The sequence below is a fragment of the Melanostigma gelatinosum genome (assembly GCF_949748355.1).
Source record: "Melanostigma gelatinosum genome assembly, chromosome: 14".
Classification (NCBI taxonomy): Eukaryota; Metazoa; Chordata; class Actinopteri; order Perciformes; family Zoarcidae; genus Melanostigma; species Melanostigma gelatinosum.
In genome coordinates this window covers 15,448,059-15,592,237 of record NC_136647.1, presented here as the reverse complement: position 1 = coordinate 15,592,237, position 144,179 = coordinate 15,448,059, and the positions used below count along the sequence as shown (strand labels likewise).

At 41.9% G+C, this 144,179-nt stretch overlaps 1 protein-coding gene across 1 annotated transcript; it reads right to left on the bottom strand.

Moving 5' to 3' along the window:
- Nucleotides 1–54,056: 54,056 nt before the first annotated feature.
- pcdh1a (protocadherin 1a) lies at nt 54,057–135,546 on the bottom strand. Its single transcript, XM_079283981.1, has 5 exons — nt 135,433–135,546; nt 127,232–128,046; nt 124,087–126,273; nt 72,749–72,968; nt 54,057–54,615 (listed from the first exon to the last, which is right to left on the bottom strand). Exons 2-5 carry the CDS (start codon nt 128,024–128,026, stop codon nt 54,245–54,247), a joined length of 3,573 nt encoding a protein of 1,190 aa, XP_079140107.1. The 5' UTR covers nt 128,027–128,046; nt 135,433–135,546; the 3' UTR covers nt 54,057–54,244.
- Between the last annotated feature and the right edge of the window lie 8,633 nt (nt 135,547–144,179).

Here is a 144,179-nt window from a genome sequence, read left to right as displayed (position 1 = left end):
TCTCTCTGTATCTTCCTCTGCCTCCCCTGGGATGCCTGCATTGACTACCTCAATATCATTCTCCGACAATGTGTTTTATTGTTTTGATCTCGCGCTTGCTATATGAGTTACCCATGTATGTTGCCGAAAATGTCACGGGACTGTGCTGTGTGAAATAACAATGCAGTTCAAAGCTGTTCTTTCCTCTCGTTGTGTCTGCTTCTCTCTTTGATGCTTGTATTGCAAAAAAGCTAAGACATAAATTTGTTCTGTTTTTGGAGTGGGGGTGGGGGGGGGGGGGGGGGCTCTCGCAGAATGCTCCAGAATGCTGATTTGCCCCTCCGTGTTGAGAAGAACAACAGTTGCTACGGTGTGTGTCGAACAAATGGTAATAAATGTATGTCTCATTCCTGGATATTGTAAACAAGTCACAGTGCAACAGCGACGTTGGGCTTATTCCAATGTTTCTGCTGCTTTACCTCTGTACACCAAGAGGATTTGTCTTCTTGCACATGGTTAATGGTTGAAGGAGGCCATGTTGGGAAAAATAACTACACAGTATCACACAGCCTGTACAGCCAGGAGGCTAATTTGTGTAAAACAATCCCCAAATACTAATGACATGCTCTCTGTGATATTATATATATATATATATATAGCTCAGACTCGTATCCCTCACTTGGTCTTCTCTCCTTCCTCCCTTCCTTCTTTGCCCGCGGGCTCTCTCATTCTTTCTAACACGGTTTTACCAACAGCCAGGAGGAAAAGCAAACGCGTCTTTGTTTGTGATAAATTCAACATTAAAATTGAACAGAAATAGCACTTATTCAATTATGCTAATGGTTGTTGCGTACCCCACAAGGACACAATGGGCTGTTTATATATAGTGCAAAAGAAAGCTCTTCGACTGATAAATTGCTTACCTTTAAAGGTGGGCGGGTGGCGGGTTCCATTAGCAACTACAAACATACTGTAGGGGAGTAACTGCAGCAGTGTCCAAAAACGTTCTCATTATCTGCTCTCAACAAGACAAGTTTACTTTGCTTTTAAATGTGCCATTCCCATTCAAGGATGTTCATAAAGTGCAGGATACAAAATGAGAAAGAAATGATAAATCACGCTCCATGAATCCAGCAAGAGGCATGTAACACATATTCCCATGTTCACAGATAACATCCAGATACGTAGCCTCATAACCTTTTATGATCATATGGCAAACAAATCCCCTAAAAAAGATAAATGCACAGACAGCCTTTGGTAAATCTCAACACACATGCAAGCATGCAGCAGGATGCAAGACTAGCAGTGGACAGACGCAGAGATGTACACTCACGCACCCAAGGACGCACAAACGCACACGCCGGTTCGATCGCATGATTCTCCCGGCGGAGATAATAACAATGTGGATCACATGTATGCTTGTTAACATATTAAACAACGCGAGACATATCATCTACAATCTACAGTACAGTTACACAGAACATTTGGGATTTTCTACAAAATGTGGTGTTTGTTAAGAGCCGATCAGCTCTTCTTTTCCCATCATGCCTTGCAGTCGGCGGCACTAATATGGTTTTGTGAGGTTAACGTTCTTGTGCATGATGACAGAGTAAGTCGAGATCGAGAAGACTGACCCAAAGCTAACGGCATGCATCGTGCGGCGATCATAAATCTGCGCAGGCCCTGCTCATCTCCAATGAGCCTATCAGTGATATGCCACAGTATATACAGGATAGAATGGTTTGTTTATTTACCCAGGTGGCATGAGCACATATTGCACCACACAAATAATGATGCTGTTTCGTGACTTGTAACTACGCAAGTTTTCAGGCCCACTCACAAGCATGATAAATGTGGGAAGCATGTGTGAAGGCAAAATCCAATAGTTCTATTAATTCTTGTTTCTAAACGGGAGGAGCCACTTACCCACTGCCTCCATAAACAGCTGACCAGATATTTTCACTGTAACAAAGTGACTGTGCAGGCAGCTTGAGTTAGCAGCTTTTTCCTCACCCCAGTCAGTCAAATTTCAGCATTAAAACATTTCAGTCAGTCTCATAATTTCTTCGTACAATTAAATTGAACCACCTCCATAAACCTACCTGGAGGAAAATGAACACAGACAATTATGAACATCTTCATTTGGGGATTACTGTATGCTATGAACTGCTCAATTTCTCTCAAGTAGTAATCAAAAATAATTATACTCTTCAGTGTCTGTGTCATCTTCTGTATCGTGACAAATTGACTGTGAAACATGAGAAAAACCTGCCCCCCATCCTCGGGTTCAAGGTGCTTTTCAGCGCAGTGTTTTTCGACTGTAATATTTATTACATGGTTGACTTCGCTGAATAACACTGAAAGAAAACACATCGAGGAACTTCACCTGTTGGTTGTAGCATCTGTCGGTGTACGTGTTCTAGTTTGACTTGAGAATAACAGGAAATAAATGATCAGCAGTGTGAGCTATACTCACTGGGCGAAGTGCAAAACACAATGAAGAGGCAGAGCCACCAATGTGTGCCAGGTATGTCATCTGATATTTTTCTGAAAGTATTACCCTAATATTAACCGATGCATATATTGCTAAAACATGACTCTAATATGTAATTATTATTATCTCGTTATATTATAGCCCGTAGTTATCCTCTTCCCCATTATTACAAAAATAAATATTATCATTAGTTTTGTCATATAACCTGTAATTCATATTTTATCCCCAAAGTATTACATTATTAATGACCAATAATGTTAAGTGCTATTCATTATTTACCTCAATATTTCCTATTTTATATGGTAATTATTTAAACTACTGTCTTTTTGTGCTGCTCTTTTTATTTAGTCAAGACTAAGGACAGCTGAGAAAAAAAACATTTTTGTTAGAATGTCCTGGGAAAGGGTATTTATGTAAACTTATGTACCAAATATCCCTGGGTTCACTGTAGTTCACTTAACTCACTCAGTAAGAGTATAAAACGAATTAAATATTTGTACCTTTTTTATTTTTTTCAAAACATTCAAATGTGGTCTTCCAGCTCGATGAATATTTCAAGCAGAAATGCTTTGATAGAGTGCATTTGAGAGTTGTGTCACTGTACAATGGGTTTTGGTGGATTCCATGCTTGGAGCACTTTGGCTGCAGAGTGGCAGCGAGAGAATGGCCGCCGTCCAGCTGAGATAATGGAATTGGTGTGTTCTCCCGGTGCTGTGCTCCTAGCTGGAGTTAATTCTGTTAATAGCAGGAGCTTCTCCAGACGAACCCTTTCCCTGGCTTGGGCAACGCTCAGAGAGAAAAAAAAGAGAGGCGGCTTCTATAAGATGGGTGATGGATGTACAATGGATTAACTGGAAAGTGGCACATACAGTTTACAATTGTTCCTGAAGATGCTAATGTAAAAGGAATTGGCACTCCATATTTAAATCCGAGTGCCATTCATGCAAGGGAAACGCCGCCGTGCATTTCTGCACTGAGTGCATATCTCACAGCCCAGCCCCATTGACATCAGACGCTTTTTTACGAGCCAAGATTATTTGTATATCACACACAATGTATCAACAGGTTTGATAAGCCCACATCAGCAACAGTTGCCCGACAAGCCTGTGCTCTTTCAGAAAACAGGGACATCTCCCCAGAACCCTGCATTCACGAGCACAAAGAGTTAAAGAAATTCCCTTCCCCAGATGGCTGAGGATGTAATCAGCGCTATGGTTAACCCTTTCAATAGCCCCTATTGATGTTTCTTCACCCTGACAGCATGATGGCATTGATTACTGACGGCTATCTTGAAGGCTGAAGCAAGTTTCAAACAGGATCAAAGTGTGTTTTAATCTTTCTCATAACCCCATAGCACGTGTTTCATTTACGACAGCAAAATGGATAAAAATACAATGTGTGAATACGTAATACATGCAATATTGTCTGATGCGAAACTAAATGTAGTCACTTACAAAACAAATCAAATGAAATAAAACATGATCAGAGTCACGCTAAGATATTTCACAATGTGACTGATAATATCTTGTTTATGGGATTTTGGATTAATGCAAACGGAGCTAAAAACAATTACGATTATCAGGTTTAACCTTCATTGTCCTATTGAAGGTGTTGATTAACTGCTCAGTAAACGGCTGTGACCTTTGGGCCTCATGTCATTTTTTTTCCCCTGGGCTCTCAACCCCAACAAAGACGGGACCCCTCCTCCAACATTGTGTCTCTATAAATAACATAAATCTTCATACGGTGGTTCATATATCTCAGGAAAAGCTATTTCTCTCTTTTCATGCATTCTCCTACAAATGTATGGGTTAACATATCTGCTAACGTGGGCCTTACTTAAGTACGGAAGTTACATGACGAATAAATCAACGTTGAATTCTGGTTTCACGCGGGACGGAAAACAGCGGTCTCTCCTAGGTGAGAGTTGTTAGACACATTCATCCACCCCGACCTCCTCCCTACCCAGTGTGAAAATAATTCTGTGGGATGTAAACAAATTACAGTGCATTACTGTTTGTAGGTATGGCTACAAACAGTGTGTGAGAACAGCCTGAACTAGTGCGGACACTAACTCGTTCTGGTTTGATCCAATTAAGCATATGTAGAAATATACCACAGGAAACTCCACCATTTACTAAAACAAAGCTCCATTAAGCATATTTTCTGAATTATACTGTAAAGCCATGTAAAATACATAAAAAAATGAATACACTTTGTTGAAATGTGTCGGTGCATTTCACCTTTTTTTGTACTAACATAAGTCAGTCAAACCTTTCAAAGACAAAGCAAAGACAATTCTACAGCCGAGGCAACATACAGACATTTTTCTGTGTGATAAAGTGACAGCCATGACACTTTGACATAGTATGATTACCTGAATATACCGGCAGTAAATAGTCCTCCTTTCAACCTGGTTCTTGCAGTAACAATCGCATATCCTCTTGTTCTGTTGCTTATAATATAAAAATACATTAAAATGCATGACGCGGTTGCCACAAATACGTATCAATGACAAAAGCCAGCCGGGTAGATTAGTGTGCAGTTTTGATCGCTGTCAAAACCCATTCTCTATCAGCTGCAGCCAACGCTATAAACGAGGCTCATTGTTTTGGGCTGAGGTCAGAATATGAATTCTGCACGACGTGTACACACTAGAGAAGAAATCTCCCATAATCTTCACCTCGAGTTAATTACTGCAGACAAACATTTTAGACTCTTATCACTGACTGCTTGAATACAGAGGAGACTTGCCCCACATCTGATATGATTTTAAACTCCAACTAATCTTTGCAACAAAACAATCAGTTTTCCCTATTGTCAAATGTATCTCTCGTTTTTTCTTCTTTCCATGAGCCGAACTGAAGGAGATGGATGTACATCCTCACTAATTACAGCAATTATTACTCAGTGATGATATAACAAGCTCTGAAACAATTACCCCTTCTCCCCTTCCTCTCTATCTTCCTCCCACACAGTCTCAGTAGCAGTATTTCGCTGCACAAATATATGCTTGCCATTTATTCCACCTCATAAGGAAAAACTACAAGCATATCATTCATGATATTGCACGCCAGCATAGAAACTAAACAAGACCAGCACCGGGGAGCCAACTTACATCCTGCTGAGCGCAAGATGTTGGGATGGCGACGCTCTCTATTATGACAAAATTTACAAGACTGCTGACTAAACCTTTTTGCTTCTGCCTTACAGACACAGAAAAAAAACACATTATATATACTGCCTGGAGAGCACAGAGGTATCCACCTTTAATATACTGTAGTCCTTTACCGACTCTGCTGTCGCTGCAGAGCCAGTGTTCAATGAAGTAGAATTCCTATTCCTGATTTGACAAGGCATGTTTGCTAAAAAATACATCCCTATTTACAGCAATAGCTATGGGGGAAGTTATAGGCTATGTGTACCCACACACAGCTGGGAGCTAACAAGTGCAAACACCGCAGCCTTGTCTTGTTGGCCCTCAGAGCCAATCTACCACTGCGGTTTCTCCATGCCTTGTTTAATGCCCCGCTCAGGGGCATTTCAGCGATGATAGAGGAGAGATCACTTCTCCATCAGTGTCCCGACCAGATTTGCTGCTGCTGAAGCAGCACCATTTCTTTAACACAAGCTTGTTCCTTTACACTGACCACTGCTGCGCCACGCATGGCTGGAAGAAAAACAGCTTTTCTACCGATAGACACTTTTGACAGTGCTGCATTGTTTTTACACAACTCACTCCCAATATGCAGTATCATCCATTTACATGTTGATGTGAAAAGAGATGTTTGCAAAAAAATATTCAAGAAGTGCTTCCTCTCTAGGAATGTCTGGACCCTCATCAAAGTGCTCCCCTTCGGTTAGCTCCCGTCTGCAGCCAGCCTTCTGTGTGCCACATGGCAGAGGCTGTTGAGGGCCTGTGGGGGAGTGGACAGTGAGTACAATGGACAAAGGCATGTGTGGCACCTCACATCCATTTCTTCTCTTCCTCGCCGCTATTATTGTATGAAAGTGCTGCCGACAGCTTTTGCACCGCACCGTGCATTCTCAAACAATGGGGAACTTAACCTGCCTTTTGCACATGGAAATGATGCCTCCAACATAAAAAAGGAAAGATCCATATCTGTCAGGATCCAGGATCCCTGTCTGACCCGTTGTGTGTTTCCCCGGATCTCCTCTACTCAGGTGTCCTGTCATTCCCCTGTTTGTTGGTGTGTGCCATGTGCTCTGTTTGTCCTCTGCCTTCAGACACCTCCCATGGCCACACCCTTGATTGTGCACAGCTGAGGACACTCCAGCCGATCACCTCCTGCAGCCTGACACACCAGACTCAGGTTCCACTAATGAGTCTCCTGTCACTACATAAGCTCTGGTCCTGCAGTCTGGGGTTGTCAGGTTGTACCGTCTTTCACCCGCTGAAACCCCATGGCATCCTCTGCCCTCCTTGTGTTCTACGGATTACACGCCGCCGCTCTGCCCTCCTTGTGTTCTACGGATTACACGCCGCCGCTCTGCCCTCCTTGTGTTCTACGGATTACACGCCGCCGCTCTACCCGCCTGGTGTTAAACGGACTACACTCGCCGTCAAGCTGCCAGCCCTCCGGTGTCGAGCCACGGGACTCACACCGTCGATCTGCCTACTCTCTGTTATCGAGCCACGGGACTTCACGCCGTCACGCTACCAGCCCTCCGGTGTCGAGCCACGGGACTCACACAGTCGATCTGCCACTCGGGTGGCAGTAATCCAACCACGTAGGACACCTTGGACCCGGCCGAGGCAAAAGTCTGAGGCTGACGGTCAAATACCCGTTGGCATAGCAACAGGAAGCCCTGGCACTTCCCCAGTGTTCTGTCATAGGGATCCGGCGCCGGCACGGGGGATTCCCAGACCGGCGGAGCGAGGACAGGCGGGAATCGTGCGGGTGCTGGAACTGGTGGAGACTTGACTGTCCGGGCTAGTTCCTGCCCGAACCAGCCAATCCGAGAAATTTCAGCAGCGAAACCTCTCATCTCCTCCAGCAGCCTGTTAGTTCTGTGGTTGCTGGGTCCATTATAGTCAGGTCGTTCTGTCACGGGAGTTCACAGGTAGGACTGGTGTTTTTTTTTGCTCTTCACGTGGACTTTTTACCTGCAATAAACAAAAAAAAGGCCGTCAGAAAGCTGCAGCTCGAGTCCTCACTAAGACCAGGAGGGTGGATCACATCACTCCAGTTCTGTTGTCTTTGCACTGGCTTCCTGTCCAACAAAGAATTGACTTTAAAATCCTGCTGTTGGTTTACAAAGCACTGAATGGTTTAGGGCCAAAATACATCTCTGCTCTGCTGCTACCTTATGAACCATCCCGACCCCTCAGGTCGTCTGGGACCGGTCTACTTTCTGTTCCAGTCAGAACTAAACATGGAGAAGCAGCGTTCAGTTTTTCTGCTCCACATATCTGGAACAAAGTCCCAGAAAGCTGCAGGTCTGCTGAGACCCTCAGCTCATTTAAATCAAGATTGAAGACTTTTCTGTTTGCTGCTGCCTTTAATTGAACCACATTCTATTCATATATTAATATATATTCTGCATTTTATTACTGTATTTTGTTTCTTACACTTTTTTTGTTTTTGTTTTAATGCAATGAATGTTATGCATTGTTTTTAAATCTCCTTTTCTTTTGCCTTATGTTTTGATGCTTTTACTGGTTTTATGTGAAGCACTTTGAATTACCTTGTTGTTGAAATGTGCTATACAAATAAACTAGCCTTGCCTTGGCCAAGTCTATTCGCACTACAAACGGAGACAACAACGCATCAGACACCAAAATCATGTCCGGTTTTGCAAATTAATGCAGAATCTGTCTGTATAGATTAATGATCTGGTAACTTTAAATGGGAGTTTTAGGGCTGGCAATTATAATTGATTCCATCTCATTTGATCAAATATTTTATATTGATGGATTGAATGATAGATTAACCGTTGTGACCATAAAATGTAAATAAAAGTGAAAAAAGCTCATCAAAGGTTACCAGAGCCCAGAGTGGCGTCTTTAAATTGCTTGTTTTGTTTTGCCAACAGTCCAAAACGTAAAGATATCACGACGGTACCAAAAAGAGAAGCAGCAGAACTCCAGATTTGAGAAGCGGGAGCAAATAAACGTTTGGCAAGTCTACTTGGCAAATGGCATATAATTCATAAAATAAGTAAAGTAGGAAATTAATCCTTTAAAAAAAATCTGATTCCAGTGATATTTGAAATGTATTTGGGGATTAAATAAAGCTGGAAACTACTATAACTGAGGACATTAGGGTTCACTGTGAAACGCAGGTTATTCACTCTGTAATGAGGACATACTTGCCAATGTTCTCCAATCTGACCTGGAGTGGGCCAGCTGAATAGCTGAATCATTGCAATAAAAACAATATTACCTCGTACTGAAAGTCAAGATCATTTGCCTGAGCTTCTCTCATTCCACTTTCCTTTAACATTGTGGATTCAGAGGGTACAGCTGTACAGGATCTTTGAACCCAGATGGACGGACACAGATTTATTCATCCTCTTGTCCCTGGTTCACATCGCAGCCCAGATTGGGACGGATTAAAAGATTTGCCATGTGGCCGTCTTTCAACAATCAAGGTTTACGTCTCATGTTGCAAATATTCAAACGACTTTCTGACGTTGGCGTGAAGATAATATAATTGCAGACATCTTTATTTAATTAAATAACAACTTGCCGCCGGTATGTTTTTGACCAAACCAATATAGCGTAATAGTAAGCCGGATGCTTTCACACATTTCCTATGGTGATCGGATGCCAAGATGCAAACTACTGAGGCCTTGAGATTCACCTCCAGCCTAATCACACCTTCAGTGTGTTCCCGCTGTGCAAATGTGCCTGTTGATGGGCTGTCGAATGTGAGAGCTGTGGCCAGGCCTGGAAGAAGTCATCCACTCGCCTCATTTGGTCGCTTCATTGCACTCTGGGAAATATTTCATGAGGTCTAAGTGACTAAAACACACAGTTGGCATTTTTTATCACATCTTTACATCTTAATGTGGTTGAAGTTGAGGAAAGAAACTCTGCACACTTGAAACCATTGCGTGGGGGTTTAGATACCTGAAGCGCAGCATTGTGATCATACGCTATTGATGTCAATGATGATGATATTCATAACCAGATGTTAATAAACCTTTGTGCATTTCTGTTTCATTTGAAATCATTGGGCCAATAACTACAAACGAGCTTTTCAACATAATAGCAGCTCATCGCAAATGACAGATTGTATTGTTGTTGTATCGATTGTATTCATTATTATGAAGAAGGCCGCTAATTAAAGGGAAAATTAAGAAAAAGAAAACATTATGTTACAGTCTGAGATGTCTGTGTGGAGATCTCAACCACATGAAATACATCCAGCTTGTTCATTCTCCTGCTAATGCAATTGAGCACCTTTGCCTAATGACTTCAATGTGCTGCTCTGTATGCAACCCTGTCTCATAAAACCTGAACTTCCCCTCTCGGGGATCAACTAAGGCTTATTTTATCTTAGGATGATGTGTATATATAGAGCTGATTTTTTTTTACCTTATACTGTATGTTATAAGGGAAACATAACTTCCTGGATATGTTTGAATGTGTTCAGTAACATTTTTGCAATTTGGCAGACGCGTTCGTTGAAACATTTCCTCTGCATATAAAAATGGTCTAATCCAGGTGGCATTATGTTTCTCTGTTGCATGTCCATCCATAAATGGAACTTCTTGGAGCGAGGGCTGTCGTTTGCCACCACTTGGGGAATACGGCTCAAGGAAAGACGTCATATCGGTAAGCATGAGGTTTGACATTTAGCAACTCCAAACCTGTGTGCTGTCAACTTTTCAACACATTAATTCCATCCTGAGGTGACGGGCGTTACTCACTTAAGCCGTGGCTTGATGACCCTATTCGCCGACCTCATCACCTCGGGAGCTGCCCCTTTAGTGGGGAAAAAAACAAATGCATGGACGGGCTCCATCAAAGACTGCGGCAATGGCTGAAGGCAGCGTCTGGATACAGCATCAGACATGCACTGCATTGTAGTGCATAGTATAGACTCCTGCAATGCTATCAACAGTGGGTAACCATGTACCAATTCACCCAGCAAATAAGGAATGAATTCATGTGCATCAGCAGCTCATCATGCGTTGATAAATATGGTCGCTTTATATGAGATGAAAAAGTCAGTAGATATATATATATTTTTTTTTTGCATCGGTACCAGAATAAAGAGGATTCAGCATTTAAGTGGCAATCACACTGCTTTGGTGAAGCGTTAAAGCAAACCAATGATCACTGGCTGATCTCACCCTTGATCTTACCAAATGACTCTTAGACCTATTATAGATCTGCTGCCAGGATCGCAGGCTGCCCCTGAATAGAAATGACAAGGACAAAAATAAATAAAAAATCAGCCCATAATCTGTTTATTGCTGGAGCAACAGCATGCTATTATAACCAACAACTATACTGCTGACTGGTTCTAGAGGAAGTCAAGCTCAGATACTGAAATACACAGATGAATTGTAAAGTAAAGTTCAACAGACTAGATGAGATCACTAAAGACCGCTGTACGCCGTTAGATGTGCAGCTTCAGAGTGTCCTTTAGGTCTGTCAGATGACTTATATGTATACTGTATCGTTTCTCTTTTTGTCTCCTTCAATTCATTCTCAAGTGAACAAGAACACTGGGATCAAGGAATCAGTGCACGTATCAAAAGTTGTCATTATGTTGCAGTTTTTTCTTTTTGCACTCGAGCCTTTGTTTCTTGTCACATTTTAAAGACTTGACTCCAACCCTCTGTTTAATTACTGAGATTTCTTCCCTTGGACTTGGTAGCCAAAATAATATGATAATGGCACCGCATCATGACCCTTTTGGCAGCTTAATTATCTTGAGGCTACATATGTGGTGAAGTGCAAGTATCTCACATCTCCCTCCTGTTGATACCAGTATTTTGGCAGTGGACTTGAATGCCATTATAATTATAATGTCTTGTGTTTTTTTTTGCAGTGAACATCTTCCTCTGTGCAATGATTTTCACACATAACTATCCACGTTACAGCAATATCAATGTCTCATTGTTAAAATATGAAATCATCTACTTTCCCATCTTTGTAAAATCCAGAATCTATGAATATGCAAATATCGTAATCAATGTCAGAAGATTTGCTGGATGCAAAATGTCACTTACCTCATCTAAAGTTTATTTGTGCTGTATTTGCAGAAGAGTTCAAGTTTCCCAGTAACACTTCTGCAGGTTGCATATCAGGTTGATTGTCTTCCAAAATAGTTGTGATGTCGCAGAATCACCTTGCAGGTGAACGTGTTAACTGAGATTTAAGGGAAGCACAGAAACATTTCTGCTTCAACAGTTGAATTTGAGAAAAGCCGTAAAGTGTCAAAATCAACACACACACACCATTCTGTACAATTTTAACAAAAAGCAAAACACATTTCTGGGTGGAGGGAGACATTAAATAATAAGGCTGGCATTTGTCTATATTTTTAATGTTAACAATTCCATTTAAGGACCAAAAACAACAATATGTTTGTTCATCTACTTCCCAACATCCATGCCCTGTCTGTTGCTCCCAGTCCTCAGCCCATTGATTTCACATGTCAATCCTAAACTGGATACATCGTTAGATTTAACAAATAAGACAAAATCATTTACTAAACCAGCTGGCTGCTCTAGATTTGAGCAAACATCACTCAAACAGAAGTAAATAGCGCATCGGTTAGGGACTATTTGTTGCGGTGGATTAATACACGATCGTTGCACAAGTGGAAAATGTCACCTGGTACAACTGCGTGGGTTATTGGTATGTTTTTAATAGTTTTTAGACAAAATGGAATTCTAAAGCATAGATGAACATGCTTAGGGTAGCTTTTGATATTTTCATTAGATTTGTTGACAGTAGGAAAAATATATTATCTTACCAGCCTATCATTTAATGGTAAATTACATGCTAACTACTGTTCGGATTTTTTAATAACAAATAAAAAAAATATGTTTTAGAGACCCTCAAACGTCAAACACAAACTAAAGAAGAGTTGAATGACAGTGTAGCTTAAATGAAAAACTTACAAATGTAAGAAGGGGTAGTGACTAGAAAGTGGTCATGAGCATTTCTAAGTGAAGAGAGGGAAGGTGATTTTGTATTTCACTACTAATCACTTTTTTCCGTCAGACGTGCTGGCATCATTACCGCCCCTCACATTTGGGCGATCTCCTTTTGCTCTTACGCATTTCTACGCAAATAAGTGTCACCATGTTCCAGTACATACTTACATTTGAAATGATCACTTCTTATAGATTTTTTTGTTTAACTCAAAAAAAGAGGCACTTAAGCAAGCAATTAAGCTAATTAGCAGTAATTCCAGTGATTGCCGTGCAACCTTAACGGTGGAATTACAATACCATAATTCCCTTAAACTATTAGAAACCAGATGGAATTCGAAAATGAGTGGAAAAACTTGTGGAAAAGAGACTTCAATAGATCATCATCAAATTTAAGCAGCTGAAATGTGGGCCATTCATTACTGCAGTGCACTGCCAGCCTACGACTTTGATGTGTATACGATGTGCAAGTATGAGGGGGAAAAGAACTGACACTGAAACGGTAACTACTCTGACAACAGAGCTGAAATCCTGTTGAAAGTGCCATCGCTTTTCATACACTCCAATTACATGACTCTCCTGCATGGCCATCATGAAACATAAAACAGATCATGATCCTTTAATGGAGACATTGAATCACTGACGAGCTGGGCTTGGTTGTTTCCTGATCCTGTTATTCTGCGCTCAGCGTTCTAAGGAATGGACCGAAACGATTTTTTTACTTTTCACAAATGCGGTGCACAAAGTGAAGCTGAGCGGCCCGACATTACGCCTTGATTGAGGAAATAACCGAGGGAACGCTGAACGACGAGGATGGGAAAAGTCTGCTGCTAATGACATGGAAAGACACTGGAGTGCAGATCAGTGTTGTCAAAGTGTCGACTGTGAGGTGTGACTGGCTTGTAAAACAATCAACAATGCAAAGTAGAAACAAATTAAATTTACAGAAAATATAGGATAAAGTAAAATATAAATAAAGTGGAATATAAGATAAAGTGAAGTCGAGTGCACAAGCGGACAGGTAACAGGACTATAAACCAGTGAGATGAAGTGTAGTGTGAAAGTGTCGAGTGTGATAGAAGGGATGTGCGGGGGAGTGACCGGTGGGAAATTGTCCTGGGGATGACAGAGTCAGTGGGGGTCCCGGGCTCTGTTAATGAGCCCGACTGCCGACGGGAAGAAACTGTTCATGTGTCGTGAGGTCTTGGTCCTGATGGACCTCAGCCTCCTACCAGATGGAAGGGGCACAACCTTTTGTCATACATCTGTTAATTGTTATTTCTTCAGTGACTGTGTTAAAACATAAGCCGGATACTAATCTGCTGATCTAGAGACTGGAAACAGTGCGCAGGTGTGAATCTGTAGACGTCCCAATACGTCCGTCTTTATCGACTCTGATGGATTTGTGATGAGTGCTGAAATGTGCGGATCGATATTTGAGTGTCAACGCGTTCGATCGAAATGTCTCCTTTCGACGAAGGAATGTCAATACAGGTAACACTTTAAAAAGTTTTTTTTTTTATCATTCCGTGAAGTTGAGTGTGCAGGTAGCCTGTCCAATCAAACCCGATGATCCCTGATTTTGTCTATTTTCTTTTGTCAGGACATTCTGTTTATTGAATGCTGTCAGGATGTAAAGAGAATTTAAACATTATAATAAAAAAATGTATGATTTTGTAGAACTTTACCAACTGTAGCTTTATCCCATAAACCAAACCCTTATGGTAAATCTGAGCTAAACAGAAATCATAATACACTATCATTATGTTCGGCCAAAAGAACATCTTTATATCATGGCAGTGGTGTTTTGGGGTTAGATTCACTGCCCGCAGGTAACCCTTGCCTTAACTCTAGCCTGCGTGCTCCGTCGTTTGACGGCGTGATGTGCTTTCATGAATCATGTGAATCAGATTTCTTAACTGACGCGCAACATTTTGTCATCCTGACATCTCCATCCAAGCATACAAATGCCACGCTGTGGAAAGTTTGCCTCAGGGTCCAAACCGGAATCCACAGGAAAAGAAAGCATGGTTGGAATGTTGGAAGGTATGAAAACAAAACAGTGCTTGGTTTGTTTATAATTGTCCAATTTCCTTAATTAGCAAATTGCTATGTTTTCATTTCAGTTGGATGTGGAACAGATGACTATTTTTTACATTTTTTCTTTGCCAGTGTTGTTGCTGGAGGGCTTTCACATGTTGAGGACCTTCCAGTGTTGCTTGGCTGCCCAGTTTGGAAGAGTCACCCAAATCAAAAATGCACTGTGTTTTTTTTCAAATAAATCAGCTCATATATTATGTCCTCTTTGTTTGTTTGTGTGTGTCTAGCACTCATATTTTAGCCTTCAACTCCTTTTGATCCGTAAATGTGATCGCTGGCCTTTATTCAGAAATAGCATTCGTCTAGTTCTCAATCAATCAGTTTTTTTGGCCACATGAAAAGAAAGGTAGAGAACTTGGTGTAATTTATCACACACAACAGTTTGAAGCTGATGCACACATCCGTCTGCGGATACACAGCAGCTAAATATTGGTGTTACTCGTCTCTTGGAGTGCTTCAGTCCTGTAGAGTTCACCCACAGTTTGCCTCTTAAGGAGATGAGGGACTCCTTTGACACGAGGAGTCAATCCTCCTTACAACTGCCCTCACCACTTTAAAAACACCAGCCACTTTGACTGTGGATGCGATAAGCCTGCAGAGCATGTGTCCGAGTCGGAGAAGTGGTGAGAGCATAAAGCAAGTGATAAAACCACAGCCAACGGAGGGGAAAATGAAGTTAAAAAAATGAATGGTTTGATTTGAATAGTGCATTTGATATTCATTCACGTATATTCGAGCTGATGAACACATCTCAAAAGACTGCCTGAAACACAATAAGTTAGAAGAAACCTTTTAATTTTATTAAGGACTGTTACAAAAACACGGTAATAAACGGGCCTCGGGGCTTAAGACCGTCATCTTTATTATCACGCTTTGTTTGCAGTGAAAAATGATTGGGTTTGTATTGTGGCTTTGCTGGTCCAAACATTGCTGTTACTGCTCCAGAAACATCATTTAGACTTATTTTATTAAAACTATTTGATTATAATCAGGTTCTGAATTCAAAGACAAGCGGGCCGACATAGGAAACGTACAGATAATATGCACACTTCAATATTTGTTCACCGCAATATTGAACAATGCTGTCGCACATGGCCTAACAGGACATTTTCTGTTTCAGGAGGGCTGAGACAGCGGCATTCATCTTGTTGTTTTGATGACTGAAATGCTATTTACAACAGTGGAGTTTTGCAATATGAAGCAAAACAAAGCACTTTAGTCAACAATAGTCGGGGCAAAAGCACAATTATTATTATTAAAGTACTAAAAGCAGCCTGGAATGAACTGCTCTGACGCGTCTTAGAAACACGTTTCAGCAAAAAGCATGTCTCCAAAAGAGTTATCGTTTGTCTGGCAACTTTATACTGTATTATTTAGTTACCCATGGAGCAATAGCATAACACCACGGTGAAACACACACACACACACACACACACACACACACACACTTGTAGCCATGCCAGGAGACATAAATCAATCAGAAACTATGCCTGTATTTCTGTGATGACGCCCCGACCTGATACAATGTTTTTTCCTGGTGTCATTCCTGCTTGTTTCCTGAGCTTGTTTTCCTTACAGCGTGCTAGAGGATGGTGTGTAGAGAGACAGTATATATTAACAGTCTCGAATGGAGAGATTGGTTATGCACCACTGACAGTATAAGACACGCAGTCAGCAAAACTTGCAAATCTTTCAGTGAGTGTCATAAAACCTCCCAGACATACCTTCAGGGTCACACAGCCACAGAAACACTGTGTATGTATTTTTGGGACAACTCAAGCAAGATGGGGGAGGGGGAGAGGGAGTAGTTCCATTATGGATTTGATGGCTGCAAGACTTGTATTTGTCGCACAATCCAAAATGTTTCTCCAAACGTGTGTTACTGCCATAAAGCGCGCTTGTCCTGAAAGTAATCCTACCCTTTCAAATGGCACTGAGTGATGCATCCGTGAACGCTCCACTGAGAGGAAACAAGATGGGTTTTTTTTCCCACTGACGACACTGTTGTCTGGCAGAACGCTGTGGATGCGTGAAGACCTCTATGCGCTATGTTGTCAAAAGAAATCAACACATGGTTTGTCATTTGGATAATTTTGACTCCATTTGTAACTAATTCATAACAATTTGAACCAAAAAAAACATCCACTCTGGATGGAAATGTCGTTGCATCAAATGGTTGTTTATTGGCGTGTGTGTGCAGGACTGAGTCTATCGCTGGGTGTGTTAATTCCTCCCGATTCCCTTTTAACGTTCCCTAATATGAAAAGCAAATATGACACGCGTTGTCACTCCCACCGCTGCCTGCGTTAAAGACCTTTGGAGGTTTACTGAGGGAAACCACACTCGAGTTCACTGGGAGTGGAGAGCGGAGATGGGTGTAAGCAGTTTGACGGGACCATGTAATATTTCACAGTTTACCTGTCAGTTGTCACCAGGGGCTGCCTGTGTACATGCATGCGCCACTTTTCGCCCAGAAACTGAATGGCAGTCTATTAGGAGGCTTAATATTTTTTTTTAAAAGGTATAGAAAATATGTATGAATTTCGACTATATAGCCCTCTTTTTTTTTGGAGGACCGTGGTTGCAAGGGGTGGTGATACAAGTACTGTCATCTCAAATTAGAACATGTTCTAGAGCATGAGAAAAGCAACAGAACGGCTCAGTGAGTTGTTGAGCAAGAAGAAAAGGTTTGGATTTTTTAAATTAATTATTGCAGTTTTGAGCAATAAAGGTTCTTAAAATACCACAGACCTACTAAAATATGTCCTGTTAATACAGTTAAGAGTACATTTATAGATACTATGAAGTTGCAATACCGGTGCTTTACCGCTTCAGAGCATTTATATTGACATTTTAGGAACAAGGAATACATCGTGATACATCGTTACCGTCCATGCTTCTAAATTATACCATGATATCAATTTAAGGCCATCCCAGCCCAAGTACCGACGGAGTTTTCATATACAAATATTAGTTTCCTTGTGTTATTCTGACACATGCATATGTTAACATGTTCCCACTTTGACTGCGTAGTTAATGTGGGAAGAATGCATTTGAGATTGTAGAATGTGTGCCATCGATCATTTGGCTGTTGTGGCTCAAATTACATTCCAAATTAAATTATTGTGTGATGGCTTTTGAACAACAACAGAAAAGCTGCTCAATGGCAGTGATGCAGGACATATCCAGTGTCACAGCAGGTCCAGCTGCGGGCCTTTATCATGACACGGTAAATCATGGCAAGTCATGGCAAATCGTGTAAATATGCAAAGAAATACACTTGTCTTTTGTGTAAAATATGTATTTCAGATAGTATTGTCTGTGGCCCAACATGGAAATAATGATTTGTAACAATTTAGATTCAGCTCAGATTTATTTGATATGAAATTATACGTTAAATTATACCTGAATATAACTGGAAGTGACTTAAAAAGACATTAGTATTTGCTTATTTTTAATCTCATTTACAAAGTGCTCTACTGCCCGTCAATTATAGAAAACAATAGACAGCAGCTTTTTGTGCAGTCCCCTGAGAACGTGCATCACTATATGAGTCTACATTTTTGAAAACAAAATACATTATTGCTTCAGCTGCTGCAGTCGACTGGGAGGAATTACCAACCAATGCGCTACATTCACACATATCCAGTAACAACACAAGTTCTGCGTGATCACAGTAAGAGTTTGTAGTTATAATTTGAAATAATACTTCTCAAGTATTCAGCCCCTTAGAGCAGCTTCAAGCTTCCCTCATAAATGCGGTTCATTGGAATTGTTCACATAAAAAAAAAGAATGAGCAAAAATAGAGGCACAAAAATAGTGCCGAAAGTCACTCAAAGAGACGTATTGAAGCACAAAGTTTCAAGCATTTGTTTGAGAACATCCACAAATTGAACACTTTGAAACAGCTGCCAGCGATTCAGAACTTCTGCCTCAGGGAATCAAACTCTCGAGCTGGATTTCTGACATTAAGAGGTTGTGTTCAACATTGTACACCGGCAGCAGGCAGACGAGTGAAGGCAAGGAATAGCGTGAGCAACAAACAGCGTGATCTACAAAAAGCAGCTTGTTGACACATGTACAGCCTCAACCTTAGGCATGTTTATCAGCGGGTAAAAAAAAAGGGAGTCGTCACCACGGGATTAATTAGCATGTCTTTGCAGCATGTCATGTTTTATACTTTAGCATAAAAGCCGACACCCAAAACCCACCGTACCCTGTCAACCAATGTTCTCGAGTGAAGCACACACCGTTAGGACGCTTATTTCCAGCCGTTATGAATGAGTTATTAACCATGTTCGGAGTGATGCCTTTCTTTATGATTGACTTCCTCCAGCCCTGTGCGTTCTGTGAGAAGCGAGGCATCATGGGGCCGTTTTGACAAGCTCATCCATCAGCACAGCATGTTCAGGTCCCCATCAAATGCCTGCACCGCTCCATAAAGTGGAGGAGGAGAGGTGTCACTCCCTAAACAGGATATATGGTCTCTCACCGAGACACAAATTAGGCAGTAAATACATTACAGTGGAAGTAGCCTCGTCCGCGGCAACATGTTTGCACTGCCGCTGTGCCACAATCAACACTGCAGGGCTGTTGGAGGAGGCTGCTCGCCTGCCAGCGAGCAACGAGACGTACACATTTGCATTGGATTTCCTCTGCAGCTCACTCACATCAGACTGGAGCACTGATAGCGACAGCTTGATCTTTTAACGGGGAGTCCAAAATAAATTTGTGATTCAATTCATTCAATTTCATACTCAAAGTCACACATACTCGGGTTTCTGGCCTTTTTAAATTGTGTTATTATCACCTTGACGTTCAAATAGCATTTTTTGTTGTTGTTTGTTGGTTTGGCAGCATAATTATCATCACTTTCAACCTTCACTGACCATTATTGAAAGCATGTTATACTGGAGGCACAGGTGGAATACAGCCCAGTCACACATTTTGGATTTGGCATGCGCGGCGCATGAATCTGTGTCCATTCGTTCTGGCCTATCTCGTTGGAATACTCGCCTCGCACGCATAGCGCGGCGCACAAAGACAGAGCTGTGACTCCGTCCAACAGACTTAATTAATTTTCCCTCCCCCGGTTTTTGTGCTTCCCAGTTTGGTTATGGCCAACTCCCAGCATCTCGCTCGCCCCCCCCCCCCCCCCCCACTGTTGGCCCGGAGGAGGGTGAAGACGGCCGCATATCCTGTGATACATGCACGCGGTTTCGCCAATCCCCGACCAGTGAGCAGCCATGACATGCAAAAAAAAAAGTGACCCACAGGAAGGTCAGTTTTTAACAACAAAGACGTGATACCTCCTTGCTGAAGACCATTTGGTAAGAAATACAAAATATAGGAAAAAAATACATCTCACCTACACAATGTAAAAAAAAGAGATCTGGTGCTGGAGATTGCTAATTGGAATGGTGGATTTGCGATCACAAGCAAAGCCCAGATTCTGCTAGGAAATGACTAGCTTCATGGGCGGCAATGTTGTTGTAGAAGCTTTAGGATGAAAACCGCGGTGACTCGTCTTTGCCGTGTGATGTAACCGAGTTGTTCCGTGCGCCAAATGCCTGAATGTGAAAGTTGGAAGGACACAAACCAGGCGTTCATGAATATGCATGCTGCAGTAAAAGGCAAAGAAATCTGCATTCACTGCGAGCGCCAAACTGCAACAGGAAAAGTACAAATTCAGGACGAGGTTTACGAACCTTGATTCGCATAGTTTTGAAAGTTATACAAATGCTGCCTGTGAGCCAAGTATGTATGCTCGCATTTATTTCGTGTAAACAAATGCTCTCCGTGATGAGGCACAACAATCATCTCACAGGCCCACCTGACAGACAAGAAGGTGTCTATTTTTTTTTTTCCAAAGTCGTCTGCCGTCTGACTAACATGTATATTATTTCAGTTACAGCTTTCACAATTGCACGGCTTTCATTTCTGCACAATGACCGTCAAAATAATCAGAACCAGTGTTTTGTATCAAAACGCAGAGATGGGAAAAGAAAAAGAAAAAGACAGTTTTATTGAATTGATACGGACTGACTAATGCAGTGCAGCGAGAGAGGCTTTGTGGGGCTTCATTTGCAAAGAAAGATACAAAGCGCTCCAAATTAAACAAATTATTGACAGTATGAGGCGCCGGCTGTCAGAATGTGTGGAATGATAGAAAGGTCAAAAACATGATTTGGGTGTACATGTTCGCCAAAGGGTTAGTGAGTGTCAGAACGGTGACTGGCTGTCAGTCTATAACAAAGGAAATGTCACAAGCAGGCTTTATTACCCACTGAGATTGAAAAATGTGCACTCTGTAAATCTGAAATATAGGTACGGTAGCCTATACGTAGACATGTAGATTGTATATAAGCTGATTTTCTATGATACATGATTTTGCGGTTTGATAGTATACTTTGTGGTCTGGTGTGCCAATCCATGTGGAGTCTGACATAAATATTCTGAAGTATCAGATAGACTCATTCAAAGCATAGAAAGAAACAAGCATAGCCATATGAAGACAAATGAAAAGGTCCAAGCAGACGTAAAACAAAAGACACAACCTCTGTCGTTTGTTCATTTGTTCCTCCATTCAAGCAGTTTACTGATGGACTAATTGAATGTGTTCGCTAGAGATGCTCTATCTTTTCCATGCATCCTTCTTCCTGGAAAAACCCTGGCGCCTACATGACCAACAATGCAACTCGATCTCCACCAGCTCAGCTGGAGATTGGGATGACGAGCGGGTCTAAAGGGGTCTAACCTTCCTCCTTTCTAACTTCACAATCCCAGATTTTTTTTGAATCTTCAAAGTTGACTGAAATTTGAGGCTCTTCCGACTTCACAAAGCTCCGTCTGGAGTCATTGAAGGCTTTACCCAATGTTATATTTTCACATAATGCAGTAGTAATTTCTATGGGTCACCATGATCCCGGAGAATTGATGCATTGTTTGTGGTTATATAACAAAGGATCATCTCATTTGGGCTAAATGGGAATGATGAATATCTGATTTTACATAGAATTGCATAGTTTCTCCAAATAAATCATGATATATAGCCTATTTTGGTATAAATAGTCTATTACAAAGAATAACAATGTCTCATCTACTTTAAATCAATCTCCTTATTATGCGTGAATAAAACAGCATCCAAACTTGCTTGGACCAATCAGAGCAGCATCTTGGCAATAGCCTCAGAAAGGCAAAATAACAACATAAGGCTACCGTTTTAAAATCAAATAATACTTTTATTAATCAGAGCACTCGCATAAGAACGTATACATAAGAACGTATAGCACTATCAGAACACTGAATATATTTCAAATGAATGAACGATTCCCTGTCAAAATCATCAAGGTTCAAAAGTAGAAACTCCGTCTTTCTCTCGTTGCCGGTTGTTTCCCTTTTCCCTGAGCCACGCAACCTCCTCTCCACCGTGTAACCTGCAGAGAAGACAGCCTACACCACAACACAAGAAGCACAACTGAAGCAGACACACAAAGGGAGAGAGACGGAGACAAGAGGAGAGGCCGAATCTCCTGGAGGACGGCGATCCAGATCCAAAACATGTGGAACGAGGCACTGACAGCCAGGAGAGAGAGAGAGACAGTCCCAGGACGGCCGATGGTCCAGCACAGAGAAGTGTATAAAAACAAAATCCACAGTCCTGATGTTAAGAGACAAAGGCCTTACCTTCTGATCTATGCTGCTGTGATCATTTACTGTACTTCGATGTTTATCTAGAACAGTGTTCAGCTTTGAATCAAACATTGCCATGTTCAAATCTACGAATGAAAGTGAGGATTTTAGTGATCAGCTTTTTTTTTTTTTTAATGGCTTAGGAGGGCTTTGCTACTTGATCATAACTTTGACAGGCCAGTGGGGAGAATCAAAAATGAAAGAGACAAGCTGCGTGACAGTCTGATTGAAAAGAGAATAGACTATAACTTCATTCGTGCCACCCATCAATCAATTTGAGCAAACTTTTACAGGCATCTTTATGAGAAAACAGACAGCATGATCCTAGTTTAATGACTCACCGAACTTACTGGACTTTTTTCCACATGGGACACTTTCATCGGCTTATTGCAAAATGTTACCTGCTAACTATGACGATAGATACTCAGACCTTAACACGTGGCCTACGTGACATCAAACAATGTCACGAACAGGTCTTTCTTTTTCATGATCTGAATTTGAACATACATTAGAAGTAGCATGGCTCATCAGTCTAATAGACTTGTAAATATAGCACAAATATGCATTAGCTCAAAATGCATATTTGGAAATATGTCGTAAAATGCTTGCCATGAGGGAGAAGTTTCAGTTGGTTGCAATCTGCAACCTCGCCACTAGATGGTGCAAAATCATTCGCAGTGCACCATTAAGCTGCAGGGTTAGGTGGAGACTGGCCAAATCCCAATGTCCCCCCTTACGGACTCACGGACTTTGAGGCGCGCTCCCGCAAAGTCCGTGAGAGTTTAGGGCTGTCCCACTGTCAAATCGTCAAGTGTTTGAGGGCTCTCTTGCAGACATTTTGAGCCCTTTATGAACCCTTTCTATGAGACAGCCTAAGGGAATTACCCACAATTCATTGCAATGTGACGTTAAACACGGGGTAACTAGTGGACGCATGGAGACGTAAAAAAAAGGTAAACAAAGAGGACGGCTCACGTGTGTTCAGCCTGTCATAATAAATTTACTCAGACACGTTAAGGGTTAAAGATGGAACAAAAAATAAACAGGAAATCTATATGTATAAGATATTTATTCATTTATTCATCAAATATTTGGTTTTGACAAAAACAAGTAAATATATTATCTGAAGTTTCCTCTCATCATGTGAGGAAAGCGTCTGGAAGACTTTCAAATCAGGGAGTACAAAGTATAAAATAAATACCCACAGTTATACATCATATTTGTTGTCGTTTTCATGGTAACGTGATATGTTGCAGCAAAGTGCTGTCCCATTCATGTTTACACCATTTCAAGCCCCCACAGTCTCTCACACTCAACCACTTAGGTGACGTCAGTAAGTTCTTGAGGGGTCAGGGTTTGAGGGTTTAGGAGGGACATTGGGATTTGGCCACTGTCTCACTCTAATTGCTTCCAAGCAACGACTTATTGAACGAAAGATTTAGCAAACTTGAATTCATCATATTAGCAATCAAACAATACCTTAATACCTGACAATTAAAAATAAAAAAGTAAGAATTCTTGTGGCAATTTGCTTATTTAGCACAAATGTGTTTTCGAAGCGTGTTTGCCCTTCGATGGACATTGTCGGAAAGCTAATTCTCATTTGTGTAGGTGGCCATCAAGACCTAAATATGAATAAAGATGATGTTCTGTTGGCTGGAATGTGAGCTCACTTGTTTCAAGACATACAGAGGCACCTGTTACTTCTAACTATAGTTTCTGAAGGAATAAATAAGAGATGAAGAGATTATTAGAAGGACAAAACTGTTGCAAATATTGCAACACACTTGAAACGTGGTTTAGGTTGTGATTTTGTTCCATTCATTTTCCCGTGCTATTGATTTTTTTCCCCCCTGTTTGAGCATCTGTGTTGTTTTTTTGCAGTGGGGTCAGTCCCATGGAGGCCTATTACCACCTCCTATGTTTTATATATATTCATACATTAAAAGTTAAAGGCAAAAGCTTGACGTTATCCAGTGAAACCGTCTTCAGCAGTTCTATAACACTCGTATCTATAACAACAGGATCAAAGCTTCAATCATTCCCTTGCAATTTTCAAATCCGGGCGAGTAAAATTGACACACCATAAAGTCAGCTGTCATACCCAAAGATGTACTATCAAAAAATATACATACATGACTGAACATTTTACTCTTCTTTCACTGCATCCCCTCTGGCTACTTCCACAACACGCCAACACACAAGAATGGGAAAGGGCCATTTTAACTTTAACCCTCTGACAAAGTCACAGACCTCGAGGATAGAACATTTCATTGCAAAGCAACAAAGAAGTTTCTTTGTCGAACTGCAAAACAATGTAAAACAAATTAAATAAATTTAATTAATTAAATAAAAGGTACCACGCACTCTGCACACAAAACCAGTGCTGTGCAGTGTACTTAAATCAGCTTCAGTATCACTTAAATATATCGTTTAAATATATTTAAGTGAACACCTAAAAATGTAAACAACGATATGAACAAAACTTGAATTTGTTTTAACTCCGTGTAAACTTGGTGGGTGCTGCAGGAATAGGGAACTTTACCAAGATAAATGGAACATCTTTTCCTGAATTATTTCCTTCACTTTGGCATAAATATATGTTATTGAACATTTTGTTGTGGATATTTTTGTACTTTTCACCGCCGCCTTTTCAGAAAAGCAGCTATTCACTGCTGATCTGAATCTCATTTTGGCAGAAACGCAGCACAGCTTTGCATGATTGGCTGTATTGCTGTCCTCTCCCGCTCCCACAGACATGCTTTTGATTTGTCACCAGCATCCAAAGTCTTATCTAAACACTGAAGAATCTCTGAGTAAATGTTCCCCGTTGGCACGCTTCAGCAGCACAGAAACAAGCTATTCTGCAGAAGGATCTTCTAAGCACTTTTTCTTTTTTTTTTATACAAAGGGAGATTAGAATGCACTGCTAAATAAAGGGAATAAATTATGTGAAGATGACTTGGAACATGAAGACATGCAGGCCGTGGTACGTTATTACCATATGATAAGAGGACTGCAGGAAGTTTTCATTCAATCCTTTCTCATGAGAGGAGAATGAAAGAAAACAGGCCAAACTCAAGTAATTGGCTTCAGAAGTTGCAGCTCTCTCTCTCTCCTCCTCCATTTCTGGGCTGAGAGGGAGAAACCTGCCATGCTTGTCAAATCTTCTTGACTGTTACTGTGATGGCCAAAGAGAGTAAAAAGTGGCATCCGTCTTGTACGAGCAAGGGGGAAATACAGGTTTAGTCATGTGTGAAAGAACGTCTCGTTATGAAAGAGAAATATGTCATATTGGCAGATACCAAATTCACATTTTTTAAATTACGTTTTTTCAATTCACTACACTGTTAAAACAATTGAGAACTTTTTAAGATCGCTAATTATGGGAACCAGGAAGAGCTGGACATCAGGACGTGCATCGGTGCCAAGGGCTTGCAGTTGGATGTGTTTCAACACTGGCGTATTAAGACCATTGTAAACAACTTAGGAGCCTGGAAAGATGGTAATAATCAGATTTTTAAAAGAGTAATTTTTCTTAAATCTATGATAAACAAATACTTGGATTTTCTCAGAGATCATAGTGGTAAACAAGTCAAGAAATTACAAGACAACAACTTGGGAAAATAGTGGAGTGCAAAACCGCTGTAATGAAAGAAATGGTGCGGGGGGGGTTTTGTTAAGGAACGACAGTACTTCACTTTGCAAGGTTGGCTCAACCGCCACACATCACAGCTAAGAGGTAACGTGAGCCGCCGAGTGAAAATATATTATATTGAAGGATACTCTCCATCAAACCCTCATCCACTTAACTGGGGGGGGGGGGGGGGGGGGCAGGTCACCGGAGCAGCAGAGGATCCCAGACGTCCTTCTGCTGCAGCAAACTTCAACGCAATTCACCATAATCTGTGGCTCGTCACAAGCAGCTATGTGATGTGCCTTTTTCCTGTGTTGCATCATTCAGGACCTTTGCCTCGCTCAGAGGCACTCCTTACCCTAAGAATACTACTTTAGGAGCAACGACATTCAGACGGCTGGCGTTTCTTTCGTACCTATTATGACATTTTAGGGCGACACATATCAAGTGGCAATCTGGGGGTTCGTGCATTCCAGTGAATTCGTAAGCATCAATTTATGGTGGAAATGTTGATATTTATGTAAAGGAAAACGGCGCCAAGGTGACAATTCAACATATAACAGTGTAATATAATGCAGTGAGGCTTCGGCATTCTGTATTGCTTTATTTATTCTCCTTTAAATAACTTTCTGATTGGATGTCATTCCTCTTTCGTTTGGAAAAGTAACCCCTTTAAAATGTGCATGTGGCACACATTCACATCCACGATTCATTAATTAATCCTGGTTGATTTATAAGCCCCTTGTTCTTCAATAGCTCATGTTCGTTTCAGCAAGATTTCTGCTGAAAACCTTTTGCAAATTCAATCCCACATATCCGTGTTCGCTGAGATTTTGAGGATAAAGTCAGACTATTTCAAGAAGAGATCTACCTGCCTGGATTCTGCTGTGCACTGCTGTTATTGTAGTATCCCCTTCAGACCATCCGACAGACACAAAACCCTGTTTGGGACTTGGCTCTCTGGATGAGACAGAATTTAGTGCGCTGCTCTTCCTCCGAAGTGGAAAAACAAAAACTGAAGAAAAAAAAAACGTGAGACATGAATCAACTTAAAAAAGCTCATTGCCCACACAAATGTTAACTTCACCACCTGTGCTAAAGTGCTTCCCCATGCTTTTCAGTGGGAATCAACCTGGAATACATAGGCAGACACTCTCAGACTGAACAAGGGTGGATCATTTAACTCTCAGGAGGCGAAAACATGCACATATCTCAAACCAACATATTCTATTTTGAATTTACTCTCAAAATATCACGTTTTTTTCCCTCTCATGTTATGACTTACTTCTCGATACGTCAGATTATTTCACTGGCCTATTTCGGCGTCAGACTTAAATTCCTCCGTTTGGTTGATCTTGTTTTGCTCTCACTAACACGTCCTCTGATACCCCCCCCCCCGTACCTACACCTCTGGTCTGTGCACACGTTATTCAACCCTCCATCGCAGATAATGTAATACAACAACCTGCCAGGCAATAACGTTTGTAATATTTGTCTCTGTCTGACACACCTGATGTTGCTCCGGATAATAATCTCATGTCACACGGGGCATCCATATATAACAGGATGTAATTCACGATCAGACAACTGTAGATTCAGCGTTTGCACTGGTTTGAGATACGATCACAATGACCTCTGTAGAAAGAGCAGCGGGCTACATTATCTGTTTTTATTTACTTCCAAAGGATTTAAACAAGAAAATAATATGGCGCAATCGACATCCCCCAAGGTGGAGAGCAACAGGAGTTAAACGTTTGATTTCTATGCGATCCTTTGTGCAAAAGCACAAAGCAGCCTACTTTAATATGAAATGCACACGGTAGCATACTGTGCAAACATGTGTTTGCATGTGAAACAGCAGGAGTCTCTTTAAATGATTGTCACCTTCTTCTCCTGGAATCCCAGGGGACACTCTGGCTTGTGTTGGTGTGCATTCTTGTTTCGGGGCATGTTCAATATGTACATAAGTAACATAAAGGCTTGGAGGCTCAAGAATGCATCTGAGGACCCTTCACTAACAAATGTGTTTTTCAACATTGTTTATTTTGAGGGGGGGGGGAATGTATAACCACTTGAGCAAAAATTGCTTCACACCTATATTTATTTATTAGCTGCAATAAATAAATAAAATACAATTCCCAATGTCTACAGATCAAGGCAGATTGTCTGTTTTTTCTTGAACAGCAGATTAACAAATACTATATCGTCTTTAAAACGAATTTCTAGTTGTGTCTCCCCAGTTCTCAGTGTAGGAAACTGTTTTCTCGCTTGCTGTGCACAGAGCATGTGTTTTGCATTTAAAGACACTTTGCTCGCTTCACCAAGTTTCATGCCGGATAAGAAGACAAGTGAATCCAAACAGCAAACTGTAATCCCAGTAAACAATGGCAGGTATTGTGGAGAAATCTCCTTTAACTAAAATCACACTTCATCACTGTTTTAAGATGGCCTTAAATACTGTGTAATGAGTTACGATCATCGGATTGCACTGTTGCCAAGTGCACACACAACTTCAGAATTCTGATCTGCATTCCCAGAGATACTTGTCATCAACCGAGTCCTGATTTCCCAAAACTGACGAGCTGCTGCCATTCAGTATTTGGCAAGCGCCGTCCCCAACTGTTCAACTTTCAGTGCTGTGGCTCGTGTTGCCCGTTTCTGTGAGTTTGTCTTCAGACATGCCATACAGACTCCAAATGTCTTTTTTTGTTTTACAGAAAGTTCTATCACACCAAGTTCTCCTTGGTGAGGTAGGCAACACACACACACACACACAAGCAGGAACTAAATCTGGCTCATTAGGCAGCACAAAATCAAGCCGTCTTCAGAGTTCAACACATCCTGTGGGCCCGAATGTGAAGTTTAAATTCTGCACTTGGCAGTCAGATAGACTGCATCATTTTCCTGAGATAGGTTCCTTTGCTGCTCAGTAGGAGATACACAGCCAAGCTGGAGGACGTGAGCAGGTGCTGCAGCCGAACATTACATCCTGACTCCTCTGGCCACAGCCGCCCCCTACCATGCCCCCTACACCCCCTCAGCATGAATACAATCTCTGGATGATTGATGTCATCTCCCAAATAAACAACCAAAACTTACCAAAATAACAAAACAAAAAGCTCAGTGAAGGATTTATTTTGGTTTCCAGGGTTGGTCAGAGGTGTGCAACTATCCCAGTATATTCTAGTACCACTAAAGATATGACTTATTTAATGCCAACAAATACGACTGTGTCCTAGTAGCGTATGTTGTTGTTTTCATAGTAGCAGGCAAGTTCTCCGCATAATATTCGATACATATATCCCATATACACCGCGTGCACAATTATCAGGCAAGTTGTATTTTTGAGATTTTGTTATTGAACAACTAAAGTGCTCTCGGTCAATCCAAAATGTGAATAACGGTGAAGGAAAACAGTCCACCTCTCTGAACAGTGTCTGGGAGGCTGTGGTTGATCGCTGTGGAAGGTGTATTACTGTTATTGAAAAGAAGGTGGCTATATTGGTCACTTATTTTATTTTTGAAATGTCAGAAATGTTTATTTGTAAGTTTTGAGTTGTTGTTGAGTTGTTCTCACTTAACAGATGCAAATAAACACGTGAGATGGGAACATTTTCGTTTTTCCTTTATTGCCGAATAATTCTGCACATATTCTCCTAAGAAAGCCCAAACCTCACTTTTACTTTCTTAAATATACAGGTTTGAGGTTTATTTACATTTTGGATTGACCGAGAGCACCGTAGTAGTTCAATAATAAAATGAATCCTCAGAAATACATCTTGCCGAATGTCAATGATTAGACAAAGCTCATATGTGTGTCAGCAGGATTTCTTCTCATGTTCAAAGCTCTCTGCACATTCAAAACATATACCACAGCCTATGTGTTCTCTGAGAAGTAGTAATATTTTGAGGAAAAAGAAAGGAACCGGGTTTGGACAGGATCGGAGGCGCCGGGATATGCAACCGTTCACACCGGAAGAATTTCTCTGCACCGGAGGACAAGGGCTTCTTCTACTCTGCTCCTCTCTCTCTTGCTGTGTGTGTCTGTCTGTCTGTTCACTTAAAGGCAGTTGTGTATAGTAACGGATAGAGTAAAGTAGAAATACTTCGTTACTGTACTTAAGTCATTTTTTTGGGTATCTGTACTTTACTTTACTCCTTATATTTCTGTTGACTTTTACTTCACTACATTTTGCAAAGAAAACTGATACTTTGACTCCGATACATTTCCCCTGAAACCTTCGTTACTCGCTACAAAATCAAATCTATCTTTAGAAACAAAATGAATCATGAGAGCAGCGTCGGGGACTGTGGTGGAACACAGACTGCAAGCAAGCAGGTTTGGTGAATCAGTGGTCCGAGCAGCAAGTTAAATCATTGGTTAATCGCGTTAATGCGCAATTGCAAACAAGTGCTCTCAAAGCCGCGGTGTGTTGATCCCCAGTGATGCCAGGATGCTACATGCTATAAGCTAGCGGGCGACTATGAGTAGAATTCCACACAGGACGGGTGGGATGAGGAGAGGTGGACGGGTCAAACAAACACTGGTGTTTCCTCCAGGAGGCCGCAGTTTGTGCCGTGTGTGAAACGAGAAGCCAATGTTGATGTATTTGTGACGTCACTTCCGTACTTAAGCAACGCCACTTCCGTAGATATTTAACGTAAACCACGATCTTTTCCTAAACCTAACGAAGTCGTTTCATCGCCTAAACCTGAGTTGTTTCCTGTGAAGAGAGAAGAGGGATATGAAGATGGAAGTTTATTTTGAAAAGACAGTATGCATGTAACAAGCGAAAACAGACTCATGTTGCTGGACTTTTGCAGGAAAAACGCATGAAAAATGAGGAGTAACTTTTCGTTAGATATCAATAAAACGGGGATGAATTGATATCATTGTATAAAGAGAGTGACATGAGAAGATCAATCTCATGTCTGTAAGTTAAATCATCTATAATCACTCTTAAAGTGATTAGTGACTCGTCTAAAACATTTAAAAAAGGAATAACTTCAATAGAATCATTCTATACACTGTAGCTTCTTTACATTCTAATAGAATTGTCTTTTGAAGATGAACAGGACATTTTTCAGTTTCAAGTAATGACTGTGTTGCTGCTTTAGTATTGATCATGTTTTGATATTTGAGTCATGTTGTGGATGATCAGATGGAGTTATGATGGCAGCAGTCGCCCAATTGCAGATTCATCTTGAGCAAAACCTTTATTGTGTTCAAATCAGGCCCATAGGAGTTTACAAGGCAGGTGTCCTTTCTCAAAACACTGACCTGATGCATCAAGTGGATATGTTTTGCTGAACACAATATTATGCATTTGCCCTCTACATCCTCTAGTCTAATGAGCATACTTATAAACATTACAACTCCTTCATAGTGTCATATTGCTTTTCGGAAAATCATGATGATAAGTTTGATGCAAAAGTATACTTATGTACCTTGTTGCTCCTGGATGGATCACAGCAAACCCAATTATGTTCAACACAGCTCCATGTCCTTGGTCATGGTGCCACAGCACTTAAAAGAATAAACTTCATAATTCTCAACATTCTGACCCTTTGCTTTTTTATTAACAGCATTTACTTATACTTTTACTTTCCATACTTAAGTACATTTAATATCAGAAAATTACTTTTGATAGAGTACAATAAATATCAGATACTTTAAGACTTTTACTCAAGTAGTATTCTAATAGGTGACTTTTACTTTTACTCGAGTCATTTTCCAGTAAGGTATCTTTACTTTTACTCAAGTATGGCTTTTGGGTACTTTATACACCACTGCTTAAAGGTAATGCAAACAAGTTTATTCAAATATTAGTAGGGACATGTCCCTACGGTCCATATGCTAACTTATGTCCTTGTTTCACAGCATTGTTGTAGCAGCACACCACTATTTGCTAAGTAAAGATACAGTGGAGTGATGTCTACCTGAGCAGAGAATGAAGTAACTCTCCCTCTGGGCACGCTGTTAGTGCATGTGAACGTTCACCTGTGGCCAGCATATGCTGTCCTGACCCATAGCATCATCTTGGAAGTGTGGAGCCCACCCTCTGGTTAACCCTCAGGTCAACACTGTTAGCTCTGTCAGCACTGTTGACGTTGTTTCCACTGTTAGCAGCGTTAGCTGCCGGCTCAGCCGTAGCCATGTTGAGAGCTGTCTGAAGGCACTAGATATGCCCTGAATTTCCTATTGAGCAGCTCTAAGTGTTTTTTGGCAGTCGCACGTTTTTCCATAATATTTTCATATATACATGCTGCATGAAAGATTCAGCATACGAAAAATGTTAATTTTCATAACCCCAATACCAAACAGAATTCCACACCATATAGTATTGGAAGTAAAAATGCATTCTGCATCCATTCTGTTGTTGTGCAGGGTGTACAACAGGGGGGAAAACTATGCCAGAGATACAAAGTGATGCCTCAGCTTCCCTCATTGAACTGATTTACGTCCCATATGTCTCGGGCAACAAAAGAGAAGCTCCTGAGAGGCAACCACAACCTTCAGGAGTAATACAGGAAACAGATGAGGTGTTGAGATGTTAAACATCTAAAAGAATGGGCTCAAATCCCCCCCCCCCCCCCCCCCCCCCCCAAAAAAGAGCTTTAGAGTTGCAGGGAGGAAGTAAACAAGCGAGAAAGCCCTATTGGCCGACAACAGAGGTGAGTGGTGTGCTGAAAGAGCAGACGGAATGCTTGAAGTGTTAGGAAGGAGACAGCGTTATTCAATTACGGATTTTCCAATATACTAAAGACGTGAATGCAGAGGGAAAGAAGAGGAAGAGAGTTTATTTCGTTGGAAGCGGAAAGAAAAGGGAAAGAGTGAGACCTTTGCCTGACGAGTACCAGACACACGAGGTGAGGGGGAGAATGAGAGACTTTTAATTAGACAAGATCGACAGTGAGAGGTTGTGAAGTCTAATTAGGTGTGTTTGAAAAAACGGTTTTGAAAGTGAGGTCGCTCGACTGAATGAGAGACTTCATTATAGCTGAACGGAAGCGGGAGATGGTCGATGTATTTTTCTTAAACACTATGGGCGACATTTCAGATAACAAGTGCTTAGTTCCTTTGTCCGTTTCATTAGCGAGTGAATTTCCTGTCAATTAAATTTTCATGATACGGCAGGCCCTCATTTTGCACCACAGCGGATCAAGCTCGGTGACCTTGTAAGTGACAGTCTCATTGGGCACGAGCACGTATTTGCCTGCCCCCATTTGGTGATTTCATGGCTCTCCATGACATCAGCTGTAAGGAAATGTGAGGGGGAGCAGACTAAAGGGAAATGGATGTAAAAAGCAGGCAATTTGGCATTGAATATTTTGCTTCCCACTGCTTTCAAATCTCTTGGCACAATGGCGGCTGCTTTGTGCCGTTCCTTTAGATTTCACTGGGGGAAGGCACAACACAGACGTCTAGAAATCGGCCATATGCGCGCAATCATCAAACATGTTTTTACATTGTAACACTAATCATGTTATGTCTTTAAAGTGAAAGTTTTCTCAACTCTTAAAGAGTTGAATAAACATCAAACTACCTCTGATCTCCTTTCATGATGTTGTCTCCGTGATTAAAATAATGATGGCGATATCAATGAATGTCATTTTGGAAATTAATTTATATTGAAAAAAAAAACACAATGTTGTTCTGGTGAAAGTCTTAATTGAGAAGAAAATGGCTAATGAGCTCATTTGTACACTACAGGAGGAAAGACAGTGGTTCATCAGATCATTTTTGTTTGGAAACAATCAGCGGCTAATTATCCTGTTCGGAATTTGCCAACGGCGTATGAACATATTACACTTATTTTTCGATTGTATACACAGTGTGTAATTCACAACTTCACGTAACAATCAATACCATCATTTGAGAGGTTGGTTTGATTTGCCTGCAATAATGGATTTTTTTTGTTTGGGCAGTTTCGGAAAAAAAACAAGCTGTGAACACAGCTTGGACTTACATTTTAGGTTGATTGCAGCAGCAGATACGGAGCAACATAAGCATTCATTTGAGTTCATTTATATTTCTAACCATTTCAACAGCAATATTCATCCACCTTTTTAGCTCTGTTGTTGGTCTCCAACAACTCCCGAGGGAAATACCTGCTCTTTAGCTTCTATATGCTTCACTATGTTCACCAGTAGGGCTGGGCGACGTGGAAAACAAGCAAATATCACAATCATTTTCATCAAATACCTTGATACTGATATTCCCACGATATTGTAGGGTTGACACTTGGTGCTTTGACAAAATATTTCCACAATGAGATTTGTGATCGATAACCATCAGCCATGTGGATATAATGATAGAAGTGATTGAAGACAGGTCAAATTACATCACTTTACTGTGATGACGCCATTACAACCAGGAAAAGATAGCACTTATGCCATATTACGATATCACACATTTAGTTAGATATCTAGTCTCGTTTCACAATATCAATATAATATCCATATATAGCACAGCCCCATTCACCGGCTGGTCGCTATCACACAGCTAGCATACTCTGGGTTTTTAGAGATTTTCGCAGACCAAAATAAAGCTATGAGAGCGGTGAGCAAGAAAAAACAAGACAATGAGCTGAAAGATGTTTCTCAGCAATGAAGGGAAGTGCATTCTGGTGATAATTCCCTTACACATTATAATACCAATTATTCTTTTGAAGATATTGATATTAGCCACTTTAACGTCCAGCTGGCCATGAGTGCTGCCCAAAGTCTGATGTGTCTGAAGTACTGAGGGGTCGGGTTACTCAACACAAAGAAACTGGATGAGTATGGATATTTTACACCAACAGTTCAACCCATCTCCAAATGGTAACTAAAACCCTTACCAGCAAACTATCACAGAGAGAACGAGCCAAAGTGCCTTCCTCACTTGGGACTCTCTCTCAAATTAGATCTAAATAGTTTTGAGGGATTCCAATAGAACTGGCTAATGATTGTAAAGTTAATGAACGTAGTCCTTATCTCCATGATAAACCATTTGGGAATCCTTATAAGATGAACCAATCATTGTCTGTGAATAAAACATTGAGAATTTAATAAACTTGCCGACTAAAAGAGAGCAATACAGCATCTAGGTACCCGTTGATCAATATTTATTTTCTCATACAGGAGCACCCCAAATGTATTTTCTTGGAGACTGCCAATTAGGAGCCACCTCCATCACTGATTAACCGTTTGTATTCTATGGCAGAGACTCTCAAAAGACCTCAAGATATAGCCGTCATATGGATCTCATATCTTCTTCACCAGAGACATCAACCCCATCTCCAGTCAATACGTAAGCTACTACTTGCTTCTCTTTCTGCCTCTACAGAGCTGACTCATCCTGGCACGCTCACACTCTGCTCCCATGGCTCCATTCAACATTGTGCAGGGTATCTCCCACTCAAAATGGTGTCTCACACACACACACGGCTTACTCACTGCAACAAAACTTCGATATACATTTGACTTTTATGTTTAGATTTCACAGTTTCATTTGGGCAAGAACTTGGAAAGACTCGCACTGTTAATTAAAGGAGGACATAGACGTGCACATTTGAAAGCACACAACACTTTGCAAACACTAGAATATCCCCCAAATATGTAGCACCATCATAGGATTGCTCAGTCACTCAAATGAGCACAGTGGCGGTGAGCTGTTCAAAAAGATAAAAGATAGAAGCTAAAGCCTACAGATCACAGTGTAAAAGTAAAGCTGATGAAAAATGATGAAATGAAGGGGCAAAACTGTTCCTGTAAAGCCGGGTAGGTCTTTGGCGCACAGCCGGTTCGTTGTCGGAGCTGGCCGATGCTCGTCAGGACAGTCTGGGGCGAAACAACACATGTATTTGGGATGTTTGAAAATGTTCAGCGGTGACCACACTATCACAATGTAAAAAATAAAAAAAACTGGATCGGAATTGTGGTCAGAGTTTGAGTAGTGCGTCTCATCTTTAGCTCCATTCAAAAGGGTGATCAATTGGAAATTCAGACCACATTTACGATTGAGGGATTGCCTCCAGACAGCTCTCAGCATGAGGGCAGTGGAGCCGGCTGCTCGCAGCTGATGGCACGAACAGTGCAAACACCGTGAACATAGCTGGCAGAGCCAACAGTGTTAACCTGGGGAGGAACCGGAGGGTGGGCATTATGATGCCGTGGGTCGGGACAGCAGTAACTGGCATACTAGCGTAGTGCAGAGCGGCGGCAATTAGCTAGCCAGTGGAACACACACACACACACACACATGCACGGCCAGACCGGCTATAAGACCACTTGACACACACAGGTGTTACATTTGAACAATTTTAACTGTAACTATTAAACGTCTCTCATTGCTAAAACCAAATGATGTTAACTGCTTTAACTTTTTCTGACGAACAGTATAGGGGAAGCTTCTTTCTCTGCATCATGTATACACGGGTTCAAGCAAGCACACACAGAGTTTCAAACGAAAACCCCCAAGATGATAACAGGAGCTTACCAGCTTTGGTGTAGGCCAGATTTTCAAAATAAAAAAAACCCCAGATGAAAACAAGACCATATTTGGGCCCTGGAATAAGAAAGATTTTCAAAATATAAGCCCCAAAAGGTAACATGAGCTTATGACAGGCTTCATGAGCACTTTCAAGATAAAATATTTCTTCTTTTCACACACACACATCGCAAATCCTTCAAGTGCATGACGGTCTTTATACGATTTAGACCTCAGTTGATGGTTTACCCTTACTCCACCTAGACACTTATGACACCAACTCTTTCTCCTTATACTGAAGCTCCTATAAGTCCTAACACAATAACTCATTTCAACACATTCCTTGCTTTTCACACTAAATTCTCCAGTCACTCTCTCACACGAGGATATATGACCAAAACACAATGTTTCCACTGCATTAAATATGTCTAAAGCCAATTAATAAAATCAGGCAGAAAATGGCTGCAGCGCCGCACATCTATACTGCAATGTCCTTGAGACCAGTCGTAAACCATGACTGCAGCACCAGAAATACATTTCTGATCACAGGACCAGAAGTAAACAGCTGACTACACAACTGGAAACAAACAAGCAGCAATGAGACCAGAAATAAACGACTGACTCACGGAGCTGGAACTAAAGTGGTGATCACAGGACAGTCGATAGATGACCAATTATCATGTGGTGAACAGGCAAAGCTCCAAGGGGTTTGACATCCGCGGGCTGTGTGCGTACCCCCCACCCTCAACAAGCCGGTGCCCTTTCGGCAGCCTCTTTAAAAGACTTGGTCGCTGTGAATTTGGTGTCTACACTGGCTGTCCCTGAGGAGACGGGCCACCACTTCCTCCTAAAGGTTACATTCTGTCACTTCAGTGGAGAGGGTCAGCCGTTTGAGGATTACAATCCACTCGTGATTACTGTATAGTAGGTATTTGTGTGTGTGTGTGTGTGTGTGTGTGTGTGTGGAGAGTGACAGACCAATAAAAGGTTTGGATAGAGAGAAAAGTGAGAATAAATACAATACATGGGACGTTGTAATCTGCATAATCCTTTGGAAATAACGTCAATATGTTTCTGTGCCGACTGGTCTTCAGGGTTAAAGTGCACTGTAAAAAGTAAGCAAATAGAGACTTTCTGAATACATTCATGACTACAGTTTGCTGCTGTCGAATATTGATCCCCAGTGAAAGCACGTCATAGGGCTAGTCGATACATTTTGGACTGCAGCTGGTAAAATGTTAGAAAACTGTTAAATACAGACAGACATTCTATCCAGCCTAAAATAACTGCTTTTTAAATATAGTGTTAAGATTTGGCACTTTCAAAAATCAGCATTCTTTAAAACAGTGCAGTGTGTTATTTATGAGATTGGTAAGCACTCACAAATTATTTTGGCAGTGACACGCAGTAAAACGTTGCTGCAACCACACAACGTAAAGTTTCACGCGGAGATAACGTTGGCGTTAGGACGATGAGCCGATCAATTATTTGGACGGTCGTCTCTCACCATTCAGCAAAGTCAACGCGCTGCCGGCAAAAAACATTTTCTATTTCGCACAATATTCCACCGTCGTCCGAAACTAAATACCCTCAGAGAGAAGAAAGAAAGAGAGAAAACTAAAAGGAAGTACAACATCTCGCTCCTGGAAGACAGTGAACCACAACCAATTATTCCATCACCTGGAGGCCTCTATAAAAGGTTGACGGATTGTGTGAGACAGGTGATTAGTTTGGAGTGTCTGGGCTGTGAACTCTGCACTTAACTGTTACAAGGTCTAATGGAAGGAAAGCTAATGTGACTCCGAAAAACTCCCTAACAAGCTTCCTTACTTTTTTGGTTAAACATGATGAAACCACCTCAAATGTTGAAACAGCTCTCTTTCTATCTAATACCTAGAAACCCTTATTACGTAACAGTCAATGCGCCAGGCCCGATGAGCAGTGAAGAAGTGAGAACTACCATCGTACTTTCAAATAAATTAGAGATTTTTACATTAGATTGACACTAAAACTAGCATTTTAAGTTACGGAAGATTACTCTGATGCTATGAATTACTAAAGATTCTGCTAATTAGACTTAATATTTCATTACAAATCGTGGCCTGTAAATTATAATAAGCCAAGACTATCTTCCAACAACAGGCTGTAAAGACCTCAGGCTTTCCACACAGAGCTCTTGTTTAACATTTCATTTGCTGTGAGAGTCTCTCTGTTCTTACAGATGACTTGATGCGTCACACCATGTCACATGTCGGCACATCTTGACTCTTAATGAATGAACATGCTGTGATACTGTGACCTATTTATGTTCTTCTTTCTTTCCCCTCCCATTTTTTTTTGAGCAAAAGGCAATCAGGCTTTCAATTGTTCAGCATATTTTGAGGATAGTATTTTTATTTATTTACCGGTGTTTAGTCTTTATTCGTGTCTTTTTTATATCTTTTTTTTATATCTCTTCTACTTCAGGACTATTCTGGCCCTTTTTTTGTGGTTCTTTACAGCAGCTCGTATTACTGGGAGCATTAAATGCCACACATACCTCTTCCAATCCATCCTCCGATCATTTAAGTTTGCTTTCCGTTCCAATCTCTACCTGGTTTGAAGCGGGTAACATCAGTCTCAAAAAAAGCTCCCCCCCCCCCTGTAATTGCACTTGACAAACAGCCTGCTGGCCCAAGTAACTGTTTATTGACTCATCTCTCTACAGAGTGCTGCTGCTCCTCGTGGTGCAGTGCCGCCGCAGTCATTTGAGAGGCATAAGGTGCTGGCTTGCACCCATTCCCATACAGGTGCCACAGTGTGTAAATGTAATGATCGAGTTCAAATTTGTTGAGAGCTGCAGGGGAACGCCGGTGGTTACACAAACTATCCCATAACCACAGAATCCAAACTCCTCTCCCTGCAGCTTTTGAACGGGCAAGAGCTCGTTGCTCTCTCTAGTTGCTCACAGATACTGTGTCCCTCTGGCAGCACCAGCAGCTAAAAAAAAAAAAAAAAAAAGACCAGAACAAAAGATGAAGAGAATGGGTATTTAATGAGTCCAGATTAGTCCAGTTGCATGAACGGCATATGATTGATATGCGTATTCATGTTTTTGGACAGTTTTCACATATTCACATTTGAGTCAAAATTCAGGTCGAAACGAAACTTTGAATTTTATAACATCGCACGCGCGTTGGTAATTGATTCTGCTGGGGTTCTAACACCACATCTGAAATTCAAGTGGGCACTTGAGAGAAAAAAGGAAAATCCCATCATGACCTCCGACGTCGAGAGCCTTTATTGGTTATTGCAGAGAGTAGTAGATATTGTAAATGCCCGACTTAAGCCGTTAATGGAAATGAGCATGAGAGAAGGGAGAAACTGCTGATGCACTTTAGACATCTGAATACATCCGTGTATGCTGAATACATCTTAGACGAATGCAAACTGTGTTAATTCCATTTGGACCTGTACTGGTGGCTTATTAGATTAGTGCTTAAATGTCATGTTTGTCAGGTTTAGAGACGTAAATGGAAAGTATTAAATGTATCCTTTAAGGCTACAATGGGGTGCTGAACAAGCTCTCCCTGGCTAGCAGAGAGTTTGGTACAGAGGCCGACAGTATTGTAACACAGATCGCTACTGGCCCGCATGGCATTGAGTGCGTGGGTGGTTTACTTTAAACTTAGTGAATATTTGGTGCTGCAGTCGGCCTAGAGAGTATTTGGACGACAATGCAGTTTGATGCTTATTGTGAACAGAGGCCAGCGGCACTGAAGCGCCGCTCACCTGTTCAGCCCGACAGCCAACTCGGCTCTGCTCCGGCCTGCCAAGCTACACCACAACCAGCTGGTGGCAATCTTCAGTTACAACACCTGAGCCGCATTAACTCGTCAGCCTCGACTCTGAAAGCCAGCAGGTGCGCGAGGGAGAGGTGCAGAGGGCCCGCCGGTACCCGTGGACAAGCCTTGGCTCATGTCAAAGGAAATAAAAGATGTTTTATTAATTTGCTGCAGTGTAGTTTTCTCTTCCCTTTATATGGAAATCGCAGATTTCTGGTGAATAATGGAGCTACAGGTGCCTGTACCTGTAGTGTACCAACACCAGCATCAGAGTATTAAAACAAATACAAGATCACAAGATAAAACTCGCCCCATTAAACCATTCATGTAATAGGAATCTGAAGCTTATGGTGTACTAACAGTTCTTACATGTATAGCGACGTTTAAGGAACAGTGTGTAACATTTGGGGCGATCTATTGGCAGAAATTGATGATAATATTAATAAGTATGTTTTCTTCACCTGAAATTAAGAATCACCGTGTTTTCATTGCCTGAGAATGAGCCGCGTATACCTACATACACTTCACAGAGGCCGACATGTTTCTACAGTAGCCCGGATTGGACAAACCAAACACGGGCTCTAAGCGGGGGCCGCTCGCGAGAAGAAAGAGCGATGATTTTATGTGTAAGTATCAGACGGCATGAGCATGGTGGGCAGTTGGTGTTGACAAGATTATTGTGCATGGAGAAAATCTTCCAGATGAGCAGCCACATATTGCATACCACCTTCAAGTAACATAGCACAAAAGTCAAAGATTAATTCCCAATAGAATTGCTTTCAAAGCTACACGCTTGGGGTTTCACAGCCGAGTAATTGCACAAGACGATTTCTGACTTGTTATCTGACCAATTACTTTTGACATAATTAAAAGTAACCAGCCACTGTGTACTGCAGAGATGTTTCGCTTTTTTATATTGATACCCTCGATTAAACTAAACCTCCTGTCCTCTCACCTAACCCCACCAAGTCCTTTCCTTGTAGAACGAATCATTGCAACAAACCAAAAGTCAATCTCACTCAGTGCCTTCGCATCATAACAAGCCCTCCATCTCGGTGGCAGTGTGCCTCACTGTTTGAATTCATTCTGAAACACTCTCAGCCACTGGCTCTTTATTTAGAAAATGATTTACTCAGGTAAACATATTAGCACTGAAATTTATTTTCTGATATTTTCGGACCTGAGATCGAAACGCTACATTTGAGGATTGAGCGGACTCTTAACTGGTTCACATTTGTTTGGCAGGAGGTAAATCTGTATTCTGCTTATGATAAATTAATTTAGCTAATCCATAGCTACAGTCGGTCAACCTCTTCAAACGATAAGATCGGCTCTATTAATCATCTTTAAAAGGTAGACGTTCCGATACCGTTGATTGTGTAATGAACTCTGCATGCGTCTTAAATTGTTCTGAAATCAGCAATCACGCTCGACCCGGCTCCCGTTCGAGGGCTTGTCGCTTACAAAAGGTCCGTCGATGCAGGAGGACGGCTTGTGGGTAATTCAGTAATGACGGAGAGCGTGGGTGGGAGGTCATAGAGTGTTAAACGAGTGACGCAAAGCCTCACAGACTCAGCTGAGGAGGAAAAGGTTGCACTGACTGCTCTCCAGTATAGTATGTTCTTTGTTTTACCAAAACACACATACACACACACATTTTACTATGTGCAAGAGCAACCGACGGGCAAGGTTAAATTAATGATGATGTTGCATATGAAACATACCAAGTGCACTCCTCAAGAGTACTTATTCACTTAGAGCAAACGTTGTGTAATGATGATTCACTTACATTTACTTCATCAATTTTAATGCTGCAATAACATCATCAGTTAATCAAAGTAAAAATGTCGGGCAGTAATATAAATTGCCGAGTGTGATCAGACTTAAGACTTGTAGCCGTCGTTCGTTCCACTTATATTTCTGATATTAATTAATCATTTATACAGCAATGGCCTTGAATGGATGAGCAAAAAAAAATACATGAAATAAAACGCTCGGCTTTATGCTCTCCAGCACTTGAAATTGTGGTGCACACCCAAGGATGCAGATTTGGATTGATCCCTCAGGCGTTTTTATTTTTTTTTCTCCGCCTGTGAAATAACCGTGACAATGTCTGGAACATTGTTTTGCTTTTGCGAGAGCTCAGAGAAAGCTTGAAAAGGCACCGGAGTAACAAGAGCATTGTCTGATCCGCGTTGCATTTGTATTCGCGTAACTAAAAGACATGGCTCCCAGGTGCACGTTGCATTGTACAAAGAGCAGATGCAGTTTAAGGAAACATTGCGGTATTTAATTGGAGACTGCATTTCCAGACAAGCCATCCCTGCCGCTGGTTTTATTCTAATTGCCAGCAGCAACGCACTTAATGAAGCGAGTGGTGAAGAGTGTGGGTAAAAGAGTGAGAGTGACCAGGTTTCCACGGCAACAGCAGCGGTAGCCGAGGAGTGGTTTTTTTCATCTTAAGGAAAAAAAAGCTACAGGAGAGCAGTGTTTCCCTGCAGTGCTTCCTGGAGCTCCATTATGAACGATATCTATCCGGTAATAGATATATTGGTACAAAATGCTGCAAAATGTAGCTGAGGAATGTATGCAAACCTGAGCAAGGCCTCTGCAACCCAGCAGAGGAACTGTTTGCCGACCAAACTTCAGGATTAGACTCAGTAGGCCCCACAGTGAAGCACAATAGTGCACCACCGTAAAAGTAACTCTACAGGGGGACAGCTTTAAAAGCTTTCTGTCTTATGATCTCAACAAAAACACAGGCTAGTCATTTTGCCCTGCTTCTCTTACAGGTATATCTCAATGCAAGCTCTTTGGAATCCAGAGGGTGTCCATTTGCACTACATTAACTACAGGTGCCCACAATGGATCATCATTATTACCCATGCAGTACAGTTCTGCAAACTGATGCGATTGCTGCAACAAAGTATCAGTTTGTTTTTTTGTTGGCGTGCTCCAGCCTCGGGTCACGTTCAGGTTTGGTTATTTTCAAATATCATCTGTAATGAAATCGCTCTCTCTCTCTCTCTATCTTTTCGCCAATGGTCTGCATCTATGTGTGTCATGTGTTCCAAGTAGGACACACTATGCCCAGCAGGAAAAAAGAGAGAGAGAGAGAGGCAGAGCGTAGCCGATGTGTTGCATTAGCCCAACGGTCAGCAATGGATGAAATAAAGCAAAAACGTCACTAAAGGGAGGGTCTCAAAAAATCCCCAATGATTCAGGGAAGGCTTCTTCACTGTAGGAACATCATGACCTGGCATGATCCACGATTTATGACTATGAGCAGGGCTGTCAAGTCCAACTGGAGAAGACGATCGAAGTTTAAACCAGCCAGGATACAGCCAGTATTGGAAAAAGGCAATATTGAGCTTGTTCTCAAACTTACCTCGTAATTGGCAGGCAGTCTGTGCGTTCCAAAATAAACCGATGTGAGAAATCTGCCACAGCTACAGCTTGTGCAGTTAAGCCGTTTTCCTTTTACCACCTGATTTTAATATAGTTTTATTCTTGATGAGGATATATATTCGTTACATGTTGATTTTTGTTTGCCTTAGTCCACGTTTAGCCCACAAAAAAACGAAAGACACTTTATTCTATTTTCTTTGCCACTTCCTGTCTAATTCTCATTGGATTGTGTGAATTTAGTCCATAAATCGTTTGACACAACACTACTGAGTTCAAGATGCTTCTCATTAATGGGAGTGCAACAGGTCCGGCGGCTCCACAGATGCATGCCCAAATGTTACCAGAGTTGAAGCCAACCTACTGTACCACACTGTGCAAGAAATATGATCTGTAAAAACTGAATTATAAGTCAGGCTGCTCATGAGATATGTATAGAGTTATTGATTCAATTTAACATCTTCAATTCATCATCTTCCTGGCCTCATCTTTATTGCGTTGTCAATTACCACGTGGACTCGCCCAATTGTAGGTGACTCCCCTGAATAGCAAAACACTTCCATGAGTCAAAAAGCAGATAATAACCATAATACTGAGACAGCACATCCCTCAAGTAAGAGGGTCTCCAGCACAACACAGACACATTAATAATTGATAGACAGAAAGCCTGGCCTTACACGGCAATTCTGTGAAGCCCAGAGTCTGCCACAGGAGAAATTTCCAGCAGCAAATAAGTCTTGAAGGTGCCAGTTATGTCATCTTTCACTACAACAGTGAAGTGAAATGCCGAGCAGGTCTAATAGAGTCACGAATTTGAAAATAGAGCCCCTTACCCCGAGTTTAAATTCAATGGAGAGCAGAAATGCTGTCATACCTCAGTTCCAATTTAACTGGTGTTACTGAGTTAACAAAATAACTGTCAATTCTAATAATTGAAAAAAAGAAGAAAAATAAAGTTTTGTCAAAAGCCTCTAAAACGTTGGTATTTTAACAGCGAGGCCTTTGAGCAAGTAGTCCAACACATAGCAGCATCCTCTCCTACTGTTGACTTAACCTCTTGTTCTTTGAACCGTGACTTTGAAGAGGACGTAGAACAGCATCCCCGGTCCACCCGCCACCCCCCTGTGGCTCAGCATGACTAGCTGCCCCCATGTCCAGGGTACGTCGAGGGTTGCACGCTATTGATACTATTGGCTTCCCCTCGCTCCCCGGGAAGCAGGGGAGGCTAAAATTAGCAGCAAGTTAAGCGCTGGTATCAGAGCTGATAAAGTCAGCGAAGTTACTCATGCAGGTTCCTTTCACGAGACGTGCACTGGAAGAGAGCCTTGGAGCGGACAATAGCGTTGCTCCGAGCTCTTGAAATTCTTAAACCTCCACTCCGCTGTTTGGAGAGAGCGAGAGAGAGAGAGAAACTAATTATGTAAGCTGAGCTTTCTTTAATGACGATTATTCGTGAGTAGTTCACACAGGTGAACAAGGCAGAAAGTAACAGAGTGGATGATGGATAGAGTTGTCACGATAGCACATACAAACAGAGACTACAGCCAACGCCTTTAGACCTAAAGCATGTTTTATAGAGGTGGAAGTGGAAAGAACCTAGGATTCTGTACTCAAGTAAAAGATCTGTTGTACTCCAGCAAACTATCTGTTACTTTAAATACATTGTACTTGAGTAAAAGTAGGCTACTTGTGTAAAAATATCATGAATAAAAGTAAAAAGTATGTCAGTTAAAATGTACTCTGAGTAAACATCATGAACATATAGCCTATGAATAAACGTCACTGAGTTACAATTTGAAAGGAGTAATTCTTAATTAAAGTAATTCACTTCATTTATTTAAATATCCTTGAGTTACAATTAGATTGCCTTAGATATCAACTTGGAACAACATAAGCAACAATATCTCTCTCTCTCTCTCTCTCGCTCTCTCTCTATCTATCTATCTATCTAGCTATCTAGCTATCTATCTATCTAGCTATATATATAGATATATATATATATATATATATAAATAACTCTTGTAAGGCTACAAGTTGTAGCCTTACAAGAGTTAACCAGAAGAGACAACAGTGATCATCAATAAATAAATGATATGAAGTGGTAGTTGACGTTCTCATTAGGAGTTCAGCAGTGTGTTGTTGTACTCACCTGCCTGCTGAATGGCACCATGTCACCAGCAAGTTTGGCCTTTCCGGTCCCACATTTTAAGATGAATGAGGCTCCACCGTTTCATCAAGGATGAACACTTTCAATCGGCAGAAAGTCCTCACGCGCCAAGTTCATCAGTGAACCCGGTGTTGCGTCCCTACCGGTTTCCCTTCCGTGCGTATGTTGTGTTCACTTAACAGTAGCAGCTATTTTTCTGCCTCTGTCGCCAGATTCGTCACACATACACAAACATATTGCTGGAGATCTATAAACCACATCTCATGTCCATTGCGTGGATTACGATTCTATAAGTGAGCACTACATTCACAGCCACGTATGAAGAAATACATTGAAGAAAATATGTTTATGGAAAGGCCGCAACAACCTGAATTCAAACTCTGTCGAGCTAAATAGTAACAAATCCAAAGACAGTCACGCTACGCAATCCGCCACATGCTCTTAATTAAGTGTTAGTCATTCAGTTATTATCCATTAAGTCTTTCTTCACTCTTTATCAGGACTGTTCATGAGACTTGTCATTGTCCAAACATACAAATAAAGCTTTGTATGCTTCTTTTTTTATCTTGGTGGAATTCTGGGTTGAACAGTGCAGTAATATTGTTTTTAAACCATTGTTTACGTTTTATGGAGGCGCTGATGAATGCCAATTGTGAGATATCAAGTTCTTGACATTGTTGTTGTTCAGTATCGAACAACAACAAGCTGTTTTGCCAGATGTGTCCCTGTCTATTAAAAGTGATTGTGTCGTAGTTGCTGAAGTAAACCAAAAATGTATTTGACATATTGATCAATTCAACTTTATATCTCCTCAGTTTATAAATAGTTCTCTCTTTGGGAGTTTTAGCACAAGTACTTTCTGACAGTTTGATTTCCAGGTTTCAATATATTGAATTCTTCATTTTCTTTTTTTTCTTGCGGGAAGAGAAATGAAATTATTTTCTCCCTGTATCACTGCAGTTTCCCCAGTACTGTTGGCGAGCTGTTTGAGAAAGTAATTTGTGTCTATGAAGGATGCCCACTTACCTGAAGAACCTGTCAAAGTGTGGATCTCTGAGGAGGGAAACATTAAAGCGCCATCTGGAAGTCTGTACTGTGGAGAACTGAGGAGATAGGGGCATGGTCACTTATTACAATTGAAGGGATTGGTGTATCAGTTATGTCCTGAATAACTGACTTGCTAGTGAGGGGAAAGTCAAAGCTGGAGAATGAGTGAAGTGGCAGTGAAGAAATATGAATATTCATCAACTGTTGGATTATTTATACACCAACTGTCGCCAAGTCCGAACTCCTTCATGTACTAGTTTATTTTCTCAGTGGATTGCCATTTCCTGCTGTTGTTGGTCTTTCTATTGTTGGGTTAATTAAGAACTGTGCTCAAATCTCCCCCAATTATCATTTTAAAAATATGTGAAGTTACATAAGGATGTGAATAAAATGGGGTCGTGTATGTTAGGTCCAAAGATATTTGCGGTGTTGTTAATGACAATGACTATGCCATCTGGGTCCGCAGCGTCACTCCAGTGGCCGTGATCTGCGGTCGTTTGTGCTTGAAGTGTAAGATACTTAAAGTAGACATCTATCAGGGTTACATTTCTTTAAATGGATAAATCAAATATTTATTTTAGCATTGGAGCCAGTCCCACGTATGTTCCAGCTTAGGAATTTAAGTGGGGCAATGATTGAGGGTGTTTGGAGATGACGCGTCCTGGTGAGTATTTGCAATGAGTAATATGTGTCTGTGTCTGATTATGCAGGCATGTTATGTTGAATGTAAGTCTGTAATACTGTGTGTGTGTGTGTGAGGTTTAACATATATTACTTTAACATGCTGTCACTAATTATCATAATGGCAGTTGAGAGACAGAAGACAGAATACCAGCAACTAAAAACAAACAATGCATGAACATAGATGTGAATTTGAAGGGTTGCTGTTCACATGGGAGGCTGACGTGTCACTGTCACGGATGGGTAGGCGGGACATAATGTGTAAAAGCAGCCAGGCTGTGGTATTGGGGTCACATTGAAGCTGTCCTCCAATGTGTCATTTGTGCACAATCACATTTTGAGTGTTGGCTCAATCAGTTTTAATTCAGTGACAGGGTGCCACCGTGACGGATCTCACCTGTGTGTTAGTTCGCAACAGATCTGCAGGTATGAGGCAGAACTGTTCAGATGCACCTGTGCAATATAATTCATTCAAAAATACTTCCAATGCAATTTTTCTTCAGAGAGATATTGCTTTAACAATTTTTTTTTTAGGCTGTAATCAGTGCAGCCTAGTGACTAAGTGGCTCCATAATTGTCCACCACTGCAACTCCAGTCCATTCAAATATTCTGTTAAACATAACGCATGCGTCTGCTTACATTGACGTATATGTGCTTGCTGTTCAGAGATGCCTCCCGTTTGCTGTGGCTACTGCTTGTCTTAACATCATTGCATGAGGGTGAGAGACCTTTGCTCTCTTGGTCCGGCCATGTCACAAACTCATCAGACTGGATGGAGCCGTGCCATGCTGAGGCGGAACCATTAAATCAAAGGATGGGGCCTCTCTCGGGTCCAGGATGGTCCACTCGGATATTTTCCACCCTCCGTTTGTGAAACGAACCGGTGTGCTTCCTGTGACCAATAAGCTGTTCTTCCTGTTGGCCTATCCTCACATTTCTATGTGGCTGGTTCTAATGTTGAGCAGAATGTGATGTTGCATTTGGCTCGTATTCACTTCGTATTGAAAAATCTTAACAAGATCCAATTAACTGTGATGAGCCATTTTTCTGAAAGCATTTTATACCCTACGTCACTTGATGCCACTGTTCACTGAGATAATGCAAAACAATTATTGACTTGACAGATATCTTTATGTAACAAAGACATACATTGACTAGAGTCTTATCCATAATACTCACTGGCAGCCATGGCCGAGGACAATGTGCCTAATGAGTGTTGATTAACAGGCTTACACAAGGGAGATTGTTGCCTTTATCTACTGTATGTCCAGACGAAGAAAATACCGTTAACTCTGTATGTAACAGTTCTGCCGGCCAGTCCAGTTGTTTCAGGGTGCCTATAGCATATGTTTGATCTTTGAACCACATGTAATGTAGGTAGAGTAGACTGGTCTAATGTTATAGGACAGTGAAAGGCAATTTCAAGGGCCTCAGTGCTGAATATCCAACACTTTGGAATTGTCTCTACCTGCATGGCTGCGGGGATGGCAGTCAGTGGCAGTCGGTAGATCCAACACTCTCCTCCAGGCTGAAAACTCTCAACAGGGGTGCATTGCCATGCAATTTGTGTTTCCGAGTGCAATCTTTTTACATTTGGTCAAGATATTCACTGCCTATGTGAACCCTGCTGATCCCCTGACTTTTGATCGAGCACTATCATCGCGTCACAATGTACGTTTGTCCTATACTTTGGTTTTTGACCAATTAATGAAAACACTGATGTTTTAATTGTACAGAAAAGACACCACGTATATGATAAATACTTTAAATAAAAAAGACTTTCCAGCTCATTTTTTCACTTCTTTGCTCATCTAACACGAGATATGATCTCGCAAAATCTCACAAGTGACTCGGCATGATGACCTTTCTGCTTGCACTACCTCCTGTCATCTTCACACTGGATTTTGGAAGTGACCATGAGATGTAGGTACTCGGAGCACTGTCCACCTGTCTGACTTAAACCTTGACTGATACATCCTTTAGGGTTAAAAAGAAAAAGAAAAAGTGGAGCATTTTGATGATCCTAGAGGACAAGATTTTTCATGATTTTTACACCCCGAGTGTGTAAAAAAATCAAGCACCGTGTTAAAATTCCTGCAGGCAGCCAGGAGTAAAAGACATAGTGGCATAAAGCGCAATATTCTCTCTGATCATGTGAGAGAGAATATACTGTATGTCATAATTACCAAAGAGTGACTCAAGACCCAGTGTTGGATGCTGTTTGTGAGAGAGGACTATACTTGCTAAATCACTCATGTTACATTGCTGTAGTTCACACATTATTAAATAATATAATATCAGTGGTGCAACAATGATTAAGTCAATTACCGGTACGTTCACAGCTTATGCGCTGATGATCAAACACAGAGGAAATGCGTAGAGCGTGAACATCAGACATAGAAAGAGTTCCGCTTTCACTGGATGCCTCCAACCGTGGATCCTTGTCCATTAAATAAATTCTATTCTCCCTTTAAGAAAAGGCTCACGGACATGTCAAAATGAATGTCACAAGACAGCAGTCTTGTAAGCCTGGCTCTAAATGTGTGGCAATGGGCAGCTCATCAATGCTTTAGTTCAGAGAACTGTTCTGTATTAAGCGAAGTGCACGATGGGGGCTGTGTACTTCTGGCACATTGTCTTCCTGGTTGAAGTAGTGAGCACAGGTCCTGCGACTCTCCTACTTCAAGCCGTGGGATGCTTCCCTCTCAACATTCTGGGGCTTCCTGACTCAGAAATGAGGCGCTGGTCCCCACATGACAAGAATACTAGTTATCCTTAATGAGCTCGGGTCCTAGAGTGAAGCACATTATACACAATATTGCTCCAAGGCTGCAAAACCTCTTATAAAAATGTAACAGCCAAATCCTTGTTTAACACTGAAAAGCGATGAATAATAATAGAAGGCAAAGAAAACACTGACAGCGTTCACTTTTTCCCTGAAGTGATTTTATGACAAAGTTCATGAGGACTTACAGTATTACAAGAGAATTTGTCAACATGCGAAAACAGAACGAAGCAGAACACAGGAGTTTAACAAACTGGTAAGATAAGACGATCCACTGTTCACGATAAACATAAAAACTGATTAAGTCCTCAGGAGGTGGGAGCCGGAGAATGACTACAGTGCAGGCATAGAACGGCCACATTCACACTGACTCAGCAAAGGTCAATCCATCCAAGGCAAGATGTGCACATCTCAAGAAAACAAGGTACAATTTTTATATGCCATCGGCTTTTCTCAGAACTTTTAGAAAGCTTCACTTGTATGTACATAAAACTGTACAAAAACATGGCATCACAAGCATTTTATCCTCTATAAATATACCAACAATTAGGATAACAACTAGATTCTCTCTCTTGTAAAGACATATTTTCAAGGCAATTGTCTTTTGTTCTCGATGAACTGTGAGAAAAACGTGAAATGTTCAGTTAATTTCAGTTCCTTTTTGGGAGAGGGCCTTTTTGAATATGAACCAGCACTGACATTTCAGAAAGCAAAAGAAAAGAACAAAAGAGTAAACAGTTTCTACCAATTATCTTTGGAATTCATGCTAAAATCACCGCCTGCTTGTCAGCAGACCCAGGGTTGTGGAGATCTATGTACACTACACCACCAAAATATTTTTTTTGTTTTTTTTCGTACAACCAGTCAAAAGAGTCATTGATTAGTAAGAAAAGAAATCCCTTGCCATTTTCAGTACAGTAATTTGTCCATCTGTCCATATAAATGATCACCATACAACACACACCACAGAGAGGCAAAAGATACTCAAGTGAATTCAACATTATATCAATGTTAAGTACAAATCAAACATTATTCCACATACTTTTGAGTGTATTTCGGTGCTTCATGCCCGTCGTACTATAATCAAGGAGAACCACTCTCTATTTGCGAGAGAAGTAAACATAGTTCATTCAGCATGAGTTCGAAAGAAAGGTCAAACCTGGTGATGAATTGTCTCAGGGGTGAGTAGCAGGAGGTCATTTTTAGCTGGAGTGAAAGAGTCCAACTCATTAAAAAAAAAGGGGGAGGGGGTGAAATCGGCGCAGGCTTGTTCTCATTATTCTGAGGAGGACTTAAATCAAACTCCTGTCGTTGCGTTCGGAGCAACAGCGGATGATCACGACTTTATCTGCTTATTTCACGTATTGGCGATCAAAGAGACAAATCCGAAGGATACCAGAGTCACCAAAGCGATAAGTGTACTTAGGCTGCAATCGGGCTCGATTTAACCCCAGAGATAAATCTGGATGCAAAAGCAGTTGTGAATCTGAATCGAGTCAAAGCGCTGAAATAGATAAAGTTGTGATTGAGGCGATGTGACGTTGGCTTTATCACTCACTGCGATCTTTCTCACTTGCAACTAATTCCAGGTCAGCGATCTTACGCACTGCTTTGAGTTCGTGAAGCGGCTGTCCACAGCTCCGAGACAGGTGCTTGGAGGGGGGGGGGGGGTAATCACAGTGTATCATGGCTGTTGTTTGAATTTTATTTCAGTCACAAAATGGCTTTGAAAACGGAATAATGTGCCCCCCCCCCTCCCCAAGGCAGGATAAGCACCCACCTTATTTAATCATGGCCATGTCCAGTAATTTCCATGTGTTTTCAGTTTAATTATTTTAAACGTACTTTCCAATGGCAGCATCATGAGGTAAGGGCTGATAAAAACACCCCTTTTAACTGATTGTAGCTCTGAGGGTGGATTTGCATTATCTGGTGGATGCCTTGTCCTGGGGGTGTGCTCACACATGTCCCGGCTCAAGACTCATTACTCACCCTAATTAGGAAATGTCCATTCAAGGCTCTTCCGCTCTTACTCAGACACACAATCTCACTATGGAAATACTCTGCAGGGGTGAAAGGTATCTACAAATCTAATCAAATCAATGTTCAAATCAAAGACAGCGGCCAGCTCTGCCATGTTGTAAGGCAGGCTAGTGTTGTCATCATTAACACCCAATTACTGACTCAAACACGGTGTCCTTCAGACGTATCCTTCAGATTCACTTGGAAATTCTTTGCAAAGATAAATGAAGCCCACGGGCATGCCCTCATTTTTGATTCTCTGTTCAATAGCCAGAAGAGGCAAAATGCCTGCTAATTTATTAAGCATGTTGTCCTCAATAGAGGGGAAATCATAATTAGCAGGAGTTGCAGTCCTACTATCTAAACCTTTTGTTTAAGCTCACTAATTTGCAGATATTTATCACCGACATGAAATCAAATATTTCTTCCAAAACCCTCCTGCTATTGACAATAACTCCCCAATTGTCTTACAATATATCTATTCGATAGAACGTCAAGGTCTACACTGTGCATTTAATTCACCTCTTTAAGAGTTTATATCGAGTGAGAACTGCTATTTAAAAAAAAGGAAGAAAAGTACTCTCGACAGAGTACACAGAGCACTCGTATAGAACATGGACGTGATATTAACTTCCATGCACGCTTAATATCTCCCTCGCTCAAGTGCCCTTCAATGTAGATATACCTCTTGATGCATCCATTAGATCGGCAGATCTTCTTATAGATCATGACTATGAGCTTTAGGGGGGGAAAGGACTATGAGAGCCTGTCTAATTGTCACGACAGAGAGGAGAGGAGCTTTTGAAACTGCTCCACTGGTATGATTTCATCAACAGAGTGTCTCACAAGGTTGTATATGAGAAAGCCAATCAGAATGTGCCGAGCGAGCGCTCTGCATTTGGTCACTGATACTCCGGGGGTAATGTGGCCAAGTCAACCGTTTTCATGATGAACCATTGGTCACAGTGTTGAGACTCAGTGGAGCATAATGTCAGTTTAAATGTTGCCACACAGATTTCTCCACCAGTGGCAGAGTCCTGCAGGGAGTCGAGGTAAAAAGGCCATTCTACTGTGATTGTGAGTCAAAGGTGTGTGTGTGTATGTGTGTGTGTGTCTTTAATTGTAAAGAGCGAATAAATGCCTTCCACGATGTCTATACCTTCACTTCTGGAGACGGTTTCGATCAAGTTTAAACAGCAGAGAAAAGCTCAAATATGTAAAAATGCGGAGGCCTTTTTTTTTCTTCTTTTTTTTCAGCTTATGCCAGACACAAAAATAGATGTAGAACACACCATTGAAATGTATTTACAGCACTGTACATTAAGATAGACCGTTTCATTTGATTGTTTTTCAAAAGTGTTATGCCTTCTGATAGGGCCTGACTAGCTGTCTAATAAAATTAGATCTAATAATGGCACAAGAGCACTGATCACGACTTTCAAATTCAAGAGATCACTTCACAGAATGGGACTTGGCTAACTACAACAATAATTAGTCACTACTAAAGTAGCAATTACCATCTGCATTTCCTTTTGATCTGTTAGAATCGTATCCTTCAGGATTTTGTATAAATAAATGAGTGAGTGCATCAATTAACTTTGTGGAATTCTTAATAAATATGCTAATAAATTAATAATTTAAGTAGGAAATGACAAAAAGCAAGTGTTCATGCCAGTGATTGAATGAGTCACAGCCTATTGTTACCTACAAAACGGGCATTGGCTTTAGCATGTGGACAGCCTGTTTCTCCTCCTGAAGTGGGTGCGCCTTTCCTTCATTGGGATGACGATACTCCTCACAGGTAGATTTCTCTTTTTGGAGTGTGGGCAGAAGGGGAGGTGGGCGGGAACTCGGAGGCTACGCTCAGGGGCATCTCCTCTAAGGGGCAGTCCTGACCGGCGTCATGACCGCTGTTGGAATAGGCACTGCGGGAGGGCGGAAGGCGCGACCGGTGCTCCTCGCCACCCAGCCTGGCGTTCCCGTTGGCCAGGCGTCCCAGGCTCCCTCTCTCCTGGTAAGGCACGAAGGTGGAGAGTTTCGGGGGGTTCCTGGTCTTGCGTACCGGGGAGGGATGCCCGGGCATCCAGCAGGCGTCCGAGTGGCCCAATTCGCTGCACTCGTTTGTACAGTTTCCGGTCATTGTCACATCAGGGAGGGAGCGGATATCTGTGGGCAGGAGAGAGAGAGCAAACGGCACCATCAGAGAGAGCTTCACCGTGATAAACATCAACATTCATAAAAAAAAGTTGTAAAAAGACATTTGTGAACAGAAATGGTGTCATCCGAAACATGCCATGCAACCCCCCCGTCCCCGTCCCCCCCCCTCTTTGATGTCTTTGCAGCTGTTGCTAAGCAGTCAGCAGCAGTTGCTATGTAGCTGTTGCTATGCACTGTGTAATGAGCACTGCTGTGTGCGTCGTCCACTCGCTGCTGTGATACATTCGGGAGCTGGCGTGCTGTGTCTATGTCGTTTAGAAGCATCAGCACTGTGTCTGGTGTGTTCGTAATGAATCACTGTATTGTGAACATGTTTGATACAGTAAATGTATTGATCCTCTCCAACATGTGATTTGTATGCTGTAAATCAGTGATTCTCAACTGGTGGGTCGCGACCCAAAAGTGGGTCGCGGACCTGTTTTCAGTGGGTCGCGGGCCTTTACCTGACAAAAAATAAATAAAAAATAAAGAAATTGTGATTTTATTTTGAAGGGAATTTTTTATGCAGTGGAATTATTCCAGCATTTACGGCACTTGTTCAGCGGTGCAGGAAAAACACAGACCAATGCGTTGTGAATCATATCACGTGATGAAGCTCAGCCAATCAAATATGAGTATTCTGACAAGTTTGAGTGAGATGTACACACACCGTGACACACGGGGAGAGACGAGGATATAGAGAACAGAGCAGGACTGTTGAGTTGTGATCTGTGAAAGTCAAATCATCAGATGATTTCCAAAAGAGAGAAATATCCAGAGAGACCAGAGTCATTAGACTCTGACTGGACAGACTCAGAGGTGAATTCTTCAAACACTAATTTCTCTTTTTAGAAGATGAGAAAAATATAATATTGTGGCTTTTTCACTTCACCCTGAATGAACTGAATTAAAGCTGCAGCGTAATTCAGTGAAAATAGTTTTTCTAAATTTAATTTCGTTACGTAATTTATTTTTTAATCCAGCTGTTATTTTACTTGCAATGAGATGAACATTTATTCATGTATTTCTATGTATTATTTATAATCCATCCAGTTAAACTTGAAAAATGAGAATAATCATTTTTTTTAAATATAATTGGTGTACTTTGTGTGTTTCCAGGTGTGTTGTTTACTACACAGAGACGTTACTCCTACTAGACTTCTTGAATATAGATATACCCAAATTATATATATATATATATATATATATATATAATATATATATATATGTATATAATATATATATATATAGATATAGATATAGATATAATATATATATAGATATAGATATAATATATATATATATGTATATATATATATATATATATATATGTATATATATATATATATATATATATATATATATATATATATATATATATATATATATATATATATATATATATATATATATATGTATATATATATATATATATATGTATATATATATGTATATATATATATATATATATATATATGTATATAATATATATATATATTTATACATATACTATATATTTATATATATATACTATATATTTATATATATATATATATTATATATATAGATAATTTGGGTAGTGGGTCCCGGCTTGTCATTAAGGGGTGATGGTGGGTCCCGCAGCCAGACCAGTTGAGAACCACTGCTGTAAATGATGCTTCAAGTATGCGTCAACATTAGAAAAAGACAAGTGAGAATGAAAACATACTACAAACAGTGTTTGGTTAAAAGGGTGACTGCTGGATCCCTTTGGGCAAAAGCCTTGTTGAATGAGTTATTGATTGACAGTGCTGAAATGAGTTCCCCTGCCCTTGATTATCATCCATATTTTTGTTCAACTGTCCCTAATTAAATAAATGGGTCCACGACCCAGTGACCTCATTTAAATGTACAAGCTGTGAAAGCTCCGAAATGAGTTTGCTTCCATGATCCCTCAAGAGAACGACACGGTTTCTGAAAGCAAAAACCGCACTGAAGAACCCATGTATTTTTTTTACCAGAAATGTGCAGCTGGCAGCTAATAGACTTGTTAAGCAGCCCACCTGTTGACGAGCTAAACACAGAGCCCAGATTTAATGGAAATACCTCTCAATTTATCTTAGTTATCCCTACAGACTCAGACGAAGACAGACAAATCAATGTCAGCGAGGAGAAGAGCAGACGACTAAGATCTGTGAGTCTGAGACGTCAAGCCCCCGTGTAAACTTTTGATTGCTGTGATGAATGCATGACTGTAAAGCGCCGCCGCTGTCCGAGCCGCTAGAGAACACGTCTTGTTCTGTGGCTACGGGACGGCGAGCTAAAGAGAGCAGACGTTGGGGAAAGCGGTGGGGCTCGGTGCCGCACGCACAATCGGCAGAAAGATTGTTGCTGCATGCAAAATGATGCAACCACAAGAGATGACGTATCAAGAGGCAGTAGTGAGGGCTCGCAACTAGTGGAGCGACAGGCTTACCCTGACAGTAAGCCTGTGAGACATGTCATTGTCAGTATTGTACTCATGACCGACGGCTATCGGTAATTATGCCGCAAAATGCCAGAGCTCTGAGGCCGAAAAAAGAAAAAGAACTGCTTCTGACCAAGACTTCAATCAATCAAAAGCCAGAGTCAGACATCTTGTGCGATGGTATGATTTAAGATTTTACTTTTAACAAAAGTAGTAGACGGTATTTGTCCTCATTTTCCTGATTCATGTCGAGAATATTCATTCCTCATGGGTAATCCATATGCAATCGTCCCATTGTTTGTGATAGAATGCACAGCTCAATCTATTGTTGCCGTTCATCTCATTGTTCCAATAATCCGAAATTTGCTCGATGTTTAGGTTAATACATTTACTTTGAGCAACGTTCTGCCTTAATCTTGCTTAATGATGTCATCATGCTTTAAGTGGCAAATTTGTCTCTCTGTTTACAAGGCCAATGTCAATGATTCCTTTCAAATGAATGAACCACACTTTTATGCCTGATTAACGGAGAAGAAACCGAATACGGAGCTCGAAAGAAAAGACAAGGCAAGAGTGTGCCTGTGTGCGCTGCCTCATGCATGATGATTGGAGTTTCATTTTCTCAGCTCCGCTAAGAGCGCCGTCTGTATGCATCACTGCAGCGAAGTGGACTCTTGATACAAAAGATGTTCATGGGAAGAGAGTTGGGGGAGAGGGTTGAGGACTACGCTTCTAAGCACAAGCACAGTCGTGCAGGCATCTCCTCCAAAAGGATTTCGCACTTGATTAAAACCTCTCCACAGCTTCCAGGAGGTTTGTGCCACACCAAGCGCCCCAGTGTAAAAGTCTGCGTGGCTCCACGACTACAAATATGTGTGCGGGGGAGGAAAAAAAGCGGTACATTGACAGATGTTTTTCAAAACACTTTACGTGCCACAGCTGGGCATTTTTCTTCCTTTATGAATAAGACATTGCCAGTGTATGTGTGCAAGGGGCCTATGCACAACTCAGTTAGCCGTGTCGCATATTGTGTGTGTAAGTTCTCTTTTAACTCATTCAATCTCACAAAAGACGGGATAAAAGACAGAAAGGTTAACACTGGTTGCCGCAATCCTCACGGACGGTTGGTATAATTGACTTTAGGTCGACTGTGTTTTTAGAAATTAAAATTTGGACTTAATGTAATGAAATGCCAGAAAGAAAGCATGTAATGCAAAAATGACAGGAGTTAAAGCACATTCTGAACCATGCTCGTCATCGTCATCAGGGGCCAGAAAATCAGCAATGACAGCGAAATACGCCGTCTAGCTTGCCAAAGTCTGCCATTTTCTTCTGACAGCGCCAAAGCACATATCGCACGCCATCAACAGAGAACATAGATGCTGTAATGTCAGCTATTTTAGTGGGCCATCAGCTTGTCTGTTAGTGTTTCATCAAAAGGTTATATGGTTGTATTTATAAAGTAGCTCTGACATATTGTCTGTTCCGAATCGACAAATGAGGGGTCTATATTCAACTGCAACGTGTCGTGTTGGAGTAATTGTTGCTGCGTGCTGTCATTAGCGTTTTATAGTGATTGTCATTTCCAGTCACACAAGTCAACTCGCAAAAAAAACATGTAATAATAATGAAGTGCTTGTCCCGTGGCATGTGACAGAGTGTATCATTTGTGAAAGCGCATGTTTTTGTTTTTTTTACATTCGCTCGCGCTAGAAATCAATACTGATAAATTACACTCTTGCGTCTGCCTTTAGCTGCGGCTATTAGCCATCTGTCGCTGTAGTGCCCGCTTACAGTGTGGCCGAAATACCGTCTGCTCCGCACATCCAAACACACTCCCACACTGAGCTGAAACGACCACTGTTTGAATATTTGCTTGGACGCGAGGAAGCAAAATGAGTCAACACCTGGGTGAAAGGAGCAGCCAAAGGCACGGTGGGAAAATTGGTATTTTCTCACCCACTCAAGCGTGCTTTCCCCTGTACTGTACCTATACCTGAAATAAATCTGCTCACAGTCTGGAACCAACCCTTTAGAGACTATAGTCTTGTATGTCATGGATGGAGAGCCAAGTTGGACAATAGAGGACAGATGGGGAAAGCCACGGCACTATTACGCCAGTGGCTGGAACAGGCTGACTGGATATAGAGAGCTTGTGATTTGGTTTTGAAGAGCAGTGACTCGAAGACATTCATGACTCTCTGCACAGCAGAATTCCTTTGCTCTGGACTCGGAGATAGACTGCACCTGTAGCTTTCTCCTTTTATATTGGGTCAGACCCATCTGCTTGCTTACAGCAATATCATGGAAAAAAACCACAGTCATTTCAACCTTCTACCACCTTCAGTAGCAACATCAGCGACTCACAGTGAACCTTAGCAGAGCTTCTAAAAAGCACCTCTACTGCAGAAGCACAACTAGCACTCCACAGTGCAGTTACAGAGTGGGGGTACACACAGAGCTTAACCCCATCCCCCCGGCTGACAGATACATGTGAGGGGTGGGTTTGCATGCTGCTTGCATCAGCGTGCCAGTGGGAGGTGTTGAGTGTCTGAGGCAGGCTTCCTCATCGTCTGATCCCCTGCCCACGGGTATGGGGGAAGCTGCCTCTTCCTGAGATTTCACACTGCTCCTCTCTGTTTGATTGCAAACGCTGCCTCTCCCCCCCCCCCCACCGGCTGCTTTTCCAGTGCGTGCGTGCGCCACACCGCTATGATCGATGGCGAACAAATATACGAGAGACCCACGGCTCACAGAGGGATAACGTGGAGAAAAACAGCTACTATCGTTTGGGAGCGCTTGAGTGATATTAATGGTATCGTTGCGGTCCCTGCAAACAGTTTATGTGGCAAATGACTAAAATGTTTCACGGTACAAAAAGCAAAAAGAGGAAATATCCCACATCTGAGCAGACATTAGAGCCTGGTGGTGACTATCAGTTTTGTATTGCATTTCTGTAGCTATGACATGTCAAGTCTTGTTATTCAAGTGTTCAGAACAGTTTCTCACAGTAAGCAGAAGCTACCAACAAAAACTGTCTTTTTTATTTTTGTTTCCTCCAGAGGGGAGCATTTTTTAACAGCGGGAAACTTGCTACAAGCACGCAAACATAGTGTTGACGTGGAATGGGATGCAAAAGAACAATGGCAGAGCTTGTAGCCTCAGACGTGCTCTTTCACGTCTCGGGAGCAAAATTAGAATGCGTTGGCTCAAAGGATCTGTCACCCTTACCTATTAGTGACATGTGAGATAAGGCTGTGCTTTTAGTTATACTACTGCGCTGTTATTCTGTAGATGATTGGTATTGGCATTGCTTTTTAATGCAGCGGGCTTTATGTGCAATGGTTCACATACACAGCATCACCTGCTTTCGTGGAAAAGTTTATTTTTCAACTATTAGAATGCCTCGCTTTACACAGCCGTGGAGATCATTCTGTCTCTGTTTGGTCTCTTAGCATTAATGGTTCAATGTTTCGGTTTATCAGGTTAATCAGTTCTTGAGTCCACAGAGGGGGATGAGAATTGGTATTGTGCGTTAGGGTTAGGGCCCGTGTCTCCTTTTTCCAGATTCGGTGAGGTCTGAATCTCGGCAATTTCCCTCAGCAGGCGAGCCTCTTACTGACAGAGTCTGATGAGTGGACATGTCGGCCGGAGGCACGTCAGGAGCAGCCGCTGATGGTTCAGTGGGTGACGGCACACCTCCTGTCAGTTCTCTCACCGTCCACCATTTTGTCTTACAGTTCCTTTATTCCAAGACTGCCTTTTGTATCACTGCATTTGACAAAGCCTTAGCACCTGCTGACAGATCACGTTATGCACCAGCTCCTCCAATTGAGACGTTGATATGCGGTGTGATATGTCAACCGACGCTAAGGCTTTGTCAAACTGTGACATGCACAAGGCATCTCCAGATAAAATAGATTCGAAACATTGGTCGGAGGACGGGGAGGAATCGGCTCTAAATGATAATGTAGCTGCTTTTGTAAGTAATATAACCGTTCCTCTGTTGGTGCACAGAGGTGTTTGTGAAATGCTTGTGTGGAGAACAGATTCATGCCTCTGCCCACAACAATATGTTCGGCTTGCTGGCCAATTACTGGCTGGAAATTGCAATCTGAACCTTGACAACACAATATTGATCTGCAGCAGCTGCCAATGCAAAAAAAATAAAAAGATACAAAAACAAATCATTTATCACGAACATAAGAGTTTCAAGTTCATGATTATCATGTAAGTCCAGTTCCCAGTTCCATGAGTATTCTTCAATTGACATCGTTGAGTTGAAACGGTAACGCGTTCTGTGATGGCCGTGTCTCTATAAACACACTCATAATGCCTTACAATCTGCTAATAGCTAAAAAGAAAGTACTGAGATATTCATAATCCTTCATAACAATAATCATAACACATTACAAAGTATTATGATTACCTATGAGGTCAAATATCACAATTCTTTATAACTGCTGGAGACTAACGGATTCATTTAGCAAGGATCTGCGTATTATAATCCCCATAGTTGTAATGCATCATAATGTGATTCTAAGTTACTCTCAGTGGTCATTGTTTGCTTTCAGTAAAGTGAGACAAATCATTAAATCTATGTAACATTATAATGCATTATAACGTTATAATGCTTTTTATAATGCATTATAACAGAGATTATAATGCATTATAAAAAGATTACAGCTAAGAGAATTATAACACACTATTAATAATAATACACTCTTACAAAACCAATTTGTTGAGTGACCATTAACTATGAAGTATTAAGATACTTGACCTTATAAGCCACTGGAAAATGCTTTAAAGTGTGCCATGACCCATGTTAATGTGTATGTGAGCTAATTTATATAATTATACAGGGCTATGAGCAGATAATGACGCATTATAAGTAATACTCGTTTTGTTTTTGCAGTCAGTAAATAAAAACAGCACATTGACAAATACATAGAAAGTTGGTCTCCAGAGGATCTACCATTGCATTAAAACATGACACAACCTACAGCACAGTGTGTCTTCAACCATAGACCGACTGTTACTCAAGTTCATGTAGCCTTGAGAAAAAACAATGCCTATCGTTTTTGCTTTAATCTTTTATTCGAGCAGTCAGCTCGGATAATAAATAGCAGTACTCTATATGCTGTATTCAATCTCATATTCATGCAGAGAGGGCTTCAGGGAGAGCAGAATGTGCATGTTGAGTTTGAAAGACATTAGTCAGACATCATTGCTTTAAATTTAGGAATGTGCATTTGTTCTTTGGGCCAATGCAGGTATTTTATTGCTGCTAATTTAAATCTTCATTGCGGGCAGCTCCGTCGTTGATGTAGGGTGTAATATTAAACACAGGGATGCTGATTAGGAATAAAATACAGACCCACTACTTTATACATGTGTTCAGTATGATAATGTAATACCACTTTTTAATGCTATAACAACATGTAAGAGTGAATAATGAGGGATATACTGAACAGACACTTTAGCTGTCATAGGTTTATTGGGAAACAGATTTTGTGAAGGGTTACCGCACTCTATAATCTCATCATATGTGATAACCTGCTTGCATAATTGCATTTACGCCCACTCTGCACGCTCTTCTCTTTCTCTCACTCCTGAAATAGGAAACCACACATTTCCCATTCACTTTTCTATGCAATTTAATTAGAGAAAAGCTCAAAGAAATGTGGACTAAATCCCTGTGGCACAGGGGGTTGTGACTGGACGCTCAACAGGGCGATGTTCTTTCTTTCCTGTCCTTGTGTGCCACAAAGTGTAACTCCATTACAATTTCTGCACAGGTCGAGGAAGCCTTAACCAAAGCCGGCCAGGGAATGTTAAGAATACATTTCCAGCCGAAACGTCTTGATTGACTCACTGCGTCGCTCAGTTCAGTGACGGGAAGCAGAAGTCGGGTTTCGGGAGCAGATAAGCTAATAAACATGCAAGACTATATTTGCTTGATAATTAGCGCCGGCGCTGAGGTGGGAAGTGAAGATGGAGCTGAGAGAGAAAAAGAGGATACCAAAAATACTTTTTTTATATGAACTTTATGACGGATTTAATGAAAGCTATTTTCATGATAATTAGACGGGCCGTGTTATTGCCCAACCCTTCCCTGATTACTGTGTGACATTTACTTGAAGAGTCACTTGTCTATTCCTGACTCACAGCCAAACGTTCTTTCTTCTCCTTGTCTGAATGTCTCTTTCTTGGTCCCTGCCTTTGAAGCTTTCTTCCTGCTTTAGGCTTTCACATTTGCACTCTATGGCCCTTCCTCACAACAGTGGCAGCGCTCCATGGCCTCATACCAGCAGGTAGGTGATGTTTCATTTTGCAACAGCAGAAAAGGGAAACACTCAGTCTCACTGTTAAAATGTCCGTTGCATTTAGGCATTTAGGTCTTTAAGAGCCTCCATTTAACACACGACAAATGAGCTTTTCTTGATTTTAGTAGAATATTCTTCGATACTGTATTACCACCAGGAGAGAGGTGAGAAATGTCCCAATATGTTGACTGCATTCTACTGTTTCTATGTTCAAATCACACTAAATAATGTGGGTTCAACTCATCTGCAATTTTCTTTTCATCAACACTAAAATCAAAGTCTTCCTTGTGATCTACAGCTCTAATTATGAAAGAGGAAATTGTTTTCCTCGCTGGACACCTGGAGTTAATTCCTATGCACCGCTTTGATGCTCAGTATCTTTCCCTCATTGATCCTATTGACATGTAAAACGGATGTCCATGAACCGTTTACCGTTGTTTTCCCTTCCCCCTTTTTCCATCAAGATGTTATCTCTTTGCTAATTCTGCCTTTTGAATTCCAAAGTCAGCGTGAGACATCGACGGTTAACTAGGGAGAGCTAACGTATGCTGACAACAGAAATTAGAAATGAAATGAGGAACACCCTTTGAAACGAGTTGTTTTCCTCTGTAGTGTCGTTCTCAACATTTTTCCATGTCTTGTGTGCTACATAGCCTCGCCTACGGCCAAGGTAGGTTCCAGGAATACATCATATCCTCAAACCAGAGCCCAAGTGGTCAGCCTCGGGTCGCTATCAGAGTGCAATGTAGTCTGAGTGCATTCCGGGCAAAATGCATACATCAGCCCACACGATATAAAGAGATCACTGTATTATCTTTAATCTGTGATTATTATTATCACAGTCACAGGAGACGCATCATTTTAATGGCAAGTATGGACAAACACCAACATAATCTCACAAAATCGGTTCTTTAGAATCATGTCAGCGGCCCATGCAGCGGTTAAATAACAACCCTGGAGAGGCCGAGCTTTATTTGACCATTTACTGTAGAGAGTCGCTGCATGACTGACAATTATCTGGGAGAGTAAAAAAAAAAAATACTCAAGCAGTCGGATGGAAGGCCTTGCACCCGCAATTCTCTGAACAATACGGCCATGTGTTTTGGAGCAGGACAATTCAAATTTCATAACATGAGGAAATATGAAAATTGCCTTTTGTGTTGCAGAGAGGCACAAGGAAAAGAACAGCAGCAATTTCCCAATGGTGCTCCACCCGTCTATACCCTCTGCCAGGCGGTAGCTTCTCTGACAAGGCTTTGATTCATGCAAGTGAAAGGGGGGGGGGGGGGAACTCACATTGACTCAAGAACATGATTGAATAAATAATTATTAAAAGGAAACTGCAAATTGATGTCTTTAAATATGGACTTAAAGAGAAACCCAAAGCACACAAGGCAGCGGGGGGTCATCGTATCGGCTTTTTAGGCCAGCGTGATTCCACCCTCCCCTGTTGTTCCTCACTGATCCACCGCGTTCAGCTGCATTTGTTTGATTGACTTTTAGAAACTTCGACATGATGAAGACGGGTCAATGTTCGTGTCCTTTGATGTCGTTGAACCCCTCCAACAAAAATAACAATCTCACGCAAAAACACGGTTGAATTGCTATTCGAGTAAATGTGGGGGAGAGGAGGGAACGCTTGTGCGTATCTGGGAGGCCAAGTGTGTTTTGGTTAATTGAACGAAGACCAAACCTGCACTTCAGTGCTGCCTTGTGTATTAAAGGGGCATTAAAACAGCAATATAAATGTTTCATCACATTAAAATAACAGAAACAGACAGAACGTCCACTACAAAAAATGAACATTGAATGAACCGATGGGTAAATTGGGTCAAGTAAGCAGCGCAGCAGCCTGGGTTCTGTCTGTGACCCTGGGTGTGCACGGCTGAAATGTGGAGACTTTTCAATGAGATTTTTTAATAATGTTGGGCATATCCGCTATGCCTTTGTGCCATGTGAATGTGGCTCGTGGCGAGCTAAATTGGGGCTATCAAGTGCAAGGGAGCCATAGCAATAACAACAATAAAGTAGGGAAGCAGGAAGAGAAGGACAAAAAAGAGACAGCTAGCAAATGCACAACAACAGTAAACATTGCTGTCGCTTTTTTCTTTATTAAAGTGGCTGCACTCACCATCTGTTTTTTCAGTGCCTGTGGTGGCTGCGTGTTTGATGGGTACCTCATCTCCAGGCTAGATACTGTTTCAAAGTAGACAGCTCATCACGATGAGTGACAAGTGTTGGGACCCTTGCAACATGGCCATCTGAGCGGGAGATAGCCACGGGGAAAGTGAACAAAATCGTATAATTGCTTTAAATAAAATGGACCGTTGGTGGTGAGCAAGGAATTGCGTTAGGATCTACATATCTCTGTTGTAGCGCCGTAGTTTGGAACCAGCAAAAATCGGTCACGGCCTCACAATGAATGCTTTACGGGGCTCTCTAATTAGAGCAGAGATCCAGCAGAAATGATGGAAACGAGCCACATCATCGTGCTAAATTCTCTCTCAATTACTCTACTTCTGTCTTGAGAATAGGGATAGGGATACCATGTGCCAGAACGTGACTTTTAAAGTGACTTTTAAAAGCCAAATGTGTGTTTGCATCTGTGTATGTGACGTTTAATGTCACATTAAATGCAAAACACTGATACATGCTTGGCCATGGGGTTGAGCAAGACAGATTCAAGTATTTTCTCTTTAGCTTAAGGCATGTGAAATATTGACTGCATGATATACCGTGTTAACACAAAACTGCAAATTAAGAATTGATCCTTACACCTGGAGGATATTTCAATTTGTGAAGAAAAAAATAAGCACTGCTGGTTTCCATTTAGTGTGGGGAGAGGACTTCTGTAGTTTCACTGGATGTAGTCCTCATTGGGTTTGTAAGGTCCTTGAACTGCAGTGAATTCTGGGATATCCTCAACTGACTGTGAGAACGCCTCAAAGCGAGAGCGACTCCATTCCTATGTAACTCACTGGAAATAAGGAAATACATGTCAGAGACCCATACAGAACAATTCCAGTCCCTCAAGTGCCATCCATCATTGAAGGGCAGAACACTAGTTAGAGGCAGGTTCAGCGGCTCTCGTCCCCATCACACTATGATGGAGAGATGACCCCCGGGGCCTTTCTCTGATGCCGACTTGAGCTGCCCGACCAACTGAGGTTGAAGTGGATGTGGCCCCGAGCCAGCATCCCCTCCCCGATGCACAGCACTCTACCTGCTCTACGAATCACATCTGGGGTGAGTCTGGGTAAGACCCACTGAGAGCAACAGAGCTCTACCGCCACTTTCTATTTCTGCCTCCATAATTATCCTTAAAGTTTCAACTCGGGGTCCCATGGACCTGCCAGTGGACACTCAGCTAAAAGGAGTGTCTCTTATAGCCACGAGCTACACCAGGCTAATTAAGAAATGTTTCTCCATGTGTCTTTATAAACTTGTACTTTCAAGCCCTGCGTATGCACGCACACACACACACACATTACCACCCCCAAACCTGCTGCTTCAGCATGCCGTTGCCCAGACTCACTGACGTAGCAAGAGCAGGCAGCGTGCTATCCAATATTTGCCTAAGTACAGAGAGCCATCCACTTTTGTTAGAGTAATACATGAGCACATCTAAAGCTTAGGGATACTGGCTCAGGCATACTGGCTCACTCATTCATTTTACAAGCTTAGTGCTAAAACCAGACATTTTCAGTGGCAGCATGGTGTTAAAAGCACTATTTATGGAACCTAATGTGTGCTTATATGCGTGGACTTTTCTTTCTGCGCATAATTCAGAACACTCATCTGTTTTTTCTGGGTTTTTTCATCCATGTTATATAGGCTACATGTGGATAAGAGCCGAGTAGCTTGTGCAAATCTCAATTAAAATGAAGAGGACTGGGAATCTCTCCCGAGAAAATGTTCCAGGAGCCTTCTACTGAAACAATTATGATTATTGCTTTCTTCTTCTTTATTATTTAAACATTTAAATAAGCATTTTTAGACATCAATTTCTCAGTTTTTCTGTATTTTCTCCTCTAAAGGGAGTTGAAAAAAATCCTACTTACAGTACATATTAAAACTGTGAGAAGAACAGCTTAAATAACTTCCAGGTTATGACAAAAACATGCTATTATCACAAAATCTTCCAGTCAACTGGACACAGTGATGAAACTACAGCGAAATCACGTTAATGTGTAAAAGGAGGTAGTATGAAATTGAATGAAAGTGGTAGATTTATTGGAATAATGGGACTTGGATTTCACATGTTGCTGCAATCTCTGCCAGAGAATAATATGTCAGTTCACAAGACATGAAGCCAATTACGTACTCTGCTCCAGAGCTGTGGTACCATGTCCTTTCTCTCACATGGCCCCACGTTCCAAAGGTCTGGCCTGTCTGCAGTCATTTGACAAACACTGTAATGTGTGCGGCCAAACTTTGGGATGAGTGGGTCGGTCTCATTGTTGGTGACCACGCGAGCGAAAGCACATTTTCAGGTTCAAATTGGGCGAAGGGAAATCGAGACACATTCCAAACTGTGACGTGTTGACACATCATCAGTTCCATTTTGGATTCAGCTGCATTCTCCCATAAAGTCATTTGTTAAAGGGCTTTAGTTAACCATTGTGCACAGTGTCATGGAGTTTAATTCTGCTCTAGTAATGCTCTTCCAGTGACCTATTTGCTCTGAAATAAAATTACAAACAATTGTGAGGGGGGGTTAACAAATAGCGGCGGCTGAAGTGAGCAGAGCATAATGCGTGTGGTAGAATGAGCTCGGGATTGTAGGCATATTAATCATGACAACTTGCCTCAGGGGACCCCTTGTAGGACTTTTTTTTTTTTTCTCCAAAGAAGCTTCCACAAAACTGCCAGTCCCATGACCCGTCTCTGCTCGTGTGGTGGTAGTTCCAGCAGTGGCTGGCATAGGCCACTGTGCTGGTCCCGGCTGAAATGCTCTGCTTCACTCCATAGTACAACGGGCAGGGACTCTTGACAGGGCACAATGACATCTGTTGGAGGAAACCCACACCCCTGCTTCGGGCACTGCTGGCACCCGGGCAGGGGCCCAAACTGACACTTATAGGACAAACAAGCCCCAACATACTGACGACCTGCCTCTCTGTCTGCACATCGTCTTCCTCCAACATCTTTTCTTTGATGGAAATGTTTCCCTTGCTTTGTGCACACGCGAGCCCCACACCGCATATTCACAGGGAATGCATGATGTTAAAGCAGTGATGGCTAAACCTGTATGATACCGATATGGCAAGCTCTGAAAGCAGAGGAAAATCCCTGACAGGAGTTCAAAAAGAACAGATATACGGTGCCACATGCATCGGTGGAGAGATCTGAAAGTCAGACAGCATTATGAAAGAACTTCACTATCATGCAAACGCCATTTACTCTATTTCATCTCAGCCCTCTCAAAAGCCCAAATGGCAGTGAGTCCGCTCAGAGGAAGACACAGGGAGACCTCACGCTGGGCAGGCGGCCACATTAAAATTCCTCCATCTGTGGTCAGTTGAGTTATTGTTGTGTGTGTGTGTGTGTGTGTATGCGCTGGTCTTCAATCCACCTGTGTCCTATCGGTGCTGACCCTCATATCACAGCCAAGATGCCTAACCACTGATCCCCGGAAGAGTGATTGTTGTCTAGGTTGGACCGGACATGATGAGATTGCCGGTCAAACTCGTGTCCCAGGAAGAGAGAAGAGGCCCATCGAGGGTCCTGGATGACTAACGCACAGGGTTCTTGGGCGGCAGGAGGTTAAATAATTTCAGTTATGTGTTGTGTGACTCCAGGTGTGTGCTGAGGCTCAAAATGCTCAATGGCTTGGGTTTAAAGAAACCTGGCAATTTGTTTTGTTATGATATACAACGTGAAACAAAATCAGACAAAGTCAACTCACGCATTAAAGATAAAAAAATGAATCTGACAAGCAGTGTCCGATGCAAACAAATACATACATGCGTGCAGGTGCACAACGCGCAACCGATGGATAAACATTTCCGACGAGATTAACAAACAGTTGAGCGATGTGCATGCCACACGCGCGAACATGAGAGTGGAAAATACACACGGGGAAACTGAAATGGAGTGCGCTCTAACACAGCCTGAAGACAAGAATTAGGAAAAAAAACTAAACGGGAGCAGCTGCTCAGGCACACGGAAAAAGAAACTCCAGAAATGAGTTTCTGCAGATCAAGCAGCAGATACATGTCATATTAGAAATGTTATTACTGTAGTTTGAATCTTCTCTTCATTCCAAAGCTTAGAACCACGAGGGAATATGGTGATGTCTCAGACCACACACTCTCCTTCCTCTCTGTCACCCAACCCAATCCAATCCAACCAAGGTCATATGACTTCAGTCCGCAAGGATCTTCAAAAGACATAGAACAAAATTCTATACTATACAATCAACTACGTCAATCTATTATTTGCTGATAAATAATCGCTGGCATCAATATCCTTAATATGAGCATGTCTTCAACACGGACTGTATAGAAGAAGTCATTGTGACGTCTTCTATTGGTTTGTGGACTGTGGTTTTGAAGCTTCGAGTTAAGCAATTTGGCCATGGCCATCTTGGATTGCGGGTGTCGCCATCTTGCTGTTATGGAACCAGTGAAAGGAAGTTACCATGTTTGGAGTGCAGAGGAGTGACGTAGAGATGCCGAATACATATCTGGTCACAACCTGTCAATCACAAGTTAGCCCCACCCTAAAGCAGACCCTGCTTTATCACGTATTTTTCTCTAAATGGACCATCACTTACTAAATGAACATCATGATGTATGAAAGAAGATTTTAAACGAGCGATTGAGACCATAAACTCATGCCAAAATGTTTACTGAGGTAATAAATCAAGAGAGAAGTGGAGTAATTTCCTCAGAAACCTCCATACAACCAGAGGAGTTGCCCCCTGATGGCTAGAAGAGAGAACGCAAGTTGGAGACACTTCTGCATTGGCTTCACTTTTCAGAACCGGAGGTTGCAGCCTGGTCTTGAGTAAAGGAGACTGCATGGACTGAGATTCAGTCACACTGGAATGCCCGCCGAGCCCAGGCTAACACAAGACAAACACAGTATCATTTCCAAAAGCTGATCTAAAATAGATCATGAACTACATCATTCTCCACTGCAGACCGTCGACACTCGCAATGTAGATTCACCACTGTCAAAGTTCAACTTGTACAACAAAACACACAGCCATGTTAATATTTCCGGGGCCCAGTGATGCAAAGGCTGACAGATCTTTGGGTTCATATATTGCGTTTTATCCAACTTAAATGGAGTGACACGTCACGCTCACCTCACCATTTTTAGCCTGTCAGTCATCTCTGCGGCAATGAACAAAGCTCAGCACCAGTACAACCTGTCACGCTGTCACTCAAACGCTTAAAAAAAGACTTCACGTCACCATTCAGGTGGAGCTGGGGAGGAATTCCTCCGTCTCGTTTGATTTGTCTGTCTCATCCTTCATTTTATGTGGGCCCTTTGTTATCTCCCTGAAGTGGGAATCACATTTTAATTAGGTCTATCCTTGGTTAGCAGTTCATCTTCGCATCTCCCTGTCCTATGTGCTCATCCTATGGGCTTTGCCTCCTTGTCAGACACTCTTAGTCCCCGCTCCCTGCCACAATCTAACATCTTCTCCCATCTTGTGCCATCTTTTCATTCTTTAACTGCTCCACTCACAATCTTGCTCTCCTGCTGTTGACAACAAAGAACGCCCCGTACGACAAAACCTGTTTTTCTGCAGATAATCAGAAACACAATCATCAGCTACAATAGAACAAATAAGAAAAAAGAAAAAGTACACATCCGAAGTGCAAAGTGCAAACGGAAATAGTCAACTGTTGGCACATGGGCTGTAAACAGCCGGTCTGTACATGGATGACTAATTATATATTTTAATGCTAAGCAATTTCTGACCTCTGTAGAGCCGCAGGGAACTGCGCTATGGGCGGGACTTGTCCTCTTCCTGCACACCCAACGCCCCCTCCTATCCTTGAATAATGGTGTCGCTAATTGACATAAATAAATAAACAACAAACATTTGCAATACAGATGAATAAGCTAGCTAATGAGATCCAACATGATTGTCTAGCAAAGAGGCAATGCATCACAACGCAACTACACTCCTACACTAATAATAGAACTTTGTCTTCTGCCGTTTTGGCGTGACACATCTTAGCCTTTGATCCTGCAACGTTTTTGCAACCGGGAGTGTTTGAGATTGAAATAGTTTCGTTTCCTCGCTGAAAAAAACCCTCCCCAGAATCTCTCTCCACTCTCAGGATGTACAGCCCCATTGACAAGAGGTAGATCTGTGTCTTTTTTTCCCTGACACTGTGACAAAGCGACTGTCAATGCTGATCAGCAGCTCTATCAAGTCTCATGCCCCCATTTTGAACAGCGCAGTAAAAGCCTTTTATTACTTAGCCTTAAAATCCGTGTGCACAAAAAGCAGAACCGCACACACACACTCTTGAAACCACAACAGGCTAATGAAATAGAAATAGAAGGAGAAGGCCGAGACCATCGCCATGTAAAAGTCTATGATCCAGAGAGCAGTACAATGCCATGTGACTGGAAACGCACCATGTGAATCACTTATCATAGTGCGTTACAAGACAGGTAATGGATTATGCTTGGCAGCTCAAGGTGGCAAGATTAATTTAACGATACACAGTTCACAAAATATCAGCGACAGCATCGGTTATGATTTTGTATTTTTTATGTAGACCTATGCTGAGACCATTGCTGTTCGGCCCGTGGATTGATTACTGTGAGCAGAAATGATGGCTCCTGCACACCTACAGTAAGCGGCAGAGTGTAGCATGGGTCCATCTTGCGGCAAGGAAATGCTCAGAGTAAACACAGCGCTGTCTGCACAGATGTCATGGTTCAGATTTATTTAGAGGGCAAATGCTCCATTAGTTGGGCTTTTTAATTAGCACACTTGTGAGAGAGGGTCATTAAGGATGTCTGACAGTGGACCTGCTGATAAGGAGGATGGAGGCACTCCCCCCCCCCCCCCCCACACACACTTATGTAAACCCACACAACCGCCTACACAAGCACAAGTCTGCTTAAAAACCAATAACATTTCACACAGTCATCGACAAACACAGCAAGTCAACGTCACGGGTGCCACAGTGTTTCCACTCTAAAATGGCCACAGAGCAACAAATCTCCCACGAATGTCTCCATCGCAAAAAACAACAACAACCAAACAGACACAAAAAGAGCCTATTAGAGTAATTTACATTTAAATGCATATTCATGGTGAATAGGACAGAACAGAGGGGGATTGTCAGCGTACCGTTTTCAGGGTGCTCGGTCTCTCCAATGCTGCCATCTGGAGTGGTCCTCTCGTAGTGGTCCTCAGGCAGGGTCAGGGGTCCAATGCGAGGACCAGACGACGACTTGCTGCTGGGAGTCTCCGAATCCTCCAAGCCGCTGTCATAGTAGCTGTGCTGAGAGGCGTCCTGCAGGTCCTGCACGGGGTTGGCGGTGGAGAAGGTCACTCGCCGATGGGGGTGCTGAGAAAACAGAGAGGCAAACAAATGAATATCTTCGACACAAGGAAAGCAGGTTTTTTTTTCCAACTGCGCTCCGCCTCTCGTTTGATGCTTCCATGGAGACACTCAGCAGGTTGTATGGTAACAGTTACAGCTCAGAACTCTACCATTTAAGACTACCGCCTGAATTGTGCTGGCCTCATAAAGTTCACTATTCAAAAGTCGAAAAAATAGTATTAAATATTAAACACTCTTAAATATTAAACAGTCTTTTGCACTGTTATTATTCTGCAGATTATATAAGGTAGAAATATATGAACAGAGTAGGTTACGGACTTTAACAATGAGTGTGCAAATTAGCCGCAGCAGAATACATTTCGAATGCATCCGCTTTGGAGATACCACATATACTCCAACATTTAACGAGCTAAATATGGGACACGTGTTTAAATATGATGTATGATACTGTCCTGTATTTGCAATGTATGATCGATGTGTATGCCCTAAATAACGAATACGTTGATGTACTTTTCAAGAACTTGTTTAGTTTAGTTTTCTTCAAGAATTCTGGCATTTTCATGCTGTACGTGATGTAAAACTCCTCATCTAAGAAAATGAAATAGCATAGGTTTAGACCTCAAGGTACAGATTGTGCTGCTATATCTGTTGTCCTTCATAAAATGAACAATGTACAAATGACATGTGTATTATTGTCAACCATTTATACAATCAGACACAACAAAATCGCATATATATTATGAAGAAAACTGTCATCGGGTGTCACAGAGATTTAATCTGAACAAATAATTAGCGTTGCTTGTTATTATCATTATTGGTCTGACAAAAGTTTCATTTTTCTAAATCTTCCATGCCAAATTAATTCTGATGACAATGATTGGTACACATCTCCATATTTGAAAATTGATGTTTCACCGTGTAGAAAGCGAGACGATATTTCTGCAGTTTAACTAAAAAAAGGAATCCCGAGAAGATCTCAACAAGGCTAGCAAAAAGGACCAAAACAGAGCTTTGGAAACGCAGATTCTGACAGTCACTATTTTACCAGCGTTGCAATATATCGTCAGATCGGCATTCGCTGTTATACCGATGAGATATTATAAAAAGAGTGAAAGAGTAAATGAAGGAATAAAAATACTGATGAAATTCAGAATTCGATAGCTTGAAGAGGAGCAGAGCGGCAAATAATAAATCATTCAACATCACACCCTTTATCAAATTGAATGGCTTGTAAATACAGTTAGGAGACCATTAAATTTCCTCTTCCAAAGATCAGTTTACTAATGGCTACTTGCCACCGATCCAAAACAGAAAGATGACTCCTTGCGGCGCAAGCGCGCTCTCAACCACCCCACCCCCGCACACGAGCGCCTCTCGTAAAAGTCAGGAAAGCACTGATACAGCAGAACGGGGCTGCCTCTGCTGCACGTGTCGGCCCAGATCAATACCACGGGTCTGTGCTTTCTACCATTCGACCACCTTTCTGGCAAACAAGTCCATGCTGGAAATCATTGGAACCATCAGCCTTTTAGTACACACACACACACATACACACCAGATATATTGAGAAATGCTTTTAGGGCTCAGGTAAGTGCTATCAACACTATGTTCGTAATACCGTCAGTGGGCTTTCAAATGTTTCCAGAAAGCTGTTCATCTCCCCATCATCTCAGCCATGCAGTCACATCCCCCTCACTTTCACAGATGCATCTCTCGGTCTTTCATCTATATCATGATTGTTTGAGATCTGGGGTGCATGTTACTTTTTTTCTTTTTTTACTCCCAGCAGTGCTACTACAAGCAGTGCTACTACATCGCTGCATCAATAAATCATACAGGCTGTAAGAAATCTGACTTGGACTTTTCTGCTATTGATAGAATTTAATGGAAGCTAAGGACTTTTCAATATCTTTGTTTGTAATAGTAATGTGTATGCTTGGTGCACACATGAAAAAAGAGGGCAATGAGAGGTTTTGGTTGATGAAAAGATGTTTTCTTTCTATTAAACATGCTCTTTGATTGGTGAATCTATACAGAGTCAGTAAATAAGAGCACACTGTTTATCGTTTCTCACAAAGACTGGATATAACATTGATTGATATTATTCAAATTCTTACAATACAACAGTAGAAAGTGTGAAAGTAGACCATACATAACAGGAGGTTTGGATCGGGAACTCATCCATTACACCAGACAATAGTGAGCGAGTCTGCTGTTGTTTCTGTGTTACTTCTATGAAGTTGCTACTGACTCATGTAGCTGGGTCACCGCCATGATATATTTCAAAGGTACATTCTTAAAAATATGATTGGAGGTCGCTGAGGCTCCATGGCTATTTCAGTGTCAGGGGGTATTTAGTTGTTTAAATATGGATTCTTGCTTAAACTTCTCCTCAAGGCATCACTCCAGAGAGTCAGCATGTTTCCTGGGTATGATAACTAGCTGAGGCTGCAGAAATGGGGGAAATAGATTCTCCTTTTAGTCAGAACACAAATCCTTTGCCAGGCCTTGGGGGCTGCAGGGATGCAGCAAGACGGAAGCATGGAAGGGGAGGCTGAGCAGGAGTTGGTCAGGCAGACACGAGCGGCGCTTTGGCTGGAGGGGACAAGCAGAAGGATTAGATTCTGGGAGACTGGAGGCGGGAGATGGAGATTGTTTGGGCATTGTGGTAGGAGTAAGAAGCTATGGGGCTGAGAATGAAAGCGGGGACATTTACGATGACATCTGAATTCATAGCCCCATTTAGATTGGGCTAAGATGGCCTCATTTATATGCCTTATATTACAATCCCAACGCAGATGGAGAGATACAGCAAGATTCTGTCTTTACAAGGCTACCAGGGCACATTTCAAAGTAGCAATGAACAGCAATCATCCACTCCCTACCTCGAGCTCCTTTAGCCCTTTGGAGACACTTTTTTTTTCTGTCAGCTGGCTAGAAATATTATTTACAACCTACTGCCTGAGAATAATTCCAAGCCACATATGGATACAAAACAGAATATTTCCACTGCTGATATGCCAAAAAGCCAGCAAGAGAAGCTGCCAGTTAGAAAACGATGTAATTATTTCTCGAACTCATCACTGTGTGAATGATACGACGAGGTGCAGCGTTTCACGGTGAAGTGTAAAGTGATCACGTACACTGTTTTTTTATATAAATTGCGTCAATTCCCCTTTGTACAATGGCAAATCAGCTTTCTTCAACGACATATAACCAGTCAAAATGAGAACGGCAGCTGCTGTATGTCTGCCTCCTTGCCTAAAGCCATTCAGAGCCATAGATCTTACAATTATCGACACACCATCTACCCCATCACCTTCGAGCTGCGATGGTGTTGCTTTGCCGTCTTGGACATAATGCACATGACAGAAGAGAGCACTGTTTTCCTAAACTCAACGACTTTATTTCCTGACTGCAACCTCACGGTTACGCAACAGTGGTATTTTAAAAAAGGTGGTCGACTTGGAATGAGACACCACGCATGAATCACATTCATGAACAGTTTGCACACACCACCTTGAAAATGTTTGGCTCACAACAATTTTTAATTACCTCTCAAACCTTATCTTTTCCAAATTGCCTTCTAGTTTTGGGTATTGTATTGTTTTTTTATTCCAGTTTCAACCATTTAAAGCATTTCTTATCTTTATTTTCAAAGGTGGTGTATACATCTATAAAGAGAGAAATATCTTAATTGTGATTGATTCGTCCTTCTTTATGTGGCCAATGCAACATGTAATGGCCTAAACATTGCCATCCAGCTGGGTGCTTCTCTGTATCTTCAGGCGACAACATGTCATATTAAAAAAGCCTCGTCACAGAAAATATACATCCTTTAGGCACTCTTAGGCGCAGCAAGGAGAAAAGGTCAATCAAGCCTTTTGATGTGCTTGTGTTTGCCGTTGTTATGTAAGCTGAGGGTAGTCATTGTTAATTAACTGAAGAAGCATTGGTGCAATACGAAAAAACACGAGAAGAAAAGACATTTGACTTCATACGCACTACACCTTCTCTCCCTCCCATCCTCCAATGGATTTCTACAAGCCAACATAAAATATGGGCACACACACACATGAATTACAAAGACCACACTTGATTTATTGGCAAATTTTACAACTTCTGAACTGCATCCGCCGGTGACCATATATCAGATATTAAAAACAAGAGAATGCCACAGCAGACTGTGACTGAGCTTGAAGAAAACAAAACAAGGAGTGGCATAGTCTGCAGCAGATAACTGTAAGTGATGATCTGTGTGAGTTCAATCGTGAGCTTGAGGAATTTTGGGTTGTGTGGAGACTGAGATCCCGTATCAGATTTTTGGCTGAGACATCAAAATAAATATTTGATTTATCAAATCAGATTCAAAACACATTTGTGGGTGGTTGGATCTCCGATTTAGAAATTGCCCTTTACACCACCTGCAATTTCACACATACAGTATCAGTGACGTCACGTCCAGAGAAGCCCTCAGCCCCGTTAGCCGGCTGCGACCGCTGCAAAAAAAAAACACATATATATCCACCACCTCTGTCACTAACGTTGTCTGGTGTGATGGAGGACTCCTGCGCGGAGACTAGATATTGCTATGGTGTGAAGAGTGAGAAGATGCATCTCCATTATTCACCCAGCCTGCGGCTTGCTGTTTAGTGTCTGTATTGGAAAAAAAAAGCAGCACCAGTTTGTGAATGTGCTCACGCCTATGTCGTTTCCACAGCAAACTGACGCAGATGGGTTATTGTTAATGGTTATATCTAATCACTTGCAAATAACAGTCTGGGCAGTCTGTCCTAAAGATTGGATTTGAAATTTAAAAAAGTAATGCATTTGCCTGCAGCTTCAATGAAGGAGTAAAAAAGGGATTCCTTGGGCAAATGGATGAGCCTGAGCAACAAGGATAGGATGCTGGTGATGTGGAGCATCAACATTGCCATTGCTGATTTGCACCACTGAAGACCCCAGTGATGTTGTGCTCTCATGTAGCACCAAGTTCCCGGTCCACTGTGAAAAGTCCTGGAGCCACCTGACACCGCTCTGCCGTCAGGCGCCTTGACATCCAGCCAAGACTCGCTGATTGCTAGTGCACAGGGCTGCTGGTACTTATGCAGATGGGGAAAGAAAAAAGCTTTTCCATCGCCTCTGCCACATTTTGAGCAGGCTTCCAGCAGAGTCGCAGGTGAGTTCGATTCAGTGTGTGAAACTCTGTCTCTCGTGCTTCCAAGTTTGCATTCGTGTTTTGACTGATCTGTATGTGAACATTCGGTGATCAAGCTGGCGACTGCATTCTCTGTACTTTATCTACCTTGTAGAGATGATTCCCCGGCGCACTGCATTTCACAGCAAGTAGCGGCTTAATGGCTGGTACATATGGTGGGACCAGACAATCCATAATAGTGCAGTGGCAGCGGGATATAACAGAACATCAACATAATACCAAGGCACATTTAATACATATAAAAATAACTCAAAAGATGATATTGTTATTATTATAGTAGAATAGTACTCTGGTGATTCTTCTGAAAAAGTACCCCCATTTGATGTGCATTTAAATAACAGTACATCCTTTAATATCTAACCTGAGGTTCAAAGCTTGAGGTAGCATTTCATCTTTGAGGCATTAACCTCTGAATTTTAAGCCAAAGTGGTTGATACTGGAACATTCATAACACTTTCATCGAATCTCCATTTATGCTACTGTGTCTGCTTGCTAAACATGTCAGGATCAAAGTCAAATATTGCATTTCTTATGAATTAATTATTAAAAAAATAAATGTTTTAATCAATCCAGTTATCCATTAAATCCCAGAGACAAATACAAACATGCACTAGATTGGTTTAGAGTAGGGAATAAAATAGTGCTAATTGCAATATTCTAAATGTGTCCCTCTATGTTTCATTGCAAAGCTGAAACCAACAAGTACCCCAACACTATATTTACATAAAATACCATTTTACTTTCAATGTCCAATGGCTACCTACATATTTGTCACAGTTAGTTTGTCGCCAAATGTTCTCATTCAAATCTGTATTACACAGAGGTGTTGTTCAAACGGTGTCACTGTGACCAGTGAAACATGCTGTATATTCACAAATTGCAGTTGGAGGGAGTACAAAGTACAAGAAGCGCCCGAGCTGCATACCCTTTGAAGAAGGCACACGAATGGGGATAATAAGCAGCTAAACATAATCATTGCTATGCAAAGACACTTGCTGTATAGGGTGCAGTATATTTTCCTTATAATAAAAAGCAAACTGGTGAAACTTCCGAGGTTATAGGACGTCGATATATTTCAAACAAACAACAGATGGAGGGAGAGGAATCCGTAAGGTTATGAGCAGGAGCTGCATTTCATTTCGTTTACAATAGGGTGCTTTTAACCGGTTGTGAAGCCAAACACAGCTATGGTATACTCTACTCTACTGGAATACCCTCAACTGTTCAAGCTGCAGGAAACCTATGTGGCCCTGTTTATCAATCCTGAGGTATATCGCATGTGTACTGGAGCTGGAAGCCAGACTTTTCCGATTGAATCACAGCTATGTGTCTCTCAGATATTATGAAATGGGTTTTCTGCCCATGTTAAAGGAAACGGCCGATGTCTCAGTGCCCCTGTGATATGAAAAATTCAATTTAAAAGGATGAGAGAAAGAATGGTGCACGGCCTATTTTCATTCCCCCACATTGAGAGATATGAGAATGATGTTCTGTTGTGTGGAGGAAATGATGCCAATCGTACTGCAGAGAAATTCCTTCATAATTCAAATCAATTTCGTCTAAATCCCAATGGCAGGCTGCTCTGCCAAAGAGAGGCGGAATGACAGAGACAAAAAGGTAGGACTGGAGACGGAAGATGGAGGAAGAGCGACGAAAGATTGAGACTGAAACAATGGAGGAATAGAGACAGAGTCGCAGAGGTAGGAGGAGGAGGAGGAGACAGCAATAAAAAGTGGACGGGAAAAGTGATTCATTTTGATGACTGTGCCATTTTAAGTACAGCCAACTAATTTCCTTTACCTCACTGCAGCGTCTGAGAGAAGTAAGAAGAAAGAAAGTTGAGATCCAACAGAACAAACGGCTTTTTGTGAAGAGGTGTTCCTGCTGGTAGACCAGTGTATAGTAAACATATAGCATACACATTCTCTGTTATTCTAACTGTAGAACTAGATACAAAATGTGCTTGTAAAGCCTTTGATAGCCTATGAGAGTTGGGAAGTGCGGGACGCGGATTTTCCATTTAGTTTCATTCTGTGAGTACATCCTTGGCTCTGGCATTTTGGGCGTGTATGCAGGAATCAATGAGCTGCTGCCTCTGAAGGCAGAGAGAAAAAATGAGCTGCACCAACAAATATGACAATGAAGAAGTGCACCTCTCAGTGTATGCAGCGAGCATAAAACCATGAAGACTGAAGCCGTTGCAAAGGAAATGCATATGGAACTGTTTTTATTTTCCATTCCATTTCATTATGTCCTCCATTCTCATCCCATCTACTGCTCTCTCTTCTCTCCCTCTTTCTCTAACAGCACACGCACACACACACGCACACACACACACACAGTTGTTTTTGTAGGTGCAATAGCTCCAAGGCAAGCAGCGTGGAATTGGAGTCTTCAAAGACTCTTGGATTATCAAAGAGACACAGCTACCAGAAAACTAGGGGACACGCTGGAGAGGGGGAGGGAGGAACATAAGCGAGAGGCGGGGAGGGGGAAAGAGCGCAGAGGAGTCAGCATGGGTTTGGGTGGAGGATGAAGTGATCAGACAGGGGAGGGGTGGGGGTTGAGGGGTGGATAAAGACCAGAAGTCCCTTTGTTCGCGGACTGTAAATGGAGAGAAAAAAAAGGCTGGCTTGAATGCATTAAAAAACAATCAGATAGACCGTAATGGTCTTGATAGGCAAGACTGAATTCGCATTCTTCACTGTCCGTGCCACCGCCTATACTGGAGTTTTTCCTTTTTTTGGGCTACGCAGAGGATTTCATTTCAATGGGAGCACTGGCCTTGAAATACCATAATGTTGTCACAGTAAAACCAAGTATTACTGCAGCAAGACCCACCATGTGTGAATATAGCTGCCACATCTAATGACAAATCTGACCGTTCACACCATTCCATATGACAGGACGTGGGAGTGCTGGTGTGAATGCATCACCCTTCGACAAAAAAGCTCTCCGTCAGCCCCTCTGTCCCACAATGAGCTATGGATGTCTCTCGTTTTCCCCCATTACAAGACCACCTCTCACTACAGGACACATTTCAAGTCAGTGTATGAAAGTGATTCTGGTCGGTTCACTGCTGTCGGCTGCGGGGCATCATCCGGCAATGACCCTGGCTGTCCCACTGCCACGGCTACCACGCTCACACACGAACCTCCCACCCTCACTGACCCGGTTTGAACTAAATTACTCGTGATGAGAGCGGAAAAATGTTCTCAACACACAATGTCAAAAACAAATCAAAGTCCAAAAAAAGTAATCTTCCTCTCACCGTGCAGCTCTCCTTGGAAAATGTGGTTATTGTGAAGGATGGGTACTTTGTGTGTGAACCAAAGTGTTCCCGCTGCCTTCATCCATTTGGTAATTTTGGGGAATGTCATGACATCTCTTATTCTGACAGAGGAGTTTGAGAATATGTGTCTGTGCAGCACACGTTGAACTCTCATCCCTCTCTGTCTGCACAGACTATGTGCAGATGTTCTGTGCTTTGTTTAATTAATGCCATCGGTTCGTGAATGCACTCGACCACATCGACATAATGGAGTCTTGACTGCCGTTTCTAAGCTACAGTTCGCTGATATAATGTATGGATTAAGAATATCAATAAAATATCTGCCATTCTAAGTGTATCGATATTGTTTCAACACCGCGTTTACTCATCTGATCATCAAGTCATCATTTGTGTGCGCTGCAGTCAAATTACAATTGATCCATTACTGAACAGTCATTTCTTTAGGTCCGTGTGGGTGCAGTTTTAATGTTGTGAAGTTAATATAGTGAGCCAGATTTGATGAACAATATGCAATATACTTTGATAAATTGGTGTTTTTTCTGCCATAATGCAAGAAGATGATGGAATGGGGGAACACTAATGAAATATTCTTTGGTGTCATGAGAGATTTGGAGGGGGAGGGAGAAGCCAGAGAAAGGATCAGTGGTAGAACTTAATTGGGAAGTGCACAGGATTAAAAATGTGATTAGTTTAGGGGTTAGATGGTGATGTCTTTATACCGACACTCTCGCTGTCTTTAAACTGTGGGGACTATGTATGTTAATGTGAGCTCATATGGCCAAAAGAAATGTGGGGGTTCGCCAGCGACTAGACACTGTGGTAAGTAATGAACGCTCCTAACAGAGAGGCAAGAAGTACGTTGGCGGAATGGAGGACACAATACAGAGAGAAACACAAGAAAAAGGGAGTCAGAGGAAAATTCTGCAAAGACGGAAAGGCACTACAGCAGCTACTCTCTGCCATAATGGAACGCAATAAGAAAAGAAAAGATGCTAAAGTTAGAAAAGATTTGATCAAATACTAAGATGTTACGAAGATGGCCAGCTCAATAAGTCAAACGGCAGGAGAGCAAAACTCCACAAAAATAATAAGATTAATATGACAGAGGTGGATCTAAATTGGCGGTTGGACTGAAAAGACTGAAGATGATTTTTCCCACTTGTAAAAATCCGACCTTTTGACCATTAAATGTAACAGAGTTTTAATAATGCTCCACAAAAGTTTTATAATATCTACTCTGGGTTTTAAATTTGACCATGTTCCTCCGTTCCCCATCAGGCTTTAAATCATGTGTTGGCATTTACTGAGATATTGGTGAATTCTATAATTATCTGATTTATAAATTGTGGGATTGTGAACTCAAATGTACAGTTATGCAGCTGTGTTGTGTTCTCATGATCTAATATCCTCCATAAAGCACTGCGTTAGCGACATGTATTGCTTTATTTCCCCAACGTAAAGGGTTCACATTCAGGTCGACTCATTCAGATTTAAAGTTTCATCCGCCTGCTCTTTGAGTGATTAAGCTCTATAAAACTCAGTTAATTTTAGAAGCTCCTTAGACCCCGCCATTAGCACTCCCTTGGAGGCCAAAGTATATTTGCAGCCTAATTTCCAGCGACCGTACAACAGTTGCATTTAGAGGAGAAGTGTTGTGAATCAGAGTGACTATATTGTACCTTGGAGTAGGGCCAACACGATGCAGGGGAAGAGAGGAGCAGGAAAGACTCCAGGAAGTAGACAGATGATTGGAACCCTGTACTATGTACCCCAGACAGACTTGTCTTTGTCCGTGTGAGAGCTGGGCTGTGGGTCTGTGTAGAAGGTTACGGGCAACAGTCGCCTTTATGCATGCTATGTTTGCCTGTTTCCTTTTTATATAGATATACACTATAATACATGAGATATTACCCTCATGATCACTGAACAATTGAAAAGATAGCAGAAGTTGTCTTGATATCATGCGGTTGTGAGAAGCGATGTCTCCCACCGTAACTATGGACTCACATCATGACACATGAAAACAAAATTTTAGGTGGGATATATTGGCACCGTGTGACTCTGTACCTCTGAAGCACAAACAGCACAAGCTCCTCCGGTGACAAACAGTCACTGCTGCAATGGTGTTGAGTTCATGTTTTTAAGAGTAAAAAGGAGCTGATTTGATTGATTATGATAGCAGACCGCTCTCACCGCGACTATGATATGTAATCTGGCCCCTATCACTGCACTGCAGGTTAAATATTTTGGTCAAACTAAATGATCTAACACTGCTAACTCGAGCCAGCATCTGGGCTTGGAGTTTGAAGTCTCTGATTTTGTGTGCCAAAAAGCGCGGAAAATCAAGTTTTGCATAAATGTCTGGAATTGGCCCGATAGTTTGTCAGATCACATCTGGTCATGCTCCATAATGCTGCTGAGTAGACGCTTTGGCAGCTTTGCAAATTGCGATATCTGTCTGTGTTTGGCCTGCATGGGCTCTGAGCCCTCCAATGGTCAATTGCAACTACATTTTCAATCTAAATAATGTCCCTGGGGCAAGTTTCCGATTCAATCTCCAACAGCTGCAATACTAAACAAAACTAAATTACAGGCAAGCAGAATTTAAAGGCAAAACTTAAACAGATAGACTGATTAAAGTCAATAGACTGACTCTCCACATTCTGGTGGTAAAGAAGCGGTCAAACTAACACACTCATTTGGACTGATTGGCCAAATGCAACTGAATTAAATGTAATTTTCCACCTGAACGTCTGTTTTTTTCTCGTATTCATCTACAACATTGCCTGACAAGGATTGCGGCTGATATTTGCAGTTTACAAAACATTTTCCATTGTTTTTAGCCTGCACGCAGTTGCTTCAAGTCCTGTGAAAGCAATCGATATTTACAGTTTTGAAGCCCAGAGCAGAAGCTGCACAGTCGCCACACCTTAATGGCTGTCTGTGGGCCAGTATACTCTCTGTCAGTGTACTCATGTCAGCAAAGAGTTTGAAGCTCAATTGAACAAGGTTTACATCATGTACCAACTGAAATGTTCTAGTACTTCTTGAATCACGTACCCATAGCAGTTTGCGGATTGTCAATTAGCTTTCATTTGTTGTTTTTTTCATTGCCTGCAGTAGGCGTATACTGTAAAATAAGCATCTACCAAACTGTCTCTCTGAAAGACATATCAGCAGTTAAAAATGTCAGAAGGGAAAGATAGACAGAGAAGAAGATGGGCTAATGGGGGGAAGTAAAGAATCAGACATGAGAAAAATTAATCCTCAATATCCACTCCCTGCTGGGTGCCTTATTGCCTCTCAAACCTCCCATCCTCAGAGTTAATATCTCCATTGCTGTAGAATCTGGCTGAGAAGCATGCATATACTTCCATTTGTTTGAACTGGAACATAATTGGATTGGGGAGAGGGATGAAAAACGCACACACACGTATGTGATGCTATTAATAGCGCCTCTCATGGTCTCGCGTGTCTCGATTTGTTACCCTGCATCCGAGATGTCCCGATTGGCAATAAATTCCCAGAGCTGGATGATTTGGGGAGTGCGTCTGCATCTCGTTCTTGCACTCAAAGTAATCCTTTCGATACGACTGGATCGGGAGCCCTCACGCTCCTCCATCTTATCAAGAAACGGAAAAATCACGCTTGATTCGATTCATAGTGACCTTTTTCATATCTGAATACAAGCGCCCAGCCACTGCCGAGCCAAGACGTGTTGTCAACATTGATCTTTCTGCAGGCCCCGTGGATTGAGAAGAGCTCGGCGCAGTGAAACGAGGCAGAAAAACAACATATCAAAAATCATCAGATGCAGAGATTACTGAGTGAGCTGCTCTGTGTTATGAGGCCTTTTAGGAGTTTGCGTGTTTTTGTGAGGAGAGCTCTGTAATCCACCTAGTGCATCTCAATCACAGTGCAAACAGACTCTCACACACACACACATGTATCAAGTCCCTGCACTCTCATCGCCCACTTGACATGCACATGTAATCCGATACCGCCTTTCTCATTCCTAGACCCCTACTTTAACTCGCTTACATCCCCCCGCCCTGCTTTCAGCTTTCCTGCAGTGGCAGTCCGCGACTGAGCGAAGATCTCGCTGCAGGCTTCAAACTAAAGATGTCTTACAAGTTCCAACTGGGAAAAAGAGTTGAAGCCCTGCTGATGAAGCCAATACGGTCGGGCTCGCTCTCAAAGTCTTCAACGTACAGACGTGCATATATTCGCAGCACGTACAGTATCGCCAAGCTCCAATAGGTTTCTAGAGGTGTCGAAATGTCTCCATTCTAAGGAGCATCGCCATGCGGACGTTGACTTTTCTGCATCGATGTAGTGACAGAACACAACTGGGAGTTCGGTTTTTCTTATTTCAGCTCAGTGCTAGAGAATTTACTGCGTTTTGCTGTCATTTACTGTCGCTCTTGTTTCTCTCTTCTGCTCTGCTTTGATTTGTGTGTGTGTGTGACAGCGGAGAGAGACTGGCAATCAAACTCTCGGCAGTCCGCTAACTTGTTGCTCTCCCTGCTGGTATGAGCTGTTTAAAAAAAAAAGAAAGTTAGGCTGAAAAAACCTGCACACAGGCTGAAATTCAACCGTGGTGTTCTGTCGGGAGACACAGTGACTTGAACCAAGTAAGAGTAGAGGAGCCATGATGAAGGAAATGTCTGCTGGCCGCTGGGCTAATTCATGCAGTGTAAAATGGCGTAGGGGATTGAGGAAGTGGCGTGTCTTAAAGCCGCTGTGTGAAAACGTTGTTTTTGTAGATGGCAGCACACTTGTAATATTGTAATAAGGCTTGGGCGATATGACAAGGTTTTTTAATAACAGGATATTGGTTGGCCACGAAAATGGTTCTCACGTGTCCCCGATTACAGAACGATACTCAATTATGCAACGCCTGTTGTGATTGTTGCGTCTCTCTCTTTCTCTTTTTGTCTCTAGCTTTCTCTACGCTGCACTGCATTGCTGTGGCATATTTGAAAAAAGTAACACCATGCTAGATGCCTGATTTTGGTATATTGCTGTGATATGAACGTAAATTACGGTGCAGTTAGGGTTGCTGCTAGACTGCCGGGTTAATACAGGCGCAGGTTAATACAGGTGTAGTTTTTGGAAAGGCTAACCGGCAAAGGCTAAGCAGCATATTTGCTCGGTTATTTGTTGACTGAATACACGTATCTTTTTTCAATACATTTGTTACGATGGGACAAAGAGAGAGAGGGAAAGAGGCAGTTGGAAGCTGATGGGCTATTGCACGCAATGTTTCTGTAGAAGTTATTGATGATAATTAATCCAATGAAAACCTTATCAATGAAGCTCTCTTCAGCAAAAAGGATGCAAATTGCATATTTGGCAATACTCAAGGCTGCCACCGAATCCATCCTATAAGAGCAGCCAGACTGTTGTTGTGGTCTGACTGTCGAAAGCGCTTTCTTAATCAAATAAATTAGGTTGAGACTGCTTGTAATAATTGATAAAAAAGTAGCCACGTGCATTAACATAGAAAAATTGAGGATGCGATACATCGAGATGCATCGATGCACTTGAATCCTAATCTAATCATGAGGCCAGTGAAGATTCACACCTCTAGTAAAAACTTGACTTTATTCATATCATGTAGAGATTTCTCATCTTAAAATCTCGAAAAATAGGAGCAGAATTATTGAAATGCTCGTCACAGTCCCATTGCAACTCTAATACTACTGTGCGGGAACACACTAGACACAGTTGATACAGATATGGTATGATATTGATGACAGATTTGATTAATCTACTGATGAAATGTTGGTGTGAGTGCTCCACAATGGGCTTTAGACAAGAGCCCCCACAGCAGAATATCCAGAATGAATACTCTATTGCTATATCCTTTCAGAGCTCATTTGAGTCACATCTGACATATTTATGGCTCATCATGTCAAATCGTAGCCATCAAAGTGCCAGCACCATGAACCATTTAAATACTGTGGGCCATGCTGTCATCTCCTGTTAGAAACATATGTCTGATAGATGCATAAGAAGAAGCACTCAACTGGATACTTTCATAGTGCTGCAGAGAATCTTGAGCCAGAACTTGGTGATTTTACTGGCAGGACTGATTTTGTAAGGAGCTGAATGAAAATAATTGACAGCTTGATATTATAGTGAATGCATGAGGGTCAGAGATAACGGAAGCATAGGGAAATACAACAAACACGAGCCTCATCATGGATACAGAGCGGTACAATGTTCTTTAAAGAAGTACAAGTTAACGGTTGGACCCAAGAAATCTATAATGATCCTTTGTGTGCACCTCAACAGAGTTGCCTGGCAACAGAACTCGAGCTCTGCGGTGAATTTAAGTGTCAAACAAAATACATTTGTAATCCAAAGGCAACGGATTAAATTTCAGACAGTAGGAGTGCCTCTTGGACAAGATTTCAATAGCTGAGGTCGGCAAAGTGAATTGGAAAAAGGCAAATGATTTAGTGCACCTTTAATAACTTCCAACTTCCGACTTCCAACCTGAATACGGACGGTTGAATGAGCGCAAAATAAGCACAACTAATTAACTGTGTCGTTTTTTAAAATGGGGCCGTCTTAATGGACGCCGTTATTCATCCGCCTTCTACAGGAATCCATGAAATATCACGAGGGTGGACGCGAGGCTGATAAATCATGAGAGCGTACAGATCAGTGTCATACCTTTTTCCTCTGAATTATTGATTGACTCATACGCAGAGCTGCTGCTGCTGCTGCTGCTGCTTGAGGACACATTTCCTCTTCGTATTTGACCACTTAAAAGCTGCTTGATAAACACCACATCAAAAATGGGTTCGTGGAGAACGACGCTTCTGATATGCATGAAGAAGACGAAAAATCTGAGAAACACTAAAGTCCCCTCCTCTTGGTCTCAAATGCCCCACACACTCACTCACGCAAACACACATAAATGCAAATGTTGTATAAGCAGGCTGCTTATTTTCTGCTAAACAATGTTAAGCATTTACACGAAGGGACCCAAATGAGCCTCTGATTGAAGATAGAATCAGTGCCCAAGCGACCCATCACAGAGCCTCTCAATCCCAAATATGCATGATTAACACATCAAACAACATCAATAATCCTTCCTTTTCCACTTATCAATGAGCACACACACACACACACACACACACGCAGTGTACGTACACACGTGCGCATACACCCACACGCGCACACAGATCCCCAAATCCTTACAGGACTGCGCATGAACACAGAGACACTGCCCCCTCCATCATGGTTAATACATCAAACAGCATTAGCTTCTTGGGTTCCTGAAGCTTAGACAGGCACGGTTCTGACAGCCCATGATTCCTCACTGGCTGCCTCCCCCCTCTAGCTTCCCCACTTTCTTGATTCCCTATGAAGTCTGTTTGGGTGGTTACAGAACATGCTGCCAAAATAGATTCACTTACATATTACCTTTTGCTTTTTGTAAGCGCGTATAATGTCATGTTGGAAAAGCCATCGCTACAATGAGATGACACTGCCGAGGAGCTTTAGAGGCTTCGGGAGATGTTGTAATAATAACCGCGATCCCTGATCAACAAACTCGCTATTTCAGAAGATTTCCACATTATTCTGACATCAGCAGGTATTTATAACCGCATGTATCCAAGGGGTTGCTGTTGTAGCACCGGTTCATGGAAATGAAATAGGGTCCCAGATCAGCATAAAACTCAACAGGCCATCAACTGCATTCAAATCTAACCTTTACAATTCAAATGTTTCATTTATTTTTTTATTTTGGCATACTGTAACATCAATGAGCAGGTGGTCTATTGGATCATGGTCCAATAAAACGGACGCTCATTAGTATATCTTCAGCATTAAGTGCTCTGGAATTACCATGAAGTCGTGCATGGATCTCCATTTGGTTTCACGATGCTTTCAGCATGATATTGATTTAAACACAAAGGAAGTATTAGTCCGAATATATCGCCGCTTATATTATCGACAAACCGTCAGTTTTTGTGATGTTTTCAATATCAAATGAATAAACATGCTGTTCCCTCCAATCTCCATCTGTTTTCATCCCCCTGTGTACCAACTGTGTGTTATCACAAACACTATAGCAGGCCGAGATTATTTGAAAGCCTTGCAATCAAATTATTTACCTTATGCCAATACAAACCACACCATACGCTTATCCGTAAACTGGGGCGTTATCCTTTTTTTTCTTTTTTTTCGAGTGAACAAGGGATTTAAACACGAGCTTCTTGGGCAACAAATACTGATGCAGCACTGATGTTTTTCACACAATACTTTCATTGGCTTAAAAGAGTAATGGTAAGGCACTTAGCAGATTGCGTCGTGATTTTGAATGGTATCCAATGAGTATAACTCCTCGATAAATACAAAACAATCTAAATGAAAAGAGGTTGTGTGTGTGTGTGTGTGTGTGTTAGCTTACTGGGCTGCTGATAGTGTAGCTTAAGTGCAGGGAGACTCACATGTGGTCCACTATACTGCAAATCCTCAAAAAGAGGATGAAGAGGCTTTACAAATCACATTTACAGCACAGGAGCAGCATCCCACAGATAAATACAGATCATGGTATTTGACCCTGTCCATCAGCACTTTGAAAGGCTCTACACTATAGAGCCACAGAGCAGGCTTTGCTACCAACAGATACAGGGCAACACTTCGATAACTCTCAATAATAACACCAGTTTGTGAGAGCAACTGGGGGGGGCAAGTCAACTATGACTCCTGAGTTTTCCAGTATTCTGCTGAATTATTTGACCTTTTCCTTTGATCCGTTAAATGGAAAAACATGGTCTTGACCATAGCTCTCAGACTTTGTGTATGAAAAAGACACAATGCAGAGCCGGTTGTGAAATACGTTGTGCTCCGCACGGATCGATGGGCTTCCTCAAAGCTGGCGTGCCATATTTGTTCCCTCATGACATTCCACAACAACCTTAAATGTCAATACTGATCACCATCTGCTAGACATTTTCCTGAACGACCTGAAAGGAATTAACTCCACAATATTACAGGAATCCAATGGCAGCCGGAGCATGTGTCGTGCTGCTCTCGCCATGCAAGGAATGTTGTTGCTGAAACCAAGAAGCGAAGACATTCCTAAGGTGATATGAAACATGTGAACATGATGGGGCCAATGTGTCACACCAGGCTTTTAAGTTCACGATACCAAAAAGAAACACAGCTGTGTTTTTTTCTACATTAAAATAAACTTCAATTTCATAAAATCTAGCATATTTTGTATTTATTGATATTTATCCCTACAGAGGGCTCAACGTGTATTGTTGTTAATTCATCTGTTCTGTTTCCCTTTGACGGAAAATACTGTCAAAGCTGTAATGACTATAATAAATGGATATGGTACTGTGTTTCAAGGGTGGGTTTGTGTGTTTTATCAGCATTGAAGTTTCATTGATCAGAAATATTTCTTTTTTGTTCCCACAATCTAATGGGAAGAAAGACTGCGGCTCCTAACTGTCTGTCTACCTGTTCACCATGCACATTAATTGATCTGATTTTGACTTAACAGCAGGAAATAATGCATGTCAAAATGAAGAATCTGTGGGTTGAAAACAGGGAAACAGCTCCTACCAGCTTCATCTGTATACGTTCATAACATAGAGATTCACGTTAGCTTGTCAGGGGGGGAATTCAATGATTTAGTTGGATGGGAAAACATCATACGTGAGCTGACATCTCATGTTTAATCTTTTTTTATGGGACAGACAGCATAAAAAAGTTGTATTGCATTGTAGCTCTTGTCCCTGGATGGACTTTTACATGAAGAGAAATGCATATGCAGTGCAACGAAGAAACTGGGCAAAACTCAAACCATAAATAGAAAATACTTATAACAATGAGAGTAAGAGATAAACATGGGAGGAGACGGAATTGAATTTTAAGGTACGTTGCCTCAGAAACAGTTTCAAACTAGCTTTAAAATGGTCCGAAGGAGGTCCACATATACACCTGGTGGATATGAGAACTCCCAGAGTAACCGAGCCAGTAACCCTGAGAGGTTCCACGTGTCACTGAGCACACTGAGCAGTTATACGGACATTTATGGATACAGTGGCTTTAGGATTGCAAAGTCAACGAAGGCGTCGTGCTTAATGTCTTGAGAATATGGGAATAATGAGGTCTTATTGGCTCGCCGACCTGAAATCTTTATAGCATGAGATCTGCTGACTACTGATAGTCTTGAGAATCTTGATTATTGTAGAAGATGCTTGAAACTATTTCCTGGCACATTAAACTAAATGCAAGGATGGGCATTGAATACTGTTCACATAAAGAGATGAATAGATCCCGATGAGTCTACATTGACTTAAATTAGCTTTTGCAACCTTGTTTCACCATTTCTACATGTATCTGAATGAGAATCATGCGTACCATCAAGATATTTCACTTTACAGAAACCTATTTTTACACAACGCCTGTCTACAGTTTTCTTGGTGTCAAGTAAAAAGATATGAGTTTTGTGATCATGCCGCTACTGTGTAGATTACAGAAGCTGCCACGATGGTACACAACACAAAACCTCTGCTAAATATATAAAAAGCCTCAGCTGCACCGACTGTGAAGCAACATTTCCGTTTGAATCTAAACTTATTTACTGCCATTGGGATTCAAACACTGTGGATGATCAGATAGGCTCTGGGTTGATAGCTGTGCTATTTTGATGGAGATAATGAACGACCACTCCAGTTGTGTTTTCTTCCTTCAGACATTAAAGGCATGTGAGAAGAAAAAATAAATAGCTCTATTTCCCTGGTGGTATTTTAGTGACATTTTGATTTGAAGCGTCTCTGGTGAGTTGGAAAGAAATGTTGTGATATATATATATATATATATACATATATATATATATATATATATATATATATATATATATATATATATATATATATATATATGTATATATATATGTATATATATATATATGTGTGTGTGTTAAAATAAAAAATCGTATGCGCCTGATAACCACCTCATATCATCTATCAGATCGATCGCTGGAGCCAAAATCCAGCTGACCACCCCTGGATCAATAAGAGGAAATGAAATGTGGCTTCTTTATCCAATCTTCATCGCGCTCCTCTCACAACTCACATTGCGCTGCTGGCTAACGCTGCTCATGTGCTGATGGCAGCAGGGGGCGGGCAGGTTAAGTCTTACAGTAAATACAGCCATGGCAGCTTTTCATGGCAGTGTTAGAGGTGGTTGGTCATGCTTTTTCCCCCTTTTCCTGAAACTGAATGAGAGCAGGCCTGGATGCCTCATTGGCATTATACAGTAGTAGGTTCCTGCTTTATTTATGAGAGCTGGTGGTTTTCTCCTGCGTGTCTCCTAGGCCCAGTGATTCATGAATGGACTAGACAGCCCGAGACTGCAATTGTGGAGGTGCATTGGGAGCAGTGGATATTGAGGATTAATTTCTTTCGTGTCAGACTGTTATTCCCAGCCCCCATCAAATCCATCTCTCTCCTGCTCTCTATCTACAATGACTTTCCCATTTCTTAGTTTAATAGAGTGAAGGACAATTAAGTGTCCGATGCCTGACAAATGGTCTGAGTATTACGATAAGAGCAACCCTATGATATACTGTAGTATATATAATGTTGTTGCTGGTAATGATTTAGACACCACCGGTCAAATTGTAGCTTGTTTTACAATATAGGGGCTTCATTACTTGCATATAGAGGACGAAGGCAGAGAGAACAGTGGGCCTATTATTCTGCGGAGTGTTGCAATTGAAGGTTCAAAGAGCGAATGAAACTGAATATCTGGCGGTGCTAAAGCAGCTGTGCTCAATTATGTCCCGGCTACAGCAGGATCTGGGCATTTCCCTGCAAACTGTCGAAGCTGCGTCGTCCCGCTGATCAAATGGGGGAATGCCCACTCGTCTGATTGGCTCACATGACGTAAATCACGCCACATCTTGTCACAGTTGGAACTTGTAGACAGTTAACTTGAAATGTAACCCGCGTCTCCAGTTTCAGTGACACAGTAGGTGTCCAGAGGCATCTTTGAAATAGATGAATATGTCCTGGTTTCAACAGTACGTGTGTCCCCAGATATTCAGTTTTGGCAGATTGTTAAATATTCCTTTCTATGTAATGTTCCTTCTGCATCCTGACCCACAAAAATCAAACCATAAAAGAAACAGCTATAACCCCCATGTGGGGTTATTTCTGCAGCTGTTGATGGTTGCTCGGCTGCTGACATGCCAGTCAATCACAACAGAAATAGTTTGAACCGTTCGCAGCACATTGATTCTGAAGCAAACTCCTGCTGTCTGACGGGAGAGTTTGCTGACATTTTGCATTTCACCTCACCAAAGACAAATTGTTCAACAACGACCTCGTGCTAGAACTCCTCTATCTTTGGTTCATATTCAAGGAACTTATGATACTCAGAAATAACTGTGAGTATATCTCTGTTGCAAATAAAGAGAATTTCAACCTATTTTCAAGTAAAATGTGTTTGAATCTGTCATTCATGCTTACTTTGTCCTGCCTCTACAGTTATCCATACAGGTATACATATATTTTATGTTGAACTAAACCTGTGAGATCTACCAGCACAAAAGATTCCCGAGGACAAAAACTAAGTATTTGCATTAACTACATAAGAGGCAAGTGCTGCAGCCTCCTAAAGACTGATGACACTATTTTCTACTGGCCGACTCAGTGTTTTTATTGGACAGATTCCTGGCCGATCAATGTGTTAATTTGATTTATAAAGGGTTGTGCAAAAATGACTGCAGAGAACCTCCGAGCACAAAAAAAAAACAATTCTGTGCCACAGGGTAGCTTTGATCTGCAGGAAAACAGATGCAGATCAGCGCGCATCCTTTACATTCTAATCCAATTTTGTGGTGTAATCTGTTTCTCTCATAGTCAGTCATTGTCAAGTCTTGCTATTTTGACTCAAGAGCATGACATACGGGGAGTCGATCTCAAATGTCAGCAGATCAAGGTTGTTCACCCCTGCTTCACATTATCATTTTATTTCTTTAAACGTTAAAAAAAAAAGATTTCCTTGAAAAAAATAGCGAGGATTTGAAACGTGGTTGAAATGCAGTTTTCAGGCGTTCGGATAAACCTCTCTGGTTTTGTTCATATTACAAGATACGCTTCTGCCTTGCAAGGAAGCTGGAGCTAACAACCCTCAAAACAATGCACGAGGTGGCTCTTTTCTTATGCTGTCATGGTGGAAATAGACTGGTCAGTCCTATGTTTTATAATAAAGAAGTAGAAAAGCAATACTGCTCACAGAGTTAGACACCATGCGAAATAACCCTGAAATGCAGTGTTCCTTTGCAAACTCTTTTACCAGATATCATTATTATGGCTGGTGTTTTGTAGCTATGATGGAGCAGATAATAGCCGTGTCAAACTGTCACTAGACAACCGATATGATGTACGTTTCTACACTTGAACACAAAGTAGTGAAGGGGGAGTCGGGCTAACTGCGGTCAAGTCAAAGCTTTTGACTTTTGTTTGCCAGTAATAAAACCACATTATCAGTGTTGCGATTCCCAAATCACAGCTGCAGATATGGATCGACGTGTATAGCTACTAGAACTCTGTCAGATTTGCCAAGCATCTTTTAAAAATGGCTTTTTCATTCGAGAAAGATAACTCCCACTGGAAGGAATGAGAGAGGGTTTTTTTTTTTCTCAGTCTGCAGTCAGACCCAACTACACAGCCAGGAGGGTTATGATGAGAACATAACCAACAGGACTCGGATAGCCCTGCAGCTAACAGTGGGTTTATCATAAGACAAATATTAGAAGAAAGAGATGGAATACTTCCGTGCAGCTTGATGGCAGCCACACAACATGACCCAGCCACTCTTTCTCATCATGATATCTTCTTTTCCACAGCAAAGCAAATAATAAGACAGAATTTCCTTTCCTCTTCTTCCCCATGTCTCACTCCCTTGCTGTGGTGCTCCGTCACTCAATGTCTGCGGTCTGCTGGGTGTAAGAGCATGTCTGACACTTTTCCATTAGTGGGGAGACTATTCAATTACCATAGCTCAAGATATTTAAACCTTGCCAATTACTGAACATCTCCCCTTTACCGGTAAATTATGCATACACAGAGCTGATAAGGTTGTGTGTAGTGATTTCTCCTTTTGACACATTGCAGTGTGTTCTGCTGTGTCAGACATGCTTCTTCTTCTTCTTCAGAGAGAGAGAGAGAGAGAAAGTTACATATTTGTGTCATTCACACACCCATTCATTTGGATTTGACAGTCATCCTGTAGCAACTAGTGTTGTCAAGTGGTGGCCTGAGAGTTGCAGTCAACACCTGAAAGGGTTTCTTTCTGTGTGAAAAGTGCTAGGGTGGCTCAAATATGCAAGGCGTTGCAATATACAGCACATGTTTTTTTGGGTGGTAAACTGCTGATTTCGCAGCGGGCCCTTGTGATCACAAAATTGCTAACGCTTGGTAGTTTTCTCTTAAACAAGTAATAATCGTTGGCTCTAATTTTCTTGATGCCAAATCCAGTCGACAAGTTTGTGCGTGCTCTCCGAGAGCCTTCATCCCTTCGTATCCTAGCAACTCCCCTCCATTTCAAACAATACAGTGACATTCACACACATCCTCCTGCTCAGCGAGCCCACATTCCTCTCCCTGGCCCCCGTCTCTGCACCTGACCCGATCCCCAGGTGAGCAGCGGACATCCAACTTCACTATTTCTTCACCTTCACCCCAACCCACTCATTGTTGCACTTTTTTTTTTTTCTTCCTGCGGAGACGCATACATAAAAAATTAAACACAAACCTCAAGACCCATCTGTTTTTTTTCTCTCTTGGTTTTGCACGTAAACCGTGTAGTTCTGCATTTTTATGTTGTGTACACGTTGACACATACAGTGCAGTCCTGAAAGCTGCTGTTCAGCTTCCATTTACTGCTCCAACTTGAAGAGACGCCTGCATTAAAAAAGACTTTCCTTCTATTTGAGAAGAAATGCCATCGCTATCTTTAAATCACATGATGAAAGTGGCCTCAGAAATGCTGGTTTAAAGCAGAATCTACCCACTCAAATGAGTTCAAGGAAGAATATACTGTGCGTGCGGTGGAAACGAAAGACAAATTGAAAACTAAAACATAAAGGGGTGAAGGTACGGCCAAACTTTGTAGAGGATCTGCTGGAGAGTTGCAGACAATACATTTGATGAAGAGGTTTTCGTGGTAGCGGATACTTGCTAGCTCTATGGTCAATGGATTGCCTTGTTTAAATGGGTGTATGGATTATGCTTATGGGCAATATGATACAAGTCTCTAAAATATATGTTCTAAATTATTAATTATGATTGACCAGTTATGGTTTGTGTGTGTCAGTGCTGAACAAATTATCCACCATTATCGAAGAGATAACGTTGTTACCATGTGTTACACATTTAGCGTTGATATAAACTACAAATGGCATAAGTCAACAGTAACGTATCACTTACAGTGCCATTAAAGACAACTCTGTTGCTGATATGTCTGGACATTAAAATACACTGAAAATAATGAATACATTACATATTATTTATTATTTGTCTGCCTAACTATAGCCTCCATGTAGCAACCGTCTTTTTCAAAAAGTATTTTTCATCACAAATGAAAATGTCACATTTCTCTCCTGCCACACATACAAAACAGCCCGTGTGGCCTTGAAGAAACTGCTTTAAAAATGTAAACATTAAAAAATTAATAATTTCATCAACAGCTCAAATTATACGAACATTAATTATAGATTTAAAAGATGATTTTAATACAAAAAGCACTAGATCGGCAGAGATCTTTTCCAGACGTGGTTTGTGTGCGAGTAATTGCAGAATTGCTGCAGTGTATGGTTGATTGCGTGCAGCGTAATGTCTCAGGGAGACATCGATTATTGTTTCAATGTATGTTTTAAATCTCCTTTACTTTTGCCTTTATGCTTTTAATGGTTTCATGTGAAGCACTTTGAATTACCTTGTTGTTGAAATGTGCTATACAAATAAACTTGCCTTGCCTTGCCTTGCCTAGATGTGATCAATAATGCAAATATACAATAATTGGTACTCGGTGAAAAGCTTAGTTAGATTCTATATATTTGTCCACACAAAGAGCGCTGATACAGCACTCAGGCACTCAGGCACTGAGTCAGAGTCAAGACAGACAAAAACAAAGAAACAGATGATCTGTGTCATTCGTCTTTATGAAACAAAAATAAACACATTGCGTCAGGTAACTGCTAACCATAGTGGTAAAATATCACTGTGAAGCCAAAAGCCTTCATATTCAACGAATATAATACGAGACTGTCACAGCAGCAGCATACTGCCACTCAGAAATGAGCGTCACGTACAAATGAGCCCTGACTGAATCAGGCGTGTTTGAAAATGTCAAACATGTCCAATGCGTCGCTGCCACATTGCTGTCCTATAGCCAAAAGGGAGAAAAACAAACAAAAGGGAGATCACCTCTTTGGCTAATTCTTTCTTCATCCATGTGTTTCTGAGAGATCTCTGCATCTCCTGGAGCTCTGGGTGCAGTAGAAGCTTGACCTAACTGCTGAAAACATTACAGAGACCCTTCATTATCAGAGAAAAAGACTCGCCCAGGGAAGTGATGGAATCAGTCTTAAAATGCTCAAGGAAGGGGAACAATTAGGAATCCTCTGCAGGATTCTTTCCAACAAGGACACGCTTGATGGAAGAACTGTACAAAACTGGGGGGCATCATCACCTCAGCTCAGATCTTCTCCCGGAGAAAATGTCCGACCAAAGGACCATTTTGATAAGAAGAAAAGGCAGATTTCCGGGAGGGGAAGAGAGAGCAGATGGAATTTCTGCATTACGTCAAATGCTGTCACGAAGCCCTGAATAGCATTGTTTTGTAGACTCATATTATAATATGCAGGTGGTTATGGGGAATCTTGACATAACAGCAAATGTCATCCAGATGTAGATTAGACTTGTCAAGTTGTCTGCAGTGGGGTTGTGGCGTATTATTAAATAAATGTCAAATTTAAACAGGACGTGCATTCTCTTCCCTCAACCTATTCAATCATCACTACTGTGACTGGCGGGAGGAAAACACTTTGAAAAGCGGGGAGACAGAGGAAGAGGACGAACACACGCAAAGAATCAGAGTGCGCTCATTTTGTCATCCACGCTCTTCACTGGACATTTTGAAAATACAAAGTAAAGCTTCACTGCAAGCCCATAAATCATCTCAAATGAGTGGAGAAGATTAAGGGCTTTCATGGAACTGCGTCTCCAAGAAGGCAGAAAAATAGAAGACAACGGCAATCTCTTGTGAAAACCTGATGTCTTTCACAGGAACTCTGTTATGCGTTATTACTTGTGAAATGAAGGAAATGAATTGAATTATATTCAAGTCATAAGGGTAATTGTTTCTGAGTCAATGACTGTTTCCGACAGCGAGGCAGAAAAGCCAAAAGACACAAACAAGCTCCCAGCTGGAGAGATGCACGCACAAATTCACAGAGTCAAGCAAATTGCAAATGGCTATAATAAATTGCATACCCTGACATTATTAAAAGCAAGCTGATCTCCAACTAGCTCTGCCCTGTTATCTGATGATGTTACTTTATCTAAGACCATGAACCAAATGAAACAATCCATACCCTTTTATCACAAGCAGACATCTTAGAACACCTGTGCAGCAAGTTGGCATTTTGGCTTAACCAGATATAAATACACGGAGAATGGGAAAAGGAACAGTTATTATCATAACCTTAGCTTTTTCCCTTGAGGGAATAAAAAAAAGTTCAGTTTGTCATGCTGAACCAAGGGCACTGCTCACATGGGAAAACTTTTCTTCAATTAGAGGTGGCTCGGCAGGTGTCACAAGGAGCGCCGCCGTGTTGGGCCTGCTTGGCAAAACTTTGAACAGACACAATGTTATGCCACAGGGGCAGGTTCAGGGTATACACAAAGCGCATTTGTACACGCAAAGTACCTCAGTACAAAGCAAAGTCATGATACTCTGCAACAAATAATAAACCACAAGCTTCAACAAATGTAGTTAGGATCACATTCATGTTAAATACATGGTGAACACACCATCACAGGCACAGGCTTTATAGAATGCTACAGCCAAATGTAAGGCTTATCACACACTTATCGCAGCACATTGTTTTTAGACGTATGCTTATAGAATAGAAATGTACTTATCTAGAAATATATTTATTCATCCCCAAGGGGAAATTTGTCTGTGGCAGCAGCAAACAGGGTTACACAATAAAATAAAATATTGGGTATGGAAAATGCACACTATATACAATATAATAAAATAACAGAGCAGGACCTATTACATTTAAGAAACAAAGTAATAAAAATATTACAGTATATACACTGAATATAATTGTATTAAATGAACTAAGTAGGAAAGAAAAATAAAGATAAAATAAACAAAACAGTAGTGTACAAGATCAAGCACACACAGAAACACTATTCAATGCATGGACTCTTTCTGACGTATTTTTTCGGGTTGGGGCTTTCTCAAACATCCCCCTGAAACGTTCGGGTTTCTGACATATCGCATTCGACCTTATCCATCTCTGCAGAATGCCTGCTACCCAGTTAACAAGGTGGAAATAGTCAAAGGAAGCACACAGCGGAGAGAGGATATAAGAAGCGTCCTGTCAGATAACAAATATGCCGGGGTGAGTGGGTATCCTTCTCATAGAGTATATCACCTGCACAAATCGAGTAATCATGGATCTGTTTTTTTATTAATTTATTTGTATTCCACCACCAGCACAAAAGCAGATTACTTGCTGCATTTCAAGCATTTCTGGCTTCGACAAGCCGCACGGAGAGAAGAGCAATAGCTGCCTTTGTGTTCTCCTGGAGTGGAACCTCACAAGAACTTTTTGGAATCATCAGAGCGCTGATTGAAACTGGGGCACCTGATGACTGGTGATACCTTCAAGCGCTCCGTGTAACTACTGTTCGGTCTGAGTGCATTCAACATGAACGGCCACACAAAGACCTGGGTTTCTGTTTTACGTGCAGTTTCTTTCTTTTTTTTTGTTCATGGGATGTCTCAATGTTCTATGTCTGGTATATTTTTTGGGGGGGATATAGGGGCAAATTATTAGAAACATTTAAAGGCTGGTTTTGTTGCTAGTTTGACCACATTTAGAAAATATCAACCTGTATTAGTTAGGTAATTGTTCAGGTTGTATATAAACAAAAATGGAAATCACCTGACAGACTCTTCACCATTTAGAATTAAACGGAACAATACATGTTATTCACAACGTAACACTGCTATTGTGAGGTAATACACAGTGCACCCACAGAAACAAGCATTCATGTAAAGGTGCTGGAGCTGCCATGCCAGGTGTTGGCCCACTCTGCCACCTGAGCTACTGTCACCCCACAAACAAGTGCATCATTACTCGTGAAAATAAAACCTGGTGACTGCCAACAGTCAGCGTGTCAACAAATGTGAGTTCGGCATAAAAAAGCCACATATTTTGACTGCGGCGTATGTGCCCTTGGAACTCTGCATGTTTTGTAAGAGAACAATAAGTGAAGGTGCTTCCGACTCTCCACTCCATTACCACTGTCAGTGCGTCATGGTGGGAGAGCACTGCTTTTGAGTGGGGACAAAGACTATTTTTCTTGCGCCTTGAATCGTAAAACGAGCGCCCACGGCCCTTTTGACCGACCCGCCTGCAAAGAAAGCCTGAACCTGTAAGTTAAAATAAGACGGATAGATTTGCATTGCAGATTTCCACCTTCATGTCAAGGGGCCATATTATCCTACTTCAGCCTCTGCATGCTGATGCCACACGTACAACAGAGCTGAAATAGTATATGTTAAAGCCTGTTTCTTTTCCTTTTGAGTAATGGTTTAGCTAATGCAATTGTAACTTGGTCTTGCCTCAGTGCAATGCCTCCAAGAACGACGAAGCACTTCAATGAAGCATCATTCATAGGACAAAAGCCGATTAAGAATATATATGTATGTATTTGTCCAAGATTAAAGTACTATGCATATTTATTTCCATCAGTTATGTTTCTGTCTTCATCTCACCCGATATCTGTTTTGTCTTAAAGGGCTCTGGGGCTACTTTGATGGTAAGGGACTTACTCCCACTTTGCAAAAAGAACAGTTTCAACAATGCAGGGTGAGGCAGTCCCCAACATGCTGCAGTAGAGGGGAAAGGAAAGGAAACTTATATTTAATGGTAACATAATATGCACTGTTTATGCTGGCTAATAATGTGTTAAACATACAACTCCACAGTAAAATGGGCTCAAAGTATTACCAACTATACGCAATGTGCCACAAATACTGTCTCAATGTTAACGTGATTAACAAATTGATCCTCGAATGTGTTGAATACTTCTTTCCACACTGAGTCTCCGAGCCTTAAACACTCACTGACATGTGTCTGCAGTTCAGTTCACATCATGAATGGCGTGAAAGTGACATTTGTTTTGCAGCAACTTATGAAAGAAGTAGAAAACTGCTGCATTTTGGGAACATAAGACGCCTGAATACATTCTGCTAGAGTTCTGAAGTTAAAAAAGTAACAGTATGCTTCCCGTGTTAACCACATGAAAGATACAAACATACATACACACACACAGCCAATGAAGGCATAGGCTTGAGATGCCAGTAGAATCTCAATTTGACAATGTGAGATGCATATTTCTCTGATTATAACGGACGCATTCACACATGTATCTTCCAGTACGCAACAGTGACTGCAGCTGCAGTGGATGCATATTGTTTGAACCAAAGTGGAAGCTGGACAATCGTCCGACTGTAGAATGCCCTGGAGCTCAAACTGTGCAACCATGGAAATGTCTATGTGCTGGGCAAAAGAAGCCTTAGATGCAAACCCACTCCAGCTGTGCCACTGAACCTCTCAACAGCTGTAACCCAACACTCCAGCCTTGACAAACCTGTTTTTTTGCCTATTTCCTGCTGTGTATGTACCAGGTTTTCCCAGAGCCAGGATAGTTTGTGAAGGCATGACGAATAAATGATTTAAAGAGACAAATTTAAATAATAAAGAATACATGGTTTGAACACTGGAAACTATTGATCTTTGGACTGAGAAGTATGAAGAGAATGCTACAGATGCATTCATCAAAGAAATAGCAAGTGATGATATATGTGATCTGTGATCAGGGCTCAAGCTCATGCTCAAATGTAAAGCACAACTGTGAGCACGACTTCAAAAGGGGAAAAAAGGGAACGTTTCACCATTCTGGTTGTTGAGAAACTCTAATTAGATTGAACCACAGCTAACCTGCACAAAGGGGATGAAAGAGTTGGAAATAAAAATGGACAAGTCAAAGCGACTGATCCTTTTACTTTTGAAAATGGGTAAAACTCATTCCAAAACACAGAATCTAGCTCAAAATTGCATTTTTCTTTGTTTTTTTTGGGAGCGACATTCACACTGTGAGCGCCTAATGGCGTGCTCTAAAAAGACTTGCATCCAAAACATGACCCATGATAACTGTGAATCAATAAATGTGCAGATGTGTTCCAAAAAGTGTCACCCGAAGTAAGTGGAAGAATGTTTTCATGTTGACATCTTCATAGACCGAAATAACAGTTTAATTAGTTTACCCGATTGCTTTCCGCAAAGGTGTTATTATGATCTTCTTCATTATGTGTTGCGAGTGTAAATTAATAAACACACCATAGGAGAATTATACAAATTAAATCTTAAGTTTTAATATTTTACAATGGCAATGTAGAGCTGATTAAAAAAACAACAACACATGGCATCTGCTTGGCTGTGTGATATCAACTACGCTTACAACAGCTCAAATTCTTGGCCAGTGACACAGTCTAATCTGTTTAATAATAGAGGAAGGCTACCAGTTATTCTGACCTCGGGACAGCAGAGCCCACAATAATTCTTGGGCAAATAATTCGTTTTTATCACACAATGACACGGGTCACCCGTAAGGGCTTGATTGTAACAAGAGAACAATATAAGGGAATGTGCGGTTCAGTGGAGCTCTCAAAAGGGATTGCTTCTTCATATCTTGTCAAATTCCAGATGACATTTCATATGACTGCAAACCAGAAACAACCCCTCCCTGTATGAGCCACTGCAGCCTCTGAGAGTCATTACGCTGAGAGCTGAAATTCCACACTGCAATGCTTTAGTCCCCGCTCAAAGTGCTTTGTTTGGACTGACACTTAGCGGAGAGGAAGAGGAGACAGGAACCAGATATTTAAATGAATGTTGTTTGCAAGGATTTTCTGGAGTAAAATAGCAAATATTACATAAATATGTAAGCAAAACAGAAATAGTACAAAGGCATTGAGGGCAGCCTTGTTTGCTATTAGTCCTTACTTCTAACTGATTGACAGTATTTATTTGTGCTTGTATAATTCATCACAGACTCCATTACCCGTGGCGAGCTGTTCTCTTAATGGCGCCGCATATTGTGCCTGCCCGAAGGAAATGGTGTGGCAAAACATGCACATTTTGCTTTTATTTCACTCTCGACTCCAATCGGTATGGCATTGACCATATGTTGAAAAATACAGCCTATTTGTTATTCCAATTACATTCGGTACACAGTATTTTTTAGCTCTGCCTGATGGATTTGCACTCATCTAATGTGCGCAGTGTACTGCTGCTTTACAGACTCAGAATTTGCATTATAATGATTTAGAACACCAATGCATTTTTAATGCTCATAAACAAGGGTGTGCACTGTGGCTTTTCTTCACGGAACATGTTTACTCCACCATTTAAATGTGTGTTTGGTCGAGACATTTGCAGCAGCTCCTTGGTATGAAATTGCCCTTGCTTTTGTATGAGACGAATCATTGTGAAAATGTGTCTTTGCTGAAGCACAAATGCATTTCACTAGAATGTGAGGTGTTATAAATGCACTGACTTTGGTCGGAGCTGTGGTGCAATCTGGATGTAAGTTTCCAGAGAAACTTGTAATTAATAGTGCGTGTCATATGTACGCTTTTGAGACCTGATGATTTAAAACTTGAGGGATTTTTGTTTTTTTAATGCTCAATATCTCAGATACCACTGACTGTTTTTTTTTTTTACAGAACTTGGGGAAGTGATGCATGTCGACACTGCATTTGAGCATTTTTTTAAATATGTGGACAGATTGGCCCAAGGGGGGTGCTATGCTTTCCATTTGGTTATCCATATATTAATAACCTGTCACTGAAGTACATTTTTAAAAATTGCACAAGGTAGGGCAGATCATGCATGATACATTCATCCTGATATAAATTTGTCTGCTATTTCCTACATTAATATTCAGAACTGAATTTATGCTGGGCGCTGAGAAGCAAAAACACACAATCCAGCTTCATATTACATTATTATCGTGGATGCTGCTGTAGCCCCGTGAACAATTATTTCTAGAAATTGTAAAGTACATCTCCAAATGAAAGTACGTATTAGCTTTTCAATACATTTTCTTCTTTTTTCTGCTTGTTATCAATGAAAAGTACACCTGACAGGAGACCTCAAATACCAACACAAGGCAACTTAACTCACACAATGCATCCACAACAAATGCATGATAGTCACACAAGTCTCTTAAGGTATTACGGTGGCCCTAAGCCTTTATCTTATCAGGTTTCAGTCCAATACACAGGAGGATGGGGGGCGGGGACAAAAGGAAGCCAAGCAATTAATTGTCTTCTCTGCTTGGCATCTCATTTCAACACCCCAGAAGGTCTATTACAGGAGCAAGACAGTCATTAAACCTCAACAATAATCACTGCTGAGCTATGCCGCCATCCTTTCGTGCTACTTCACTGTCTCCTGCTTAATGGCACTCGGCTATGACAATTCCACTCAAAAGCGATAAAATGTTGATACATGCGAGGCAGTTTACAGTATTCAAATGCCATGTTAGTCGCATCGGTGACATGAAGCAGAAGTAAAGGGCAGTAACATTATTGCGTGCTTGAATCAGTCTATTAAACGGACTAAACAATCCCCTACAACGACTTCATAATAGAACGCAGCCGGAGCTCTTCAGATGCAAAAACCTCCGATACTCTCAAGCCACAGGAGCACGAAAGAGAAGAGGAGAAGGAAATAGCGGGAGGCAGAGAAGGAAAGCAAAGTGGAAATGAAGGACAGGGGGACAGTGAGGCTGAAAAAGAGCTTGGTGGGTGAAAATGAAGAAGACCCGGGTTGAGGGCGCTCAAAAAGACACTGGTGGGGGAATGGGGATGAGGCTGAGTGTGAGAAAGGAGTTTCAAAAGGAACAAAACTGGCAGAGGGGGAAGAGGAGATGGTTCATTTGTCACTGTCAGATCAGTTTGTTTCAACTTCATAACTGCAAGGACGAGATCTGGCCCACAAGCCAGCCAGCTCCCATAGCTCCCCCGTTCTTTAGCCAACCACCCATCACCCATCTATCCTTCAACCTCTGCCAGCACCTGCCCTCCCTTCAATCGCTGGAGATGAGGATGCAACCCATGCTACACTGCACTCCGTAACACACACAATTTTGTCTGCCTGCGTGGGCATGCTCACTGAGCTTAATCGAATGTATGTCTCAGTAACAGCAGCAACCTACAGCCTGGAGTAAAATCATCTATCCAAAGGCACGTCTGAATGATATTAGCATTTCTTTCAGAAGCTAAATTAATAAGGCATATCCAAGCAATTGTCTTTTATAACGCTTGCATTCTAGATAGAAGATTAATGTTTGATTTCGCCTGAATGTCGAAGGGATACAGAACAGCTGCTTATAGCTCAGTTTGACCATGGCCCCTCTTTCTTCTCTATATGTACCTCCTGCAATGAAGCGGAGGCACCGTGCTGATATAGCACTCCTGGATGCATCACATGCAGAATTCGACAAAATTTCATTGGCTGAGTGTGTACCCCAACCCGAGCCCTGTAATGAGGACTGTGGTGGTGCTTTCCAGTAAAAACCTTCTCAGTTGGAGGTTAAAAAACACTTTCTTTGGCTCAGGAAGCGCAGTGCAGGTTGGCATTCATATTCTTCAGTCCCCGGTGGGTAATGTTTCCACGCATCCTTCACCAGGTGTAATTAACTTGAATTGTCCGTGGTGTGTAGGTAAGTCGGCAATTACTGCACCTAAATGCGAGATGCTTCTGCTGCTCATGCATTTATCTAACGAGCAATTCAGTTTCAAAACACTTCTTTCTTCGGAGTCTTTTCTTTTGCTAGAACTATTTCGAGGAACATCGGGCTGACGACTGCCGGGCTATTCATTCTTTGGTTTCCTGCTGCATATTACGCACCATCTCATTTCCCTTATTTGTTACCTTTCTTTCTTTCATATTTTTTTTCTATAGTGCAATTCATTCATCTCTTTTCAGCTTTTATTTTCCTCCTAAACATCGTTTCTATGTCTACACCAATCTTGAAAAGACCAAATGACTGTTAGAACTGCTGAAGCTATTTGAACAATGTCAAAGTCGTTGTCAATCAGAACATATTAAATATTTTACATTAGAAGATCAATAATAGTCAGTGATTGTACTCTGTGTGATCGATACAGCGAGTGATCATATTGTCCATGGTGTATGCACTACATTCTGCTTACAATCCCACAATGAAATGCCTCCGATTTTTAAAGATGGGTTTTTTTTGCAGCTGTTCTTGATCAAGAAAAAGCTCCACAGAGCTTCCGAGCTGCTCCACAAACTTTCTATACTTCTTAAGATATAGACACAATTTGCAGCTACAGTGTGGGCTGTTTCTCTGCTAACAATCATTGTGCCTAGCTACAGTAACACCCCCTAGAGCTTCCTCATGGAGTTGACACATGTATTTTTAAAGGTGAGAAGCTGTAGCATGTTGGCATGTTCACAGAGGCTTCTCTGGCTGTTGTTACGGGTCAAAAGCTGTCAGCAGTGTCGCATGAGACAAAATGTCCCGTTAAAGGAAAATTCTACACAACTGTAATTGTCTTACAACATAAGACATTTTACATCTCGACTATTTCCACTAATAAAGTAAAACTAAATTATTAGAGATTTTGATGCAATCTTTTGAATCAGATTTAAAATGTTGAACTTAATGAGATGATTTACTTTTGACAATGTTCTTTTCTTCCTGCGAGCAGTGAGGTCTGTAATCAGAAATGGCCACATTACTGTTGTCTTAGCCCCATTCACTATCTAGCAATGCATTTGACAATCTTTTTCATAACACTAAGTGCTCATCTTTTTGAATTAGATTCTGATATAAAGTCAAACTTGTCACAACTCTTTTCACAGAGCCGTCCTTATTATTCTTACTTCTTACTTTGATGGCGAAGGCCAACTACATCACGTATCTATGAAGTCCGTTTTACACATCACAAGACAAACATGCTGCTCCATCGCACTACCGCCTACCACCCGCAGGCTAATGGATTATGCGAGCGGTTCCACCGGTCGATGAAAGCTGCTCTCCGTGCCAGCCTCAAAGACAGCAGTTGGGTGGACAGGCTTCCGTGGGTCATGTTGGGGCTTAGGACAAACCCCAAAGATGATCTGCAAGCTTCATCGGCTGAGCTGGTTTATGGACAGCCACTGCGGGTCCCGGGGGAGTTTATCCCCAAAGTCACAGACCCATGGTCAGCAACCCAGCAGCGGGAAACGCTCCTGGAAAAAGCCAGGCTGTTCAAACCAGTGCCCACGTCGCAGCACGGCCTTCCACAGTCATACGTCCCATCCAGCTTCAGGTCAGCAGAGTATGTGTTCGTTCGCCAGGACGGCCACCGTGGACCCTTTCAACCCCCCTACGTCGGGCCGTTTCGGGTGCTGGAGACCGGAGACAAAACCTGCAAGGTCGACATGGGCGGCAAGCTGGAGTACGTGTCGGTTGACCGCCTTAAACCAGCACATCTGGACCTGGACCAACCTGTACGGGTGGCTGAACCCCCACGGCGGGGGCGGCCTCGGGCCCTCCCACCTCAGCACGACAAGACCCGGAGGGGGCCTTCAGCGGTGGTCCTGCCTCCGGCCCCAGAGACACGGAGTCGGGCTGGTCGGTTGATCCGGGCCCCGAGACATTAATGGTTGGGACTAATCTCGGGAGTTAGTGAATTCTGGGGGGGCGCATGTAGGGAACGACCGAATTCACGGGGCCCCTTTAAGGAAAGGGACGTAACCCTGGTGACAGGGGGGGTTAAAGGGTGGCAGGAAGTGAATGTGTGTATGTTTTTGTATGGATGGAAATAAACGGCCACATGGTGCAGCCAAAGGGAATACTCGCCTCCTTTTTTGTTTCCACGCACCTACAATGATATAAATATGCACGAAATTTAAGGGAAATATTTGCCTGCAATTTAGAGGTGTGAAAAGAAGAAGGTGATAAAAGAATGCAATAAATACGTGTAATGTGAAAGGAGGAATTAACACTCGGGAACCCTTCAGGTAACGTTAAAATGATAATGTTCATGTAAATATCAGAATATATGATTTTTATCGTATTAAATATACAGGATTATGAATTGATTTTCTTTTGCCATGTAACCTTTCAGAGAACTTTACATAATACAATAGCATAATCCTGCAAGTTAATATATCATTTTGTTCTCAGGTGCTGTCGTGCCATGGAAAACTAAAGCAATAGAAGTGCATGACATGCACCATGTACAATAATCAGTGTGTGTTAAGTACATAAATACAAAAGAATCTCTCATTTTCATGTGTTCATACATCATCATCTGTTTTTAAACAATTAAATGAAAGCAATACAAAAAATATATGCACTTGTAAATGAGGCTGTAGAAAGAAAATGCAGATGCTTTCTGCGATAAAAAAAAGCATAGAACACAGGAAGTAATTCATAATCCCACAACAGTTTGTCACAAGAAGAAATGTTTCCCCAAAGCGAATTAAAAAACATTCATTAGAGCAGTGCTTCCAAAACTGTGTGTGGCAAACTTTTGGTTTGACGGGAGTGTGTGGTTGTGACACTTCGGATTGCTTTAAAACCCGAGGTACACATTCGTAGCTGTTGAAGACGCTTATTAAACGGCATGAAAATGTCCCGAAATACCAAATGGTATGTGGGGGATGTAACAGCCCCACAGAAATACCCCAGAAATAGCAATTTATGACCAAGTCAGGGATTCACCTTTTGACTTGATCTAGGATTTAGAATTTGAAACTCGCTGTGAAAAATGTGTCTGCCACTGGAAGATTTGGGTCAGGCTCATCAAACATAATAAGCAGTGCTCTGATCACATGAGAGGCACGATGCTGAATCCTCTCAGCTGTATGCAATTGTTCCAATCGAAGGAGGGCGAAAGAGCTGCCATTTGCTGAAGAGCGTGTTTCAGGCAGCTACAAAAAGACTGAGCGAAATCTCAGCTGGGATCCGTTTTTGCTCAAATAACGCTGATGCCAATTCATATTTCTCGTGGTCATTTGCATTATGGGCTTGTTTGATGACTTGAATAATGAGGGCGATAACTGTATAGTCAAAATGGCTGTCGCCAAACGTCACAAAACTTGAGGTTGATTAACTCTGACATATGACAATTGCTATTAAATGTATGAAGCTATTTAACGATGTCACCGGACAACGGACAACGATGCTTTTTTTGGTGTAACAATACGTGACACATGGCTCTGAATGACAAATCAAATAAGTTTTACACCATCTGTAACTGTGCACCTTTGTGGCTGACTGGCATTAAAGGTGTCTGTGGGCCAGAGCACTACCCTAATGGACCTTAATGGGTTTTATGGTGCACTGCAGGCTTCTAATGGGGTAGTATGTCTGATGGGGATGCTGCACTCTGGCCCTCCTGGGCCCTGTCTAGGTTCCTAATGTGACCTGAAGTGAAGAATACATAATGTATCACTGTCTCTCTAAGTCAGAGGTTAATACCCAGAGTTAAAGAAAGTAAAGACTTTTGGGGGGTGAAAACAGGGAAATGTGAGGTTGTGAGAATGTGCAAGAGCAAAAGACACAAAAAGAGAAGCCCGGGAGTCAAAGCAGCGGGAGAAAAAAAAATGGCATATTATTGAGGGACACTTTGGTGCTAAGCTGCTTATTGATAAAAGCACTAATCTGCCTGGCAGAAGGTAAGGAGGCTGGGTTGTGTGGTGATATAATATCTCAGCTAAAGGCAATGCCATCAGGGAGCTGAGCCTCCACACAGCTTTACCTAACTGAGTTACTCATTTTATATATATTCTTTTTTTTACATAAAAGATGGAATCTGACCATGTGCCACTCGCTGAAAGCATATGCGCCTGAGGAAAAAACCAGAGCAGATGAGTTTGAACCGCTGGCTTTTCATCAGACATGTCATCAGACTTGATCAATAGGGAGAGACCATCACTTTTTAATATGTATATAGATCACTAGCGTCACTTTAATTATTTCCCCTCTACATCAAAGAGCAAGTCAGCATTGCCGGGCATTTTGATGACATCAAGAGGGCTGGCAGTCAGGGGCCAGCTGCACAGAAATTTCAATCACAGTCGCCATTCATCAGGAAGACTTGCGTTACGGGTCCTTTGCCCCTTAAATCAATACATTGTTGCATTATTAAAAACATGTTTAATGCATAATCACTGCAGTAAAGGTGACATGATGAAACAGCATTCATGAAGAGTGCCATTAACTGAAAATCGTAGCTGGGGGGGGGGGGGGGGGGTTGGGGCAAAAAAAATATTCTTTCAGCGAATAGTGTCATTGGCCACAAAACACAAAATGGGACAATTACCTTGGTTTAGGGTTGCATTTCGGAGCCGTTCTCCGGCTGGCACAATACACGGATGCGTTAAGCTCCGACACCAACGAGTCCTTTTATCTCTCCTAGTTTTGTTTGTGAGGAGAGACCAATGTTGAAAACGCGCAGGTGACGTCGGGAGGTTTCTCACTTACAGCCGCCGCTGACCGTTTGCTTTGGTTTGTTGGTTATTGAGCTCTCTCCAACCGCTGACTGTAGTCAGCTAAAGATTTGTTGGTGAGAGAGAAAAAAAACAACACCACATCAGTCTGTAACTGCTGAGTGATCTGTGTGTTTTTGTAGAGTGGTGACTGTTCTCTTGAGAAATAATGTCGCTGATTTATTCAATATGTGCAGGCTAGTTAACAAACCAAGTTCTGAATCAGGACTTTCATTATTTGGATCAAGTAATTTGTGAAAAACCTGGTTGTAAAAGTCAGAATAATATCAGTCAATATCAATCAACATTTGATATCTTCTGCTGCTCGTCACATTTTCAGGTTATAGCTACAGGTTGTGGAATTTAATTATTAATTCAACTTTCATATTTAATGTCGATGTTGATAATCTACGAGCCACCGCTAAAAACTGTAAAACAATTCTAGCTTCTCGCCCAACAACGGCTGATCACAGATCTACACTGAATCTTTGAGTTGCAGTTACTTATAACTTTAGTTACTTGCAAATTACGAACGCTTTAACTCACAACCAAGCGTTATGAAAACTAGACTGCGTGTTTGGGGATGCTCTATATCCTGCTGTTGAAGTGTTAATCCCCCTGGCATCACAGCAACACTTCTGACGTACCATGCAAAGGAAATCTGTTCACAACATCAGGCGAACTGGAAGTAACACGTTTTACACAGTTTACTCAAAAATCATCAGCATAAGCCCAGTGGTATCACACTTCGCTGGCACAAGTCGTGTTATGTTTTCTAAAAAAAAATAACAGGGATAATCACAATGTGTGGAAAGTTACAGAGTTCAGCTTTTTTTGCAATGAGCTGAGCGAGAAGACTCGCCAGATAGCAACAGACGCTAAATGCTTTAATTATGCTTTACAGACAGAGCGGTACACTACTCCCTCCTGTGCGTTGTCTTGGCCCGTTATCTACACCCGTCAGTCCTGCCACACTGTGGCTGGGCCGGCCAATCTCAGAGGGCCAAATTGAATCATCCATCTCGAGTGAGGTGCAATGGAATCAATCCTAATGTCCGAGTTCAAAGGATGGTTCTCTCATTAGTGCAATCCTGTTAATTGAAGTCATTTGCCTCTCTGCTGTCTCTCTTGCCCTCACCGTGTTGATCAACCCTCCAGTTAGAGGCTTTTTTTTATTGGGAGCATTCTGAATCAATACGTGGTCTGTTACATATAGCTTGGTGGGGAATCTCTCAGAAGAATCTGCTTTGTCTGCAAGTGCAACTGTTTGACGATAATATCTCATCTCCAACTTTTTTTTTACCGTACAATTGGTTTTCTATTCATATTATATTAGTTGATTCAGTTCAAATCCATTTGAAATGTCTTACAATAAAACAAATGACAAGACAAGAGAAGTAAAACGAAGCAGCTGACGATACAAAGTAGACTTACTGCATTTTGTTACAGCTCCTACAAGTACAGTCTCCTACTCTGCTACTGATGTGACTTGATGTCTGGTGATCCTGTCACACATCCCCATACACGAACACTCCTGAAAGGCCTTCGTGCCTTAAAGAGAGTTAAATAGATGAAAGTGATTGTTAGTAAGATGGAGTGAGGTGCTGTATATTTAAACAACTACACTCAACAATAAATAAATAATAAGCGACAATATGCAGCATATATACAGGCTCTCCATTCCAGTGCAGAAGATTCTGGCAATTGGTGCCATATCGTGTTAAACCTACGGTCATTTCAACATCTCGGTCATTGGCAATTTCAGTTTTTTTGGAATTAGAAAACCCAATTTAGACTTTTAAGCTCTATAATAAGCATCCTCCTGCCTGGTGAATATGTAAACCCAAGTGTGTCCAACTTCACGTCAGGATCCATGGATTCGGACTTTGAGTGAAGTCAATTTTTAATCTTCTTTCCTCAACTACCTGGAACCCACCAATAAGTCTGGCACTCCAACTCGTCTGCTGGTGTAAAGCCAGCAATCTGCATGCTAATGAGATTCACATGCATCCAATGGGATTTGACTTGTTACGCCGCAAGAAGTTAAAGAAACTCTGTTGGGACAGCCGATTGGCCTCTGAATAATTAGGATCAAAATCCTGATATCTCCGGTATTTTAAGTGAACACGAACCAAGGCGGCAGCAAAAAAGGGTACATGGAGGCTTGGCAAGAAATTGTGAATGTGCTGAGTACAGCAGGAAGCCTGTGCACCCAGCGTTTCCACATAAGCCTTGATTATTGAGCTGTGCCATCGTTTATATTGTGCAGATCCAGATTGCACAGCTGACATCCATCTCCGTCTACTGTACCTCAAGGTAACGCACACCCTCTCTACCCAGGCAAGATACTTCAAAGGATGTCTGGGGATGTTATGTGAATATTTTTGGCCTCAATCTCCACCTGCCTAGTGCAGTTTTTAACAGCAATGAGCAGACACGCCAAAGAAGATATGAAGGGGTGGAGTTTAAGGATTTTAGGCTCAAGCAAACTATATGCAAAAGGAATTACTAGAGCAGTAGAATTAAAGTAATATTCATGGCAGATCAGCTTGTTGTGACTGTATTCATTTTAATTTGGTCATTGGCTTAGACATCGGCCCTTTCATGTCTGTTGTAGTGTTAACTTGTGTGTATCATTTGAGATTGTACACATACAGCAGTCTTTCCCAGGTTTGCACAATCCGAATACAGCCTTCGTCTTTTTTTTTTAAGAGGACAGTTTCTTTTCCAGAGGTAGTGGTGTGAATACATCTGAAGTTTTGGATGAGATTTGTTTGTAGTGCTGTTTTTTGGCGTTGTTTTTGTTGGCTGGCTATTTTCTGTCAACGTGCTAAATGTCCAAAAAGGGATGCCCTGTAATGCAGTTGCACGAGCTTGGCTGCTGGAGCGATGGCAGCAGTTCCAACAGGCAGACCTGGGAAAGACCCTGTGAAACATGAACAACACAAATGTATTTGACATGCTAAATACAATTAGTTGTAGATTGCTGGAAGTAAATTAGTGTGGCTTACCAACTAGGAGATCCAATGATGTTTCAGAAACATCTGGGCTGCTAACCCAGAGCCTAAGCTACAGACCGCTGCCACAAAGATTCTGCAAAGACACTCTTTCTCTTACTATTGATTTCTCTTAAAAATTGGATTGGCTAATACTGACAGATTACCACAACATTCAAACAGTTATCGATCCAACTCGCTGCATGTCAACTGATGTCCTTCTTCCATCTCAATATCCAGCGACCTCCAGATGTTACTATCAATGACATGCTATTTATTCACAAAAGGAGTTTAATCTGGTATGTGAACTAAACGGTGCTGCAGGTTTACAGAAGATTTCCTTTTAACGTTCAGAGACACTAAAGGTGGCTGCCTAAAGGACAGATTCACCATTTTAAAAGCCTTGCTTATACGTGACCATTGTTTTCTAGTGAATACTCACTTGGTGTCTGATGGAGGTCTGCCAATATGGAATGGTTGCATTCTGCCTATAAGGCCGAAAATATAGTAGCTACTTGCCTTGATGGACAACATCAACAGGACAGACGAGTTGTTGTTTATTATAAGTTCATGTTTTTAATATACGACCCTTGGAATTAATTCATTTAGTGTACAAGTTTGTGTGAATATTTCTATGTGGAGAGTTGCCCACATCATTTGTGGGTGTATAAAGAATATTTTATTATGCTTTCACTTAATTATTGTCTCAAGGGGAAGTTGCCAGTTTAGTGTTCCTGTTCAGCCATCCTAAACAAAATGAAATTAGAAGCACACAGTATTTAAAGGCGACGCTTCAGCAGAAAATAATGAAAAGTCTCGGGAGTCTTTGGCTTCATTTTCCTATGTAGCTTAATGTGATTCAACAGTATAATGCAGGGCTGTTGGTATTATCAGTTTGTCCCTCAGACAACCTGTGGATGACACTCTGCTTATTGTTGTACTGACAACCTAAGCACCAAGGTCTTGTTGAGACAAATGTACAAAATGTTCTACTTTGCACTATTATACGAACGGTAGTCCTTCACCTCAATACATATACATTTTCCTCGCTGTCCACTTCTCCCATTCACAAACACTTGTATTGCTTATATCTTACTTTGAATGCTGTCAGCGATCTCAGCTCAGCACAGACACACACACATGCCATTACATGTACCAAGAGTCCTGGTACCCACTGCATCAGCCTTCTCTTTCTTTCCTTTCAGGTTCACATTCAGACAAACGCCTCAGACTGTCTCATTCTTGTCTCAGTGAATTCAAGATTTTTCCTTTTTCCTGTCAGTCCTCCCTCGCACACAGTTCCCCTGCACTGAAGATAACCTGACCCTATCATCTGTCTACCGAGCTGCTCCTCACCATCAATTAGTCCCTGTATTTGTGGAGGGCTGCTAACTGCCAAGTTAGCTCTCTGTCCAGCCATTTCTCTTGTTACGTGAATGTCTGACTTGCAGTTGTTGATATGGTGCCTATCTGCCAATTCTACTGAAACTGCCCTTTGACCACTCTGCTGTGTCTGCATTCGATGTGTCAGTTACCTGAATGGCGACACTATGATCCGGCCAAACTATGGCCCGAGCAGTATTTACCATCGCTGGCTGTGAGGGGGAGCCGCATGAAGCCTCCCGATAAACACGTCCACGTCTTATTTTGTAGCCTTGAGTTATGTGCTTTCTCCAATAGTGCCAGATTCCCAATTAAAAAGTACTCTAACCTGTGAAAGCTTCCTCCTGAGAATCTACTTCTGTCATCGTGCTGACTATGTTTGATCCAGCATGCCTTGGCTCCATCAAGTATGGATCAAAGTAACATTCATTCATTGCTGGCTTCTACTCTTAAAAACAGCCTCTCGGTGTTTGTTTCCATGTCAGAAACTTCCCCTTATCAAAGCCAGAAACAATCTTTTTTTCCCCAACAATCTTTTTGGTTGGTGTTTTAAAAGAGATGATGGTACTCCTAGCAGAGCAGTACTTATAATTCTTAAAAATGCTAAATCAATTGTAGGTTTACTAGATTATAAACTACGGTCACTTCTTTATTCAAGTAGCTTTGGCACCCCCAACAAACATACTACAGTTTGGGCAAACATTTGGAAATAGTGTTGTTAAGATGTGAAATGGAAGCAGTAATGGTGACTAAACAACATCAAGTACTTTCAATACAATGCAGTGTACAACACAATGTATTGAATCACGCTTTTACACTAAGAGACAGTAAGCAAAACATGCAGTACTGGCTGGGTAAATTATTCCAGCATCTAAAATGCTTTTTACCCCACTTTCCCTCCAGCCTTCCCTTTCTCGGTAATCAGCCCGGGCAAATATGTGGTGCACAAAGAGCCGTGTGTGTGTGTGTGTGGGTGTCTGTATATATCTCTGTGTCGTGCCTGTTTGAGAAATACTGGGAGGCAGATTGCAAACCGAGGCAGGAAAACATCAGGAAAATAAGTCAGCTGTTGTACTTGCTTTCCCAACTATTCACCAAATGCAGATGACATGTTTTTTTGATGGCTTCTAGGTTTCACTGGTCTTGAGTGCAGGTAAGAGACAATAATGTGTCAAGAGTGTTGAAGAACAATTGCATATTTTGCCTCTGGCCTCGTCTGTAATACACCTCTGCTAAATTCAAACAGCAGTTTTTGGGGTAAATTGGGCTAATCCAAGCTCAAAGGGATGCCTAAAGTTCACAAAGCGTGGGCCCTGCTTAACAAAGAAGCAGGTTAATTAAGACTCACAGTGACTCACTCTTCCCACTTTCCTGCTCTCAGAATCCCCTTGGCTTTAAGTGACTGCAGACAGAAATGGAGACGAACGAGTGGCCCACAGGGGGACAACGCTGATCCATTTTTCATAAACAAAGCATTATAATAGTGTGAATGTATATAAAGGATGGATTTACAGCTTTTCAGGCAGTCGTGATTGCCACAGAACTCTGTGTTTCATACCACTAACAGTGCAATGCAAGAACCACTGGCACTAACAGATTCTTTCTTAATTGGCTTGTACAAGTGATGATTTAGGAGAACTTGTTGCCGTCATCAATTTACTCGTATTTTTTAATTTATTTTTCTTAGGTACGAACACAATTTACGAGTGGTCCAGACCTGTCGTAGGAGTCATGAGCAATTAATCTGCTGTTATAAGTTTTTATCTAATGGATTGTATATTTAATTACTTTGAAGCAATTTTTCAAAACTCTAAGAATAACATCACATTAGCATATTGAGATTAAAATGACAGGCTAATATGATTCTACATTTATTCATACAACCTAACATTATCAACATTCATTTAAACTGGCTATTATTTCCATTGTATAACATAATACAATATCTATGCGAGCATCATAAAATGTTTGACCCCATCCTGTTGCAGCCTTGCTGTGGCGAGACGTTTTTCATATTAAACAATTTACCCAGAGATGACACGGCATTAACAACACTCGTTACTTGTACTGCATTCCTTTAGCGGGTCCCTTAATTCCGCCGCTGAAGGTGTTGCACATTTTAGACTTTCCTTTATGGATCTTCGAAAGCAGGACTTCAATATTGGACATATGGGGCAAAACGCGGAACCTTATATGGTATTATTGGGCCGTTCATTTTGCTCATGCTCATGCAGCTCGCAGCTAACGGCGTTAACAGCTCTTATAGTCGAAACTACGCCTCAAGTGCTGACCGAGCGAACAGTGTTTGTCTGCTATGTCTGCAAAGAGATGCTCTGATTACAACAAACACAGGGAGGGCAACTTCGTTCTCTGTTCATGTAGACTTTTATATGTATTGCACCTTTAAGATAAGAATATGAAAATGTTCTTGTGTGTGATCAAATGTGTTTTGCTCAAATGCACGATTCTCATTAAGCGATGTGTGAAAAAAGGTGCCAGCTCTTGCACCCAAAAGGGCTAATTATCAGCTCTAATGGCTGGTTTCTCCAGCAACCATCATGCAATATCACACATCCAAAACAGGGATTAAAGGGGACGGGGGACTTAAAACAACAAAGATAGTTTATGTAAAGGCACACAAGGCCCCATCTTTCTTGTTTTAGAAATGGCGAAGTCACTTCTAGATACAGCTGTGCAGCATCAGCAGCTGCAGTGTGACATTTCATCTTTCATAACAGCAACTTTGAATGAGTAATAGAGGGTGTACATTTGTGTTCAACTATATTTTTCATATTAATATATTATAATGTTAATATAATAAAGTGGTAGATTTCGATCATAACTCAGGAACATGTAATATTTGCAATGTCTTCTTGATTTGTCGACGCTGCGCTTGCCATGCTCTGCATTATGCATACATACATTCCAGGCTCAATAACTAAATAGTGACATACACCTCAGAGAGTTGTAACTTGCCAAGACCCTGAGGAAAATTCCCAATGTCTCCACTTTAATTATAATATTACCCAAACAGCTGCAAGCAGTATGAAAGTTCAGCACCGGGAAGCTACAGCAGTCATGCAGAGAGCTCATCCTGTTTGTTTAAATCTAGTATAGAAACATTTTGTGTTTGTTTGTTGGTGCATATGCACTTGTTGAGGTATTTCCCCTTGCCAAAGGAACAATGTTTTTCATATCAGACATAGAGTAAAATCAACACTTTTTTAAATTCAGCATTTCAAGAATTTGACTCGTGTTTGGTACAATTCTAAAGAGTGTTGACAAAGAACCACTGACGACAGGAGCCTGTCTATATCAGCCTCACACGGGCCTTCCATCTTTCGCTCTGCGCATGATGCAATGGTCCGCCAACTGCACAGAGGCTTTGGAACACTTGGAAGCAAAAGAGCACTGTCCGTGGTTGTGAATTTCACTGGATCTAGACACATGCAGTACATGAAAACCATCGGTTACAGTTGTGGTTACAGGTTTCGGATGTCCGCGTCTGTTCCTGGCATTTACTGGTTTGTTTATTTTCTGGAACACGCATTTTAGAAGAAGGATTTGGTTTGAGTTTTCTGTGAGGCAATGGGTATTATTTCCCCCCCCTCCCCCAACAATTTTTAGAGACAGTATGTCTGTTGTAATATACGACTACCCCGGAAACCCCCGGCATTTCAGGAATTCTGTGCCAAAGTGGGTTAATCTGAAGCAATTAAAAGCTGAAAAAAATCTCTACAGAGTCTTGGGAGAAAATCTAAATGTTTCTGAACTGATAGCAGTTCTAGCTGCTAGTGTATGAAACAAAACAAAGAATGCACACATATAGCTGGCACATACTTCATAATGATGTGATTAAATTAGGACATTTCAAACATCTGTTTGGGTTTGGCACTGTTAACAACCCATTCTTGAGTAAACAATATTTAAACAGTCTGCTATTCAGCCAGGCTGTTCTCAAGGCTAGCAGTTGTAAGTGTAGATGTTTCCTTCCATAAAATGAAAAAAAATGTACAATATGTCTAATACTTGTCTCTACTACTAGTCTACATACTTGTATTTGGAGTGGAATAATATATATATACTTTCTAACCGACCAATATGAACCAAATCTACCACTTGCATACATTTGAAAACATATTTGTCCTCTATGTGGACCGTGTGCACATAGTACCTAATCTCATCGAATAACTTTGGGCCCTATAGTACACTCGGCACAAAGCGCCGAACAGCTGAGCGCTACTGTCAGTGCTAGTTTCAGACCGACGCAGTTGTCATTTTCACTTCCAGCACCAAAGTAGCAATTGCGCCCTTCTGAGGGCCCTTGGGTTTGTTGGTCTTAGAATGAAGTGAGGTCATTTGTGGCACATTTTTGTCTCATTGCTATCTTAAGGGAGCAGAAACCACAAGTGAAAAGGGCGTATGGTATAACTATTTCAAGAGTGCATAAATTGTAAGGATTTTGAGTGTCAAACATTTAACATTCTGGTGAATCTGTATGCACCATTTGATGGTGGAAATGTTTTTATTCATGTTCAGGAAAAAGCAAAATCCTCCGAACCACAATCAGAGGCTTCCCCATAACATGTTTTATTCGAACAAAATGTGTCATGATGAGTCCACTTGTGCTGTTTTCCGCCCCGTGTGGACAGTGCACCAACAGCCTCTGTCGTCTCCTCTCCTCAACCCTCTGTGTGTGCGAGTGTAGAAGTAGGCTATTTCATTATACTGTGGGCCCTTCAGTAGACGGCAGTGTTTTGAGGCTGAAGTCCCTGCGCATTACCCACCTCTACTCCGGCAGTGCCTGGATGCCAGCCTGTGTGTAATGCAGCCTCCGGATTCAGCACCCCCAGTCAATGGACAGCGACAAATAGTAAAGAAAGTGCCCACCTTATCATTTGACATTATATGAAACGAATCAATATAAGACAATTATAGGGCTGTATCAAACAGTTGGAAGCTTTGAAGCTTTATCCATAACGTTGACATTGAAATTCTAAATCAACATTTGAATGCTGCGCAGCTTTTTTCGTTTTTTTTCATGTCTATTCATTCTGTTTAAAAGTCAGTATTTCTGCACAGTTGCAGATAAAGATTAGGCTACACAAATTGTATTTGTATTATACTATTTGTAGAATTAGATTCCAATGGTGGCTGAGGAGGATTGTTTCTGACGCCTGTGATCCAAACATTTCCAAGAACTCCAGATCGTTGTTAAGTGCTAAAGTCAAAATTCATAGAAAAGAGATGAATGCAATCCTTTCCAAAATTCCCAAAATGTTTTTATGTAATGAAATAATTTGCTGCAATCCACATTTGTTGCAGTTCAGCCTTTCAAAAGCAACATTTTCGCTGCAGAAAAGCACCAGCTTCTTCAATTTGCCAAATCCACCATTTAAAAAGAAATGCACAAGGCGCATCTGGCTTTTATACAACCCCTTTGCCTTCTGCGCCTAACTTTGCACCCAGATAATGATTTTGATGAACATGTTACATGATAATGATTACGTAGCAAAAGTGGAGTTGGACACAACCTAATGCCCTTTAGACCATGCGCTATAAATCGTTTAAATAGGGCCCTTCATGTCCAACCCAATCAGCGATGCACCGATTGCTATTGTCTTGGCTGATTCATATTATTTATTTTTTTTAATCTGACCTGCCAATTCCAATTTTTAAAGACAGATTTGTATTCTAAGAGCTATAAATGACAGCAAGGGTGCCGACAAAGTTAGATTTTCAAACAGCTCCCGAAAAACATATTTCACATAACTGTATTTATTCAAGTTTCTCGCCAAAAAACACATTTTACAAGATTACATTCAAACACATCATGATAGCATTGTAATATACCTTTGCCCAATATGGAGCAGCGCTTGAACGCACCATAATGCAAGTTATTATAACCTCCTTTAACGTTAGCTGTTCAGCCTCATGCTGTTGGCAAACAATCCGGTCACTGCAATTACTCTGCATGATGTGAATGAATTACAATATAACAAGTGTCTGATTAATTTAGTTGTTCCAAACTTTTTTAGAAGATTGTTCCTCCACTGCTTATTTTGTGAACTTTATGTCTTGTATCTTTGTGTGTGTAGCTATGAAGTTACTGCCTGTGCCATCATGCGGCAGCGGCACACACGTGTTAATGTGACCGGCAAAAAATCTGAAAGATGAAACTCACCGGCTGTTCACCGATCAAAAGGTCTGACAAGTAAGACTTCATATATTCAGTGTGCTCATATTCTGTCAACACACAGGATTAAACGTTGAGACATAACATTAAGATGTTTAGTACAAACCCAGACATCTGACCACATACCCCAATGAAAAGCCATTGTCAAAAATAGCACAGTTAATTAAAGCAAGGGCACCACTCTACATCTGTCACATAACTTGTCAGTTACTTTAATTATATATTTTGGTCAATCTGTTCTCCCTGATGTGAGAGGGGATGCCATACATGGGACAACATCTGCTGAGGTATGTCACATGAGCTTCAACATCTGTCCATGTTTTTAACGCAGCCTGTCAATCACTGGAATCATGTCTCATACGCATTTATGTTGTCATATTGAGAAACCACAAACACTGAGGCGCTTCGAGCTTACATCTGTACCGCAGTTACAATTAACACTCTTTCTCTGAGCAGTAAAACTACACAGAAACACAGAGATTGGCACTACATACAAATACCCAGACGCACCCCGTGGCTTGCAGTCATTTTGGTCCCTTATGTTGTCCATCAAGGAGACAGTGGTGACTGTTCTCTCAACTGACTCCACCCATAAAGGCTTGTGATCACCGAAACTGTCAGCAAGCATCTGCTGAATTTATATGCTATTTATAAGTGTTTAAGTGCACATTTGTAAGTGTCAAACTTTATCTGCAGTGCCTAGGAGAATGTGAAACTGTTGTATACGTGTGCCACTTTGATCTAACATATGGAAGTGTCTTGAAAGCCAATGTCAACTCGCCTCGGATAAAAACAAGTTGCATTCGTCACTGCATTCGTCACATTCGTCATTCGTCGTTTTTGAATACCACTGTAGCGACATGAATATTGCAGTGTTAAAGCAAGTCATTTGTGTGTGATTCACAAATATATCTGTGGAACACCTAGAGGTGGAGAGAACTATCAGTCGTGTTAGGTTGCTGATCGTAGACACACTGCATTTGTTTGAGAGGGAAAGTAGTGGGCGATCTTCCGATTTGGGTGCTCTTTGGAGTTATGTGATACTGTTTCTACATCCTTTGATTCATGATTTTTTTCCTCAGGTAGAATGACGGTTCAGAAAAAGGGAGATGCATTTCATTAATCCGTCTATAGCTTTTGTAATAAACTGGTGGGATCAGAACGTTATTATTCAAGGATCATGGTCATCTGCCTTATCCCAGTGAACACACACACAAATACAGGTCTACACTTGTCTAGTCCAAGACGCACATTGACACACTTGCAGATGACACAGAAACCTAGAGACACAATAGCTTTCTATCCCTAGACTCTACAATTTCCCTCTCGTAATCCCCTCTGAGTCTATTAAAATTTCTGTTTCCATGGCGATTGGAGCCTTGCCAAATGTTGTACAGATAAGAGGAGATAAGAGCATAAGGAGCAGGGAGATAAGAGCAAGTGACCCGGAGAAATCAGAACACTAGAGGTCAGGCAGAAGAGCAGAAGTAAGTCACTGAGAAATGGACCATCCCAGCTTAACGCCACTGCTAACCCCAGGACACTAAATACAAAGGGCCCTCTAAGTTCTCTAGTAGTGCAACGTTTGAACACCAACTTGGAGGTGATTTTTGAGGCAACTTTCTTTGTGTACCACATTTAATAGCGCTATAACTATCTGTAACTGGATAACCGAATTATAATTACACCCAAAGTATATTAATATTGTCAATTTGACTAAAGAAATGTCTTAGTGGCAACACAAATACCATAAATACCATGTACATACATTTTAAACACCTTATATGTTTTCAAGTGGGAGTATACATTTTGTCTCTCCTTAATCTGCCACCGCACTTATCATGTACAATTCTGCAGAGCTGCAGAATATAAAATAGTGAAAAAGAAGTTTTGTTTTTTTTTACATTTATTTTTAATTTGTCGAATTGATGTCATGTTATTGTCTTTAAAGTAGATCATGGCACATTATCGTAGCTTACAGCCTAGTCCGAAGAGAGGTGCTCATTCTCTCAGATGTTTTAAAACTGCACACTATAAAAATAATATATACATGAGTTCTTACATTGAACTGTCCATCTTACCCTAAAACAATGGCACACACCAACCATCCACTCCTCTAACAGAACATCGAGACAGAAGATAATTTTGGAGGGTAGGTCTTTACCTGTTTGTTGCTGTACTTCAGTTGGCTGGTCTTGTAGCTGTAATCTGAGTACTGGTCTGAGCCGGTAGAGTTGTCATCTCCTCCCGTTCCCACAAAGGTGTTGGCAGCAGGAAGGTCCTGGACAGCTTGATGCTTCTGTGAGGCTGAAGGGGATTGGGCCTGCAGTTGGATGGAGGGTAAGGGGGAGTTCGAGCGGTAGTGCCTGCCTATATCTGGGCTTCCGGGTGAATATGTTAAGGGCAAATGTATCCTGGGGCTATCATTGACTCCATCAAGGTTGAACTTTAGACTCTTTTGAAGGCTGACTTCCTCATCTTCCCCGAGTGGTTTTGGGGACTTCTGGGGTTTTCCTTTCCTTCCTCGTTTGCCTTTGGCATTCTTTGGCACCTGTTTGGGTGCATACAAGTCCTTTGTTTCCTTCTTGCCAGCCTGATACCCACTCTTAGTTTCTCTCTGGATGCGGTGTCGAACAAATACCACCACCAAGATCAACATGACAACACCTGCCACACCAGCAAGGCTTCCAAACAAAATGTTACTACGCTGCGCAGCAAAACCATTGTCAGGATCACCAGCAATGTCCCTGTCCAGTGGAGTGTAAATACTGTGTCCTACTAGGGCCTCCACTAAGCTGACATTTGAAATGGTTTCATTGACATATATGTGGACCAGGGCAGTTGCATGACGTGCAGGCTTCCCCCTGTCACTCACTCGCACCACGAGACGATGTAGTCCGCCATGTTTTCGCGTCATCTCTTTTGCAAGAGTGATCTCCCCACTGGAGGGGGAAATGCGAAATAACTGGTAAGGGTTTCCACCAGCAATGCTGAAGACCAGCTCTGCATTAGGCCCACTATCCAGGTCTTCGGCTTCCACTATCTCAACATGGCTATCTGGGGAAGCTAGAGGTGACAAGCGCCTGAAAGAAGAATTGGAGGGCTTGGTGACTACGGGGTCGTTGTCGTTTTCATCCAGCACATTGATGGTAATGCCCACATATGAAGATCGAGGTGGCTGTCCTCCATCCACTGCTTTTAGACGGAAAGTATAGCTGCTTTCTTTCTCCCGGTCAAATGAGATGCTTGAAAGAATGGTGCCTGTTCCATTTTGAACAACAAACTTCCCTCCATCAGGCTCCACAGAGAGGTGAACATGAGCGTTCTCGCCTTTGTCCACATCCAGGACTGTCACCATGCCAACTGGACTGAGGGGAGGCATGTTTTCCAAAACTGAAAAGCTGTAGCCACTAAGCATGAACTTGGGGTCATTGTCATTGCGGTCAAGAACGTTTATTACAACAGTCGCTGATCCTTTGTGAACAGGTGACCCTTTATCTGCTGCGGTGACCCGGAACTCATAGCGTTCTTTATGCTCACGGTCAAGCGGGCTTCGGGCTCTTACTTCGCCCGTATTTGGGTCAATCTCAAACAGACCTTTGATGGATGAGTCTGCCACAATATTATAGAGGAGTTCTGCGTTAGTGCCACTGTCAGCATCCGAAGCTAAAACATCCAAAACCCTCTCCCCTGGTTGGTTTTCTTCGGCAAAATCTACCTCAAACAAGGTTGGCGAGAATATTGGAGAGTTGTCGTTCACATCAGTCACCTGCACCTTAAGAGAATTTGTGCTAGAGAGTGCCGGATTTCCAGAATCCACAGCCACAATCTCTACTCTGTAATCCCTAATCCTTTCGTAGTCGAGGGGAGTGGTGGTCTGCAGGAAATACTTCCTCTTGTTGTCACTGGATGAGTCGCTGGCAGGGCGGAGCTGGAAGGGCACATCTCCTGCTACCACACACGTGACCACAGCATTCTCTCCCTCATCCTTGTCAGACACTTGCACCAAAGCAACAGCTGTTCCAACTGGCATGTCCTCTGAAATGTTAGCCACTCCTTCACTGTGTGTCACAAGCCCAATTCCACGAATCTCCACAGCTGGAGCGTTGTCATTTTGGTCAGTCACCTCTATAGTTACAAATGTCTTGGAGCTTTTAGGTTGAGGACCCTTATCCCTCGCCACCACATAGAAGGACAAGCTGCTGATTTCCTCCCTGTCCAGGGATCCTTTGACATAGATAATGCCAGTGGACCGGTCGATACGTAAGAGTTTCGGCACTGGGTCTACTACTTGGTGAAGGGTGTACTCAATTTCTCCATTAGGGCCCATGTCAGAATCATTTGCTTTGACCTACAATGAAAGGAATTCTGTGGTTAGAGGCTTGATTTATGCGCAACAAATTGGGGTTAGAATTAAAAGGAAGCCAGTGTAGGATTTTCTCTATTGGTCAATGAATGAATTAATAAATGAATCAATGGATGTCTGATGACTTCAAAGCACAGCGAGTGAACAGCTTTATTTTGGGTTTTTTAATCATTGCCCATTCTGTCTGCTTTTGATGGTTGTGTCACTCGCCTTTTTATTTCTCTTCGCCCCATTTATTTTATTCCGCAAAAACAGCGAGAGAAAAGGTTCACATGAAAACATGTGGCAAAATATTAGGGCCGCTATTTCTTTCATGACCGTACTGTTTCACAATGGGATGCAGAGAAAATCCTACACAGAGTATCTTACTCCTACACTACCACATTGTGTATCTCTAATTCTATTTCTGCAAGTATAATAGCACAACTAAATAAATAAGCAGCTTAATAACCTGTACAAGCATAGTATAATAATTATCGAGTACTTCTACTATTTTTGTTAAAAGGCCTATTGGAGTAATACGAGTGAAAACAACTTACAAATAATACGTTTTTTTTAAATGACAATGAAGATATGTGAGCTGACAAGTGTGGCCTTGGTTCCCATGAGTTCTGCATTGGAGGTTGACTTTTGAACATTCACAGTTATACGGCTTTAAAATCTTTAATCACAATGCCAGAACAAAAATATCTCTCTTTGATTTAGATTTTCACATTAAGACTGTGTCTGAGGGATAAGCACTGCACAAACATGACGCACAGACTCATTTTTCAAAAACATCTTGATAAATTGGCTGAGCTTTTCTTTGTTGCTGAATATAAAACTCTAAATCGTACATCAAGCAGGACAAACAATTTCGGCTGCAATTTAACTATTTACTTTAGACTGCAATTTAAATTCAAATGAGTTCTTATGAGTCAGTATATTTGCATCACAATCTTACCTGCAATACAGAGTGCCCCACTGGACTGTTTTCCAACACTTCCGTATCATACGTGGACCTTTCAAACTTTGGAGTGTTGTCATTGGCATCGGTGACTACCACTCTCAGCAGAGCGCTGCTGTACCGCTGTGGGTTTCCTCCATCCACTGCCTTGATGGTGAGGTCGTAGGCATCCTTGAACTCACGATCGAGGTTGCCCAGGACAATGAGCTGTGGGAGCTTACCCCCCCTGTCTTCAGCCACCTGTAAACCAAATAGGGTTGCTGCATCTGGCCCTGCAGTCAGAGCATAATCCGCCACTCCATTCCTTTCGGAGTCTCTGTCTGTAGCTAAAGGTATGGAGAATAGCGCCCCCATTATAGTATTTTCAGGGACAGAGATGGTGAGCACAGAAGAGGGAAATTGTGGAGTGTTGTCATTGATGTCCTGTACCTCAATGCGTCCTTCAATGAGTCGGGGGCTCTGGTTCTGTATCAGATCTGTCACCGATACTTCAAATTCCAGGTAGCAGGCCTTACCCTTAGTAAGGGATCGACAGTCCCTCAGGGTCTCTCTGTCTATTGGAATCTCCGTGGTGAAAATGTCTCCAGTCTTTCCATCAACGCGAAGGTAAGGGGCACCCACCTCCAGCTTGTAGAGATGACCAGAGTCTGGCAGGCCCTGGTCTGCTGCCAGGCTACCAATAAGAGTGTTGGGGGGCTGCTCCTCCTGGACCCGGTACAGGATACTGCCTTCAGCAGAGCCACAGTGCAGCACCAGGACCCAGAACAGCACTACTTGTAAAGTCAGTTCCATGAGGTCATCAGAATATCTGCCTGCAAAATAACAGAGTATTTGTGTCAAAATGTTGTTTCCTTTTGAAATCATGTGTAAAGATTTAGCTGTAAAACGCCTAACAGCTGGACCGCGCTCCATAGGCAACAATTGCTGAACTTTCATTAAAAAGAAAACAGAACTCATATCAACAAGTCAGACTGGAGAGATGCATGGATCTCATTGTTAATAAGTAGTACCAAAAGCAGCAGGTCTAGAAGCACAATATACTAATTAGACAACAATAACAACACAGGGAAAACAGGCTTTTTTTTTTTTTAATGCAATCATAACAATTTTTCCGGCTTGGATTCTTTTCAGTTCCAGGGCTTCAATATCTTCAATGCGTGTCTCAGCTTTACAACTTTTATGCAGAAATTATTGTCGTAACAAGAAATTGTATCTTGTGAGCTTAGACACAAAACAAATTTAAAGGGCCGGTGTGGATTGCGTCGTTTCAGCTGCGTAATCAAGTGAAAGTCGAATACAAAATCAGATTGCCCATGAGACTCATTATTTTGGTATTACACTACTAGACATTGAGTGGAAAAGCAAAGCAGCGCAAAAGTAACCCCCATAAAACACATCCTCCGACATGAATCCTTACGAAACCTGCCAAGATATAGTGTCCAAAGTCAGACTGATCAAGCGATTGCACGCTAAAGGTTGCGGAGGTAATGAGATCATCACGCAGATTATGCAAGTTAGCCATTATTATCACAAAGCAGCTTGAAACAATGGACAATGCAGACATTTCCATCCATGTTTCATTGCTACTGGCTAGCTCAAACACCGTAATCATTATGCTTGATTTTGAACTTTTCAACTCCGTAATTACGACAGATTACTTTAGTGTCTGCTTTGATCTGTAGTCCCTCTAGCTAAAGAAGTCTTTTTTTCATGCTACAATGATTTTAGACTACAATTATTTCCTGTGTGTGTGTGTGTGTGTGTAGAGTTATATTGGTAATTGAAATGAGAGCAGACGTTGAGGTTAAGTATCAAGGTCTGAAAAACGTATTGCTGGCAATATTTTTATAATTTTTAAATAGTTTTGTGTGTATAGCACATCTCTGAGTGTCTACAACATCCCCATTTTTTTGTCAAAAAGTGATGTGTAGTTGAAGCATTGTGTTATCTTAAAGATAGAAGAAACTTTAATAGAAAGAAAAAACAGTACAGGTACTGGATCTAATCTCGGCTGGTACCCTGAGGGACCCTCAGGGGAAAATAAGTGAGATCAGCGCAGCCTTAGTTTGTGGGCTTGTGAGAAAGATGAACATGGTCAAATTGTGCGATGCTGAGCTCAAATCACTACATTTTGCATCTCCTCACAGGAAACAATGTTCCGGAGAGGAGCAAGGAAAATGTGTGTTAAGCGAGACAGCAGAACACAAATATACAGAAATCCAATGAGAAATCCAATTCCTTTTGAATACATTCAAATTGGAAGTGCGGGTTATTGATGCACTAATTGCTCGGTTATCGATGTGTCCCTTTTTTACATTTGCAGGGGGAACCTCGAGTCAATGTGGCGTGAACGGTGAGTGTGCATTTTGTGTGTCCATGTGTATAGGCACGCAGGAGTAAAAAGATAATCAGCGGGTACATTCCAAAATGCATTTCTTATACCTTCGGCTGACAGTTCAATTCAAAACATCATACTTTGCAGAATAATTATAAAGTTAAGGTCCTTCTAAATAAAATTGTACGTCGTTCATGTTGCTTATACACAAGAGCTTGTGAAAAGGTATCACATGATATATGCTTTAGCTTTCTTGAGACCAGCATCATCTTTTCTCCATCTCCTAAAAAAAACAAAAAAAGTCACCGTCAAATTATTTTTTACAAAATGGCCATTTCAAAATGAAAACCACAATTAATGTCATAATATTTTGTTTGGCTGTAACTGTCCCCTCCCCGGCCATTACAGCCACTTCTAGAATGAACAGGCATGCTTTGATAGTGACATGATTGTTATGGTTGATGACACTCATGACTTAATGTCTTCCAGTTGGCCTCATGCCTGTCTTCCAGATGGCCCCGTGCCTGGCAGCCACTTTTTTTTCTTCCTTCGTTTACATTGACGTTAAAATTCATGTTGTTTGTGAAACATGCATTCTGCCATCACTCAGTGAGAGTCTCTTATCGGTTGAATATTATTGACACCACGCCTTCGGGCTTCTATCTCACATTTCTCAGCTATCTCACAAATATTTCATCAAAAGCTTGACTGCAACCGTTTTCTTTTTTTCTCTCTTTTTTTCCCTGAGATCAAAACACTCTGAGGTGTTGGCGAAGGGGAACGAGTGCTCATATTTAGTTCACTACTGGGCAAGTCTCACCATAGAGCACTACCTTAGCGGCAAAACGGATGGATTAGAACTGCTGAACACAACAAGCCGTGACATTTCCTGCATCTCAGCGCTTTTCCTCTGAAAAAACTTGGTTATCATCTGCCACCCCAGATGGTGTGGTAGACCCACAAGACTACAAGCTGATTCAGGCAGATCGCGATACATAACTCAGCATAAAATCAAAGGGAAGTACAAGAAGTTAGTTCTTCCAAGGTGTTCAAATATGTCCGTCACATTACAGTTCTGGTTGACCACTCTAACCACGGCTTCTGTGAGGACTGGATTTTGCAAACAGAATGCCAGTGTGGGTGCAGATGCTAGAACTGGATCAGGCATCGAAACACAGAAATCTTCAGGAAGTGCGAGGCTGAGAAAGTGAAATCCTTTTTGTCTGTTGAAACTCACCCCGTCAACACCCGAGAGCTGTGGCAGCACAGTGGCGTTTAACTGAGAGGATGACTGCAGAAACTCTACCCATTATAACTACAACATTGCAGCTACTTTGTGGTAGCGATGCCACAGGACAACTTAGAGCTTGCAAATGTTTAGGTGACCCCTGCAGTACTTCAAGTTGTATGAGTAAAGTGCACACTGTACATCCTTAACTCAGAGCTATTCGGGCTGTGTACGGCCTTATGAGCCCATACTGTTAGTCCCGTGTGCTGCAAAATGCATCCTGCACAAATAAGACAAACCAGCAAACACATTGCGGCAGACACCTATGGAGGAGCAACAAATATTCTGAAGGAATATCTTTCCAAATACAATCAAGGCGTCCACTGTATTGCTGCGGAGAGAACTTTAACTCTACCAGTGAAGCAGCATTCAGCACATCGCCTCACGCTGTGATCATGCAATGGTCCAGATGGTTCCAACATAGAGAAACACTGAAAGCAGCCTGTACCACAGTGTGAAGGTGGACCTTTAAAAAGACGGTTTCAAACTGCGTGATGGGTCTTCCATTTGTTACATCACGATGAAGATGTTTAGCTTTGCCACAAAGGATGAAGTTGAGGCAAAACTGTTCAGCAATGGAGTTTCAGACCCCTAACACCACAAAGTACAGCCTGTCACACGTCAAGAACACTTCCTGGCCAAAATCCAGCTTATTAAGACCATCGGGGGGGTTCAAGGTCTAAGTACAAGACTGGACTCGAGAGTCTGTGTTACATGACTCCTTCTCAGCATGGCCATCACCCCACAGACTCACAGTCTGCAGGAAAAACTCACCCAAGCGAACCCCTTCACCTGCCAGTGACCTCTATAGATAAGAGTGGCTCTAAGAGAGCATGGGAAGTGATTCTCACCCCCGCCCACTGTGTCACTTGGGAGTCTGTTGTCACTTCTTGAAGTTTCACTGAAATGTAGAAGTGTTGCGATTGACATACGACTGCATGACTGTCAAAGCTCAGGGTAAATAAAATATATTCATGACCATTTATATATATATATTCTTTGCATATTTTGTTTCTTTTGAACAGCAATGTTACAAAATATGCAAAGAATATATATAAATATATGCTATAATAATATATTGTGTGAAATGTATGTTTTGTAAACTGTCTTGCACACTTCTCTCTCCTACAAATACACACATCTCTGATCAAAGAAGTGCAGGGGTATACTTTATCTTTATTTATTCAACCATAACCTTTAAATAATGAAAGGAAATAATATTTTGTTTTGTTCAAAAAACAAAATATGCAAAAGAGGACAGAGCACGGAGCAAAAAGCATTCACAATGAGAATACTGGAACAGTTGCAACAACTTCAAAAAGGAGCAGAGAGGAGACTTGGATTTCACCAGCGGATGCATAAATTAAGGGATGTCTCTTCATATTGTTGCTCCCTTCCCTCTGATCTCTCTCCCTTGCCTCATGGATCTCCCCATTTCCTCCAATTCCGTTTCGAATGACAGCGGACTCCCAAATTCCTCCTAGCAACTGCCTGCAATCCTCCGTCCCTCCACCTCTCCCTAAAGGCTCAGTCGTGCCAGTGCTGCTGCTCTGCTCCTCACAGAGGAGAAGGGGAGAGACTTATCTGGCAGCTAAGCATCAGTCAAACTGCAAGGTCTGATTGAGTCTCACCTGGAGCCCTCCCACAGTGCACCACCCAGCTGACCCCCACGGTTGAAGAGAGAATTTCAACTTCTGAAATGTCTACGATCAACCTGCTGAGGGCCAGGAGTGTCTCCAGGGTTGCACTCACTCCAGTTGTATGCTTTAATGAGGCCAGGGGTGCTGTATACCCAGCAGTAACAATGGATTCTGGAAAGGACCATCCTGGCTTACAAACCCCGAAAAAAAAACACTCCTCCACCACCTGGAGTTAGTTTGCATGTTGGTCGGTGGAAAATGCAGAAATATCTGCGCCCACGGTACGATCATTTTCATTCGCTCTGACATCAAAAACCATCATCTTAAAACAGCTCTTCATGTGTTTTGCCAAAAAAACTCTGGCACCACAGGCAGATGTCAAACTGTCTTCGGGAATGTTGACATTTCATATTTAGGAGGAAGGTTAACGTTCCACTCTACGCTAAGTGTTATGATTTTCATTTTGAGGGGAATAAAAAAAAAGTTGTTGGGCACAACCCGTTCCATTTTAGTTGTTTGTTAATAGCGGTGTGGTGATCAGAGAGATGACACATATTTGTAGTCTGGAACTGGAGATCCTGTTTTTATATTATATCAATTACTAATGTTAATGATTATAAGGGAAAATATAGGGTGAGGAACTGAGAGTGGATGGACATAAATCCTGTAGGAGATGCATTTGATAAATACAGGTAAAGTAACAAAGCAGTACTTCAGTCAAAACTATTAAAAGTGTGTAAATTATGTTATGGTCATCCTGCATTTAATCAGATATTTATCGCCAATTATTGAAGGAGATCAAAAGTGTTGCTGTTTTTTTTTTGTTTTAATAAAAGATGCAACAGATATTTGGCTTGAAGAAGAAGTAAAAGAAGAGAACGCAGCATGGCACATGTGAGCGTTCTAATAATTCATTTAAAAAAAAAAAAAAGATGTGGAAAAAATGAAAAAAATATATAATTGTGTTGCAGAGCATGTGCGCCTGTCCTGGTTACCATAGAGACCGACTATCTACAGACTGGGTCAACAGAGTGACTGACTGGGTGACACTTGCTCTTTAAGTTGACCGCTCCACAGGTCCAGCAGGGATGACTCACGTGTCGAATCAACTGAGGTATAATTGTTTATTAATAATTTGTCAAAGGCTTGGGGTTGTGTCTGGGGTATAAATCACTCCTGGTAATCATTAGGAGCATGCAGGAGTGAAGATTATAAACCAGCAGCACCACCAGTCCTATTGTTCCTCTGCAGAGCCTGCATGTTCACCTGTTACTCTGTACAAATCAAGCTTATGAATGTCTATAAGATGTGATCTCCGCTGCTTTGCTAGACTGTGGAAAGATAGCGGGTGATGTAATGATTTTCTCAACTGAGGTGATTTGATATATTGGCTGACTCTGCGCCTTTAGCTAGTAGAACAGGTAAAAACCCATTACCCTCCCACCAGCGTGATTTATGATGGGTAGTAGCACAGCTTAGGCCTCCCTACAGCAGGTCCACCAATATAATTTACTGCAAAATCTTACTCTGCACACATCTAGAAGACAGTAAACCCTGTCTGCTGGTAATGAGAGAGCTATGGCCTTTGTTGGGAAACACTTGCCGAGGGGCAGGTGTGTTTGGCTATTCACAAAGGCTGATCCAGACAAAAACACTCTCATGCCACAATTCAATTGTTCAACGGCAGCTATACGTTCACTGGTTTTTGTGAACTTTATAGATCTTGTTGGTCTGTGCTTGTGTCTCAAACCAGATTTCCTCAAGCGCATGCAGTAATGTCAGAAAGCCGAGCTTAAGCCCTTTCGATGATGCCAGATGGCAAACAGGTAGCCTTCCTTCAGCAACTCTTATTACAGGAGTGCGAGTAATTGCACGGTATTCAGAGAACATGTGTAAAGTTCACCATTGATCGTTATGGCAAGTGAATAGAATTATGAAAGTGAAAAAATAGAGGAAATTACACTTAAAGCCTTATTCTTTTTGCTCTCATTCATCATTTTATAGATTTATAGATGGATAGATGAGCACTGGCAGATCATCATCACGTTCCTCAGGTTTATGTTTTCGGGGTATAGATCCGTGTTATTAGACCTGTTTTGATGGCCGTGTAGCCCACAGTATGTGCGGGAACTTCGACCGATGTGACTACGTGGAGCAGACTATTAAAATGTGCCCGGTGGTCGGTGGAGAGAAACAACACCCCAGACTCTCGCTGGAGAGGAGGGGGAGATTACCCGTGCGGATGCGCTGATCAAAGGTGTATTTTATATACCAATTATTTGCGCGAATCTTTCCGTAGGAACACTGACGAATAGTTCTTAACACGGCAGGCAATACGTCAGAAATATTTGCGCAAAAAAAAAAAATTTTTTTTTAAATCGTTACGCATGAGAAAACTGCTCCAAATAAAAGATCCACTAATGAAGGCAATCAGTGTGATATTTGCGGTTAGTAATAAAATAAATGGAAGGGATGATACGAATGGATCACATTTTATGCTTCACAGAATCATAATGCTATTATGAGATGCAATTAGCCGATCGCCAGAATACATCCGATTGAAGCGTATGCACTTATAACTGCAGATATGCAGACTTAATAACGACTCACGGAGGCGAGAACTCCGCTCGGATGTGTTTTTAATTGCGATGCATCGTCGTATCAAATCACAGAGCGCGTCATTAGGCTACTGTGGGTGACATATGTTCAACCTGTAACACCGAGCCGCTGCTCCGTCGGCTTGTCTGCCGTTAAGTGCATCGCGGACAACTTGTAGGCTATAAACAGTATATTAGGACCACGGCCTATATGCGTTGCACTTCCACGTCTGAAATCTTTTTTCCGGAAGAAACTTCGCGACACAAATCACCGACAACGTCGAGCAATCAAAACAACTTTCTGGGGGGGGGGTAATCTTTCGGTCGTTTTTGGGTACCTGAGCCGGAGACTTCTCTAGGAGCGCTCGTCGCGTCGCCGGGTCCGTCCGACAGCTGATATGAGTCCGCCGGTGATCCCAGAGGCAGGTGTTTAACCCTCAAACCTCTGCCGCGGTGCCGGCGTCAAAATAACTTTAGCAGCCGCGAGAAAGAAAAAAGAATCCGCTCACAGCATTTGCAACTTTCCGCATCAAAAAATATTCAGGTTTCTGTGTCCACCCCGTCGTCCGGATCGGTCTCGCCGAACAGATACAGGTTGTGTGTCTGTGAAAAATATGAGAAGTTGTGAGCTGTTTTGTGTTTTTATGAGAGAGCCGGAAAACGAGGAGTCTCATTCCACAGGGATACCCAACTGTGTGCCATTTCCGAATTCCTCCTCAACAACTGATCCCTGCCAAGAGATGTGCTCGTTGGCGCATCCCCTTTGGTCCAAGTTTCTCGAGCGCTTCCCTTGATGGAAGTGGGCTAGAAACGCGCTCTTAAGGGCGCACGGGATGTCCAAGCGGCGGCAACATAAATGTCACTCTTGTAACGTCAAACTGAATAGCGAACCGATGCCTAAACAAGGAGCCCGTCTGAAGCGTTTCCAGAGAGCAAGTGGTGAGATACTGTGGGTGGGTTATGTTGCTCCCCCTCTCTCGCTCTCTCTCCGCTCCCTCTACTCATCGGAGCGTGGGAGGAGGTGGGGCTCCCATCCACCGCGGCACACAGCAACTTCACACTCAACATCACATTATGCCTGGGCTGCCCACCAGGAAATTGTGTGATTCCGACAGTTTGAGATCTCATCAAACTGGGTCACCTCATATGGGGGTGGGGGGGTGGGGGGTGCACCTTATAGAATGAGCCTAGTGTGTGCAGTCACTGCATGTGTTGCACTGCTTTTTAGCTCTCGCTGCAACACGACAGCTGCTTCTGTTGATACAAAATGCACCGATTGTACAAAAAAAAGGTCGAATGTTTTGATGTAACAGGTAGTCCGCACGGACAGTTTACTTGTTGATATGTATTCCATGTAGCACAATGAATGGCCTAAAATGGAAGCCGGGTTGGACACTATTTATGCATCTGGCGCCACCCTCAGGCGGTTATAATCAGGAAGGGGAATAAAATAATACAGGGAATTAGGAGAAATGAATGATAACTTTTGCTTGATGTTGGGGTAATGCATATCATAATGCCCCCCCCCCCCCCCGTGTTGTTGGTGTTCATAGTATTAATGTAGTGTCTAACATCATCTGTTAAACCTGCAGCAATGTAATTTAAAAAAACTAAACAATGCCTTTGCTCTGGACTATAAATCAGCACGGCTCAGCAGGGAGCGAGATCCATCCCACGCCACAGTTGTTCCCTTCTTTTCTTCCACAACACTGATGTCAGTGATCATAGCTGCTTATGCATAAGCAATGGACCAGGAGCAATGAGTCAACCGCGGGTTTTGTCACAAAGGAAAGAAAGCCTTAGGCTATATCCACACTAGTCCAGTTTTCCTACGTTTACACTGAGCAGCCACACCACGCCGGAGTTTTGGAGCAGCCTTAACGGAGGAACCGGAAAACGCCGCCAAGGTTGGAGGTATTTGAGAACTCCGGGGTTTTGGTTCAGTGTAGACGTCGGATACGGATGTCTGTGAGAAAAAAATGAGCCCACACCCGTGCTCGCTACTGGATTGGTTATTACCAGCCATGACGTCTCCGTCCCTGCTTCCTGTCACACTCACTATCACGTCACCCGTACCCGGAAGAAAACAAAACAGCCGGGCGACCAGCAGCGATGCAGTTAGCAGTTAGCATTTCCCCATTGGCGATAATGTTAAAATTTGCTTAGAAGCTAGCGAGTCGGACCTGTTGCATGATGTTGTGCCCTAAAAGATGGAGCAAATGCCCTAAAGAATTGATAGAGGGCGACGATGATGTCCTTGTTTTTTCTGCTGGGTGACCCAGCTTATCCCCTGATGCCGTATCTCATGAAGAAATACCCCAATGGAGCTAACGTTACATTCATCAGCCCCCACGACAACAACACATGGAAGCGAGTGATCGACGTGTGTTGACCACATTTATGGACCATAATCGAGTAAACGTTTCTGTGTAAGTGTTGATTTTAAAGTAAAGTTGATGTGAGAGAGATAGAGAGAGAGAGAGAGAGAGAGAGAGAGACCCGCAGCGCTGTAACTACGTCTGAAAAATAAAACTTCTAAAACTTTACACGAACTGTGTCTGTTTGAGTTTATAGAGGAAGATCTCAAGTATCAAATACAACCTTTCATTATTAAAGACTACTTTATTACTCTGTCATATTCTTTTTTAACTAAGCAAGCAATCCACTTCCTGTTTACACCATCACGCGCATGCCCAGTGTACGTTAATGGTCACGTGCTGTCCGCCTTTGAAGGCTGCCGTGTGGATGCTCCAATCATGCTGAAAACTCCCGTGTGGACGGAGATCGGTTCTATTTGAGAACTCTGCATCCAACGAGGCACGGCCTAGTGTGGATATGGCCTTAAGCAATCGCCTCCGGAGGAAACTTGATTGCCTATCTTCCTCAGCCATTCTGAGGCAAGAGTTTATCAGAGTGTTTCCAGCCTGTGATCCTTTACTCCTCCCCCATCTCTCATTAGCTGCAAACACACAGCTGTTGGGTTACCTCTCCAGGGCTCCCATTAAGGGCTGCCACTCAGGCTTACAGTGTCCCTGAGCCAATCATATTAGAGCTCCCGCCCACACACTGCCACTGCCACAGCTGCTCTTCAGCAGCCATACTAATAACGTTTAAGTATTTTCACAGGTGGCCCATAAGTCTTCTGGGGAGAGAGCAGGTACACAGAGAGAGAGAGGGGAAACAACGTTAGAGGCACAGAAGACAACATTTCTACACAACCTATAACAGACAAGATCATACAATTCGGAAAGTTAGTGAGTCAATGTTCCAACAGGGAGTGACTGATCATTTCAGCCAAGTCATTTTATTAAAATGTTTCAAAACCCCATTTATGGGATTGCAAGCTATTTTAATGTATGCATCTTGTCAGTTTACAGAAATGAAGTCTGATGATCGTTTTCCATTTGATTGACTTCTCTCATCCTTTCTTTAGTTTGATAACAAATGTTAACGTAAGGCAGTATTTCAGGATACCACACTTGCATGTGTTGTCAACGCATTAGCTAAAGCTGCATGGCATTCATAGAATTTATTGAAATCCGTGCGTTTCGTAAACCAAACGGCAGAGACAGACTGAGGCCATGTTTGTTTCCGGTATTACCGAGTGTGGGCTGAAATACTGCTTCATTCGATGTCTTTAGTCACTTTAAAGAGCACAGGCCTGTTTGATTCTTACTCACCTTTTCCTTGTGGCCATATTTGAATATGAGAGAGGTAAAATGAGGACAAGGCGAGGGTAATCGGTGCATCAGTACAAAGGCAGAGAATGCCCTCAAACTCTCCCAAAATCCCCAATAGAGTCTGCCCCGCATGCAGATTGTGGCCAGCACACTGTGTGTGGCCAGTGCCTTTAATATTCACAGCCTCATGCTTTGATGAGGAACAGATTTTTCCAAGTCTGATTGAGTCGTATAAACACATTCAACAAGCACCAATTAAGTGTTTGCCAAGTTTTAGTTAAAAAAATACCAATCTCCGTTTACGTCAATTGATGCTGAAAACTTTGAAGCTCGGCATGCTTGGATACTCTGTAGGCAGACAGAATGTTCTAATTCTGAGCTCATGGTTTGTTAGCTACTGCCGCACACAATGACACAGCAATGACACATCACAACACACAGATGCAAAGACACAGACACATACACGATGTAACACAAATGTGGATAGATCTAAAAAGAGGAAAACAAGTATAAAATAAAAGTCCTCAGTGTACACATGGAGTAAATCCTCACGGAATGAAAAATGGGGAAAACAACCTGCTGCTGCACTGCTCTGTATAGGTACAAATGTTAATGAAAGCCGTACCTCTGGTCACATCCCAGCCAGTGATGTCACAGTGGGTGTTTTGCCTTTGACAGCTGATTAAAACACACCCACTGTGACATCACGGGGTGTGGCCAGACGTAAAACAGCATTTAAGCCCACAGGCAATCAAGCACCTTTCTGTCATGTGTGATTTGGCGTGGCTTCACTCTTTAGTGACTAAAGTCTGGGATGCACAGGATCATCCAGAGCTATGAAGAGAAACAGACACTGAGTTGGAAATTTGTAGCACATCCACTTGTGGAGCAGGAGCAGTTACAGATGGTTCAACCGAGGGATAGAAGGAGCAGTGAGGCGGAACGGAAACTGTATTGTTGAACTGCTCAGCCCCGAGGCAAAGCCCGGCAACACACAGTCAGCAGTTTGTGAAGCAAAGTTGGCACTGATGTACTTTAAATCTGATTAGTAAATCGTTTTCATCACTACTGAGATTAAGTTTCCATTTACTTGGGAATCTATACAAATTGAAAGTAATATCTAATCATATAATATTTCTGAATGCATAGAATGAATATTCTGAATATTTCTGAATCCATTAATTCAGTAATGGGAGTCAGGGAATACTGTATACAGCGAAATAAACACTGATCATTTGCAAAAAAAATACAAGCGTATGGATGAACTCAAATGAGACATACTGATTTCACCCCATGGCGTACTTTCACTGTTGCCAGAGGTTACGAGGAAAGATTGTAGAGAACTTCAACTAGTTTAGAAATGTAAATTACTATTGATTAAATTAAAAAAAATCCACATATTGAGTAAACTCTAACACCTAGACAGATTATGTGCTGTGACTGAGTGTGTGAAAACTAGTTGGAATGCGAGCAGCCGAGAGGTCAACAACAAAACACAACAGTTTAAATCTTCTGCTAATCCAAGCGGTTGTTGGGGTCTGACCAAATGGCTTCAACATGTGCTGTGAACAAAGAGAATCAGGCCTTCCCTTTTGCAAGCAAAGGTTTCATCCTGATTGTGGTTTGATGAGAGCAAACCTCCTCTGAAGGAATTTCACACTAGGGTGTGAATTTCCCCCCCCAAAAAAACTATGGTTCCTGAAGTCACCTGAATGCACCGCTGCAATCTCATTGGCCGAGAGCCAAGACAGCACCAGGACCCCTGTAGTTCAACCACTGTTCTACAAAACTGCCTGCAGCTCACACCTCAATGCTTTTTCCCTTCGACCGTCGTCGTGCTAGGGAGCACACAAACGCTCTCTTCCCTCTGGACTTCGTCCTGGGACCAGAAGAGGCACCGGGCCCTTAACGAAACAACGTTACCTCAGCCGACGTTCACCCCCAGGCCTCCCCTCTGCGGCGAAGAGACCTGCATCCGCGCCAGCTCAAAGCCGCGCCGATGTCCGCCGAGCCTGCATCCACTCCAGAGCGAGCCACGCTACCGGGTGCGACCGACTCCTGAGGACCGAGCTACTCACAGTCTGCGCCCGCTCCGAGAGCCGCGCTCCCGAGTCAACACTCGAGGACTGATAGATTCCCATCACGGGAACGAGCCCCATCGAACGAAGCTTCTCACAGTAAGGGTCATTGCATCTGGGCTTAGCTTAGCTTAGCATAGCTTAGCATAGCTTATTCATTTATGTGTTATTATTCCCGCATCCTGTTGTGTTAAATCACTGTCTTGTTACACGCGCCATCGCGCAATCAACGCGGACCACGGACCCCCGCTATATTGTGTATTGCCTGCTGTAACTGCCTGCATTTAGATCCGTCACTGCTAGTAAATGGGAGTTTGTGTATTATCACTGAAAGACTGAACCTATGGTGGCCAGACCTTCGTCTCGCCGACCGAGTTTCGGGGTGATAGGAAACAATGCTCTCATCTCACCGCAGTGATAAGTGTCTGTTTTATTTGGGATTTATTTTCATTTGTTTTATCACACTCCGTGTGATATTCTCTCCTCATTAAATCAGCTCTGTGAGTGAAATGTGGAATCTCGGCGATCGTACATAACTGCCGGCAGTTCTACCGACAGCGGCACTTTGTGTACGATACGGCCAGCGCTCTCCATTCTCACTACAACGCGGACCGCACACAGAGTTTGACCCATGACCCCCCTCCTCTCTCTCTCTCTCCGCTCCCTCTCTCTCACTAACCTGCACACACATAGTCAGCAGCCCTTGGGTAACCCCGTGCCCTCGAGTGCCTCACACACACATATAGCTTTGAGCTCATCTAGCTACGTGCTGAACAGCCACCACATGTAGACGCCGGGTCCCCTGTTGGCTAACCGCCATTTTGGGTCGCACGCATGAGAGACGTCACCACGTCCTAACTACGTCACACGTCGCTGAGCTGTTCCCTCGTTCCCCCCCCTTTTTGCTCACACACACACACACACACACACACACACACACCTACACACACACACACACCCACACATCCTCATCCATTTTATTCATTTGACTTTAGGTATTAGGCATATAAGATTGTGTGATAACGTTTGTTGGTTGCAATATTAATTGATTTGATCATTTTCTATTTTGATTTAATAAACTCTGTTACACTTTAAGGAGCAGTCATCTGTGATTACTTGTGCATATGTGCGTAATGAAACTGTATGTAGTGGCCTTGTGTACGAACTTAACCCTTCACTGTCACTGAATGTGTAGTCGCACCCGACTATTGACATTATGAGTGACCACTAATTATGAGACTTAGTTTTATCGTTTGGTTATTGGTCCCTGTTCGCAGGGTGGTGCCCCGTTGTTATTAATAATCATTAATAATTGTTACATACATTAATAATTCTATTGATGTCAAGAATTCAGTTTCTTAAATGCTGATAACCCAAACACGCTCCATTACGTTCCCAACACGGTAGAGGGCTACAAACTTGAAAACTGTTGAATTGTAAAATGCATTCTTAAGCATGCCTTAAAAGTCGCTGTTACCAGATTGGGAGGATTTATATTGTCTCTCTACGGCAGTGTTTTGCAACCTTTTCTGAGCCGCGGTACATTTTTTACATTCAAAATATCCCGCGGCACACCAACATACATAGAGCATATATGTATGTAAGTGGCGGGTGTTCGTTTGGAGATGACGTTTAATAAGCTTGCTTGGGACCATGGCACTGTTGGATAGCTTTGCCCCACACACCAAGCATAACGGAGTCGGTGCAGTCGGATCCCCATTGAAGGTAAATCCAAACGAAAGATAACTTTCGCCGTATTGCCTCGAGCTCGCCGCTTCTTTCTTTTATCCACCACTCATAGCAGGCTTTTCCTCTGGGTCACAATGTTGTCCAGGGCCCAGTTCAGAGTCTGCATTTTTCCTTTTCAAATATTTCTCCATTGCTGTTCGTCTTGTCACCGCAAGCTCTCCAGCGCATCATTTAATTCTCTTAAATGAACAAGGTCATTATTGTGCTACCTACTGCCACTTACTGGCATGGAAGATGATTCAATTACTTAGCCAGCCACTATAGTGCAGGCTCAGATGCTCAACAATGCCAAATCATTTGCAGCAACTAAATAATATTTTTTTGGACCGATCCCGCGGCACAGTGGTTGAAAATCACTGCTCTACGGCTCCCAACATGGCTACGGTTTAGCCGGCGGCTCGCGGCTAACGGTGCTAACAGAGCTAACAGTGTCGCCTGAGGGAACCGGAGGGCCCAGCTATGTCAACAAAGCGAGGAGGAGCTCGGGTAACAAGACACACAGAGGGAGGGAGAGTGACTTCATTCTCTGCTCAGGTAAACATTACTAAGTGATGTCTTCACATGGAAAATTGTTGTTTGCTGCTATATTGATTCTCTGAATCCTGCACGTTTAAGATCTTTATTTTGGTGTCAATAATTCATTACAAAACCTGAGGCTGCACTTGGTGAGGAGAGTAGGAATTGATGATTCTTTTCAGTATAATGGTAATAGCTTTGTAAACCTCAATGAAAATGTCGACCATGTAAAAAGACAATACAATACAATTTGCCTTAAACAGGGCATGTTAGACTCGACTATATACTCTACTATGCTATACTTCTACAGTTTCTATACATAACCCCTACTTTTATTTTCACGTGGTGTTAACATGTATCAGAGGTAGTTTAAGTTAGCATGTCCTAACATCGTACATCTCTTTTCAGTCCAGTGATTCTGATGTTTTTTCATGGCAATAACAAATAGGAGGGAAAAAAAGAAGAAACAAACCCATCACTCTCTGGCAGAACCGTGCTGAATGGACAACTGATTTCCTAATGGCCCTGGCATCTGAGGAAATGTATAAAGAGGTGTGTTTATAAAGCTGTCAGCCCCACATGGACAACTCGCTGTCATATCTGTCATGCTGTAGCTCGGTGTGTGTACGTCTGTATTTCTGATTGGCAGTTACAAAGGCTGAACAATTTACCCGCTAATATTTCCACCAGCAGCTGTCCATTCCGGTTATCCCTTCCCCTCATGAACACTTGTTCATCTTCTCCAAACAACATCATACAGGAGAAAGGTGGGGAGCTTAGCAGTACGATAGGCACTAATGTGTAATTAAAAGAAAGAGACAGTCAGTAAGGCGACAAAGGAGGAGGAAGTCAAGGGTGGTTATATTTGGAGCGGCACACTTACTCCTTCTCTATGAGGTCTGACCCCTCAACTCCCCTGAGCATCCCACACACATGCACGCACAGGTATGTGTCAGATTTATTCTATGCGCAGCCTCGGCTTCTTGCTCTTACTCACCGGGAGAGCATACAGTGAACTTAAATCAAAACAAGAGCGCATTTGGACTTGTGTTTGGCCCCATG

Coding starts and splice junctions, on each gene's coding strand:
- pcdh1a (XM_079283981.1), bottom strand. CDS start 128,026: ATGGAACTGACTTTACAAGTAGTGCTGTTCTGGGTCCTGGTGCTGCAC. Junction 72,969..124,086: donor TGAAGTACAGCAACAAACAG/GTAAAGACCTAC, acceptor CTGTTTTCTCAG/CACCCCCATCGGCGAGTGAC. Junction 54,616..72,748: donor GACCGAGCACCCTGAAAACG/GTACGCTGACAA, acceptor TCCTGCCCACAG/ATATCCGCTCCCTCCCTGAT.